At 37.8% G+C, this 144,179-nt stretch overlaps 1 protein-coding gene across 2 annotated transcripts; it reads right to left on the minus strand.

Moving 5' to 3' along the window:
* Positions 1–2,192: 2,192 nt before the first annotated feature.
* On the minus strand, positions 2,193–116,007 carry LOC134660799 (neuroligin-4, Y-linked-like). 2 transcript variants are annotated; one of them, XM_063516595.1, is made up of 14 exons: positions 115,451–116,007; positions 61,570–61,637; positions 60,886–61,093; positions 56,386–56,954; positions 50,128–50,283; positions 43,891–44,088; positions 29,133–29,249; positions 28,677–28,802; positions 27,128–27,272; positions 26,683–26,895; positions 26,370–26,508; positions 25,162–25,313; positions 3,907–4,065; positions 2,193–3,831 (listed from the first exon to the last, which is right to left on the minus strand). In XM_063516595.1, exons 4-14 carry the CDS (start codon positions 56,837–56,839, stop codon positions 2,976–2,978), a joined length of 2,715 nt encoding a protein of 904 aa, XP_063372665.1. In that variant the 5' UTR covers positions 56,840–56,954; positions 60,886–61,093; positions 61,570–61,637; positions 115,451–116,007; the 3' UTR covers positions 2,193–2,975. The 2 variants fall into 2 exon arrangements, with proteins under 2 accessions (XP_063372665.1, XP_063372666.1); XM_063516596.1 differs by lacking the exons at positions 60,886–61,093; positions 61,570–61,637; positions 115,451–116,007 and having other exon boundaries at positions 56,386–57,001.
* Between the last annotated feature and the right edge of the window lie 28,172 nt (positions 116,008–144,179).

The raw sequence follows: 144,179 nt of genomic DNA on the forward strand, positions 1-144,179 counted from the left end.
TGTTGAATGTATAAGATGTAAGTTTTCGAAAAAGTTAAAAATGCGGATATATAAGAAGATATTGGCACCAGTGCACTTGATGTTGATAACTACGACATCATTGATCAAGAAAGCTTGTAAATATGATTTTGTTGTTGAGATTAATTGTTGTTGTTGAGTTGAGTTGACTTAATTTTATGTTTTTCTAAAATATCGCAAGTGATGAGGCGCTATGATAGAGAAGTAAAATTACTTATGAAAGAATGAAGTGGTTTGCAATTATAGCCATAATTCTAAATTTCGTCATCTCCCGCACACCTCTCTCTCTATCTATTTCTCTTTGAAATTTCTTTTTTTTCCATAAAGTATTTTAGTAAGATTGCGATTTAACACGAACTGTGCCTTTATATTTACGCGTAATAGGTACCTCTGTAAAGACCCGGTAGATGGAAAATTAAGCGTCCTTTTTCCGTATAAATATGTTACTTAAATGAATTTAGCGTTATAACCGCATAAAAAGAATGATGAATTTGCGTGTTTAGAACAGACGCGTAAAAAAGTTACATTTCTTTGAACTCAGTTAGCAAGGCAGTAACGCAACAAGATACCGAACATAAATTTTCTGCTGTGTGAAAATGATTTACCTACTAAGGCCCACTTGCACCATTCCACTAACCCGAGGTTAAGCGGTTAAACTGTTAACTCAGTGTCAAATTGTACCGGTAACCATGGTAAGTCCAGGTTTAAACGGGTAACCCCGGGTTAGTAGAATGGTGCAAGTGGCGCTAAGAAAAATTATAATAAATAATAGTGCATTTATATTGAACTCTGTCTTTTATTTTTATTATTAAGTACTACGATGAGATACTTCAATTCAGTCACAATTTAAATACTTAAATGTAAAATAAAACGGGAACTTCTACTGCCTGATACAGGATTATCTTAAATTATTTACATATTTACAGCTATTGGTCCGTCTATCTCAGAAACAAAGAAAAATTGTTATTAACCGTAGAAACAAAATATGCATGTTTTTGTGAAAATACTCTTTTATGCGCCGAAGATACACTCCATGGACAGTTTAATGCGATATATTTGTTGACTGTACGTCATTAATTAATGATTGTACAAACTACAAAAGTACAAACCCTGATACTTAAAAAGGTATATAACTTGCAACCCAACAATTACATTAGTAAGTACCTAGTTAATAATCAGGAATTTACGCATATTTTTCGTAAATTACAAATAGTTACGTGCGTAGAGGTGAAAAAAAGTTAGAAATTTTTTTTAGGCATGAGAGGATAGAAAGTGACTCAACCTATCCGCCATTTTAATTTGGCAAACGATGTACCAACCAAACATCCTGTATATATACATTATACAACCCGCCGATAAAAAATACGCGTGTTATTTGTCTAGACCTTGCTTACCACATAGTGATCATTCGTGCCTTTTTTCTGACTCCCTAACCCCTACATTTTAGTATGACGTGATAAATGGACAATCCCCAACACAATGATATCACATTTATCAAAGTGGTGCAAGGTGGCGCTAAAATATCCGCGGGTACTATGTCCGTTGCGGGTAATTTCAACGTTAAACCAGATGGCAGGCCCTTGCAGTAAAGTATCCAATTGCGAGTCACAAGCTGTTGGGAGTATTAAACGGTAGCTACATAATTATGTATACACACATTCTCGCTTCAAACACCGCCGAGCCTCTCCGACTGCGCTCCGGAGATGTCCTGTTTGTGGGGCTTTCGTAGAGTATAATTTGACATACATATTATCATTACTACATTGCACAAATCGACATCAATTCTCTTAAAATAGATGCCCGGGTTACGACAGATTTATTGGACCACGTACATCAATTTATAGGCCACCCTAATGCCCATCATAATCTGTTATAGACACGTGTGCATTACTTTCGCATCAATATAAGAACTAATTAACGAGACACCCCGATATCACTAAAATATCAATAACGGGCCAGCTTCTACACTTCATTTGCATCATGCCTATTCACTTTTCTTTTAATTATTATAATAATAAGTAAACAAACCTTCAGGGGGTATATAAGCTACAAAACTATTAAGAAATATTAAAATATTAGGCAAAATGTATGCAATCAATTAATTCTTAAGTTGTTGTCATTACTATAAATCCGTCCAAATAAATTAACATGATGTAGATACGCCCGATAATTAAAAAAGTAATTATCTGGAAATTCTGTTTCTACGGTTAATATCTAATTCAGCTCATATAAATATGATAACGATTACACAACTATTACATTAACTTAGTAGTGACAAATCGATTACAGCTTCTACTAATTAGTTTATAGCAGCAATAAGTTGGTGTTCTGTAACATTTAAATATTTATGATCGACTCTATTAAAACTATGTTATTTTATTAAATTCACTTAGTCGTTATTTCAGTCTACTATTAAATGTTTGCCTTAATATGTAAAATTCGTTAATTAAAACGTAATTTAAGGAATTATTTTAATAAAAGACTGAAATTAACACTATTACACACGCCATAGAATCATTAGTACTAACTCACCCTATTATAATTAAAATAGTTGTTATAAGGATGGATATGCCACTGAACTGTCTACGACATATATATTTACACACCAATAGGGCTTAGTATTTACATATATTTACAAACATTAAAATATGAATTTTAACTTAACTACACCAGTGCCTTAGCACTATTATTTCACTGTAGTTTTACTACGTCTTATGTGTTTTTTTTTACAGTAATAAATATACTCCACGATGCATTGATTTACACTACGCTATGTCACCATCGTTTTACAGTCAGTCAAGTTAAATGATTCACCTTCAAAGTGGCACCGAGATAATCTCGTCAGACTATATGTAATCTGTAAGACCCTTGAGAAGGTCCGGCTCAAGTCACACGATCTCGTCGTGGTGAACCACATCGCTGCAACTCCCAGCCCGGTGCAGTCAGGCGCGCTGGCGTCACACACGCAGCTCCTCCATCGTCACGTTTGACTTGGAGTTCAACTGGGTGTTTTTTTTAGTCAAAGTACTGGTGTTAATCATTTGCATTTGATGTGCAGACAGCAAAGGCTGATTCTCAGGCAACTGGCCACTGGCTAATGTATTTATATTGCTTTTTCCCAATTTGGGTGGAGGTGGTGCGCGGGGCAATGTAGCCATACTTGTAACATTATTACTCGGCAAATCTGCAAATTCGGGCGGAGGCAATTGGTGATGAGAATGTGTATGGTGGTGACTTAGTATTGTTGCCGGGTCGTTTTTGAGGCTCGTTTGATAAGTAAGAGCTCCTTCAAGATCTCCGCAAATATTATTAGGCATTTGACCATTTTCAACCCGTTTCTTTAAATGTGAGCCATTCGTGTGAGCATCTTGACCATTCATTCTTGTTTTGTCCCTTTGGTAGTACACGCCCGCAAATATGAGAACATTAAGAATTAATAATGAGCACCCTATAGCTATAGTCACGCTTAATGCAGTTGAATATGCTGCAAATCCGTCTTCTGGCGGGGAGTTTGTAGGTGATTCTGATTTATGAACATCTGTACCTCCTACAGTACTTTGGGTTGGAGCATTTACTCCAATAATATTAAAATTTAATGGAGAAGTTATATTATTTAGGTTGAGGATAGGTAACTTAGTCGGAACTGCTGTATCTATTAGGACTAAATCAGTCGTTTTCTTAAGCGGCGGGCTATACGTTTTTATAGTGGGTTGTAGAGACGGATCGTCATTATCAAGCTGATGATGAGACGACGGAACATCTTCTCCCCCCGGCCGGTGAAGGTCTGGTACTAGATTCAACCAGAATGAAAGCCTGTGGACGAAAAGCAATGTTTTTATCTCCATTTGGAATCGTTTATTTTCTATTTAGTAAATAATAATAACAAACCTATGAGCTCGGTAGTGATTTTTCAATTTGGACTTAGTATCGATGCTAATATACTTCTTGTGTACAGCCTCATAAGCCGTCCATTCAATATTCTTCATCCTTGCCCGTTCCTGTCTTCCTGCGCGTATGGGATCACTTTCTTGAGCTTCATTAGGATTCCTGAATAAGACATTGTTTTTATAGTTATAAGAATACATTCACAGGTGGAAACTCTTTTAACAATTACAAAATATTCTTTGGGTAGTTCAGTCAGCAATACTATTAGCTTAGCACATACATATTTATGTATGCTGACTATACATAGATGTAGTGGAGAAGTATGTATTGGTAGTTCCACGAGAGCTGAGGTGAAAGGTTACACACACAGCTACATTAAGTACTGATTGCAAAAAAAGTGAATGAATGCTGCACTTTACATCCTTTATTTGAATTATCAATCTAAGCCTTTGGTGTTGAATGCGACCTATCAATGTAGGATTCATCGGTGTACACGATAGAGGCCGCGCCTGATTATTATATTCTTCTAATTTATTAAGATATTGCGTCCGTTTTAATCTAATGTCATTAGTTTCGATGAGACAACCTGTCTGTTTGATTGTGTTTTATTCCAGCGACAGCCTAACTTACGTACGATTGTCCATAATGAAGTTTTAAATAGAACCTGTAAAGTTTATTGTTACGTTTTAAAACTTCATCTATTCCTTTTAACGTCGGCAATTTTTTGTGTACCAAATGAAATTTATATATGCATCTTCTTATGACATCGTAATCGAATTTATCTAAATTGGTTTTTGGTGGTAATCTTGGTCGCTTCAGTCCCGGTGTCATGAACGTGGATAGTTTAGGTAATGACGAGGTGGATTGTTCAGTTGATGATGGACAGTTTTTAGTACCAGTTTCTTTTAGCACTCCAGTTACGATTCGTTGAATTGTTGATTTTGATACACCAGTTAGGTACTTCAGCCGTCACATCGTATATTTCCGTCATAGGTACTTAAATGTTGACCCAAAGAGAATTAAATCACTACTGTTGACCGTCATTTCGTAAGTTATATCGAATATGACAGAATACGTTCACAATATAATTTCCCGACTTTGTCTATTTAAAGTTTTTCCACGACCTATTGTTTCACTAGAAAAAGCCATGTTTCCGTAGTTATTCAAATAAGCATGTGTAGATTTAAATCTCTTGGAAAATGCAGTTGTCAATAGGTACTTCAGTCATCTTTGAAGAGGTTTGATTCTAACGAAATGACAAAGTAATGAAATTATAGGTACAGTCGACTCTTGTTAATTTAAACCTGCGATAATTCGAACCTCTCTATAATTCGAAGTTATCACGAGTTCCCTAGAACATCTCTTTATATTTCGAAATAAATCAATACATTTTTAAGCACTTGGTAATTCGAACAAAAATAATCATCGCTAAGTAGCAAAACGACGCGTTAATTCGAACTCATAGGCGTCAAACACTCTACAATTCAAAGTTATCAGATTGCAGACCTCACAGAGGTAATAATAGACCGCACATTTTGGGACAAGTACAAGTTCGTCGTTGGTTATTTGGTTGGTTGGGTATTTTTCGTTGGTTATGTGTACAGATTAAAAGTTAGTGTTAGTTACGACTCCTAAAAAGTATAAATGCTTGACTATTGCTGAAAAGAAGGAGTTAATCGAAGGTGATAGGTGAGAAGACAAGTGCATGATGTTGCAAAAGAATTTTCAGATCACTCTCAGCAATGTGCATTGAAGAAAACTCATGTTTCAGACTTCTTCCGAAACTAACCTTTTGATATTGTAAAAAAATTAGCAGTTAATCAATATTTGATTATTACCTACATAATAATAATAATCCAAATACACACAATCTGCAGTCAACAGCCAATGAAAAATTAACAAAATATAAGGATTTGGCAATAGAGCTCAGACGTCAATGGCATGCTAATACAGTTCATATAGTACCAATTATAATTTCCACAACTGGAGTAGTCCCCAAAACCATAAACAATAGCCTAAAAACCCTACAGATCCCCTCTTACTTCATATACACAATACAAAAAGCCACAATCTTAAATACATGCCGGTTAACTAGGAAGTTTTTAACCTCGTCGACCATAAATGATACCCTATAATTATTAATTTTATTATGCTTGGCCATGGCCCGCATAATAAACAAACAACCCTTGTAAAAGGAGATATATAAAATATCAACCATAAATAATAATAATATGATATATCGTTTCAGTGAACGGTCTAATAGCGAAGAGTCTCGACCAACATCTTGAGAGACTCTCGCTAGGTGGTTGGATCAAGGGTCAGATGCAGAAGGCGGTGATCTTGGACACGGCGCGGATAGTCCGCCGGTTCCTCTCTCTGCAGCCCTGACCACCGGCAGCTTGGGCCTTGCCCCGCTGCTGGCGGCACCCTAGGTTAGGTTTTTTATAATATGTTTATAAGTATTTTGTATTGTTTTTGTAAGTGTTTTTGTATTTTATTTTTATATCCATATTATAAAATAACCTAACTTAAGACCAAAAATAAATAAAGAGAATAATAATAAGGGTCAGATACAGAAGGCGGTGATCTTGGACACGTCGCGGATAGTCCGCCGGTTCCTCTCTCTGCAGCCCTGACCACCGGCAGCTTGGGCCTTGCCCCGCTGCTGGCGGCGCCCTAGGTTAGGTTTTTTATAATATGTTTATACGTATTTTGTATTGTCTTTGTAAGTGTTTTTGTATTTTATTTTTATATCCATATTATAAAATAACCTAGCCTAAGAGTTCAAATAAATAAAGAGAACAATAATAATAATAATAAATAATAGCTGGATGCCCTGGATCGGAGGGTCCGATCACTGCTCACCGCGCATCGCATGCTACACCCACGCTCGTCAGTTATGAGATTGTACATCCCACGGAAATGTGGTGGCCGAGGCTTCCTAAACGCCAAGGATCTCCACAACCGCGAGGTGTACAATCTCAGGAATTATTTCCTTAACAACCAGTGTGGGATGCATCGTGATGTGGTGGCAGTAGACAGGAACCTCACGCCGCTCTCCTTGGCAAACGAGAACTGGCGCAAACCTGTGGTACTAAGTACTGCGGATCGCAAGACGGCATGGGAGAGTAAGGTGCTACACGGGCGGTTCTACAAGGCCCTCACGGGACCCGATGTGGACCTGCTCGCGTCGGTGAACTGGTTACGATTCGGGGATCTCTTCGGAGAAACCGAGGGTTTTGCCTGTGCAATTGCGGACGAAGTTATGATGACGAACAACTATCGGAAATATATCCTGAAGGACGGTACGGTCGACATTTGTCGGGCATGCCGCCGTCCCGGAGAGTCACTCAGGCATATCATTTCCGGTTGCTCTCATCTTGCTAACGGCGAGTACTTGCACAGACATAATCTCGTAGCCAGGATTATTCACCAGCAGCTTGCTCTTCTATACGGCCTTGTGGACCGCGAAGTACCGTACTACAAGTATTCACCTGCGCAAGTTCTCGAGAATGGTCGTGCCACGCTCTATTGGGATCGATCTATCATCACTGACAGGACTATTGTAGCCAATAAGCCTGACATTGTGATAATAGATCGATCGCAGCGCCGGGCCGTGCTCGTTGACATCACCATCCCCCATGATGAGAATCTCGTGAAAGCCGAGAAGGACAAGTCTAGTAAGTACCTAGACTTGGCTCACGAGATAACCGCCATGTGGGATGTTGATTCGACGATCATTGTCCCGATAGTTGTTTCAGCGAACGGTCTAATAGCGAAGAGTCTCGACCAACATCTTGAGAGACTCTCGCTAGGTGGTTGGATCAAGGGTCAGATGCAGAAGGCGGTGATCTTGGACACGGCGCGGATAGTCCGCCGGTTCCTCTCTCTGCAGCCCTGACCACCGGCAGCTTGGGCCTTGCCCCGCTGCTGGCGGCACCCTAGGTTAGGTTTTTTATAATATGTTTATACGTATTTTGTATTGTTTTTGTAAGTGTTTTTGTATTTTATTTTTATATCCATATTATAAAATAACCTAGCCTAAGAGTTAAAATAAATAAAGAGAATAATAATAAAAAATGACGCTGTCAACGTCAGTCGTGTGTTTGTAAAATCTCTTAAGATATTTTCTAGATTTTGTATTTACATGTTGCTTTCTACATTAATTTTGCAAAAAATATAACCCCAGACTGCTACATACTATTATATATATATATATATACGGTTACGGGTTATAATCGACCATGGAAAATAATGTTCAACATGTACGACAAAACTCTCTAAGCGAACGAAAATGCAAACAAGAAGCAAAACACGAGCTCAACTAGCGTCCCCACGAAACGCACGCCCACCACCCCCGTCCGCATCATCATCCGTCTCCTCGCAATCGGGCGATGATTTCGCCACTGCGCCCGATACCAGCGAGTCGAGCGACGAGTGCGGGCCGCCGCTGCCGCCGCCACGACCACCTGCGCGACGAGGGCGGCCACCGCTGCCGGCACGCTTGGGGCCTGCGGGACATCCTGCCCCGCCCACGGCTCCCACTGCCGGTGGTATAATGCGACGCATGCGATGGACTCGGCAAATGAACGAGAATGTCATGCGCGCCTATTATGGGGCTACAGAGGGGGGAACACAACTATCCGCCTATCGTTCAAGAATACTGCCTCTGTTTCAGGCTCTTGAACCCACCATCACCGTGTCGGAGCAGCGATTATCGGATCAGGTGCGCGTCATTCAGCGGCTAAAGCGGCTGGATGACACGACACTTGATCGGCTTCGCCTGGAGGCTCTCTCTGCTTGCGCGGCCTCCACCTCGGCGCAAGACCCGCCCGCGACGTCGCCGAATCCGGTGCCCGCACCCGACCGGGCACCGAGGGTACCGCGGGTGGATCTCAACGCCGACGAGGAGGAGATCGCGCAGAGTGTGAGTAGTACAGCCAATGAGCAACTGAGGAGGACTCTGGATGAGGCGATTACGCAGTATCGCTCCACTCCCAACACTAGGCCACGATTACCACGTTTGCCTATGAATAGACGCAATCTAGCGCTAATGGGAGCCTTAAATGCTTTACTAGAGCCATATCTACGGACTAGTAAAGATTTAGATGATACGCACGCGATCATGTATTGCGGAGCCATCGCGGCGTGCCGTGTTGCACGAGTCAAGTTTCCGGACTCTGAACGTGCACCTAGGACCGCCGGAGGTGCCCCCGCATGGCAAATACGGATCGAGCGACGTATCAGCTCCTTTAGGACTCTTATCGCAAAGCTGATCTGCTTCAGGGGGGGCAACAATCGCCCCCGAGTAATGCGCTTTGTAAACCAGGCGTTCGCGGGGACGGATATCAGGCCCCGCGACTACATGGCCAACGTTATGGAGCGCATCGACTTTCTAAAGCAGAAAGTCTATGCATGGGCAAACCGTATTCGCCGCTACAGAGAGCGTGTGGATCGATTCCAGCAGAATCGTCTTTTCCAGAGTGACCAAAGGAAGGTGTACCGAAAGTGGGAGGAAACCAACCTTCGTGAGTCCGACACGCAGCCGCCGGATCCTACTGTCATGACTGACTTCTGGCGTAGCATCTGGTCAGTGCCTGTCGGACACACCGAGGGGGGTTGGATGAATGTTGTCGAGCGTGAATGCGAGTCCATCGAACCTATGGGGGTAGTCACTATCACCCGCGATGACGTAAGTTGTGCCATCCGCACGGCCCAGAACTGGAAAAGTCCTGGGCCCTCGGAATAATAAACCAACAGGAACCGCCATTAACAGGCGTTCCCCTCTGCCAAAAGTCGGCGGCCGCCGGTCAAGGAGGTTATATAAAACTAGTTGCCATACGTCATACGCCATTCAGTAAACGTCAGTCTAAGTGGAATGTTAGGAGCAGAAAATGCCGAATTGTAGCGTTTTCTCCTGTAAAAACCGATCGGAAACATCTAGCGTACTTAAAGAACACGTTTCTTTTCATATGTAAGTACAATATTATCAAATAGTGCACTAATTTAGCAAAAAACTAAAAAACATTGTCAATCTGAAAGTGATACCACTTCATGGTACTAGATCTAATTTAGGGTAATATTTAAAGAAGACTTTCTAAATATTCATTAGGTATACCTAACTTCTAATTTGCGTTGCTTATTATTATATAATTTATATAACACTTTATTTTTATATAACACCTTATTTTTATATCAACATAATCCAGTCAATGAAATAAATAGTATAAATCATAAATAACGTGATATTACCGATATAGGGCCATTGTGCTAGTGTCCGTCCATGCTCTAGTCTCTAGTTTTCGACCACATGACAGATTAGCAAACAACATATTTGATATTTAATTTGCTACTTGCCAAATACATTTTTTATGTAGATAGATATATTGTCTCGACATTAAGGATTGCATTAAGTCCAAATTTGTGCAGCAATGTAGATTTATATTCAATTTCGTCAAGTGGACGAAAACTAGAGCTGGACGAAAACTAACGCACCTACCCTATTGAAAATTCATTTTTCTCTTAGTTTCTATCGTATATCTATCTATCTAATCTAATCTAAAATCTAATCTAATCTATATTTTTTATTTGACATGTCCAATATTTGTATTGTATTTTATTTATTTTAAGGTATTTACTGCCGTCATTTTCCATAAATAGGCACTTTTAATTTATTACTCTGGTATCACTCTACCGTAGTTAGCGATGGGACACCATAAAAACCAATATCGATAAAATCTATATGAACATTATAAATATATTGTTATTTCGATTTACTTTTTTAGATTTCCAAAAGATGCAATAAATTTTAAACATAAGTAGTTTTCAGCTTATCAAGCCATCGAAAACCTAAAAATATTGCAATATCAGTCACGTTTTAAAAATCTAAGAACTGCATAAGTAAGATTGTAATTTCATATAAATATATGCTATTACAAAGTTACTGTTGCAGTTCCTACAAATAGTAGGTAAAGGTACACTACGATGTATGTACGATGTGAGTATGAATAAAGATGTGTTTAGTTATGATAATATGTGTATACATAGTATGGGTATGAGTACCCGAAAAGAAGGACTGTCTACAAAAAGAGTTGAGATCCCATCAAAAACATTACATGTAAAAAGGTGCAAGTCTCGCAACGCTTTTATTACAAAAAGTTCTGAGATGTAACGTGAAACCAAGTCGGTTATTTTAATCAGTGCCAGGGGGTGTTAAAACCGTATCAATAAGATATAATGACTTGACAATCGCACATAATGTATCGCACGTACGTACCGTACCGTACTCGTAAATATGTGTAATGCTCAAACTGCAATTAGCGCTAGCTGTGCTAGCGTTATGTTCAATTAGAACTATTTTTAGTAGGTGACGATGATCCTAGGTCATTATGCAGCCGTGCGATGGCCAAGTCATTATACTTATTACAAATTAAAGATATCTTATTGATACGGTTTTAACACCCCCTGGCACTGATTAAAATAACCGACTTGGTTTCACATTAGCATTAAATCTCAAAACTTTTTTGTAGTAGAAGCGTTGCGAGACTTGCACCTTTTTACATGTAATGTTTTTGATGGTTATAATTGACTAAAGCAGACAGTTAAAATTCAGTCAATAAAATATCGACAATATTATCGACAAGTCCCTCGCACTTCTACGTTTACTTAGAACTGACATCATCTCGTTCACGGACGGGGTTGTCTGTGTTTGTTCTTGTATTTGTGTGAATATAGTTTATGCTAGTGTTTGATAATTTTGTCGTGTGCGTGTGTAGCGACGCATGCGAAAAATGCATTAGTGTTTACATTATTTGTGTGCGTTCCTCGCTCCCCGCGCCGAAAACGGCAGAATTTTTCACATAGAAATTAGTGCGTGTCACCACTCCATATGATTATTCCTCCGAGCCTGGGCCGGATGGATTGCACAACTTTTGGCTAAAATGGTTCCGATGCTCGCACTCGTGCTTGGCAGCACAATTTCAACAAGCCGTCGAGCTTGGTTCTCTCCCACCTTCCTTAACAACTGGTGTCACTTTCCTGCTCTATAAGTCCGGTAGTACCACGGAAGCGAAGAATTACAGACCCATCACGTGCTTACCTACACTCTATAAGCTCCTTACATCCATTTTGAGAACAAAAATCAACGCGCACATTGTCGCTAACAATATTTTGGCCCCCGCTCAAAATGGATGTAGGGTTGGGTCCCGTGGTACTAAAGAGCTCCTCCTCATAGACATGACCATCTGCCAACAAATCCGGCGGAACAGAGGTGCCCTCTCAGCTGCTTGGATTGACTATAAGAAGGCCTATGATTCGGTGCCTCATTCATGGCTGGGGAGGGTCTTAGAGCTGTATAAAGTTGATGCAGCTTTGAGAGCCTTTCTAAGCGCGTGTATGAGGCAGTGGACCACAGTCCTTCGTCAACCAGGAGGCGGGGATGACCGGCCTGGCCCGCAGGATTTTATAAGGATTGAGCGAGGAATATTTCAGGGTGATAGTCTGAGTCCCCTATGGTTCTGCCTAGCTCTGAATCCCCTCAGCACCCTGCTGAAGGATTTGGGACTAGGTTGTCGGCTTCGGAGAGAGGGTGAAGTCATTTCTCACCTTCTGTACGAGGGCTGTTTGATAAGTACCCGTTTTCCAAATGTATTAATATCACGGGCCGAAAATATCTATACAACCGTTTTAAGCCATTTTTCAGAGGTGGGAGTTTTTTTAAAAAAACAGCATTCTTTTGTTTTTTTCTCATTTGACAGCGATTCAGTGAAAGCGTGAACTTAAAATTGTGAAAATGGAGAAAGAGCAGTATCGGTCTGTAATTAGATTCTTGTTTTTGGAAGGAAAAACATGTGATGAAATAAAAGTAAGAATGCAAGTTGTTTACCATGAATGTGCTCCTTCTATGACAACCGTCAGATACTGGTTTAACGAGTTAAAGCGGGGGAGAACAACCGTCTTTGATGAGGATCGCCCAGGCCGCCCAATTGAGGTGACTACAGACGATATGGTTAAGAAAATTGAAAATATCGTTTTAGCCGACCGCCGAATTAAACTTCGAGAAATCGTTGATGCTGTAAATGTTCCAATCGAGCGGGTACAAAACATATTAGAAGAAACATTGGGTATGAAGACAGTATCGGCGAGGTGGGTGCCGCGTTTACTCACGGAGGAGCAAAAACGGAACCGACTGACTACTTCGAAGCAGTGTTTGGCCGTGTTCAAACGTAACCCGAAAGAGTTTCTGCGTCGTTTCGTGACCGTAGACGAAACGTGAGTTCACCACTACACCCCGGAAATGAAAGGGGAGTCGAAGCAGTGGATTTTACCGGGTGAACCTGCTCGAAAGATAGCAAAAATCGTCCCAACGGCTGGAAAGGTCATGGCGACCGTTTTTTGGGATTCGCAGGGTATTATACATATTGAGTTCTTAGAAAAGGGGAAAACGATAACAGGGCAGTACTATGCCAATTTATTGGATGAATTTGACGCTGTGTTGAAGGACAAACGACCCCATTTAAAAAATAAAAAGTACTGTTTCATCACGACAACGCACCAGCTCATTCGTCTAGAGTTGTGATGGCTAAATTAACACAATTACGCTATGCCCTATTGCCTCACCCCCCGTATTCTCCAGATTTGACCCCATGCGATTTATTTTTGTTTCCCAACCTGAAAAAATGGCTCGGTGGTAAGTGATTTGGATCAAATGACGAAGTCATTGCCGTCACAGAGGCCTATTTTAATGACTTTCCGAAATCATACTTTTTGGATGGTTTATTGAAGCTTGAATATAGGTGGAACAAGTGTATAGAGCTAAAAGGAGACTATGAAGAAAAATAAATGCATATAAACCAAAACAACTGATAATTTTTTTCATAAACGGGTACTTATCAAACAGCCCTCGTACATGGATGACCTCAAATTATTTGCACCAAATAACCAAGACTTGAAGGAGCTACTGAAAACCACAGAAGTCTTCAGTAGTGCCATCAACATGGAGTTTGGTGTCGATAAATGTGCGGTTATGCATGTACAGCGGGGGAGGGTTGTAAATTCAACAAATTTACAACCTTCTGAGACAATGTCTTTCAGATCTATCTCTGAATCAGAAACCTATAAATACCTTGGTATGTCACAGTCGTTGGGTATTGAGGACGAGGGTATTAGACGGTCGGTGAAGGAGCGCTTTTTCAGTCGGCTCACAAAAGTCCTTAACAGTCTTTTGTCAGGAGGCAACAAAGTGCGCGCCTTCAACGCCTGGGTAATGCCCCTACTCACATACTCCTTTGGCATACTAAGGTGGACTCAGACCGAGCTGGACGCCCTGGATCGGAGGGTCCGATCACTGCTCACCGCACATCGCATGAAACACCCTCGCTCGTCAGTTATGAGATTGTACATCCCACGGAAATATGGAGGCCGAGGCTTCCTAAACGCCAAGGATCTCCACAACCGCGAGGTGTACAATCTCAGGAATTATTTCCTTAACAACGAGTGTGGGATGCATCGTGATGTGGTGGCAGTAGACAGGAACCTCACGCCGCTCTCCTTGGCAAACGAGAACTGGCGCAAACCTGTGGTACTAAGTACTGCGGATCGCAAGGCGGCATGGGAGAGTAAGGTGCTACACGGGCGGTTCTACAAGGCCCTCACGGGACCCGATGTGGACCTGCTCGCGTCGGTGAACTGGTTACGATTCGGGGACCTCTTCGGAGAAACCGAGGGTTTTGCCTGTGCAATTGCAGACGAAGTAATGATGACGAACAACTATCGGAAATATATCCTGAAGGACGGTACGGTCGACATTTGTCGGGCATGCCGCCGTCCCGGAGAGTCACTCAGGCATATCATTTCCGGTTGTTCTCATCTTGCTAACGGCGAGTACTTGCACAGACATAATCTCGTAGCCAGGATTATTCACCAGCAGCTTGCTCTTCTATACGGTCTTGTGGACCGCGAAGTACCGTACTACAAGTATTCACCTGTGCCAGTTCTCGAGAATGGTCGTGCCACGCTCTATTGGGATCGATCTATTATCACTGACAGGACTATTGTAGCCAATAAGCCTGACATTGTGATAATAGATCGAGCGCAACGCCGGGCCGTGCTCGTTGACATCACCATCCCCCATGATGAGAATCTCGTGAAAGCCGAGAAGGACAAGTCCAGTAAGTACCTAGACTTGGCTCACGAGATAACCGCCATGTGGGATGTTGATTCGACGATCATTGTCCCGATAGTTGTTTCAGCGAACGGTCTAATAGCGAAGAGTCTCGACCAACATCTTGAGAGACTCTCGCTAGGTGGTTGGATCAAGGGCCGAATGCAGAAGGCGGTGATCTTGGACACGGCGCGGATAGTCCGCCGGTTCCTATCTCTGCGGCCCTGACCACCGGTAGCTTGGGCCCTGCCCCGCTGCCGGCGGCATTCTAGGTTAGGTTTTTTATAATGTGTTTATATGTTTATTGTTTTGTAAGTGTTTTTATATTTTACTTTTATATTCATATTATAAAAACCCTAACTTAAGAGAAAAGATAAATAAAGGATAATATAATAATAATAATAAAAAAAAAAAATGACGCTGTCAACGTCAGTCGTGTTTTTATAAATTTTCTCAAATTATTTTCTAGATTTTGTTTTTTACATGTTGCTTTCTACATTATTTTTATGAAAAATATAACCCAAGACTACTACGTACTATTATATATATATATATATATACGGTTACGGGTTATAATCGACCATGGAAAATAATGTTCAACATGTACGACAAAACTCTCTAAGCGAACGAAAATGCAAACAAGAAGCAAAACACGAGCTCAACTAGCGTCCCCACGAAACGCACGCCCACCACCCCCGTCCGCATCATCATCCGTCTCCTCGCAATCGGAGACGGTGACTGCTTACCATCAGGCGGCCCGTATGCTTGTTTGCCACCTATGTGGTATAAAAAAAAGTAAATGTATGGAAAAAGTTTTCTTTAATTTGTGGCTTTTTAGTACATTACCGTAAGTTGACCCCTAGGAAACAATTGATACTGGATAGGAATGGAATCGATTGGCATACAAAAATAGCATGTGAAAAATAAAAGTTTTCATTTTCATACAAATTGTATGGGAAAAGTTTTCCTCGATTTGTGGCTTTTCTAGCCGGAAATTTTTTTTTGCTTCCATACAAGCTTTTGATCCTCAATAGGAATGGGATCGATTGGCATCAAAAAAAAAGTTTGTCAAAAATTGCCTTTTTCTCGCACCCTGTATCTTTTTTCCAAAATCTGTAAAAGCCAATCTTCATTAATTTGAAATCGAGGGAAGGTTTTCTAAGACCGTTTTCTCGTAGCAGCACGGGATCTGGTAGCTGCCCTCACTGACCCAAAAAGAAAATCCACCCTGTATAAGGGTTATAATTGCCCATAGAATATGATGTTCTAACATGTACGACAAAACTCTCAAACTGAAAGAAAATGCAAACGAGAAGCAAAACACGAGCTCAACTAGCGTCTCCACGAAACGCACATCCACCACCCTCGCCCGCCTCGTCAGTCTCCTCGCAACCGTCGTCGGGCGATGAATTCGCCACCGCGCCCGACACCAGCGAGTCGAGCGACGAGTGCGGGCCGCCGCCGCCGCCGCCATGACCACCTGCGCGACGAGGGCGGCCACCGCTGCCGGCACGCTTGGGGCCTGCGGGACATCCTGCCCCGCCCACGGCTCCCGCTGCCGGTGGTGTAGTGCGTCGCATGCGATGGTCTCAAACCAATAATGAGAACGTCATGCGCGCCTACTATGGGGCTACAGAGGGGGGAACCAACTTATGCGCGTATCGTGTCCGAATGCTTCCACTGTTTCAGGCACTTGAACCAACCATCGACGTGACTGCGCAACGGCTATCGGATCAAGTGCGAGTCATCCAGCGGCTAAAGCGGTTGGATGACTTGACACTTGATCGGCTTCGCCTGGAGGCTCTCACTGCTCGCGCGGCGTCTACCCCGGCGCGGGACCCGCCCGCGACGTTGCCGGATTCGGTGCCGGCACCCGACCAGGCACCGGAGGCACCGCGGGTGGATCTCAACGCCGACGAGGAGGAGATCGCGCAGGGCGTGAGTAGTACAGCCAATGAGCAACTGAGGAGGACTCTGGATGAGGTGATTACGCAGTATCGCTCCACACTCAACACTAGGCCGCGATTACCACGTTTGCCTATGAATAGACGCAATCTAGCGATAATGGGAGCCCTAAATGCTTTACTAGAGCCATACCTGCGGACTAGTAAAGATTTAGATGATACGCACGCGATCATGTATTGCGGAGCCATCGTGGCGTGCCGTGTTGCACGAGTCAAGTTTCCGGACTCTGAACGTGCACCTAGGACCGACGGAGGTGCCCCCGCATGGCAAATACGGATCGAGCGACGTATCGGCTCTTTTAGGACTCTTATTGCAAAGCTGATCTGCTTTAGGGGGGGCAACAACCGCCCCCGAGTAATGCGCTTTGTGAATCAGGCGTTCGTGGGGACGGGTATTGAGCCCCGCGACTATATTGCCAATATCACGGAGCGCATCGACTTTCTTAAGCAGAAAATCTATGCATGGGCAAACCGTATTCGCCGCTACAGAGAGCGTGTGGACCGATTCCAGCAGAATCGTCTTTTCCAGAGTGACCAAAGGAAGGTGTACCGAAAGTGGGAGGAAACTAACCTTCGTGAGTCCGACACGCAGCCGCCGGATCCTACTGTCATGACTGACTTTTGGCGTAGTATCTGGTCGGTGCCTGTCGGACACACCGAGGGGGGTTGGATGAATGTTGTCGAGCGTGAATGCGAGTCCATCGAACCTATGGGGGTAGTCACTATCACCCCCGATGACGTAAGTTGTGCCATTCGCACGGCCCAGAACTGGAAAAGTCCTGGGCCGGACGGATTGCACAACTTCTGGCTAAAATGGTTCCGATGCTCGCACTCGTGCTTGGCAGCACAATTTCAACAAGCCCTCGAGATTGGTTCTCTCCCACCTTCCTTAACAACTGGTGTCACCTTCCTGCTCTATAAGTCCGGTAGTACCACGGAAGCGAAGAATTACAGACCCATCACGTGCTTACCTACACTCTATAAGCTCCTTACATCCATTTTGAGGACAAAAATCAACGCGCACATTGTCGCTAGAGTAAGACCAAAGAAAGTCTGCAGCGCTAGATTAAAAGTAGTTTTTAAAAATCAGTATGCGACAACACCACAGAAAATGGATTAAATAGTCTTGATAATTGTGAAATTTCTACCATATTTACCGTCTATGAAAAAATTTAGCTGTATGCACAGCTTAATTTTTATGGTAAAATAAATTTCATTCCAACAATGTCACTATTCATATGTACCTAGACATATACTAATATTGATAAATAATATTGGGAGAATGTGACATTTGGCTTCATCAAAATTAATAAGCTTTTGTAATATCCGCGACGGCGGTAAATAGGTACAGAGGGCCTACCGCGAACACCGAAGTTCTCAATATGCGGGCATCTTTCTCTTTTACTCCCATTAAGGCGTAATTAGATTGACAGAGAAATTGCCCGCAATTTGCGAACTAAAGTTTTCGGAAAAACGAAATAAACCATTATAAAACAATAAACATATTATTAAAAATAAATTGTAGCTTTAATTAGTAGGTATCCATGCCGTGAGCAGAAGCATGGAGGTTGTGGGTTCGAGTTCAAAACCCGGCTAGTATTACCAATGAGTTTCACGAAATGTTAGAGGAAGTTCATAAGTATGCCTATACCTATTAGGTGTGTTCAATTTGCTGTGAAACCTTAGTCTAAACCAATATTATATTATCTAAGTAGGTACATATGGTGAAGTATTACGATGTTTCATTCCACTTACCCGTCATCAACTCAAAATTTTGTAAACATTGTCGTTTTTCAGCTTGAATCGCCTCGTGCTGACTTTTTACAAGTGTAAAATTATTCGTCATGTGGAAAAGTAACTCCCGCACGCCGGTTTTGTAAGGTTTCACCATGTTTATTCCGTTCATCACAAAACACAACGAATATTTAAACGATTTTGACAAACACATACCATAGTGCATGACGTTTACTGACTGCTAAAAAACATTGCCATATGTAGTTTTTTAATTCGCTGTCAAATTATTGCGCTGCAGACTTTTTTTGGTTTGACTCTAACAATATTTTGGCCCCCGCTCAAAATGGATGTAGGGTTGGGTCCCGTGGTACTAAAGAGCTCCTCCTCATAGACATGACCATTTGCCAACAAATCCGGCGGAACAAGGAGGCCCTCTCGGTCGCTTGGATTGACTATAAGAAGGCCTATGATTCGGTGCCTCATTCATGGCTGGGGAGGGTCTTAGTGCTGTATAAAGTTGATGCAGCTTTGAGAGCCTTTCTAAGCGCGTGTATGAGGCAGTGGACCACAGTCCTTCGTCAACCAGGAGGCGGGGATGACCGCCCTGGCCCGCAGGATTTCATAAGGATTGAGCGAGGAATATTTCAGGGTGATAGTCTGAGTCCCCTATGGTTCTGCCTAGCTCTGAATCCCCTCAGCACCCTGCTGAAGGATTTGGGACTAGGTTGCCGGCTTCGGAGAGAGGGTGAAGTCATTTCTCACCTTCTGTACATGGATGACCTCAAATTGTTTGCACCATATAACCAAGACTTGAAGGAGCTACTGAACACCACCGAAGTTTTCAGTAGTGCCATCAACATGGAGTTTGGTGTCGATAAATGTGCGGTTATGCATGTACAGCGGGGGAGGGTTGTAAATTCAACAAATTTACAACCTTCTGAGACAATGTCTTTCAGATCTATCTCTGAATCAGAAACCTACAAATACCTTGGTATGTCACAGTCGTCAGGTATTGAGGACGAGGGCATTAGACGGTCGGTGAAGGAGCGCTTTTTCAGTCGGCTCACAAAAGTCCTTAACAGTCTTTTGTCAGGAGGCAACAAAGTGCGCGCCTTCAACGCCTGGGTAATGCCCCTACTCACATACTCCTTTGGCATACTAAGGTGGACTCAGACCGAGCTGGACGCCCTGGATCGGAGGGTCCGATCCCTGCTCACCGCACATCGCATGCTACACCCACGCTCGTCAGTTATGAGATTGTACATCCCACGGAAATGTGGAGGCCGAGGCTTCCTAAACGCCAAGGATCTCCACAACCGCGAGGTGTACAATCACAGGAATTATTTCCTTAACAACGAGTGTGGGATGCATCGTGATGTGGTGGCAGTAGACAGGAACCTCACGCCGCTCTCCTTGGCAAACGAGAACTGGCGCAAACCTGTGGTACTAAGTACTGCGGATCGCAAGGCGGCATGGGAGAGTAAGGTGCTACACGGGCGGTTCTACAAGGCCCTCACGGGACCCGATGTGGACTTGCTCGCGTCGGTGAACTGGTTACGATTCGGGGACCTCTTTGGAGAAACCGAGGGTTTTGCCTGTGCAATTGCGGACGAAGTAATGATGACGAACAACTATCGGAAATATATCCTGAAGGACGGTACGGTCGACATTTGTCGGGCATGCCGCCGTCCCGGAGAGTCACTCAGGCATATCATTTCCGGTTGCTCTCATCTTGCTAACGGAGAGTACTTGCACAGACATAATCTCGTAGCCAGGATTATTCACCAGCAGCTTGCTCTTCTATACGGCCTTGTGGACCGCGAAGTACCGTACTACAAGTATTCACCTGCACCAGTTTTCGAGAATGGTCGTGCCACGCTCTATTGGGATCGATCTATCATCACTGACAGGACTATTGTAGCCAATAAGCCTGACATTGTGATAATAGATCGAGCGCAACGCCGGGCCGTGCTCGTTGACATCACCATCCCCCATGATGAGAATCTCGTGAAAGCCGAGAAGGACAAGTCCAGTAAGTACCTAGACTTGGCTCACGAGATAACCGCCATGTGGGATGTTGATTCGACGATCATTGTCCCGATAGTTGTTTCAGCGAACGGTCTAATAGCGAAGAGTCTCGACCAACATCTTGAGAGACTCTCGCTAGGTGGTTGGATCAAGGGCCGAATGCAGAAGGCGGTGATCTTGGACACGGCGCGGATAGTCCGCCGGTTCCTCTCTCTGCAGCCCTGACCACCGGCAGCTTGGGTCTTGCCCCGCTGCTGGCGGCACCCTAGGTTAGGTTTTTTATAATATGTTTATAAGTATTTTGTATTGTTTTTGTAAGTGTTTTTGTATTTTATTTTTATATCCATATTGTAAAAAACCAACCTAAGAAGAGAAATAAATAAAAGAATAATAATAATAAAATGCTTTATTGCACACTACAAATGAAATAGTACAAAAGTATGAACAGGTACAAAAATGTAGGTAACAACAGGCGGTCTTATCGCTAAATAGCGATCTCTTCCAGACAACCTTCAGATAGTGAGACGGCGAAACAGATTCAAGTTAACGGGTGGCGCGAAAATAAAACAAATAAAAAAAATAAAATAAAATACATACACTACAAATATGAGAAAATATACTACATTTATTACTATATAAACATTATATAAATAACAAATAAATATGTAAATGACAAAGGAGGCTAAAGGACAACGGCGAGGAGTTATAAGAAAACTTTTGAAAAAATTATGAAAGAGATAAATAATGATTTTTTAATAGGCTTTTAAAAATAGATAGTGATTTAGCACATTTGATATCAACAGGCAGAGCATTCCACAGCCGGACAGAGCGAAAACTGAAAGAGTTAATGTAAAATTTTGACGAAGAAGGAGGAGGAACAAGTAGCAGATTTTGAGAGCCTCTAATGGAGGAAAGATATTTAAACCGGGTTTTGAGATAACAGGGAGTATTGGGATGAAACAGTGTGGCATACAGGAGGGAGAGAATATGCATGTACATACCTACTCAATAATTCGTACTTTCATATTTTTTCTCTCAAAAAATTCGAACCATTTGATATTTCAAACTATCGATAATTCAAAATATTTTAAAAGTCCTTCGAGTTTAGAATTAACGAGAGTCGACTGTAAACACTTTTTTAACAACTACATTGATAAAAACAAGGCAATTTATTACTTATTCTCTTTGGTATTAATATTATATTCACATACTTGCGCATATCTGACCTTTATTTATTCATATAACCCATTATTTAAATAAAATCTGTCAAGATATTTTATTTCTGTTTCGTTTGAAGTCGATGAAGTGTTCTATATAAGATAAAAGATAAAAGATAAAAATATATTTTATTGCACGGAAAGGATACAACAGTGGTTACAACACGAGTTACTGGTAAGAGTTGTGCATAACTAAATTGACATGCCGAGATTCCAGGAGTCCCCGCACTAGGCTAGGCCTGTATCGCGGGAGACCAGATGTACATTGTATGTCATGCAAGTTAACTTAAGAGGAGAAAGATACCTAATTCTAATTTTAACAATTGTGTAAACTATGTAAGTCTATCTGTTATTACATTACTACTAATTTTTGTTTCTAGGTTCACCTTTAGTATCAGTTATAATATCTCAGTCTAATCAGTTATTTTTATATCTATTAAAGTTTTCAGTTAAAAAGTTTTTAGAGTTATACAATTTTAGTCTAGTTTAGTTAGTTTTACCTTTATTCGAGAATTGTGTTAAACAATTTTTAGAAGTAATGTCTCAGTCTCATTATAATCAAGTGATAATAACCAATTAAAAAGTAACCTTTTAGCTACATGCACAGTGCAATTAATTAATTCGCTCTGGAACTTTACGGCCGTATTGTAGATCAAAGAACTAAGGACGCCGCCAAATCGTCTCCCAAAAGCGGAATTTACCCTCGGGATAGGTAATTTAAATACGCGTTTAGAAAGTAATTCTGCATAATTTTCAGACTTAGCCGCGTTTTTATGTATCGAAAGACAGACTTTATGTATGTAGAGCTGGCGGACTGTGAGTACTTTAGCTTCTTGGTAGAGGCTGCTTGTCGGATATCGGAAGGGCTTTTTGAGCATTACCTTTAAGACCGAACGTTGAGCTCTTTCAGCCATTAATATTGACGTCTTGGCGGCACTGCCCCATACTGAGATAGCGTATGTGATTAGAGACTGACATAGGGAGATATATATATTTTTTAAGAGTCTCAAGTCTGCGGAATGTCTTAGTTTCTTAAATATGTACATCGTTTTCCTAATTCTGTTAGAGAGACATTTTATTTGGGCTTTGAAATTTAAGTTTTCGTCTATAAGTAAGCCGAGATATTTGATAGAGTCGGTACGACATATTACTTCACAAGAACACGATAATAAGCTATTGACATTATTGCAATTATGAATTTTGATTAATTGTTTAGATTTAGAGGGGCTGGAAGCGGCAGATTTATGAAAACACAGGAATTTAGTCTTTTTGCTATTTAGGGTTAGAAGGTTATCTCGTAGCCAGCAGGCGACGTTACTCATACCCTTTTCTGCTGCAGCAAAAACACCCTCCCAAGTATCACCTTTAAACAGGATCACTGTGTCATCAGCATAGCAGATTATTTCAGCTTGGGAAAGGGAAATGTTGTGAATGTCATTAATGTAGATTAAGAATAATGTAGGACCAAGCACGCTCCCCTGTGGGACCCCAAATTCCACTTTATCCAGCTCGCTCTTGTGGCAATCCACTTTAACCAGTTGCCTTCTGTCCAATAGATAGCTTTCGAACCAGGCCAGTGACACGCCCCGTATCCCCAATTTCTCAAGCTTTTTAAGGAGTATTGGTCTAGACACAGTGTCAAAGGCCTTGGCCAGGTCCAAGAAGACGCCGATACAGTTTATGTTATTGTCCAAGTTGGCAGAAATTAGATTGGCCAAGAGCGAGATGGCATCCTCAGTGGACCTATGTGCCCTAAAGCCGAATTGTCTCTCAGACAGTACTCCACTCCTTTCTAGGAACCTGATGAGTCTGTTATTGACCAGTTTTTCCAGAATCTTCGAGAGTACACTGAGTAGGGATATAGGTCTATAGTTACAAGGTTCATTCTTAGGGCCGTCCTTATATATGGGGGTGATAGATGCTATTTTCCACTGTTCTGGAAAGTGACCCGTACTTAAACTTAGGTTATAAATATGTACTAATGGTTGCAATAATAAGTGGCCAACAGATTTGATCAGATCGCCGCTGAGACCATCCAGGCCCGGCGCACTATTATTTTTAAGCTGCGAAATAATATTCCTGATTTCATTGACATTTGTAGGGTGCATGAAGAAGGATTCGGAGGGACTTTCTCTTATATTTACCTTGGCGGCTAAAGTCTTCTCACAATCCCCAGTTTGAGCCAAAAATGTATCTGCAAGCTTTTTACCCGCCGACGAAAAGAAGTTATTACACCTATTCAAAGACTGCTTGGGGTCACTAGGATCAATTAAGTCAGCGTGTTGAGTCGGTTTCTTTGGGATGTTGCATATGTTTCTTATCGTACTCCACAGCTTCTTGGGGTTTTTGTTATGGGTCAAGAGAAGGCTTTGTTCGTGTTCGTGCTTTAGTTTCCTTAGAAGGTTGTTAAAGAAATTTTTGTACCGGTTGTAAGTTACTTTTGCAATTTCGTCATTCGGATTTTGCCTTGCCTTTAGGTGTAATCTGTCTCGATGCCGAGCACATCGAAGCAGGCCTGGCGTCATCCATGGTTTTAATGTAAACTTCGTTCTACTTATAGTTACTTCCCGCGTGTTATTTGCAACTGCAGATCTGAAGGTTGACATAAATAAACCAAGAGCCAGATTCATGTCGTTTGCCTCCAAGACCGGGGCCCAGTTGACCAATGAAAGTTCAGCAGCGATGCCACCAAAGTCCATAAGTGATCGGAGCTTATTCTTGACTACTGGCCTGGGTCGGGTTAAGGTGATACCAACGGCAACCATCTTGTGATCTGTTATATCTGATTCGCAAACCATACCTACTACTATAAATTTCGATCGATCGATTCGATATAATACTTAACAAAATAGTTTAAAGAAATTTTTTGGTCTTTCTTATAACTCACTGTTGAACTTGCTATCGGTACAATATAAGAACAGTAATTTCAAAACCTCGCTGTCATTACATGACAGTGTTGTTGTGTGCGAGGCCTCAACTCTCGTGGAAATACCTATAGCAGCCATTCAATGTCACTACCAAGATGAAAATTAAAAAAAAATCTGAGTTTCCTGATGCAACTTATGTTGTTGTTGTACGATACAGACATCATCAAATATATCTAATGCAGTTATTTCGTACAGTTTAATAGCCTAAAAAGTTTTTTATTTCTTACCCAGTTTTGGCGAAGTTCCCCCAATATAGCATAACTGATTCGGATAATGCAACTTCAGCTTTAGTGTAATTCCGAGGGAAGTGAGCCAGCCCGCCCACAAGCGGAGCGCCGAAAATGTAGGGCAGCTCTTCACCGTGGATGCAGCCTTGCCGCTGTGCCGGAAAATCGTCACATTATGAATATCAAAAGGCATTTGTGTGACTTTATGAATGCCTAAAATTGGCTGTCTGACGAGATATAACAACATTATACCTATGTGATTTTATATTAGTAACGTTCACAAGATATAAATAACATTACCCTATAACAACGAAATAAGTATTTATTAGAAAACTATAAATTTGTAAAAAAATAAGTTAAATTTGTACGGTGGGTGAGTCCGATTCGCACTTGTTTTTATTTTAATTTCGGTTTAGTTTGTGTTTTTTTGTTTGTATGAGTTTATTGCAAATCACAAAATCATAGCGACCACTAAATGATTATCAAATGAGTTTAAGTTTGGCACATAAAATACTATTTCATAATGAAATAAAATTTATGCCACTTTTTTTCTCCATACAAAGTTGGACCACAATATTAATCACATAGGTACTGACACACGTTTATATTAATTTCAGGCGAGTAGAAAAAATGTCCGCCGGATATTTGCTTTAGGCGACATCATTATAAGTTCGGAAAGAATCATTATTTAATTACATGTTCATCCACGTTTACAAAGCACCTACCCCATATTGGTTACGAACTCGTTAACCTCGGCATCCTTGCAGACAAACGAGGCCACTTGAGAGTGAACATCGTATAATAAGATTTGCTAACTACATGCTAACCAATTAACGTAGAGCTCCGATTTCTGTCTGGCGTTAATACTAAACGGATATTAGTTACGTGGCGAATGAATAATTCGTTTCCTCGAAATTAAGTTAGCTGATCGTAATGGAAATTGCATTGTTACGAAAATTGCGTTAGTTAAAGGCAATATGTTTTTTTTCAGTTAGTTTAATAAATAATTTATTATTAAGTTTTCAAACATCCAAACCCTTTACCTACTATGGACGTATTCGCAAAAACGAACTCTGTGAACGCTAAACGTCTTACCGCGTAAAATAGGTACCATTGTATTAAAATAAAGTATCTGATTGATAAATGTTTACAAATTACCCATGGAACTATGGAAAAACTAAGAACTCACAAACCAAGTTACTACTCACCTGTGGGTAGTCTCCGTATTTCGTTTGATAGTCAAATACATACAAATATGAATTACGTCTCAATGCAGAATGTGTGTCCGCAGTCAAAACTATCGGAGCCACTACTTGGGCGTCACTCAGCGCCTCTAACGTTTCATCCCTGCAAACAAAATAATAATAGGTTTGAAACACTAATCTTATTTAAATTTTAACTATCCTGAGTTGTAATCATATCTAAAATTAAATTCTAGGCATATTTCACAAATTGATCTGTGTCACTGTGATCAATTTATATTCTAATTACTTAATTCGTTTTAATTAATATTGAATTTACCTTATATTGATAGGATGTTGCACTGGACGCTCCCAATCCGTGTATTCATTAATAATTGTAGCCAGAATTTCCGATAAGTGGTAGCTATATGTATTTCTAACAAAAGACCTCAATATTTTGGATCTCCTGTCAGCCTCTATACCGTATTGGACGTCGTCGCCGCTGAATGCGAAGTAGGCCTCGGCCTTTGTGACCCCCAGCATTAGGTCGTACCTATAGTTGGACGTCATTCAATTTCACTATTTTATTATATTACATATATTCAGGTACTAGGAATAAAAGAAAAAATATATAACTACAGGGATTGTTACTCATTGACATGTGTGTACCTAGATAAAATTAAGTAATTAAGCAATTGCGTTACAAACCATAGGCAGGGTAGGTAATATGTGTGTAATAATGTAACAATATTATCTATTAATATTTAATAAATTATAATATTTACTTGGTTAGTTGAGCAATGGCACTCTTGCGCATCAAGACAGCGTTGATGATGTTAATCGCGTTCTGCGTTTGCTTGCCTACTGGTTGTCTAAGTTGTCCTCCCCAATCATACCCATTTTCTGGGTTAATCAGAAGATCGCCAGTATCTGTATACAAAAAATGTCTTTACACCACACTAGTTCGTAATCTTTTATTTAGCGCTATTTTATCTACAAGAGTGGCAAAGTAATTTGATGCAAAGTTTGAGTTACCTCATGGTGATAAGTGGAATTTACTTTTGTGTGATGATTTTGAATGATAAGCATGACCCTTTACATTTTCGTCATAGTTGCGGAAAGTGCTTATTCCCGCAAAGTAGTACCACCAGTAGTAGTAGTAAGGGAAAGTAGTACCATATAAAAAAAGGTAATTCGCAACTCGTGTCGCGGTGTCGACTTAAAACACTTCCTTCTCTCGTGTTTAAGAGTAGAGTAAAGGGAAAAGTGCAGGTTTCCTAGTATCTTTAAGGAGTGTCACGATAAAAGTAATAATGCAAATACAGAGATGTTATTCATGCCACTCCGTGCGGCATAAAAAGTCGTTGATTTGATACCAACTTTAGTCAAGCTTTCTCCGAGACCACGGGCTTGAAAACACAAAGATAATTTTGTACCTATTTATATAAAATGTTATAGTATATAAAATAAACTTAATTAAAAATCAAACGAAAGGGCATAACTGCGGTTAATATACAACAAATTGCGTAAAAATATTTTCTTTAATTTTAATATCCCGAGAGCAAAATAGGGACTACGATATTATTGCAAAGCGATCACGTGATTCCGTTCCGTTTCATCTTACATCCATTAAAGCTTTAAAAATAGTCTTTACGTCTTATTGATAAACAATGTATCACAAAAGCTCGCATTATTTTTTCTGGAAATCCGAGAATGTTAGCTTTTGTAATAAAAGGGGCTGCGACGAGGAATCAAAAAAACCGTTGTTGAACAACAGCCCGACCTAACGGGAAGCGCACACGCTCCGCGAGAGGACGAGATGAGAAAACTTCTCGGGGACAATTTAATAACGCGCCTCGGACGCGCTCTGCTTGGCAACCGGAAGAATGGTGCCAAAGTGAAAACAACAACCGAGCTATCGGCACAAAATAACTCGGCAGCTATCCTCGGCCGAGCCGAGTTACAGCGTTACTTAGGGATGTCAACACACTTTTGACATGATTTGTTGTTAAACTTTGAATAATTTTCAATGTATTAAAGCCTCTGACTTTTATTTATATTAAATACGTACATCACGTATACTGACCGACTTTATAATCCTTAGCCCTTAACCATTGTTAGGGTTCCGTACCTCAAAAGGAAAAACGGAAACTTTAATTTAAAATATTTTGCCTTTTCCAGACAGTCAATTGGCTCCGAAACCATGGACGTACATAAGGGGGGAGGAGTTTAACGTCTACATGATTATTGTTTAGCTCTCCTGAATTACCTTAGTAAACAATAACGAATTAACGATAGGTTATACTATTATCTTAATTTAAAATGATGACTTACCAATAACGACCCCATCAACACTAGGTCCAAATGCATAAGAAAAGTCCGGTGCTTGCGCTGGTGCTGACATAAGTGACTCGAGCGGACGCTCCCGTAAACATCTTAGAAGTGCCGGAGGAGTGAGTTCTATACAGAAGAAAACAATTGAAATTATTTTCAGCCAGTGTTACTAAATAAACCGATTACCGTCAATTACTTATGAAACGAGCGAAAGCCCACTGTCGTATTTTATTTGCCTTTCATTATGTAGCACATAAACTACGAGTGGGTAGGTTAACGATTTTTTTGAAATTACACGTACGGATGATTAATCCGTAATTAATCGTAAAAAAAAATCTAGCCGGATATTCCATCTATCATACGAGTATAAGGTTCCATCTTACTAGTTAGCTTTGCTTAGATTAGCTTGCTTATAATATTACTTTGCATAGCAGTTTCAAGTTTAACATGGTTTACCTGGCGAGCAGTTTGCGTGTGTTGCTACTATGGCAGCGTATTTGTTCGGGTCAGCCACAAGCGACCATGGACTAAGGCCAGACCCTGACATAAGTACGGCTCGATGAAAAAGTAGACCTGAAACAATGGAAAGAATATGTTTGTTGGTTGTATTGGTTGTCGCAAAACAAGAGTAAATATCAGGTCGTTTTTAGGGTTCCGTACCAAAGAGGTCCGTATATGTCTTTCTTTGTGTAATAGTTAAGGTTTTAAGTAACAAAAAAAGGTCGAACCTTTTTTTGCTTGATTAAAGCATGAAACTTGGCACAGTTGTTCCTTATATCAAAATAAGCCGATTAAGATCGGTAGCCCGAGGGACCCCCCGCTTAAGCCCGAGAGGGGGGGGGATCAAGTAGCGCCCCGCCCGGCTTCATTCTAAAAATTCTAACAGGCCCCGTTTAGCTAATAGGTCATATTTGGTATCAATTTCGGATAAATAAATAACGTAGAATTCATTTCTGGTATAAAAAATTGCAATTTGTTGAAAAAAATTTTAAAAAAACACAAAAAATCTAATTTTTCAAGTGTCATTTTTGTTTTTTATTTATTGTCAAAATTAAACTGCTTGGTTTTTCTGCATACAAAAAATATGACAATAAAGCCTATTTAATGCAGATTTTAAAAACATAACTTTTACTAACCTTTATGAAAAAGAAATTGCATTAAAAAAACATATATCGTCCCGCGCCGGTGAATATCTTGTTACCGACATAGGCATCGATATAAACAACATCCGAAGTACACACTCTGGAGACCGACTAAATGTGTTGTTTATTATTGTAGATCATATATTAAAGATAGAAAGGCGTACATAATATTTGATTAGAAAAAAAATGTGTCGTTCAGTGAAAAAAGGGACCTTGGAAAAATTTATCATAGAGCCTCTCTTTTGTATAGAAGCATAGTTAATTCCGACTACTCCATGGACTCCATGGTCCCTGTTCTCAATGAATAAGAAGTAAACTGTAAGTATTATTTAATCTACTTACTTATTACATTATAGAATAATTTGCCAGTAACTGGCCGCTTTAATAACTAGCCGCTCTAAACTAAAAATGAATTCTATTCACCTATAAACAGAATTCATTTTAGTATAAGGTTCCAAAAACTGGCCAGCTTTCAATAACTGGCCACTGGCTAGCCTAAAATGAATTTTTGGTTTTGGGTGGCCAGTTACTAAAAGTGGCCAGTTACTGGCGAATTACCCTACCACACTTTAATTTTGCGTCTTGTGTCGTAATACAGTTCCTTCCCCAGACACATAAATGCGTACATTTCATCATTCATGTAGTTGCATCGCGTTTTTTATTCCGGTTTGCATTTACTTCTGGTCAGTTCCAACCATATTCTGACCAAAGCAGGTGTCAGACCAGTGTCGAACCCGTCGTCTGCTTCTTGCTTCCATTCTCAAGAAGTCTGACGGACTGAGCAAGTTTGACGACGAACTAACGTCTGAACTGAACCTAAACATCAACCCCTCGGTACACTGCGCGTAATAGGGCATTTATATGGCTCCCTTTTGTTAGAAGTAGGTATACATTATGGAATTTAATAATAAAATAACTTAGCAGTGACTTAATCTCATAGAACAGGTATAACATTATACAACTCTTCATTTCAATATCCCGGTGTAACTTGCCTTCTTCAATATTGCACTTATTACCGATCATATAATAACATTTTAGTATTTTAGGGGAATGCTTTTAGCCACTGCTATTGCTCCATCTTGTAAGGGCTTGAATCCTTGTAGTGGTTTGGTTGAACTCTGAACAGATTCCATGCTTCGAATTCACTTTTTCTCCCCTTTCCACTGAATGCTCGAAACAGGGCTAAGACTTCCGCTCTTTTAGGGTAAATAAAAGATAGTTTACTTAGCTTATAGAATAGATAATTTTATTAGCTTAAAATATAATTCCCTGACCTGGATGCAATGGTGTGTCATATGATATAATTGTGTTTTCCACTGTGTCAACGTGAGCCCACAATTCCTGTAGTTGGGGAAATATTCGTACGCATGAATCTAGTCTAGCTGCTATGACTACGTTCGTGTCTACTGTGCGTATGACTGTTTTACAGCATCTGCAACTAGGGCCATCATATTAAATGAATCGGACTTTTCATGGTTCTTGGACTATTCGGAATCTCACGAGGAACATTACTTGTGACATGTTTCTCTACACAATTTCGCGATGGCATAAATAAGGACTTTTAACTCTTCGAAGTTTTGTCAACACAGTGTCTCAAAATGATTTACCTAGTGGTAAAGAAATGAGTTTCACTAAAAGATCAGTGGTTATAAGTGAAGCTTACCGTCATGGTAAATTAAACTCTAATTTATTTCTATCGGGCCCTGAAAAACCAGGAGTCGTACTCGTATTCCAAGCATTCTCTCGATCGACCTTGTAATACTGTAAGCTCAATAAGACTTGTGATGTGGGTACTACGTGATATATATCATATATATTTGATACATACACTCAAAACATCCATAGGTAATTCAGGAACAAGTATTCACGATAAACAGACAAATAAATGCCTTCTAGAATTTGAACCCGGGTTCCCCATTTAATATAAGGTGTATAAAAGTGAGATCTAAGCATGGACCCTTTTTAGCCTGGCCGATACAAGGATTCAAGCTCCTACAGGATGGAGCAATAGCAGTAAATAAATAGCATTCGCCAAAACTTTATTATACCTTTATATGATGATATAGGTGAAATAACCTTGTAAAGCAAAGTAAAGTGATACTTACAGATAAAGCCGTTGCAAAATAATTAAAAAATGCCCGAAATAATTCTTTACATGAATCGACTACTGAAATAGAAGCAGCCTTATCAGGATAGGATTATATGTTTGGGGTCAGACTTTAGTTCCTCTTTAAACTTGCTCAGTCCGTCTTCTTGGGAATGAAAGCAAGGAGCAGACGACTGTTTCCAAACTGTTCTGACAACCCTGCTGTGGCCAGAATATGGTTGAAGTTGAAACTGACATATATACGTGAATGACGAAATTTACCCATTCATGTGTCGGGGGAAGGAACTGTATTAATACACAAGACGCAAAATTTAAGTGTGGTATAATGTAATAAGCAAGTATATTAAAGAATACTTACAGTTTACTTCTTATTAATTGAGAACAGGGACCATGGAGTCCATGGAGTGGTTAGCATTAACTAAATACGAGTATGCTTCTATACAAACACGAGGCTGGCTGTGATAATTTTTTTTTGGTCCCTTTTTCACTGAACGACACATTTAAAAAAATTGTACGTTTTCTATCTTTATAATAGAATCTACAACAATAAACAATACATTTAATCGGTCTCCAGAGTGTGCACTTCGGATGTTGTCTATATCAATGCCGATGTCGGTAAAAAGATATTCACCGGCGCGAGACGATATAAGTTTTTTTTATGCAATTTCCTTTTAATAAAGGTTAGTAAAAGTTATGTTTTTAAAATCTGCATTAAATAGGCTTTATTGTCATATTTTTTGTATGTAGAAAAACTAAGCAGTTTAATTTTGACAATAAATAAAAAACAAAAATTACACTTGAAAAATTAGATTTTTTGTGTTTTTTTTATTTTTTTTTTCAACAAATTGCAATTTTTTATACCAGAAATGAATTCTACGTTATTTATTTATCCGAAATTGATACCAAATATGACTTATTAGCTAAACGGGGCCTGTTAGAATTTTTAGAATGAAGCCGGGCGGGGCGCTACTTGATCCCCCCCCCTCTCGGGCTTAAGCGGGGGGTCCCTCGGGCTACCGATCTTAATCGGCTTATTTTGATATAAGGAACAACTGTGCCAAGTTTCATGCTTTAATCAAGCAAAAAAAGGTCATTTCACTTAACACCCTCACTATAATAATTGCTAAATATCTTGGGAACTACTACCTAACTTGAAATTTGGAATAGTATATAGGAGGCGAATGAAAATTATTTTATTAAAAAATAAATATATAAATAATATATTATAAAACTTTTATTATATCAGAAAAGTTTTATAATATAATACAAATATCATATACATCTATTTTTATTATATTATAAAAATTTTCTACAAAGTCAGTTTATGATTGATACGAGGGGCGTTCAAAATATTCTCGGTATTGATATCTTACAACCTCTTCTAAAATTTCTTTCGTTACTGGCCGCTAAGGTTTATTCATTGACATTAAAAAAAAGTATAATTCGAAGCGAGATGTTCTTTTGTTTTTCTGCAATTGCTGAACAAACATGAACATCATGTGGGAATTGACAATGTTAACTAAATTAGAACATCGATGCGTGATAAAATTCTTGACAAAACAGGGTAAAAATCAAAAAACCATAAAAGAGGAAATGGATTGTGTTTACCGTGAGTCTGCTCCTTCTTTATCTACCATTCAAAAGTGGTCAAGCGAGTTTAAACGTGGAAGGGAGAGTGTTGAAGACGACCCTAGACCTGGCCGGCCTGTAGTAGCTACTTCACAAGAAAATATTGATAAAGTGGAAAAACTTATATTGGAAGATGGTCGAGTGAAGGTAAAATCTATAGCACAAGTAACCAATCTCTCTATTGGTACCGTACACGATATTATCCATGACCATCTTAATATGTCAAAAGTAAGTGCAAGATGGGTTCCGCGAATGCTGACTCGGCTTCAAAAAGACATGCGTGTAGCTTGTTGTTCCGATTTTATTGACCTGTGCGGTGAAAATCCTGATGTGGTGCTGCAAAGAATAGTTACTGGAGATGAAACCTGGGTTCATCATTATGACCCAGAGAGTAAACAAGAGTCCATGCAGTGGCACATTAAGGGTTCAGCTCATCCCAAGAAGTTCAAGGTCATCCCTTCAGCTGGCAAGGTCATGGCCACGATATTTTGGGATTGTGAAGGAGTATTACTGATCGATTATAAAGAAAAAGGTGTAAATATCACAGGACAGTACTACGCTAACATTCTACGTCAATTAAAGGATGCAATCAAAGAAAAGAGGCGAGGAAAGTTAACCAAAGGTGTTATGCTTCTGCATGACAACGCCCCCGTCCATACTGCTCATATTGCCAAGGCAGCTATTGTTGAATGTGGGTTTGAAACTGTTACTCACCCACCGTATAGTCCGGACTTAGCCCCCAGCGACTTCTTTTTGTTCCCCAATCTTAAAAAGGATCTGCGTGGAAATAAATTTTCCGATGATGAAGCATTGAAGGCGGCAGTGGAGGAGCATTTTTACACCAAAGATAAAAAGTATTTTTATGCAGGATTAAAAAAAATAATTGATCGATCTTTTAAGTGTATGAACATAGGGGGGGAGTATATTGAAAAATAAAAATATCAAACTTTTCGTACTTGTTTGTTTTCATTCTCATACCGAGAATATTTTGAACACCCCTCGTATGATATGAAAAAAAAGCATGATGACATGATGTTCAACAAATAAGTCCAACAATTTCGCCTTAGCAAGTGATTAAAGAGGTTTAGGTTATTTTAAAATACGAAAAAAATGCTACACTCGTTTTCTGCTTGCCCAAAACCTGCAGTACACAACATTTTAGTCATAAATCATTTCATTAGGGCGAAGTTACCCATTGGATGTCCCAATTCCGCACACATAGTAATACTGTTTACCTGTCCAGTGCGTTTATTTTAACTCGATAATCGAAATTTAATCTCTATATCTGAAAAAATACACCGCATTGTTATATCACTAAGTAAAATGACCTAAATATGTAGGTATATTTGTCATCTGCATCATGTGTGACTGTTGAATTCAGCGGCACTTTCAATATTTTTTTCTTTCTTCACTGTAATCTCGTAAACCTATGCATTAGCGATGGGCGAGTCGAGTTATCTGATTCGAATAATTCGAATCAGCCTACAGATGAGTTAATTCGAATCAAGACTATGGGCAATTCGAATCAACTCGACCACTAGCTAACTCGGCGAACAACTCGCCGAGCCGAGTCAACGCTATCACACTGCTACTAAGGCCATTCAAAAATAAACCTTAATACTGTAGCCCGAAGGCTCTTTTTACAACAACTGCCGCTCGATTCGCCGTCTCAACTCGAGTTGGTACTATGACCATTCAAAAATAAACCTTAATTCCGTGACCCGAAGGTTCATTTTACAACAACTGCCGCTTGATTCGCCATTTCAAGTATCCCAACTCGAGTTCACTGCTAGTATGGCCATTCAAAAATAAACCTTAATTCCGTGCCCTGAAGGTTCTTTTTACAACAACTGCCGCGTAACTCGTCGTCTCAACTCGCTCCGCGCCTGTGCCTGTGACCTTTTCGCGAACCTAGAACCTAGCTACTGCCATTAGTTTGTTCTTAAACAAGTAACCTAATAGACAGAGGGCAATTTTATAAAATAAGTAATTAAGACGCCAACCAAAAAGAAAGTCTTTGAAATCTAGGATTTTTTTGGACCTTCCACATAATATAAGAAGTCTATACGCGGTTCACCCTACATCGTTAAGCAAATCTCCTCGCATTTATTTTGACGTGGCCAAACCAACTTTCCTAGCGTTTTTCGCATCTGCAACCGAGCAAAAACAAAAGTTTTTAGGTTAATGTTTCTACATCATTACAACTTTGTGTGTCAACGACGAGGATGTTTAAATATTGCAGACATAAAATATTGCTTTATATACTGCTTAATTAGTGTTATATTTTAGGATCATTTACTGCTCCTTTTAGTTAAGTAGCATCAATGTAATGTCCGCCACTACCACTTCAACTATCTGTTGTGTTTTCATACATATGTATAAATAAAGTTGTTAGGTAAGTTAAAAGACTGAATACTAACCTAAAAAACAATTGCTTGTTTTTACATTTAATTATACCTATATACAATGTTTGAGACAGCTATGTTGAAGCCGTAAAGAGGAAATACCAGCTGAGACCATTCTCAGATTTGAGAATTTTAGGTAAATATCTTCGTCGCGCTGAAGGGGCGGTTGTTAAAATTAGTGCGATAAGGACCACTTGGCGAAAAATCCTGCGTATAAATCTCTAAAATACGAGGGGTGTTCCAAATATTCTCGGTATGAGAATGAAAACAAACAAGTATGAAAAGTTTGATATTTTTATTTTTCAATATACTCCCCCCCTATGTTCATACACTTAAAAGATCGATCAATTATTTTTTTTAATCCCTCGTAAAAATATTTTTTATCTTTCGTGTAAAAATGCTCCTCCACTGCCGCCTTCAATGCTTCATCGTCAGAAAATTTATTTCCACGCAGATACTTTTTAAGATTGGGGAGCAAAAAGAAGTCGCTGGGGGCTAAGTCCGGACTATACGGTGGGTGAGTAACAGTTTTAAACCCACATTCAACAATAGCTGCCTTGGCAATATGAGCAGTATGGACGGGGGCGTTGTCATGCAGAAGCAGAATACCTTTGGTTAACTTTCCTCGCCTCTTTTCTTTAATTACATCCTTTAATTGACGTAGAATGTTAGCGTAGTACTGTCCTGTGATATTTACACCTTTTTCTTTATAATCGATTAGTAATACTCCTTCACAATCCCAAAATATCGTGGCCATGACCTTGCCAGCTGAAGGGATGACCTTGAACTTCTTGGGATGAGCTGAACCCTTAATGTGCCACTGCATGGACTCTTGTTTACTCTCTGGGTCATAATGATGAACCCAGGTTTCATCTCCAGTAACTATTCTTTGCAGCACCTCATCAGGATTTTCACCGCACAGGTCAATAAAATCGGAACAACAAGCTACACGCATGTCTTTTTGAAGCCGAGTCAGCATTCGCGGAACCCATCTTGCACTTACTTTTGACATATTAAGATGGTCATGTATAATATCATGTACGGTACCAATAGAGAGATTGGTTACTTGTGCTATAGATTTTACCTTCACTCGACCATCTTCCAATATAAGTTTTTCCACTTTATCAATATTTTCTTGTGAAGTAGCTACTACAGGCCGGCCAGGTCTAGGGTCATCTTCAATACTCTCCCTTCCGCGTTTAAACTCGCTTGACCACTTTTGAATGGTAGATAAAGAAGGAGCAGACTCACGGTAAACACAATCCATTTCCTCTTTTATGGTTTTTTGATTTTTACCCTGTTTTGTCAAGAATTTTATCACGCATCGATGTTCTAATTTAGTTAACATTGTCAATTCGCACATGATGTTCATGTTTGTTCAGCAATTGCAGAAAAACAAAAGACCATCTCGGTTCGAATTATACTTTTTTTTAATGTCAATGAATAAACCTTAGCGGCCAGTAACGAAAGAAATTTTAGAAGAGGTCGTAAGATATCAATACCGAAAATATTTTGAACGCCCCTCGTATGTAGTGGTGTTGTTCTCGACATTTTCCTCGTCCAAAACTTAACCAATAGTAGGTACCTAACGAAATTTTGGGTATGGAATGAGAAAGAAATTATCTGTGTCTGACAGTTTTGGTTTCGGCGTTTATTGTTGCCGATTTTGTATGCTAGGCGTCTGTTTACGGATCATTTATTTGGCCGTTAATAGCGCTTTTCAAGTAACCTTGTAGTAGTAGGCGTGGCAACATGTTTATAAATACGTACATAGGTACACTCTTTTATATAAGTAGTACAGAAGATAAATAACCGAATTGCAACACCAAGTGATCTCATAAGAGCTCCGCGAACAGTTTTGTGCGGAGCTCTACAAATAGGTAATCAAACAGCCAGCCTATTATGGATAGCTTTATCCATCTTTATCCACGTGATAAAATAACTGTCACTGTTTAACACCGTGGGAAAGAAAGTGACGGACACCGTTTTATCACGCTGTCACGTAGACAAGAACGACCATCATATCCGTACTGAACACAAATTAAATAAAATGTTGAAAATGTATACATTAAGATAACTATTGTTTTTTTTGTCATGTTTTTGATCAATAAAAATTACTATGTAGGTAGGTTAAAACCGTTTTTAAAAATAATATTAATTAAGGTGAATTTTATTAAGTATATTGTTTATTACAAGTGGTGTTAATATTTCATAAATGTGATAAGTAAATAAAGAATCGTCAAAATTTCCACGATTGGCAGAGAAAACGCGTAACTAACATACAAAAACATTGAATGGATTGCCGAATTGATAACCTCTCTTTCTTTGTTTTTTTTATTTAAGTCTAAAATTGGTTTTATTGACTCGCTATTATAGGGCCCATAATCGTGTAACATTGGTATACCTACTTAGATAGTTTCAGTGACAGATGATAGGCCTTTGCATGCAGAGCATATCTTCACGCTCCACTAAGCTTTGTTCCAAGCCCTTCATCAAGTATGCGGCTGGCTTCCACGTCATGCGTTTGGTACCCGAAATGACTTCGTCTACATCACGATAGGAGACGGCCGTAAACGAGTTTGCATATTCATACCAACGAGATTTCCAAACGTGATAAATTGGTTGGGAGGGTTAAGTAAGCATTGGACGTGATTTTTTTTGTACGAACAATATATAATCAAGTTCGGTATGTATAACTAAATTAAAGTTGCTCAATAGAGCAACAATGTTAATATTATTCGATTTTATTATACACACTAATTACGGTAGATATACTATGATGAAATGTTTTAACAGGTATTAGATAGTAAGTTAAATTTTGCTGTGTCCTAACGGGGTGTCATGAATTGACTAATTTAACTGTAACATCTTATTATGTAATAGGCTAGATGACAAATTTTCATTTACGAGTATGGTATCAATCAATCAGGTTTGTTTTTAGGAGCAAATGTCTCTATGGGACCCATTGCATTAAAGCAAAACAAAAGTCAGAAATGATAATCAAAGTCCGACAGTCGTACTTCACTCGCGAAACGCCCCTAACAAATCGCTATGTGAACGTGACGTGACACTGAGAGCGCATCTTGAAGTATGAACAAAACAAGATTTTTTTTGTCTGTGAAATATTACGTTTATGTATATAGTTGCCATACAATCTTTTTTTGGATAAAATGTGAGGAAACGAATGGTATCTTTTCTTATTTCATTTTTGAAAGTAAAAAAAAAAACTTTAATTTTGAAACATTCAGGTGCTGTATTTTTGTATTATTTCCATATATTATATTTTTTACGCTTTTCTGTTTGGCCCTATGGCCTATGGTTGACTGGTAGAGAATGCCTATAGCGGCATTAAGTCCGCCTGTAGTACTCTTTTTTATGTGCAAGAAAGTTTAAATAAATAAATAAAATACTAATATAGGTACCCAGCGTTCATTATTAAATATGATGGTATTTACTGTTTATTTTAATACTGTTATTTTAATTGTAGTTAGTTTTAGTTTAATATTCTTGTCTATGTCTTTTAGTAATTTATATTAATAAATAATATTATATTATTTAAACTGGCTGTTTTACATTACTTACATTACCATTCGCACTGGCAACCCCGGCCAGATAAAAGAGAAAGCTCGCTGAATTTTAATTATTAATAAGTGTTTAAACCTTACGAATATTGAGTTAACACAAGTGATGTGGGTCGCCCCGCGGCCGAAGACACATCGAATTGACTGCGCTGCACTACATTTCAACGTTTTACACCACGGTAAGGATCACAGAAAACCGTTTATTATTCAAAAACTCAATATTTCGCAAAAGATAACGGGATAACAGTGACGTGCACAGCTGATTGAGCAAACTGTCGTTGACACTTGACAGTGACACACGAATTCAATTGACATATGTCCACGCCTGCCAACATCATCCATCGCGGGCGGTCAACGGAAGGGTGCGTTCAGAAACCAAATAAATTTATCATAACAACCAACATACTATAGAGGGCAGCACAAGTGCACATTATTGTTCGACTCAATTTTAATTTTTAATATAATTTATTCAATTGGCATTTTATACAATCAATAGTTTTATAATTTTGACACAAATACATTCAAAATATGAATAAGAAAATGGAAAGCCTAAGAAGGACAGCCTTGAGGCAGCGAAAAATTGTAGATTCATCACAAACTCCTAATAGCGATGAAGAGAGTTCACATGATCACCGAGCATGCCTAAGAAAAATCACTGAAGGCGACAAGACTATTCAAAAATTGAAACAAGAACTAAAGCAGCTCTCGGACGTTGCTAATGAAAACAAGATATTAAAACAACTGCTAGCAGACAAAGAACGGCAGTATGACATGCTTGAAGATAGACTTATTACTAAGGATATACCTAATAGCACACCACCGGACGTAGGATCACTAAGCACAGATGACATAGAAATTTTAACCCCACTAAAATTCAAAATTGAAAAAAAAGAAAAAGAAAACCTCTCTTTGGCTATGAGAATCACTGAGTTAGAAAATGAGAACAGAACCTTATGCGATTTGATTAAAACAAATGACCCGCCTTCGTATACCGCTCAAGAACAAATGACTATCAACATAGATAAAATAAAAGACTTGGAACAAAAAACCTGCGGTTTTAGGCGAAAGATTAAATCCCTGTCCTCTAGATTACGCGCTCTTATAAAAAAGCACTCAATCCTCAAAAGAGAATATGAAGAACTAAAAACTAAAGAGATGTCTCTCACCACAATTCAGAAAACAATAAAATGTCTTTCGAAAAGCACGGATAAACTAAAACACACTATAGAACAGACCTCTCACACGAACACTAGTCCCGAAACTAATATGGTACGACAACACTCCTCTCCGACGACACAAAATAGTACTCAAAAACATACAGAGCCTAGGCGTAATAAACAACAAGAAACAAAACAAGAAAGAAACAAAAAGAAGAAGACTAACGATGACCATTTTGTCGAATATTTTAAACAGTATAAAAACACCCTTAAAACAGTCATAACCTACGCCAAAAAAATGCATTTGCATAGGACCATTTCTACTTCTAAAAACAAGGTCAAAACTATTTGGGAGTTAGTTAAAGAGAGTACGGGTAAGGGTACTAAAACCCTGCCTAAACTAGTGATACAACTTGAAAATGGCCAAACAAATGATGTAAACACCATTGCAAATGCCTTTAATCGACATTTCTTAAGCGTAGGGAAGGCATCCGATGACACTTTATGCAACAAACACATGAGAAATATGCATAACCTAAAGATTGAAAACTGTAACTCCATCTTCTTAAGTCCCGTAACTGAATTAGAAATAGTCAAAACAGCAAAGAACCTCAAAAACAGCAACTCAATTGGACCAGATAACCTCAATACAAAATTTGTAAAAAATAACATAAGCTTTTTATGTACACCGTTATGTATAATTTTTAATGAATGTTTAGAAAAGGGTATTTTCCCTAATATACTGAAAAAAGCCAAAGTCGTTACGATATTTAAAAAAGGAAGTCGTGCTGAACTGAACAATTACAGACCTATATCTCTTCTGTCAGTAGTCTCCAAAATATTTGAGAAATGCCTAGCTGTAAGATTGGAAAAGCATTTTGAGAAACATAACCTGTTCACTTCATGTCAGTACGGTTTCAGGAAAGGGAGGAATACTTCCCATGCTGTAATAGATCTAGTAACTGAGGTAATGTCCAACCTGAACAAAGGGAACCAATGTGGAGGAGTGTTCTGTGACTTGACTAAAGCTTTCGACTGTGTCAGTCACAAAATACTCCTTAACAAACTTGAGTACTACGGAGTTCGTGGTACAGCCCTTAGTCTTTTTGAATCTTATCTGACTGATCGTTCACAATACGTAGAGATTTCGTGTGGAGATAATGTTGATACATGTCGTTCTGATGAAGGTGTAATTAAATACGGGGTGCCACAGGGTTCAGTGCTTGGGCCCTTATTATTTCTTATATTTATTAACGATTTACCAGCAAATCTTACTCACGGCTCACCCTACTTGTACGCCGATGACACCAGCATAATAATAAAAGCGAATACCGCTCAAGAGTTCTGTTTACAAATCGAAACGTGCTGGAAGGAACTTGAAAGTTGGTTTACTTGCAATGGGTTGAAAATAAATTGTGGGAAAAGTTTTTACACCATCTTTCGCCGGAGCTCTAGAAGTAAAGATTTAAGCTGTAATTTGCCTATAGAAAAATCTGATTGTATTCGATTTTTGGGAGTAGATCTTGATCCATATCTGAGGTGGCATAATCAAATAGAAACGGTATGCAAAAGATTGGCTAGTGCGTGTTACTCATTGAAAAGCATTTCAAAAATTGCAGACACTAATATTTTAAAAACTGTTTACTTCTCATATTTTGAAAGTATAATTAGATATTGTGTGGAAGTTTGGGGTAATGGCTCAAATATTAATTCGGTGTTACTCCTGCAGAAAAAGGCTCTACGCCTCATTACTGGATCCAAACATATACCAATTACCCACAGAGATATGTTCAAAGACCAAAAAATCATGACAATCACCTCAATGTACCTCTATCGCATATGTGTTTATGTTTACATAAATAGGAATAAGTATCCCACATCTGGTGAAAGTCATAACTTCAATCTGAGGAACAATGACAGACTAGCATGTACAAAATCAAGTTTTGTCAATTTTAATAATAGTGTTAATAACATGGCAATCAAAATTTTTAACAAGTTAACTCAGGACATAAAAAATTGTAAAGATTTTAGAATATTTAACAAAAAAGCAAAAGACTACTTTACTAATAGACCGTACTACACAATTAATGAATTTTTCGCGAATGCACTAGATTAATTACTATTGAAATTAATGTAATGATTTTAATTTACTGTTACTGAATGACATATATGTACATAATAATTTTACGCATATCCTTACGCATATCCTAAGAATAAGCAATTTTAGCATGTAAATACCTTAGAGTATATTTTATAACTATATTTGCATGTATTTATATGTGAAAAGCAAATAAATGATCTGATTCTGATTCTGATTCTGATTCTGAACAATGTAAACTTGCAATTTGTGTACAAATAAAACTGCGGTGCATTGCATGGCCCCTCGGTAAGGTGCCCCTCACGCAGGCAGCATTCAAGCGCTTCCCTAGCTCCTTTGCCCCACGGCACGAATGTCTCGACGCCAAAAGCTTTTATCGGCAACGGTTTTATCTTAGCCTACCGCCATGAGATTGACACTAGACAATGTAGGGGACGTTTCCCCGTTAATATAGTGGTGTTTTTTTCGAAAGGCTGTAAAAACTTTACTATATCCTCGATCAAGAGTCATTCGTCTGTAAACAGATTAGGTTGACTTGCTTAATGCTTAAGTAGAGCTTGAGTTTATTATTTTTTCAGTTAAAGAGTACCTATTTAGAATGTTTTCATTTTTTGCTGTTTATTAACAGGGAATTGTTTAGTGTTTGTTATGCATCTATTATTTTTAGTTAAATCAGCAATACGAGAAATACTCATCCTCTGTCAGTTTAAATCCTTTACCTGTTACGGGTCTTGTATTGAGATAGGTAAAGCCAAGTGACACGGTCAGGTCTGATCGTAAAAACACCAATAAATTACGTTACTAAGAGGGGTTAGTTAATTTTTACCTTTGTTTTTATTATTCGTAGTTATAAATGCAAAAAAACCTATTTAATAAAAAACAGTTGTCTACCTCTTAAAATACCTATAATAGCCCGCTGACAGGCAGACGGAAGGACAACGGTGGCTTAGTAATAGGATTCCGTTTGTCACGATGCGGGTCCGGAATCCCAAACATGAATTAATTATGGTCGCCAATCAGTCTCGACGTCCGGACTGGTATTATTTTACGTTTAATGACATGATTGTGTAAGGGTTAAAGAGTATCGTTACTTACCTTCCGGAACAGCCAGTGATGTTAGTAGGAAATGCACGCAGGCTGCGCCCGTCCCATGCCCCATGAGCGTGACGTTAGTGGGATCACCGCCGAAAACAGCTACGTTCTCTTTGATCCAGTGCAAAGCTGCGATTTGGTCCATTAATCCGTAATTTGCTGGCGAGCGTGGGTACTCGTCTGAACGTGGGTTGAGGAATCCTGAAAATTAAGATAGACTTTAGCTTAAAGGTTTCCCAATTTACATTATTAAGTATTATCCTTTTCATAAATAGGATTAACTACTACCTACGCCTTTAATCGTTTAAATCGCAAAGTGAATATGCCTTTTGAATTTTATGTAATTTTTTTGTACCTCAATACGTGTGGGGCTATGTTTTAAAACGGGTTACGTGTGTATGAATGTGAGTCTTTGTAATATGGGCCTTGTTGCCTGAATTAAATTTCTAAATAAAAAATAAAATAAAAATAAATTAGCATGTTAATAAATTTAGTGTGTAATCGTATGTTTGTTTGTCTTATGTAGAGTCACGGACTTTAATTGTTGAGTCATTTAGGGTTCAAGCTAATTTGGTTGTCAATAGGGTTTGCACGACGGATCCGAAATGTATGGGAATATCCGCGGATCCGGATCCAGATCCGGATAATTTCATACATTTCGGATCCGGATTGCAAACCCTAGTTGTCAATAATAACGCTATGACATTTCCAATGTAAAATCTAAATTGCTCAACAATTACTGTCTGTGACCGTACATAATAATTTACGAATTTAAATTCATTAATTTCTCTTTTCAAAATAAGGCAAACCACTTCATTTTGTCATCTCATCTCGTACGTCAAATTCTATCTACCAGGACTGCGAAGTTATGTAAGCGTTTTGTAGAAATTTTACAACAATGTCCTGAAGTTGAGGCAAAACAATCTCTCGTGTACAAAAGGATTCTTGACGGAGTACGTCAACTTTGTTTTTATTACGTGTAATACAAGACTCAAGTAGACAATTTCTCCAGCATAACATGTTTGCTTAAGCTAAAATAAAGTACATTAGTCATACCTTTATAATATATATCTGTGTTGGTTAGACATGAATCACATTTCATCAAATACAATCGTAACCTAAGTTTAACAAAAAAGCTTTTTAGGGTTCCGTACTAAAAAGGTACTAAATGAACCCTTATGGTGTGACTCTGTCCGTCTAAATGGTCTGGAGAACTACTTAAGCTATCAATTTGAAATTTCGAATAATCATGAATAAGACTAACCAGACGTATTAAAAGTGTTTTTATTATTAACTATGAAAAATTCCCAATATGAAACGGGGGCAAAATTTCAAAATCTAGTTACTAGGTCAAGTGGGGTATCGTTAGAAAGATCTCAAAATGTACATTCTATAACAATTTTTTATAGTAGTAAAAAAACGAATTTTGAAGAAAAATTAAAAAAATCTGTACATTACTTTTATATTATCATAAACATTACAGGAAAAATATAATCTTATCTCTGCTTTCATAACTTGGTAGGTACATCTTTTAAATTTAACTATTTTTTTAAATTACTATGTGTTTAAATCAAAAAAATATATCAAGTTTATATTATAACTAGTGTCCGACCGAAACATGTTTTTTTGCCGAAACCGAAACTTTGCAGATTTATTAAAATCGTTGAATAAATTTCATTAAACCGCTTTTATATACATATTAAGACTGCGTCGACCGTCCAGTGGCGCCATTATTAGGGGAATTGTGTTTTCTATTAAACCAATTAATTTATCTACATATGTCGGCGGCAGATCGTAAACTCGGGCATATCGAGATATTCCTAGGCATATCATGAAACGCCGCCATTTCATGATCTGACTAGCGACTACCAGCCATATCGTTCAAACATCAACGTTTGACGATTTGCCTGGCGACGTTTAGGCATATCAAAAAAAGGAGGGTGTGATATTCCTAGGCACATCATGAAACGCCGGCATTTTATGATCTACCTAGCGCGACCACCAGCCATATCGTGTAAACCTCAAAGGGTGATATTCCTAGGCAGATCATGATACGCCGGCATTTCATGATCTGCCTAGCGCGACCACCAGCCAAATCGTGCAAACCTCAATGGGTGATATTCCTAGGCAGATCATGAAACGCCGGCATTTCATGATATTCCTAGGCAGATCGTGAAACGCCGGCATTTCATGATCTGACTAGCGACCACCAGCCATATCGTGCAAACCTCAATGAGTGATATTCCTAGGCAGATCATGAAACGCCGGCATTTCATGATCTGCCTAGCGACCACCAGCCATATCGTGCAAACCTCAATGGGTGATATTCCTAGGCAGATCATGAAACGCCGGCATTTCATGATATTCCTAGGCATATCGTGAAACGCCGGCATTTCATGATCTGACTAGCGACCATCAGCCATATCGTGCAAACCTCAATGGGTGATATTCCTAGGCAGATCATGAAACGCCGGCATTTCATGATCTGCCTAGCGCGACCATCAGCCATATCGTGCAAACCTCAATGGGTATTCCTAGGCAGATCATGAAACGCCGGCATTTCATGATCTGCCTAGCGACCACCAGCCAAATCGTGCAAAACTCAATGGGTGATATTCCTAGACAGTTCATGAAACGCCGGAATTTCATGATATTCCTAGGCAGATCGTGAAACGCCGGCATTTCACGATCTGCCTAGCGCGACCACCAGCCATATCGTGCAAACCTCAATGGGTGATATGATATTCCTAGGCAGATCATGAAACGCCGGAATTTCATGATCTGCCTAGCGACCACCAGCTATATCGTGCAAAACTCAAGGTGTAATTTTTGTAAATACGCATGCTGTTCAAAATGAACGTAAACTTGTATTAAAATGTACCTACGATCTGGCAACACTGGCGGACGCAGCGCCACATAGAATGCAGCGCCGCCAGTGACAAAAAATGCAATTATTTTACGATGCGATTGGTATATCTGCACCTGGAAACTAGGAATTTGACGAATACATTGCCCCTATCGATCTGCCGCCTCTTTTATCAGACAGATCGTGATATGCCTGGGTTAATCTTAGTCAGATCATGAAATGGCGGCGTTTCATGATATGCCTAGGAATATCTCGATATGCCCGATTTTACGATCTGCCGCCGACATATATATAAATGCAAGTGTCCTGACTGACTGACTGATTCATCAACGCACAGCCGAAACTACAAAAGCTAGAAAGTTGAAATTTGCACACCAGGTTGTATTTATAAAGTGTACAAGAGATAAGAAGCGATTTTGAAAAATTCAACCCCTAAGGGGGTTAAAAAGGGGATGAAAGGTTGTATGGGGTACAAGTTTTATTTTTAGCTAGGAATTTGAAAGTTCGTAAAAAGATATATTATTAAAATACAAGAATACTAATTTCAGCGTTTTGGAAAATTCATCCCCTAAGGTGGTGAAAAAGGGGTTGAAAGATTGTATGGAAATTAAAAAAAAATTCGAGCGCGGGACTTGAAACTTTGTATATGGGGATATTTTTATAAGACAGGAAAAGTAATTTCAGCGTTTTTGAGAATTCATCCCTTAACAGGGTTAAAAAGGGGTTGAAAGTTTGAATCCATTACAAATGCTTTGAAACTTCTTAGAAAGGCATAATAGCCGATTAGAAAAAAAAGTTATTGCAAGGTTTTCGGGAATTCAATCCCTAAGGGGGTTAAAAAGGGGATGAAAGTTCGTCTTGAGGTGCAAATTTTGTTTAAGCTAGGAGTTCGAAACTTTGCAAAAAGGTATTAAATTAAAATACAAGAAAACTAATTTCAGCGTTTTCGAAAATTCATCTCCTAAGGAGGTGAAAAAAGGGTTGAAAGTTTGTATGGATATCAAACATTTTTTCGAGCGCGGAACTTGAATCTTTGTATTTGGGGATATTATTAAAAGACAGGAAAAGTAATTTCAGCGTTTTTAAAAATTCATCCCTTAAAAGGGTTAAAAAGGGGTTGAAAGTTTGTATGGAGATTAAAAAAAATTTTTAATGCGGGACTTGAATCTTTGTATGAAGGCATATTATTAGAATACAAGAAAAGTAATTTCAGCGTTTTTGAAAATTCATCTCTCAAGGTGGTGAAAAAGAGGTTGAAATTTTGTATGGAAAACAAACATTTTTGTGAGTGCGGGGCTTGAATCTTTGTACAAAAGCATATTATTAGAATACAAGAAAAGTAATTTCAGCGTTTTATATAAATAATCCTATAAAAGGGTTAAAAAGGGGTTGAAAGTTTGTATGGGGTTCAAATTTTATTTTAAGCTAGGAACTTGAATCTTCGTATAAAGATATTTAATTAAAAGAGAAGAAAACTAATTTCAGCGTTTTTGAAAATTCATCTCTCAAGGTGGTGAAAAAGGGGTTGAAAGTTTGTATGGAGATCAAACATTTTTTGTGAGTGCGGTGCGGGTCATGAGTTAAAAGGGTTAAAAAGGGGTTGAAAGTTTGTATGGGGTTCAAGTTTAGCCAGGAACTTGAAACTTCGTAAAAATGTATTTTATTAAAAGAGAAGAAAACTCATTTCAGCGTTTTTGAAAATTCATTCCTCAAGGTGGTGAAAAAGGGTTGAAAGTATGCATCGGGCGCGATTTTTTTTTAAATAGTGGAGTTGAAAATCTTCTAAGGGCCACGCAAGAGGGATTCTATCGAGATTTTTTTTTTTTTCAGTTAGGGAGCTTGAAACTTCATGAGTAGTTTGTGACAGACAAATTTCATGCTTTGTATAATTATTAACAGTCCCTACTGCTATCTTCTTTAGGTGGTCGCCGATATTTTGCCGCATTAATGCTCTATGCTCATATAGAATATATTACCACCAACATACAAATCCACGCGGACGAAGTCGCTGGCAACAGCTAGTGTATACATAAATTATTGTTGTCCTACTTGCTCCCCAACTCTTGGTCTTTGTCACATAGTTTAGTTTCGTATGTTTCGGCCCGGCCGAAGGGTTCGGCCTTTTTTTGGCCGAAACCAAAACTACAGCCGAAACATGATTTTATGGCCGAAACTGGCCGAAACCGAAACCGAAACTGAATCTTCGGTCGGACACGAATTATAACATAACACCAACATCATACAATAAGATACAAATAAGGCTGTGCCTGAACTTAAGAGGGCACTGATGCAAACTTGTAAATTTTATACACGTTTTAACCACGGGCAAATGTGACTATAATTGCAAGGGCAGACTCCAAACAAAGAAGTTAGTTTGATACTTAGATATAAATATTTTTAATATCGAGATAAAAGGTAAAAACCCTCGCGATGACCATATCTTCTTTTGTTTTCTTCTAATTTCCTTGCTTTACGCCCTCTTAAATAAAGTTAAACCTATAAAAAGTTCAACCGTGAGTCGCTTGAACCTAAAATAAATACATACCTACTTACTTTGTAAAATAATGTGGATGTACGGAATCCGTAGGGCACGAGCTAGACTAATACTTGACCGGTTTTTTATAATATGCGTGGCTGGGTATTTACAATAATTATGCGTGTACGAAGCATCATGCAAAATCTCATACTATAAATGCCAAATTGTAATATTATAAAACCTTCATAAACCGCGCCTGTGTCGTAAACGCGTGGTCATTAACAAACATCGTTAACGTGTATCTAAACGCAAAAACACTACCTTAATAAAGCTGAATCATCTTGAAGGGATCGTAGAGCGTAGGTTACGGCGGTAAACATGCGAACCAGATATTACTGGTCACCTATAACCGGTGTCACATGCCAAAAATAGACATAGACATAATTTATTCGTAATTAGGTATTCCAAAAACCTAAATAAATTCTATTAAGTATAAATCATAAACATATACATTTATTGCAAAAACTTAAATATAAATACAAACTAAAAATATAAAAAATAACTACATACTTACTAAAACCTGTCCCGGGCTGTCCCTGACGCAAAGGTGCCCATCACGCTCGCTGCGTTGCCGCGTTTTATTGCGATGGACAGCCTTTGCATCAGGAAAAACCCGGAGCGGGGGTCAAGGCCCCTTTCACTCAGACGACGACCCAGCTCGCGAAGGAAGGTCTTACCCTCCGCGCACCAGCAACCTGAAGTCTCCACAGTCTCTAAATTAATTTATATGGTATTATAAATTCTATTTTTTCGTGACACCGGTTATAGGTGACCTGTAATCTCTGGTACATAGTGTCCATGCAAGACAGTGTGTATTGTTACTACAAATCATTGTTACCTAGAATTCCTAGGCGGTAGTTGATGGTGACAACGACGAGGCCGGCGTGCGACGCCAGCACAGAGCCATCGTAGGCGTTTCCCGAGCTCCATTCGTAGCTCTCACCATGCACGAACACCAGCACCGGGTATCTGGCTACAGCATCGCGTACGCCGGCTGAAATTTCATTCATGTTACAGTATATATACTTATAGGTATAACTTACAACTACTTGTACCTTATTACTACCCGTTCATGTTCATGGTTAGCAAAGCAACGGTAGCGATGCAACTTAGGCCTTATTCTATCTGACACGTATCTTATTAAGCATTCAAAGCGACGTGTTTCACACTCGTGATACACGGGACAAGTAACAGGAACTAAGTATTTCATATTGTCGTCTTGCGCTGTAACGTTTGTAATGTAAACGTTGTTCTGTTTTTTTTTTTAAATTAGAAATTCGGTAAATAAATTAATAGTGTAAATTAACCTTTTGTGCTCGGGATAAATATTAATATGTTTCTCATTTGTTGTTTAAGGACTCTGTTGCTTTTGTCTTTTCGTTTGTGCTGAAGGTAAAACATTGGGAGGAGAACGAGGCGACCTATTTTGCAAGCCACTTGGGCCTGTCTCTGGTTGAACCATCGATGTCCGCGCGCGCCACCAAACACACAGGGAAAACATTTAGTTTTAACAAGTACCTAACTAACAATATAAAATTGGAGATCAAAGCCCAAATAATAATGACATTGTCGTTACTTCATCGTTAAATTTTCTCAAGTCTGCGTGGAGCGTGTACAATTGATAAAACGGTATAGTATAGTAACCTTGAAAGTACCGTCTCCCAAATAACTCGTTGTCGTCTTAATAGTTTCTCTAGCTCGAGGTGTAGCAAACACAAGAATATTGTGTTCGCTACTAACCAAAAAACCTTCAGAAATGATCTCAGGCAGTGAAATATCTTTTTTTTTGTCAAATACACTCTTCTTAAGGACTGAACCTTTGCTGCTTTGTAACGTCCCCTATATATCGAGTCTCTGACCGTTACAAAATTTGGAATCAGTTTCGATTCACTCACGGATGCTTGTTCCCGCAACTTCTCAAACTGTTTTTCGAAAACTTTTTGTACCGGTTTCATTGTCTTAGTGCCTTTTGATCTGCAGTTATCTATACAAACATCAATTTTATTTTTTAACGCATTTGGGTTGCACGCATGAACGCTCTGCCTGAGCACCTTGTTAGTTGTATTGATAGTTATAGATGCACTGGTAGATTTCGCTATTTTTAGAGTTTGAAATTCGATTTATCCCAAAGAATACATACTTAAGGAATAATAGTATATTTTTTATTAGTTTATATTTTAGTTTTTACGGGGTTTTCAGAGAACCTTCTGTACGTAGTACTATTATTTATTATGTGACGCTAGGGAATTCCTCCGCTTTCCTCCACATGATAACGATCGTGGCAATTGAAAGTTCTAAACTTTGTGACCTTATATTAAACCAAAATATAATAATTTATAGTGTATAGTTTACACACTGTTATTAAGGCTAGGTCCTAGTAGGTACACGAATTGTAACTAAACCGATTATGGATAATTTTCGTATATTTCATTTTTTTTAAGAAACTGTACGTAATTCGAAATCTAGAATCCTGAAAGTGGTACCTTTTGCTAGACACTATCACAGATAAACGTTTTATCTGTCTATTCTCATTTGCCATATTATGTTTAAGTCAGTAACATGAAACAATCCTAGCCAGTGACGACAGGTCACACACTTATTAGGTAAACTGAGTTACGCTGAAATCAAACCAAAACCAACTGACGATCTGTGATACAATACAATACAATACTCTTTATTGCACCCCTCACTACAGAAAACAATACAAATAATACAGAAAAGAAGAGATTAAACAACAGGCGGTCTTATCGCTAAAAAGCGATCTCTTCCAGTCAACCTTTAGGTAGCGGAAATTTAGGTAGCGGAAATTAATAAATACATTGATACTTGTGTAATGTCACACCAATTTACGACATAATCACGTTTGTCTTAGATAAGGCTATCGATTATCTTAGATAAGGCCTTAACCGCGTCGTAAGTAGTTTTGCCCTACAGTAACTACGTATTAATACAGATCAATCTTGTTTCAGAAAGATACATTGAGCTTTGTTCATAACTATTCAAAATTTAATATCGTTTGCTTAAAAAGTAGTTCTCGAATTATTTAGAGACGTGGCCGACGGACGGACAGAGTCGCACCATAAGGGTGGGGCACGGAAGTCTAAAATGTTTCAAATTTTGCACTAGTTTCTTGAACAGTCGCCACCAGATATATCGAACCAATAGTTTCGGATTTCCACTTAAAATCGCACTTAAAAAACAACCTGTTTATTTCACATATGTACTACACCCTGCTTTTGTATGAAGAAAGAAAAATACTGTGATAATAATACAACATCAAAAACTATATAATAACTAAACTAGTTTTATTTCCCCCAAGTACTATTAAGGTGGCTATTAGAAAACTAATATGCTCCTTCTCAAGTACGTACTAACAGATGGACTATCGACTTCGCAAAGTAATATCGATATATTATTTTTATGTGAGCCAGGCAGCGAACTGGTAATAAAGGGGTACCACAAGCGGGGGTGGTTATAGTTATTTTAAGAAATGGTACCCATAACGAGGTTTATGAATCCTATGGTCCCTTTAATCGTCGTGGCACCAATAATGAAACGTAAAGTACAAAATCTTGTAAAGCCCAGTTTTTAAATACTGGTTACATTTTACCATAAAAAAGAGTCATAGAGCTGCTGAAGTTCGACGTTTACTTAATTTCGGTCTGTTCAATGTGTTCTGTTGAAAACATAAAAGATAAATGAACTCATACTGATTCCTTACGGCTTCTTTTTAGTACCTATTATTTAAATACCTACATTTGAAACAGAAATATTTTCCTTGGCTGGAATTATCATCTGTATGCATCATAAGTCTTTTCCAATTCAGAACAATAAGAAGAAAAGTATAGCACTCGTACGGATACAGCGTAAATTTCCAATTCTCGGGCGGGAGATATCCCTCGCCTTATCTGAAACATGATGGATCGGGAAGAAACGGATAAATCAAGTTTTTTGTTCCGACGCTTATGGCGCTAAGTGCGTTAAGTGAGAAGCTTGAGCGATTCTGGCTTTGATAATCCTTGTTTTAGTATTAATACATGAATCTTATACGTGTTATTTATATCATAATCAAGTTTGGTAGGTACTTGAGTAAAGATGGCCTGAATGTTAAGCTTGCCTACTTTCAAAATTTCATAATTTTGTAAGTGTGAATGTGTTCCAATTTTACGTCGATGTTCGTTAGTAGTTAAACCATAGACTTCCTGTAAGTTTATATTAAACGTAGAATAATATAACATAAAATAAAACGGTGGGCCTTCTTTGGCTCAGGTATCTTAATTTATAACCAGACACGCGTATGGGCCGGTTTAAAAATAATCGGCGGCGGCGGTTTCCAAAAAAATGGCGGCGGCGGCGTAAAATTTGCATGACGCTTTCGTATACATATAAAAATTCAAATTAATCCGTTTGTTTTGCTGAAAAATGTAGTGAGGGTCTACTTATGTATGTATTTATATACTTACCTACTTAAGCAAGCTGTGCGCTAGTAATTCGGTTTCCCTAGTAAAGTAGTACTGTAAGTTATCTATTTATAAGTTATCTTATAAGTGAAATTTCTGTAATTTCTTAGACAATAAAGTTTCTTTAAACCGAACCACTGTTTACTCTTGTCGATCCCAGCTGGGCGCTCAAAGTTTTCCTCAATTCCCATGAACTATCTTACTTATATAATATCCAGTCTAGCGACAAAATTAATCGTCCCCAGTTTTCATTATTGTATAATTGATTAAATTAAGTGGCGGGTGCCACCTACATTCGGTCCGACCCGACCTAAAGGATAGGTACTAGCGTGATTTTTTCGGAAGCTTCCACTCGCAATTTCATGATCGTCGCTCAGGAAGCCGGAATAAATGATATATTCTAGCTCCTGCTGGCTAGTTAGGCGAATAATGGACCTCCTATTTTTGAGCACCCATGCATCATCATCTACACCGGCGACTTCAATAGGCACCACACACAATGTCGTTACGCTGCAGACGACACCAATTCTGGTACAGTGGGCTGAAACGCACTATCTGTTTCTTGTGCCTGATGCTCTAAAGATAGAGGCACCTTCCGTTCGCTCGCTGGAGGATCTCACTTTTGTTAGCAAGGATGACAAAGACACGATCTCGTCGATCTCTACGTGAACCGAATAATTCTAAAATACTTCACTAATAGCCAACACATATCATCAGTAATCGTAGATCATCAGAACTCTATGCCCCTTCTCTGTTGGAATTTCTATTAGATTTCATGCGGAGTCGAATGATAAACGCAGTTGGAAATAAGTGTAATATTTAATATAGGTACCTACATGCCTACTTATATTATTATACATTTTTACATGACCTGTTTACAACGAAAGTTGTTGTCGGGTGACAGTCAAAACAAACAGAGCAAAAACAGGGCCTTAAACAAATGCTAACTACATTCTAAAGACCGGAGCCACAACTTTACCTAGTATATTTATGTATGCCTACATGATCTTGATATTATTTACCATTGCATAGCATTGCACAAAAAACTGCAAAGTTAAAAAGTATTCGTGCTCTTGCGCTTTTAACAAAGCTGAAACCAACAATACCAGGACGGCCATAGAAAAACGTGTTCGTAAGATTTTGCGACAGCAATATTCAAGAGAGAGTTGGTTTTCGGGAATTCCGGATTATGCCTCTACGTTTTATGGGTACAAAATACGTAGGCTTAGCATGCTCTAGTTCACTTCCTACCGAAGTGCATTGTCCACAGTCAGTTTATCTAGTACCTAAAAGAGAAAACACAGGTAGAACACAAGTATTTCGAGAGGCATGAGTAATAGTCCGTCTAAGCTAACTCTGCACTGATTTCGTTGTCATATTTTCATACAAATTTGACAGTAATGGCGACACTTTAACGCTGCTTAGTATGAGCAAATTTATGTGCTTTGTTTTTGTAAAATTTTAGCATATGATCTGGTATGGTATGGTGGTGTCTCGTACTGTCATAATTTTTAAGGCTAATGGGATTTACTTCTGAAGGAGGCAAATCAGAGCCTTTTTTTTCACCACACCAGCTGGTAAAGGCTCTATTGAATGTTCAAAAACTAATAAGAAAGTTGCATTTTATCCACAAATTAAAACTGACACAAAAATTTAAAGAAAGTCTAAACAGGTAGATATTTTTTGTTTTCTATAGTGCTATTTGATTTAAGTTTCTATTGGTTCGTACATAATACATATCTTATTAGATTAGTGTTTACATCTGTTTAATTTTTTGCCAATTGCGAGCTTTCTGTTCGAGAATAGCAAGTACGTAGCTCTTAGGATTTATGAGATACAATGGTAACGTGTGGGCTTCATATAATTATGACTGTTTTAGTACAAAATATTGTAATGCCTATTTTTGATTCCGTCCGCTGCGCATTCTCATTATTCCGGCCAACAGCGAAATGAAAGCGAGGTCCCTCGGCAAGAACATTACTCGTTTAGAAGTTACCTCAGCTGAGCATTTTGCCCTTTTAGCTGAAATTATAAATCAAGCTTTTTGTTAAATGTTTCAGTTTAAACGCCCGTGGAAGTTAAAAAGTTTTTTATATATTTCGTTTTATTGTCGCCGGGTTTAAGCGTACTTTTTCCGTTGAACACACTTTATTTTGCTATGTTTGCTTCTAGCTATGTATTCGATCTTTTTTAATTGATGAAAAAGTTTAGGATACTTTAATTTTTATTGGTGTTTATTTGGAACATGAACCATTTCAAAAATAAAATGGATTATAATCTGATGGAATGCTGTAGGTACCATATCGGGAACGTTTGAAAAATATTGCTCGACGTTACCTAACTGCAAAATTAAACTTACTCGTACCTTTCAATAATGCACAGTTTAACTGTTACCATATACATATTATATTTTTTTATCACACTTCGAAAGTTGTTAAAACAGACCGACTACCGAAATTTAATCGTTCGGTCGATACTCGATACCTTGGTCGTTTACTTACTGCTGCCTAGCGGCAACACGCCGAACTATTTTTTAGTAGGTACTTAGCCTTATATGTCAAGTACCCTGACATATACATATGATAAATATAAAGTATAATTATAATAATAAATGGACATTAAAGTAAGTAAATTACCTTGTGCTGGCGCGTAGATATTCAAGTATAAACAGTCCTCGGCCTGATTTGTTAAAAAGGGAAGTATCCGTTTCAAGTATTCCAACCTCCCCTTTGATATTCTCTTCAGTACCGCTGTCTCGTTTCTTATGTCAGGAAGAACTTGAGGGCAAACCGGGCTGAATTCTTCTGCAATTTTAACTCCCGACCATTGAGCTCCTGACACAGGTGGCATAAACCTTAAGGAGCCTACGGGCGGAGATGCGTATGGAATTCCCCTAAATACTTCTACTGGTTCTAAAAACCTGGACTCAGGTGTAACTATGAACCCCCTGATGTCACCATATTTGGTGCGTACAACTCTGGAGCTGATAATAGGTTGTGGTGACTTAGAATCCATGGTTGTTTCACCTTTGACTAATCTGGTAGTCAGCACGGGAAACGAAAAGAAATATAATATTATCAACATTAACATTTTTCTGCGCCTAAAGCCACCTTTTCGGATACTAGTATCACACGTGAAAAACCAATGCTATGAGTCGACCATTTTAGTTTCTCAGTCGAGGATGTTGGCACTAGAGCTGGTTTATCTGTAACAAAACAACAAAATATAATGTCACAACAAACATCTGAAAATATTTTAGGCAGATTTTAGGCAGCAGCAGTATATAACCACAAAAGATAACTCTAAAAATTTGCTTAGAAAATGTAGAGTTTTACAGCCGCTATTAATCATTTAAACTACACCCAGAAAACCATACGAGTTTGCGCAATCCCAGGTGTGCATAAACTTTCCTTATATATTTTTTAGTATTATATTGTATACCTATGTTACGGGTATTCGTGTTAGAAGGTTAATTAAACTCAAGTTTACCCTGGTATAACTAGTATTACCCGAGCCAACACTGGGAGGGTATTAATGTCAGAAGTGATGATGCAACACCTAACATTACCCAGCCAGTGTTGGGTAGACCTAGATGTGTAGGTACGAGTAAACACCGAGTACATTAAAGGATGACTCACGCTAGACCGGGCCGGAACTTCCGGCGCTTTTTTTTCTATGGAAAACACCACGTGAACACCGATCAGCCGTCATAATAGTTATACCAGGGTAAACTTGAGTTTAATCAACCTTCTAACATTACCCGCAACATATGTGTATGTACATAACAGTACAGTGATGCATCAGCGTAGACGTTTACTAAATACTTATTAGTTATTACACAAAATTAAATAATCGGGGAGACCAAAAATATACGAGTACATATTATTCAAAAAACGACATGAACGTAAAAAAAACAGGAAGCAATACCATTAAGTATTATTAATTTTCTCAAATCTTAACATCATTTAACAACGCTTTTTAAAAATTAGTAACTAAACAAACAATGTACGAGGGGTATTCAAAATATTCTCGGTATGAGAATGAAAACAAACAAGTACGAAAAGTTTGATATTTTTATTTTTCAATATACTCCCCCCCTATGTTCATACACTTAAAAGATCGATCAATTATTTTTTTTAATCCTGCATAAAAATATTTTTTATCTTTGGTGTAAAAATGCTCCTCCACTGCCGCCTTCAATGCTTTATCATCGGAAAATTTATTTCCACGCAGATCCTTTTTAAGATTGGGGAACAAAAAGAAGTCGCTGGGGGCTAAGTCCGGACTATACGGTGGGTGAGTAACAGTTTCAAACCCACATTCAACAATAGCTGCCTTGGCAATATGAGCAGTATGGACGGGGGCGTTGTCATGCAGAAGCATAACACCTTTGGTTAACTTTCCTCGCCTCTTTTCTTTGATTACATCCTTTAATTGACGTAGAATGTTAGCGTAGTACTGTCCTGTGATATTTACACCTTTTTCTTTATAATCGATCAGTAATACTCCTTCACAATCCCAAAATATCGTGGCCATGACCTTGCCAGCTGAAGGGATGACCTTGAACTTCTTGGGATGAGCTGAACCCTTAATGTGCCACTGCATGGACTCTTGTTTACTCTCTGGGTCATAATGATGAACCCAGGTTTCATCTCCAGTAACTATTCTTTGCAGCACCTCATCAGGATTTTACCGCACAGGTCAATAAAATCGGAACAACAAGCTACACGCATGTCTTTTTGAACCCGAGTCAGCATTCGCGGAACCCATCTTGCACTTACTTTTGACATATTAAGATGGTCATGGATAATATCATGTACGGTACCAATAGAGAGATTGGTTACTTGTGCTATAGATTTTACCTTCACTCGACCATCTTCCAATATAAGTTTTTCCACTTTATCAATATTTTCTTGTGAAGTAGCTACTACAGGCCGGCCAGGTCTAGGGTCGTCTTCAACACTCTCCCTTCCACGTTTAAACTCGCTTGACCACTTTTGAATGGTAGATAAAGAAGGAGCAGACTCACGGTAAACACAATCCATTTCCTCTTTTATGGTTTTTTGATTTTTACCCTGTTTTGTCAAGAATTTTATCACGCATCGATGTTCTAATTTAGTTAACATTGTCAATTCCCACATGATGTTCATGTTTGTTCAGCAATTGCAGAAAAACAAAAGAACATCTCGGTTCGAATTATACTTTTTTTTAATGTCAATGAATAAACCTTAGCGGCCAGTAACGAAAGAAATTTTAGAAGAGGTTGTAAGATATCAATACCGAGAATATTTTGAACGCCCCTCGTATATATATATATAACCCGTATTGCGTTGTTACATTTATTTATATAAAACAAAGACTTAAAAATTAGTGACGGCTTACATTACATGTAGGTACCAGAAGTAGGATTCCCTGTGTTTCAGGCGGGAAATACGGCAAACATGGTTGAGATTAATTTTCACTTAGGAATTAGGAATTAAGTGGGCACGTGGTTAATGAGGTTTTAAGTTCGGTAGAGCTGTCCCGTCGCTGAAGCTAAGGGAATATTTGGTTAACCTAAATCTGTGCCGTGTCCCATGGATACCCATATCTACTTGTATCTTGGGTTATAGAAATTGTAATTTTAGATCTAGCCATAAGTAAACTTACCAATAATAAATAAATCACGTCAAATGAAAAACGTGATGTAGGTACCCAGTTATTTTTTATTATATTGTATTTGAAGGAATTGTGCAACGTAAAATAACTAAAAACAAGTGCCGTGAAATAATTTTTTTGGAATATTAGCTTTTAAACCATATTAACAAATTTAATAAAATCGCTACCTATTCATATTTTATTAGTCTAAGACCTTGTGAAGAAACTTTTAACATACAACTTTAAACGCATTAAAAGTACTACTCCTAAATAAATATTTAATATATTTATTACACTTCAACGAAAAAATGGGTTACCGTCATTGTAGCCAACTTTGCCTCCAGGGGAAACTTTGCCCAAAACGACAATTTTAAACAAATTCGTTAATGTAGAAAAATTTAAAATAGTTCTGGCGACCCTGGTATTTTTAGTAGAAAATAGGTTATATTTGTGACAATACTATATACCGAAAATGTGCATAACTTGACTTGGGAATTTTCAGCGAGTTGTCAAATATAGGGTATATTACTGCGGGCCAAATTTTGTTGAAAAATAAATGCTCGTAGAAAAAAATTGAGAACCTTCTGACAAATATTTCCGGGTTTCAGTTATAAAACATGAAGCATAGATTATGTCTATTGAGGTTTAAACTAAAAAGACCTAAAGACACAAGAGTTTTGGCGGTGGGCAATGTAATCCAGTGATGTACAGACCTATGAATGCCAACATTGCCCACCAACAAAAACGGCTTAGGGTTGTCACTTTCGACTAACTTACCTAACTTCGCAAGTAAAAGAAGGTTATGTTTATACACTAAAGTAAGTTCATAAATACATACTGAATTTAATTTGTCTTATTATCCTTTATTTAGATGTTTTATCCCATTAACGCTGGTAAAATACAGCAAAAATCATATTTATGGCCATTAAACTATTGTAACAGATTTTCTCAAAAGTGACAACCCTAGCATTTGTAAAATGCTTAGGCGAGTCTTGTATGGAAAAGGGCAAAAACGGGTAGGTAACATTGCCCACCCAATTTATTCAAAAGTTTATATACTTATCGCTGAGTTATTAACAGGGAATGGTAGGATTGCCCAAAAACTTTTTGTGATCCTTGTACATCATCGTCATAAGAGCAATATTTGAGCACCAAATTGACGTGGGCAATGTTGGCGTTGGCCATAACCCCGGATATCTTTGCCCGCCCTCTAAAACGCCAAAAAAGTGGATAAAAGCAAGATTTAAAAAAAATTCTTGGAATAAACTGACGGGTTCGATCACAATGGACGTGCTGAGCAAAAAAAGTCATATGATGTCATATATTTTTTTGGAGAAATTCGTCTTTTTTCGAAAAAAGCGGGCAAAGTTGGCTACAATGACGTACCAATATTACGTCAGCTTTTAAACAGAAATCTGTGAATGTAATACCAATTCGCTATTCGCTCAGTTCATAATTAATGTTCATTTCGCAATGCAATCTTAAAGAACCAAACGTACCTTCATTTCTGGTGGCATATACCTTCATGTCAAAGTCACTTTAATTTTGTATCACATGTTTTGTAATTCAGTCTGGGCAAGATGTCCTTGCTTCTCATTAACAAGCTTGGATTTTAGTTTAGTCCATAGAGTAATTTTTCTTTTAATCAGCATACTCGAATCGAACGTTTTATAGAAATATTTCTAAAATACTTCATTATCTGATCACCTACAACATAATTTACATTTTACTTTGGAACCAATTGCAATTAGGTACCATACTTTTGGTATATATTTTTGGATGCAGGTTTCATCATCCTTAAGTCTATAGGTAGGGTCTGGTGGGGTAGATCAAAGACGTATTATATTCATTCCGATTCCACGTGAAAAGAAGTCTACACAGGTTTATTTTTATATGGAATAGGAATGAAGTAGAATAAGTTTTTGAGTGTTAAAAACTTATATTATTATTTACCCCACCTGACCCTACTTCGTATTTATAGGTAAGTTTCATATATATTTTAACCGTCGGAGTATTGAATTCACGTAGAATATTTTAATAGGTACAAAAATAAATGTGAATGTAGGTCCGCCAATTATTTTCCAAGGAAAACAATAAGTAATAACATTTTTTTTATTGAGTAACCTATACCTACTTTAGTATTTTATCGATAACTTTTAAAGATTAACGGCTGATGTAGGTACCATGCTTAGGTGCGTAGTATTGTTGTAAATGTCCAAAAGACACTGCCGGATGGAAAAGACATCGGAACCTGAAACAAAAAAATAATGTAAAGGAATATGTTGCTTCAAGCGCTGCTTCGTTTGTTACAAGAAACAGGTAAGGAAGGTATAGGATAGGAACTCATATATTACTATCCCAGGCTGTCATTACCTTCTTTACATATAGTAAAGCCGTTGCTTATAGGGCCATTCCACGAGAATGTCGCTTAACATTTGCTATCAGTTCTCAGTCCTGACCTGACGAAACCTACGTTGCGGATTTGAATATGTCAACCTTGTAAATTACTTAATCCTAATGCTATTTTGAAAACTGATTGTAAATAAATGTTTAGTTAGATTTGCTATACCTCTATCTAATTACTCCTGAAAATGCTTTCGTGTGGTAATATTTCATGAGTTTCATGACTTGGCTAACAAATTGACATTAGGTATTCTCGAGCTTTACCCACTTGATTGAGGTAGCTGCCATACCTACACAGCAAAAGTACATTCTCGTAGAACGTCTCATTAATAGTAGGTACATAGGGTATTGATGGCAGTGTGTGATGTTTGTTTTAAGTAAGTACCTACTTTTTAAAGGAATGGCCAGAGACTGCACAGGATCGGGAAGACTGGAAAAAGTGGGGGGAGGTCTTTGCCCAGCAGTGGGACATTATAGGCTCCTAATAATAATAAAAGTACCTACTTCTATGTGTGACATTTCATAAACACAAGGCCGGTAATACAACCTAAAAACCTATAGTTATAACCAAAAAGTTCGGCACGGTCCGTGGCGCACTGTTATATACACTCATAATTATTTTGCTTACCAGGTAAAACTAAAATGTAGGTGAAGCATTGACAGCAATATTACTGTATAAAAATTCGAATAATAGTAAAAACATCGTCATTCGTAATTTACTCTTTAACATAGATCTAATAACATTCTAATTCTAAATCTTTTAGTGTGTAAGTTTGTGCAGTGTATTTTGGTTGAATAAACTGTTTGGGTTGAATTCAAGAGTTTTCTTCAAAACTCCAACGGAGGCTGCCCTATAACAAATTGGTGGCAGCGGTGGGATGACATAAGAGACTGACAGAGGTCTCGTCATTCCGAACTCAAAGGACAGCTTCCAGATCAACGGTTAGTCTCAGCACTGTCGCTGAGCCCGCATCGCAACCCCGGATCGACGATCAGCCTCGGCAACCTAGCCGAGCCCGCATTCGGAACACAAACAACATATCAACCCCACTCGCACTGCTCCAGGTCGACGATCAGTCTAGTTGTCTCTGTTGGATTCACTAGCCCGCACTTATCCCATCTTGGACACCTGCACGTTTCGAGACAACGTGACACCTCTACTACCTACGTAGTTCGCCGTGTGCAACCTCAATACGACGCATCGTGTGGCCGGTCATCAACCCGTTCGTTGCCGAGTGTCTGCGCATCGTCAGCATTCTGTGAGTTTAATTCAATTATTCGTGAAAGTAACTACATAATTCCTTTAAATTCAAACTAAAAGTGCATTCAAGTGATTATTTCAACAATTTCTATGGACAATTAGTTACTATTTTTACTCTTAGTATGATAATTAATTCTATTTTTAACATTTACTGATGTTCTGAACGGCATAATTAATGAGTAATCTTAAAATAGAGGACATAACCGAGGAATCTGACGAATATCAATCGGGTGCTGAGCGTACCGATCCGAATTCTACCGCGCTTGAATTAAAAGTAAATCAAACTTCTCCGAAGCTCCAAAAACCCAAAATGAGTGACAAAATTACTCTATCCTTCTTAACTAAATTCATTAAACCCTACAACGGAGATCGCGAGTCCCTACCGGCATTCTTGACAAATTGCGAAAATGCTATAAGCTTAGCCAGTTCAGAACAGCAGAATGTTCTATGTAAATTTATTTTGTCACAACTCGAAGGTAAGGCCCAAATGGCCTGCTGCCTGAAGACCTTCAATACATGGGCTGAAATTAAACAATTTCTCAAAACAACATTCGGTGAAAAGAAACATTCTACACATCTTCTTCTAGAGCTTCAGAATTGTAAACAAAATATTTCGGAATCAGTAACGGAATATTCACTACGCATAGAATCGTGCTTGACTCGAATTCTCGCCCATATACAATACTCTTGCACGGTTGCCAAGGAACTTCCAGGACGCGTAGCTGCCATGGAAGATCTTGCGCTTAACACATTCCTGCTCGGATTAAATCCCAACTTTTCATCTATAGTTAGGTGTCACAACCCCTCAAATCTTAACGATGGAATTTCATTTGCAGTTGAGGAAGAAAAAATATTTAATCTCAAGCGAACTAATACTAAGGCGGTCAAAATATGTGATGTTTGCCACAAATCAGGGCACTCATCATCTGAATGTTTTCGCGCTAGAAAGGAGCGAAATTCTTTCCATGTCCGACCTCAACTCCCTCCAAATCCAACCGGTCAGCCCTCTACTAGTTCACAGACTCAATCTCATTTTCAATTTCCAAACGAACCAAAAATTTGCGCCTATTGCAAAAATATAGGTCATCACATTAGTGAATGTCGTAAAAGACAATACAATAATAACCTTCGCCTAAGCAACTCAGCTGATTCACCGCAAATAGCTGACTCACGGCCTCAGATTTCCAGTGTAAGTTCACGTAACACTCAAGTAAACACATATCCATGCGAAACATGTTATGATCATTTAAACTAAATACGATTCCGGTTTCGTGTCTACCGGAATCGCGTACTTCTCATGACACGTTCACTGTCTCCCACGCCGGTTCCCAGCATCAAAAACGTTTGCCACCCATTACCTATACATCGCCCAATCGAAGCCACACTGAATCTCATACTAAATCTCGCACTGTATTTTGTACCAAATCTCTCACTGAATCTTATACTAAATCTCCCACTGTATCTTGTACCAAATCTCTCACTGCATCTTATACTAATTCTCCCACTGTATCTTGTACCAAATCTCTCACTGAATCTTATACTAACTCTCCCACTGTATCTCGTACCAAATCTCTCACTGAATCTTATACCAACTCTCCCACTGTATCTTGTACCAAATCTCTCACTGAATCTTATACCAACTCTCCCACTGTATCTTGTACGAAACCTCTCACTGAATCTTTTACTAATTCTCCCACTATATCTTGTCCTAAATCCGTCACTGAATCTTATAATAACTTCCCCACTGCATCTTGTGCCAAATCTCCCGTTATTTCTCGAACTAATTCTTCCACTGAATCTAGCCATAAGGTGGTCAAAACGGACTGCTCTCATTCCTATCAAGAGTTGAATGCACCCCATGATCCAGTTAATCACGAACAACCTACCAATTCTTTCGCTGATCCTTGTGCAGAAACGATTACCAGGACATACTCTGATGTTGTCTCTAATTCCAAATCCTGTAAAAAAGAACTTACAGCGGAATCTTTTCCTCCTCAACCCTTGCCATTGTCTGAAAATAAATTGGAAGCCAATAGTATTAGCCGTCCTATACCCTGCTATGAAATTAAGTCATTAAAAGGAAAAATATCCTTACCACATACTTATTTAAATACTCCCTACTCCAATAAAACTCTCTGCTTTCTGTTGGACACAGGATCTAGTGTAAGTATTGTTAAATACTCCAGTTTAGAACAGAAACCCCCACTCTCGTCTGAAATTATTAAATTGAAAGGTATTAACGACTCTGACTCCTACTGTGAGACTCTAGGTTCCCTACAATTAGGACTCTGTCTTACAAATCAAACAATTCACTACGAATTTCACGCTATTAAAGACGAGATAAATCTCAAATACGACGGTATCATAGGTAACGATTTCTTTAAATTTTATGACGCAAATATAGATTACAAAACAGACTCTATTTCTTTAAATGGTCAGCAATTACAAATTTATTTCAGTCAGCCTTCTTACATAATTCCTGCTAGATCGGAAAGTGTAATTGAATGCGGTATTTCCAACTCTGTCTTAGAATTAAATGGAAAAAATGAAGGATTAGTATTAGACCATATGTTTTGTGAGGGTGTGTATTTAGCCAACTGCCTAGTCGCCATAAAACAGAATAAACGCGTTAATGTATCTATTTTAAATACCACTGATTCCCCGGTCGAGATAAAGGACCTCAAGGTAAAGATTACTCCAATCGACTACTCCGTCTTTATAGAAAACCCCGCTGAATCTGTCATGAACCTAAATCATGCACCGTCAACGCCAACTAACCGCGTCCAACGTGTATTAGATCTCATTCGTCACACTCATCTAAATTCAGAAGAAAAGAAATCTTTGCTTGATTGCTGCAGTAGATACGCTGATATTTTTTATCTCGAAGGAGACCCTTTGACTCATACTAACGCCCTACAGCATTCAATAAATACAGGCAACGCCCCGCCAATTAATGCTAAGTCTTACAGATTCCCCGAATGTCACCGTCAAGAAGTTGATAAACAAATCAAAAAAATGCTTGACCAAAATATAATTCAACCTTCCATATCCCCTTGGAGTGCACCAGTCTGGATTGTACCAAAAAAGGCTGATGCATCAGGCCAAAAAAAGTGGCGATTGGTTATCGATTACAGGCGCCTTAATGACGTCACTATAACTGAAATCTATCCAATACCCCTCATAACCGATATCTTGGATCAACTAGGCAACTCTAAATATTTCTCAACTTTGGACCTGGTGTCTGGATTTCATCAAATTAAGATGGACCCCTCTGACTCAGCTAAAACTGGTTTTACTGTTCTTAATCCTAATGGAATTTCAGGCCACTTCGAGTTTTTAAGAATGCCGTTCGGCCTGAAAAATGCACCTTCCACCTTCCAGCGTCTCATGAATCTAGCCCTTTCAGGTCTACAAGGCCTACATTGTTATATATACTTGGATGACTGCATAATATACTCCCATGATCTTGAAAGTCACGTCAAAAAATTGCAACTTGTATTTGATAGATTCCGTGAATTTAATTTAAAGCTCCAACCTGACAAATGTGAATTTCTACGTCGCGAAGTGACTTATTTAGGTCACGTAATCACTGACAAAGGCGTACATCCTAATCCCGACAAAGTAAAAGCCGTCACTGAGTTCCCAGTCCCTCGCAATTCTAAAGAGATCAAATCATTTCTCGGCCTAGCAGGTTACTACCGCAGATTCATAGATGGCTTTTCCAAAATAACAAAACCCCTCACCTCTCTCTTAAAAAAGGACGCCGTATTTAATTGGTCCTCTGAACAAGATTTAGCTTTCAACAACCTGAAAGAAAAACTTACCACGGCACCTCTACTTCAGTACCCCGATTTCTCCAAATCTTTCGTTGTGACTTCAGATGCTAGTAACAGTGCCCTTGGAGCTGTACTCTCGCAAGGTCCCATAGGACGAGATCTTCCAATCGCCTACGCGTCTCGTACTATGAACAAAGCCGAATGTAACTACTCCACCACAGAAAAAGAGCTTTTAGGCATTATCTTCGCTGTAAAATGTTTCCGTCCTTATTTGTATGGTAATAAATTTCAAATTGTCACCGACCATCGCCCACTAACTTGGCTTTTCAACGTAAAAGACCCTGGCAGTAGACTTATTCGATGGAGATTAAAATTGGAGGAATACGACTATGAAGTCGTTTATAAACCAGGGAAACTTAATTCTAATGCCGACGCTCTTTCCAGAATCCCAATTCATGCCTTAACTCGCAGTCAGAGCCGAAATCAAAGTCAAATTCCTAATACTACATTCCAATGTCCCTATGAACAGTTCATCAAAGCCCAGTCTAACAAATCCACGGAAAGGTATAATACAAACATAAAAGAATATTCCGAAACCTTAGTCAAAACTAAATTGAACTCAATCGCATGCCCTGCTTCTCTTGATTTTGACTCTTCTATGCCTTATATCGAAGAAATTTTATCTGAAATCCCGAATCAAGAAGACCTCCAAAATACTGAACGTCAACCTGACACCGTCCTACCATTTCCCAGTAGTAATAAGATGTATTACTTCCTATTGACTAAAGTCCATCACTATGATGAGACAAATTACAAAACTATTTTTAACTTACTACAATCGCTACGAGATATCATATTACAAAACAACCCGACACTCACAGACTTGGCGGTGTCGGACTTTACGGAGCCATTTACAAACATTTCTTATGCTAAAATCTATAATATGATTGCATATGTGTTTCACAATACTAACATAACTATACACATTTACAAAAACAAAATAATCTATCCTACACCTGCAGAAATTCCTCAAATCCTTAAAGAAAACCATAACTCCACAGTCGCTGGACACCCCGGAATCAATAGAATGTTTAATCGGATTAAGGCTTCTTACTATTGGAAAACAATGCGCAAAGATATCGAAGACTATGTTAAGTCATGCAAGCTATGCCAAATTAATAAACCCTTAAGAAAATGTAATGTAGCCCCAATGGTAATAACATCCTCGAGCACCAAACCATTTGAACGACTAGCTCTAGATATAGTTGGCACCCTTCCAGAAGCTGGTGTTGAAAAATTTAGGTATATCCTGACTCTCCAAGATGACCTTACCAAATTTTCATGCGCGTACCCACAGGTCACCGCCACGAGCGAGGAAGTTGCTCGTAATCTAGTTCATTTCATGGCTCTATTTGGAATCCCAAAAATGATCCTAACTGACCTTGGCACGTGTTTTACCTCAGAATTATTTAAACAAATAACCAATATTTTTAAAATAAAGCCCTTATTTTCCACCCCTTATCACCCAATGACAAATGGTGCCCTTGAACGCAGCCATTCGACCTTGAAGGAATATTTAAAATCATTTGTGAATGAAAACCATTCCGATTGGCACAGCTATCTATTTACGGCTATCCTCTGTTATAATACTACCCCACACAGTACCACTCAATACACTCCATATGAACTTCTGTATGGCCACAAACCTCATATTCCTAATTCCCTATACGATACCAGTGACAGTCTCACTTACGACGAATATGTCCGAGCGCTACAGTACCGTATGCGATGTAGTCGAGAAAAGGCCCTCGAATACATTCTTAAAAGCAAGGAAACCTCTAAGCGATACTACGACTCACCCTCTCGTGAAACTTCTTACAAAGTTGGCGACCTTGTTTATCTAAAACAACACCACAGGCTTCGAAAAGCCTTATCCCCTATTTGGAAAGGGCCGTACAAAATAGCTAAAGTTCATAATAAAAATAACGTCACTCTCTGTATTAACCGCCGCCATACTAAATATCACGTAAATGAGATAAAGCCTGCCCATACTTGAATACAACCTAATTCTCAACCTCTCCTGCATAGATCATTTCAACTCAACCATTTCCATATTAAATTCTAATAGAATAAAATAAACTCACATCTAGAACACATGACTCAGGCCCTATCTCAAGTTACAAAAGTAAATTAACAACTAACCTACATGTCGCGTGTCAACCACCTTGTAAATGTAATTGAGAGCTCATTACTCACGATCTCCAATTACTTAGATTCTATTTTAAATGCTATTTTATTTTCTAAATAAAACCATCCTTCACCGTTATACCTATCACGAACTAACTGCGTTATACCTACTTTATTAGATAACCTAAACATTTGCACCACAGTGAATAGTGAATATTCCATCTGTCCTCTTTTAACTACCTATTTATTTCAGCATCAGTAACCCATGTTGTAAAACTCTTCTTTTCACCGAAATTCTCAAATCTGTACCAAAAGTATGTAACAAATTGATTTCTTGTGATGTCGATATTTGGCATGTACTTACTGTTATTTAGTAAGTACTTTTGTTCAATAAATGTTTTTGTTCAATAAAAACCCTGTCACTTAGCTGTAAAATGTAATGACAACATCAAAGACTATTTTGTGTCGGTACAGGAATTCTCAATCTTACTTCATAGAATATAAAAATTACTAACACTAACTTCACTTGCTTTTATTATAATTTATTTAGTTGTCAAATGTACCAAGCGCTTCTGCTGAACATAACTAGCTTTAGTATATAATAGAATAAGATTAACTATGTATAAGTATAATAAGTCATTGTAATGTATATTCACTAACCATTTACTATTAAGCCCTTTTAATGTAATTTTCTCACTCAGCTTCATCTATTCAAGATAAAGCCTCGTCTTATCGGGGGGCCTGTTATATACACTCATAATTATTTTGCTTACCAGGTAAAACTAAAATGTAGGTGAAGCATTGACAGCAATATTACTGTATAAAAATTCGAATAATAGTAAAAACATCGTCATTCGTAATTTACTCTTTAACATAGATCTAATAACATTCTAATTCTAAATCTTTTAGTGTGGAAGTTTGTGCAGTGTATTTTGGTTGAATAAACTGTTTGGGTTGAATTCAAGAGTTTTCTTCAAAACTCCAACGGAGGCTGCCCTATAACAGCACGTTAATGGATGTTTTCTTTATACATACTTAAGTTGGTATTTTATTGAAACAGTTCTGAATAGTAGTATATACGGTGAAAGAAGGAACAGAAGTTAGTAATACCGAAAAAGCGACTTTTTGCGAAAATTATGGAAAAAAAAAATCTTAGTTTCGCAAGCTATTTGTCATTTGTCAACACCTTTCTTCACTGCGAAAACATTAAATGCACAGGTCTACGAGACATTTTAAGATTTATATTATACTTAGTTGCTTTATTATTAAATAAGAGAGAGCCGTTTGTCGTTTGAACATTTATTAGTGAAAAATAAAATAAAAATACTACCTAATATATACCACATAAGAATAATCGACACTATAAATGCCTATACCGCTTCGCTTTTACAGGCCTCTAACTAATAGATTCAGATATGCAAATTTAAGTTTGTTTTCTCCAATATGCTCGGAAATGTTCACCTTATTGTAGCAAAAATAGTACCGGAAGTACTTCTTTATTGTCAAACTCTAATTTAAAAAAATAAAACTATCGCAGTCCTGTTCTAGCAGACGGGAAGTAAAAAAACACTACAGTAATAACTTATTACTGTAGTGTTTTTTACTTTTTAAAAATAAAAAACGCAAACAGCCAATTATTATAGCCGCGGGCCACGTCTACACGACTCGATCAGCTATCATTTCTGTAAAATAGGGATTTAACTACTGAAATAAGCACGAATGCAAATAGCACATGTGAATATATTGACGACTACCGATTGACAGCCAGTTTATTTTTCTATTCCTAGACAGCCTACATTGCACTCCTCCACAATAAATTATTAAATACACATCAAACTAAAAGGACTCCCTTAAAGAGTACAACAACAAAACTATAGATCTAACCTAGTAATTCCCTTAAGGCGGCATTGCCTAAAAGGACGAGCCTGGGGCGGTGACGGTGTGTTCGGTAAAGAAACATTTGACGATGGAGGTGCGCTAGGTAAAGCATCTTGAAAAATAGGCGACCCAGGTGGTGATTTAGAGAGAGAAACGCTCGGTTGAGACGCATGCTCCGGAGACACCACCATGTCTGACGTCGATCCCGCTGACCGCCCGACTGAGTCCGTCCGGGTCTCCATTTCAAGTCCGTCAGGGTCATTTGTTACATTAAGTTTACGAACTCTGTCATTATCAGGATTTGTACGGATATCAGGTTCCAAAGTTTCTGGAACGGGATATACAAGAGACTGTCTACCCGATCGCCGCTTCAATTGATCGACATGTCTATGTACCACTGACCCATCAGCCCCCTTGACGCTGTAATCACCCGACCCGGTTCTATGCACTATTTGCCCTGGAGCCCATTTTTCCCCCTTAAGGTATTGCCTATACCAAACCTCTTCTTGTAACCCTAGTTCCCTATGTGCTCCTCCCGCAGCTAACTTCTGCCGTTGCTGCGCCTGACGCACCACGGCCCTAGTGTCGGGCTTCAAAGTTTCGAGCTTGGTACGAAGACTCCTACCCTGAAGTAATGTGGCTGGACTCTGGCCGGTAGTGGGGTGAACCGTATTTCTATAATATAACAAATAAGTCCATAGAGCCTTATTTACATCATTTTTTTCATAAATTGCTTTTTTGATTACTCTCTTTAGAGTTTTTACCGTAACTTCAGCCAAACCGTTTGAAGCTGGATGATAAGGTGCAGAAAAGATATGTTCGATACCGAGTCCCTGGCTGAAATTTCGCATTTCGGTACTAGAGAAAGGTGGCCCATTATCTGAAACTATTTGTTTGGGTAACCCCCACCTGCTAAATAATTCACACAAAATGGCAATTACAGCGGTAGCTGTGGTACTAATCATGTGGAATATTTCCACCCATTTGGACATCGCGTCAATTACTACAAGATAAGTCTTTCCGGCAATTGGACCCATAAAGTCGAGATGAATTCTAGACCATTGCCGATCCGGCCAAGGCCACATGCAAGGCGCTTGCTTTGGTGGAGCATCCGCTTGTACTGCACACGCGTCGCACTCGCGGCACATGCGTTCTACTGCCTCGTCGACCCCGGGCCACCAGACATAACTCCTAGCTAAAGCTTTAGACTTCACTATACCCATGTGAGGCTCGTGGAGCATCCGTAATACCCGCTCCCTGCATGACTCCGGAATCACTAACCTGTAACCCCACATAACGCAACCCAGCTCTTCGTATAATTCGGCCTTCCTATTAAAAAATGGTTGTAACCCAATTATGTCACAATCTGCGGGCCAACCCTCTCTAATGTACCTTAAAACCCGTGCCATTATGGGATCCCGAGCAGTCTGTGAACAAACCTCACCATAGTTGAGCAACAAAGCCTGCTGAATAAAATGCAAGTATGTCTGCTCGGGCGCTGTCGGGCTCGTTTCTCCGCACTGGACTATCGGTAACCGAGACAACCCGTCTGCTCCATTTTCGTTTGTACGAACATACTCGATAGTGTACGTATATGCTGATAAAATCAGAGCCCAGCGTTCCATGCGACTAGCGGCCATAGCTGGTATTCCTGTGTGCGGCCCGAAAATGGATACCAACGGTTTGTGATCAGTCCTAAGTGTGAAATGCCTACCATATAGGTACTGATGGAACTTATTGACGCAAAAAATTATTGCCAACGCTTCACGGTGTATTTGAGAGTAATTTTTCTCTGCGTCCGTTAGCGTCCTAGAAATGTAAGCGACTGGACGTTCACCCCCTCCACTCTGGTTTGGTTGCGACAAAACTCCACCAATTCCAGTCGGAACAGTCGACGGGCTCGATGATGCCGTCGCGTAGCATGGCGTCCAGCTCGGCGTCGACGCGTGCGCGTAGCGCGTACGGCAGCGGACGCGCACGGTGGAATACAGGCACCGCGCCGGGCCGCAACTGCAACGTCGCTTTACCGCCCGAGTACCGCCCCAAACCGCCTTGAAACAACTCCTTATACCTGTCACATAAAGTTTTAATATTAGCATTTACTTTAGGATTTTCATTATTTCCACCTACATGATGACAGCTATCAAACATCGGAATGCCTGTTTTTAATTCCACTAACCAATGTCGTCCTATTAATGGAGTTTTACCACCCTCAATCACAAACAACTCTAACTCTTTCTCTGTAGCACCATAACGAACCTTGGGCTTTATCATTCCGGAAGAAGTCAGTGGTGTTCCGTTGTAAAACGTAAAGGAAGCACCTGGTGGTTGTAAAGGAATATTCTTGAAATAGGTGTGGTATGTCTCACTACTTATGCAGGACGCAGCCGAACCCGTGTCGACTTCCATAGTGAGTGAATGATTGTTTACGAAAACAGGCAATCTCACCGGCGGGTAATCACTCAAGCATAAGTGATGAAAATCTTCCTCCTGCAGGGTCTCCAACGTGCGATGCTCTACTCCGTCATCTTCCGTTTTCCCGCCAAGTTGATGTAGATTAGTCCGTCTATCGCGCGACCCCTCCGCTGTCAGTTCTGGACAGACGCGACGCAAATGGCCAATGCGCCGGCACCGGCTGCACTCGTAACTCCGGAACCTGCAAGTCTGGTAAGTATGGCTGTTCGCACCGCACCCGCCGCAGTGGTGGGTGCCTCCGCCCGAACTCCGCCCTGGTGAACCACCATGTCCGCGCGATCCGCGCGTCCCGCCACGTCCTCCGTGGCCGCCAGCGTTGATACGCCGACCGTATGCCGCGGTTATAGCGTGTACTGGGTCCGCTCCCGCCGCAGCACCCTCGCCGTTAACCGCTCCCGCCGAACCGTCAACCGCAGCCGAATCTTTGATTGCGGCCTCTAAAGTCGTCGCTTTCTTAACCGCGTCCGAGAAGGTCAAACCTTCGTCTTCGGCAAACAAACGTTCTCTAATCTGATCGCTTCTGATACCACATACGAACTGGTCTCGCAGATCAGTGTTTAGATTAGTCGCAAAATTACAAAATCGGGCTGCCTTCTTCAACTCCGCCACATAATCGCTGATACATTCCGTGCCCTGTCTCTTTTGCCTAAATCTGTAACGTTCCGCTAAAACTGACGGAGTCGGTTGTAAATGATCTTTGACTAATTTGACAACTGCATCGTATGTCAGCTCCGATGGTTTCTTCGGGCTCGCGAGGTTCGTTATCAGCTCATACGCCTCGTCCCCGACTGTAGCTATCAATGTAGGCAGTTGATTCTCCGGTTTGATATCATTTACCTTAAAATACATTTCCATTCTTTCAATGTAAGCCGACCATGTTCCGTTTTTAACGTCAAACTCTTTTATTTTACCAATCGGCATTTTCTTGCCCTATTTTGTATAGGTATGGTGAGAATAAATTACCGCAGACACGCTTTTCCTTATTTCCTTTCGTCGCCAGTGTAAAATAGGGATTTAACTACTGAAATAAGCACGAATGCAAATAGCACATGTGAATATATTGACGACTACCGATTGACAGCCAGTTTATTTTTCTATTCCTAGACAGCCTACATTGCACTTTCAAGCTATAGGATAGAGTGAGATAGTAATATAAACGACCTTACATGTCTCGTTCTTACAAGACCGTTGTGCTCGTGTATGATCGTGCGAATACTGCTTAATAAAATCAAAGATTATTTTTATATTTTTTTAAGGATCTCATCCGTGTTCATAAAGCTTATATTGCACAATTTTATTATAGTTTGACATAGACAGAGAGAATCATACTATCTTTGTCTTACACCAGTACTAGAACCCAAAAGAAAAGGATGAGTATAGTTTTTTTTGTTCTTATTTACTGACAATTTGGTTTGACCAACTATATTTTCAATGAACGAATATTGTGAATGGTACTGAATGGCAGAATAAGTTTGTGCCTTTAACTTTTAATAATAAATTAAAGAGGGAAATTGTTTTTGACGTTTTTGATGTGAAGTTTCGATTTGAGTGATGCTCGATGCTTAAATAATTATTATTTTACTTTATTTCCTCGCATGTTTTGGAGAAAAGCACTATATATGCCTCGGCAGGAATAGCAATTCGTGGATTCGTCTTCTTTGTCGGACTCCGCTACGCGTCGTCCGACAAAATCGAAACTCATCCACGAATTGCCCTTTCCCGGCCTCTGCAATAATGTACTATTCATAGCCTGTTTAACTCGCGAATTTAATTTTCTTTCTGCGTCGTCGGTGAGCGGAGGTGGGGGGAGGAGTGTGCATTTACTTAAAGGTCAGAGATTAATTCCGATGAAAACTCGAAACACATAAAAAAAGTTATATCTATATAGATTAGTCTGTTCGGAAATAACTAGAAGAGTCGTGGAATGTATTGGACCCCATACATTGGTGGTGGCCGCCATTTGTACTTTATTTGTTAATATCTGGGAGACCAAGCTTTGCTCTGAAAACATATAAAAACTCAAAAATGCGCGTTTTCCCAGAGATAAAACCTAGCTAGATCGATTTTTCGCCTCCGAAAACCCCCATATAGTATATTTCATCGAAATCGTTACAGCCGTTTCAGAGATCCCCGAAATATATATAAATAAATAAACAATAATTGCTCGTTTAAAGGTATTAGATATTCTGAAATAAAGTTTAAAATAAATAAATTCCACGACGCTTCTCTTTTCGCACAGACTCTAGTAAATCAATTTAATAGTTATTTGTACAACAAGAGATCAATGTTTGATATTTCTTCGAGTGCTTATTTTGAGTCCCGTGCAAGCGAAAGATTCTATACTAGATTCACGAGCGTAGCGAGTGAATCTAATTTAGAATCTTGAGCGTAGTAAGGGACTCAAAAGCGCACGAGATGTAAATAACTTTGATCTCGTGTAGTTCACAAAACTTTTCACCTCAGCAGTGAGAACATATTAGAGAACCCGAAAAATGTATTCCTTCTATATCATATATCACTTACCTCTATTCACTCCTGCCAGCCTATTATGGATAGCTTTATCCATCTTTATCCACGTGATAAAATAACTGTCACTGTTTAACACCGTGGGAAAGAAAGTGACGGACACCGTTTTATCACGCTGTCACGTAGACAAGAACGACCATCATATCACTGAGTGAGCAAAATCGCAATTTGCTCATTTTGTCTCACTCAGTGAGCAAAATGCGATTTTGCTCACTGTTTTTAAGTAGCAAAGTACCCTTGTTCGAGCTGCTGAGGTGAAAACTTAATTGTTGGTATATCTTAAGAAAACAGTACGGATATGATGGTCGTTCTTGTCTACGTGACAGCGTGATAAAACGGTGTCCGTCACTTTCTTTCCCACGGTGTTAAACAGTGACAGTTATTTTATCACGTGGATAAAGATGGATAAAGCTATCCATAATAGGCTGGCAGGAGTGAATAGAGGTAAGTGATATATGATATAGAAGGAATACATTTTTCGGGTTCTCTAATATGTTCTCACTGCTGAGGTGAAAAGTTTTGTGAACTACACGAGATCAAAGTTATTTACATCTCGTGCGCTTTTGAGTCCCTTACTACGCTCAAGATTCTAAATTAGATTCACTCGCTACGCTCGTGAATCTAGTATAGAATCTTTCGCTTGCACGGGACTCAAAATAAGCACTCGAAGAAATATCAAACTTTGATCTCTTGTTGTACAAATAACTATTTCACCTCAGCAGCTCGAACAAGGGTACTTTGCTACTTAAAAACAGTGAGCAAAATCGCATTTTGCTCACTGAGTGAGACAAAATGAGCAAATTGCGATTTTGCTCACTGTTTTTAAGTAGCAAAGTACCCTTGTTCGAGCTGCTGAGGTGAAATAGTTATTTGTACAACAAGAGATCAAAGTTTGATATTTCTTCGAGTGCTTATTTTGAGTCCCGTGCAAGCGAAAGATTCTATACTAGATTCACGAGCGTAGCGAGTGAATCTAATTTAGAATCTTGAGCGTAGTAAGGGACTCAAAAGCGCACGAGATGTAAATAACTTTGATCTCGTGTAGTTCACAAAACTTTTCACCTCAGCAGTGAGAACATATTAGAGAACCCGAAAAATGTATTCCTTCTATATCATATATCACTTACCTCTATTCACTCCTGCCAGCCTATTATGGATAGCTTTATCCATCTTTATCCACGTGATAAAATAACTGTCACTGTTTAACACCGTGGGAAAGAAAGTGACGGACACCGTTTTATCACGCTGTCACGTAGACAAGAACGACCATCATATCCGTACTGTTTTCTTAAGATATACCAACAATTAAGTTTTCACCTCAGCAGCTCGAACAAGGGTACTTTGCTACTTAAAAACAGTGAGCAAAATCGCATTTTGCTCACTGAGTGAGCAAAATCGCAATTTGCTCATTTTGTCTCACTCAGTGAGCAAAATGCGATTTTGCTCAGCAGTAGCAAAGTACCCTTGTTCGAGCTGCTGAGGTGAAAATAATATTTTTGAACTGTCACCTATCGTAACAGCACAAAGAAGAGCGATCTGAAAGCCACGGTTAGCGTTCCGTAAATTGCTGGTTAAAATGTCAACCACCGACGTATTGTATAAAGTAACAGGATGCGGTCGCGTTCAACGGCTTCAGGGCCAGGAAATTGCTGCCTCTGCCGCGTATGATTTCGTAGCTCGACACGAAAGGCCTTTTGTCATCTTCCCCATACCCCCTACTCTATGCATGCTTGCTCTATGCAAGTACTTAATACATGTAATATTCCTACGAACGTAGGTATTAATTGTAAAATAAGAATGTACTAGTTATTACGTAAAACGATAATACCTTAATTATTAAATACCTTTACTTCATAAGCACGACCTGGTAACATACAGCGTGATTTTGGTATGCATGACCAAATTGAAACATTAGTGTAAGCTACTGGTTATTAATAGTCATATTTTGACTAAACGAAACTCGAGTGGAATCCCCTAGTGTGAAAATATGGAACCAAAATATTGTTCTATGTTTAAATATATTGTATAAACATATTAAATAACGAATCCAATTAATTAAAAATAATAGTCGTTCTAATTTAGAAATATTCAATGTATAAATACAATAGTTAATATTGCTAATGAAAATAAAGTAATGTCACTGACTTGGGATTGGTTACCAGTTCCGGTTCGCGCTCTTTTATTGAACAGAGTGGGAGGGTTGAGTTGTTAAAAACTGGTCACCGACACCAGGTCCGATTCATTCTGTGCTTGAATTTCAAGGTGTGAACAAGTGTTTCAAATATAGTTGCTAAAGTGAAAACTGTGGTTTGAATTAATTGATTGACCTATCTACTCCAGTCCAGTCTAGTGCAAGCGTGAAATTAGGTGTGTGTGGTAATGAGTTTACATATTTCAGAAGTCGGATAATTTAAAGGTACGTGTTACTTTCATTTCTTCATAATGCTTCCATTTTGTTTTGCGTTATAAATTTTGACCTATGGTGATTTAGTTAATAATGTCGTTTCGGTTACTAATTACCTACCGATTTATTTACTACCGCTTATCGGTGGTGGTAGTTACATTATTAGTTTGAATCTTTATTTTTGAATCTGAATGCAGTACCAAAAACGAATATCGTAGAAATTACAACCTTCAATTCCACGTGTGAGAAAAGGAAGAAAATTTCAAATCGTAACGGACAAGTGATGACTCAATGAGCGATTGTTTGAGAGACAGTTATAGACTTGTACCTTACTTTATTTGATATTATGTGTGTAGCAGGGACCGGAAAACCCCTTTTAAAGATTAATCGTATCGATAAAGTAACCCTATTAAATGCTTACCCAGAGGTCATGGTTACCCTATCGTTTGACTTACCCTATCGTTATGGAAACCATTTTGAATATGATTAATCATATTAGATGTGGTTACCAAATCAAATAGGGTGTAGATAAGGTAGTTAAGCCTATAATATTTACCGCTTACCCCTTCATAGGGTAACCCTTTTCCCGTCTCTTTTCTACGTAGGCGGCGATTCTACCTTTCTCATTGAACAGAACAGGATAGATAGAGATAGGTAGGCGAGGGCGGGGGGGGGGGGGGGGCGGCAGCCGCAAAAGCGAAACAAGTGGAGTGAATTGGAGCAGTCACATCACATTCTGGAGTCCTCTCTAATTACTCGTGTTACTCGCGTCCTGAGTTTGGTGACACGACGTCATGGAATATACAGGATGGATTTTCTTTTTGGGTCAGTGAGGGCAGCTACCAGATCCCGTGCTGCTACGAGAAAACGGTCTAAGAAGACCTTCCCTCGATTTCAAATTAATGAAGATTGGCTTTTACAGGTTTTGGAAAAAACATACAGGGTGAGAGGAAAAGGTCATTTTTGACAAACTTTTTTTTGATGCCAATCGATCCAATTCCCATTAACCTGTCGAATCCCACGATATGACGTCACCATAAGCGTTCTGGCTCATATATGAGCCGTGGGAGCTGACAGATTAAGGATCAAAAGCTTGTATGGAACCAAAAAAAATTTCCGGCTAGAAAAGCCACAAATTGGAGAAAACTTTTCCCATACAATTTGTATGAAAATGAAAACTTTTATTTTTCAGATGCTATTTTTGTATGCCAATCGATTCCATTCCTATCCAGTATCATTCGTTTCCTAGGGGTCAACTTACGGTAATGTACTAAAAAAGCCACAAATTAATAAATACTTTTTCCATACATTTACCAACCACTGTACTATACTTTTCTCAATAAATTATTTGTATTTGTATTTGTATTTGTATTTGTATTTACTATAGATATTTTTTTTGGTTCCATACAAGCTTTTGATCCTCAATAGGAATGGGATCGATTGGCATCAAAAAAAAAGTTTGTCAAAAATGATCTTTTTCTCACACCCTGTATGTTTTTTCCAAAATCTGTAAAAGCCAATCTTCATTAATTTGAAATCGAGGGAAGGTCTTCTTAGACCGTTTTCTCGTAGCAGGACGGGATCTGGTAGCTGCCCTCACTGACCCAAAAAGAAAATCCAACCTGTATAAATGCAAGTGTCCGGACGGACTGACTGATTCATCAACGAAGAGCCGAAACTACAAAAGATAGAAAGTTGAAATTTACACACCAGATTACATTTATAAAGTGTACAAGAGATAAGAAGCGATTTTGAGAAATTCAACCCCTAAGGGGGTTAAAAAGGGGAGGAATGTTTGTATGGGGTTCAAGTTTTATTTTAAGCTAAGAATTTGAAACTTCGTAAAAAGATATATTATTATAATACAAGAAAACTAATTTCAGCGGTTTTGAAAATTTATCCCCTAAGGTGGTGAAAAAGGGGTTGAGAGTTTGTATGGATATCAAACATTTTTTCGAACGCGGGACTTGAATCTTTGTATTTGGGGATATAATAAAAGACAGGAAAAGCAATTTCAGCGTTTTGTAAAATTCATGCCCTAACAGGGTTAAAAAGGGGTTGAAAGTTTGAATCCATTACAAATGCTTTGAAACTTCTTAGAAAGGCATAATTGCCCATTACAAAAAAAAAGTAATTGCAACGGTTTTGGAAATTCAACCCCTAAGGGGGTTAAAAAGGGGATGAAAATTCGTCTTGGGGTGCGAATTTTATTTTAAGCTAGGAACTTGAAACTTCGCAAAAAGGTATTAAATTAAAATACAAGAAAACTTGTTTCAGCGTTTTTGAAAATTCATCCCCTAAGGTGGTGAGGAAGGGGTTGAAAATTTGTATGGATATCAAACATTTGTTTGAGTGCGGGACTTGAACCTTTGTGTTTGAGCCAATGCTATACCCGCCATTAAGACTATGACAGCGCCACCTAGGGGCGACACGGGGTAAACGCCCGCGGCCATGATTAAAATCAGTTTTCGCTCGAAACTCCTACGTCCTGCAAGCAAATAATTGCATCGCCGTCGTAGCACCGCATTTACTAACTTTTTAGTGTTTTTTTGTGTTGTATTTCGCCCCGGGGTTGTTAACTTTGAAGACAACATCGGATTTTGTGATCAAGATCGAGAAGTGACAGTGTTTTCGCCATTCAGCGAGCCACGAGGTGCTCCCATCAGCAAAGGCCAGATTTTCTTCGGACTACGCCTGAGAGAAGAACAAGGACCCACCAAGTAAGCCCCTAGAATAAGGCAAAGTCATAAGTTTTTGATCGGCGAAATTATAGCAAACCCGCCCCGCCTTCATACTCCGCTTTTGTAGCTTTCTTTTTGAAAACTTACAAATACTTATTTTTTTCAAGTCAAATTTCGTGAGACCAAGAGTGGCAGTACTTTTACGAGCCCGTGGCTCATTCATTTATTGGTCCTTCGCCCTTGGATTATCAGTTCAGTGTTTTTAAATACACATAAGTAGGTATATTTCTTCCATACCAAACTAACCTATAAACTACATATCTATCGGACGTTCTGTACGTGCTTCCTAGACGGTCTTACCTATATAAAAGTAAAGTAAGCGCCTATTCACGATAAAACGTATGCATTTTAGTTCTAAGTACTTCCTCAGTTTACAGTTATTTACCTAGGTACGTCTGTATGGTCTGCGAATTTAGTGTTCCATCTTATCCGCCGTTCTTACGCGTAGGTAGTGGTAGGTACTTAATAGAAATATTTATAAATTATCCCACGTCTAAATAGGAGACGGTTAAATACTTTATAAAGAATAGGTACATTCGATTTCGATACGTTTAAGCGGTCGTCTAGTAAACATTCCGTTGTGAGTAGGTATAGATTTATAGGCGCTATAGGCAGTGAATACTCCGCTGGCCGGTACAATTGCGCGGTCAGCTGTTTCTTAGGTTATTATTGTCGACCGTAGGTACTTATTGATTTACGAGTCGCGTATATCCGTTGTCTGAAATCATTGCAGATCAAAATTGGGTATCATTTTACGTTATTATTGTATACGCAGTCTACTTATATACTACTTTTGCGTGCTGGTTAAAAATGTCGCTTACCGAAGAAAAAATAGGGCCTAATATTAAGTTATTAGAAGCTAAAATTCAGGCGTATTTCGGTAGATTACAAGGAGTCTATGACTTGTCGTCGCACGTCGGGACAGCCAAGACGCAAGAACGGTTTATGTCGCAATCGGCGAACGTAGATGTACTACGTTCGGAATTTAATAACCTGGTAGAACAGCTTAAGGCCGTGCATCGAAAAATAACAGGATCTTAGAAAGGTGGCAGTGGCTAGCCCCGGAAACAAACAGTAGTGATTTTCGGATATATGTTTCTTGACTATATGATAAGAGATTTCGTAGTAGTCGAAACACGAATGCTTAAAATTTTCTCGATAGAAAATAAATCCAAACTTACGTGTTCATTTTTCGGTTTTAGCTTCGTGCAACTAGAAAACACATCCATATCCAGCACAACCCACCTTACAGCAAAGGTTTTCATCTCGTCTTAACTTTCAAAGAACTAAATATTAACTTATTATCCTTTACCGATGGATTTATTATCGATTTTTGATTTTATGAATTCAACAGCAAACGCCCATTTTACGCAGTTCGGTTTCTCTTTCTGTCATGCGTCAAAGTCATAAATGCATCCTTTATGCCAGTAATGTTAGATGGCCGTCGTGCCTCAAAGAGGTAAGACCTATGTCACTTCGCGCAGCGCTCCGAATTACGTAAAATTTTAATATCCAATAAACGTTGAGTCGTAACTCCATTGAGTAGTAACGGAATCGGAGGTAAGCCTATGATGGTGCCTTCTTACAGGCCTATACGTTACGCATGTGTGCGTGTTTGCTAGGTTACGTCATGCTACGTCGAAATCTATACTCTTTGTCAGTTACAACGGGTTAGGAAATTTCGACAGATATTGAAATGTATCGGTAGCTGTTTGGTATTTAGCCATCAGAATCTAACCGTAACTTTTTGCTTTATTTTTATTTGAAAATAAAATATCTATAAGAATATATTTTTTGCTTTTTTTCTATTGTAATGATAAAAATAAATCTAGTATGTTTCATGCTCAAATAATTTAAAATAATTGAATAAATATTAAAAACTAATTGATATTATTCGTTTTAATTATTATATTATTAAGTTTGTTTGAATAAAATATTTTATTTCAATAATACGAAAAGTTATTATATTTAAGTACCACTAAAAAAAGGTCCCTACTTACAAAAACTCACTTGCACGGGCCGGGGTTCGAACCCGTGACCTCCGGTTTGAAAGTCGCACGCCACTACAATTTCACATAAGTAATTTACAATGACATGATACCGTGGAAAAAGTGAATATTACAATGTACTGTGTTACTATCATTTTATAGTTTATTTTGGCTTGACAAGGAGGAATGAGAAAAATGTGCAGAGCGAGAGGATTAAATCTCTCTGTCCCTTTCTTAAAGTAGCCAATCCTAATTATGACATCTGTTTTGATATTAATTTTTTGAACATAATTTGTCGATGTTCTTTTTTATATCATCGAGAAAGATTTTTATTAAAAAAATGTGTTGAATTTATATGTTTTATTTATGTTTTTTTTGGCATAAATTTCATTACTTTTGACAAATTTTGATTGTGATGACAAACGATTTGATGTGATGTGTGAAACGAACCATGTGATCAACGATTTATCTAATAAAACTTCATTTAGTCGAAAAAAATAGTTGTCTACTACCGGGTGGAAAAAAATTATGGGCCCTGGAGGGAAAGTGCCTTAAAACCTTAAGTTTGCTCATTTTACTTAAATGAAACATTATTGTTTTTTAAAGAAACAACTGCATTCAAAGATTTTTGAAGTGAAATCTTTTAGCGGCGCTAGGCACTTTTTGAGGTGGGGAAAAAATGATAAACTCGAGACAGCGTAAGGCGATCATGTGACCGTAAGGTTTAGATGGCCAATCATTTAGATGGCATTTAAATCAATAAAGAAAAACTCAATGACATTACATGAAAAAGGTTATAATCTTGTACGGGCTGAAATACGAGGATCTCACAGTATTATAACTTTATATCACTCAAATATAATTAAATAAAGCTACATCTTGATGAAATCGCTAATAAAAGTGAACTCTAGTACTGGTGAATAAAACTCAAAATATCATGACCAAATATATTTAGATGCGAGGTCTGCAAGGTAACTTTACAATTTCTATTCGAATTGTAACAATTAACGCTATAAATTTGAATTTCGAATTTTACACAAGCTCACTGACCAGCAATATCGGAACCAAAAGTTTTCAATAGAAAGGAGGATGGGTCAATTATACATAGTGCTGCAGACATTTTGGACTAGTCATTGAGTTTTCACTTCTGTCGGCACTCCCGGAATGCAACACGTTGTTTTTTCTAAATTCGCTTAGTCGCGCCCGGGAATCGAACCTACTTTTTCCACACTGTATAAAAGAACACAAATGATTTTCTTCTGTTAACTTAAATGTTCTATCTATCTTGGTGATATGTCAATGCAATCAAATAATCTGAAAAAATTATAATAACCCAATTTATGAATTCCGTTCCTTCAGAAAAATGCGAAATGTACGTACAATTTTTAGGGATATCGTACTTTTCCCAGAGACAAATTTAGTTGGCTAAGAGACATTTTTACTGATTTGGGGTCTGTACTAAAAATCTAACATAATATGATAAGGACTTAATCGTTTTAAGCTCAAGAGTGAGTTTTCCTAAAGCTTTTTCTAAAAAATATGTCTTTATTAACGTTAGGAGTGCACTGCAGCATGTCAAATGTATGCCAAAATGTCAAGGGAGAGAACAATAAATTAAGTTTCAATTCCACTTCCACTCATCAGCAAAGAGATATAAGTATATCAGCAGTTTAAAGTTATTTTAGATTACAAAATTAGCGCATCAAAAAAATCAAAGTGCATAGAAAAAAAGTCTCCTGAGTCGTAATAAAATTGATGTCTCTTGGGTCACCAGAAAAGTCACCAGGGAGAACGATGACCCAAATCACATTCAAAAGAAAATGTAAATTTTGTGTACTACCTACGAACATTTTTCAAAAAACTATGTTTTTATAACATATTAGACCCAGGATAGATCTAATACCTCTTTTCGTACCCCGGATAAAATGGTCGGCGACTAAAAAAGTAACTGAAACGTTACGTTATTAGTTGTACCCTTGCCTTCGTTGCGATATGTTTGGTAAGTCAGGAGACTTAAAAAATGAGCCATGATTTTGGGACATATTAACAAATATTTTTTTTAATAGGTATATATTAATTTTAGCGGACTTTAATAATTTACCAGTTAAATTAGATGTAAATACCTTTTTAGTTAATCGTTAATATGATATATTAGTAGCAGTAAAACACTTTATTGTACAAAAAGACACATAAAACATGAAAAAACACACATCCTTCGTATATGGTAGAATATATTTTTCACACTTATAAGTAAAAACCAAAACCGATACGCGATTGGGATACGCTCTTTTTGTATGGGATACAAAAAAAAATTCTCCTGGGTCACCAAGAAAAATCGACATATTAAAATAATTCAGTTCGTTTTTAAGTTCTAGTCAGATTGACTTTTTGGTTATTTGAGATAAATTACAATAACGCTTAGATTTGAAAAACATGATTTTCTATTTTGTTACGATCGACCCGGGTAATAAAAATACGGCGAATTTGAACTTTTGTTTGTTGTCGTTGTAAAATGTATTAAAAAATAATGTAGGCACCCCTGACAATTGAAATTCAAAATTATCCAGAAAAAGCGGCCAAGTGCGAGTCGGACTCGCCCATGAAGGGTTCCGTATTTAGGGGATTTATGACGTATTAAAAAAAACTACTTACTAGATCTTGTTCAAACCAATTTTCGGTGGAAGTTTGCATGGTAATGTACATCATATATTTTTTTTAGTTTTATCATTCTCTTATTTTAGAAGTTACAGGGGGGGGGGGGACACACACACACATTTTACCACTTTGGAAGTGTCTCTCGCGCAAACTATTCAGTTTAGAAAAAAATGATGTTAGAAACCTCAATACCATTTTTGAAGACCTATCCATAGATACCCCACACGTATGGGTTTGATGAAAAAAATGAGTTTCAGTTCTAAGTATGGGGAACCCCCAAAAAAAATTTTTTTTTTCTATTTTTGTGTGAAAATATAATGCGGTTCACAGAATACATCTACTTACCAAGTTTCAACAGTATAGTTCTTATAGTTTCGGAAAAAAGTGGCTGTGACATACGGACGGACAGACGGACAGACAGACAGACAGACATGACGAATCTATAAGGGTTCCGTTTTTTGCCATTTGGCTACGGAACCCTAAAAATGAGTGTTTCAAAAAGGCACCCTGTATTCATTACATACCTAAATAATCTCTTATTCAATAAAACATATAATTACTAAACACTGCTTTATTTCAAATAAATGCAAATCGATCGGATAAAAGATATTAATACCTACCTATACAACAATGAATACGAGTACAGTCAGCTGCAATAATATGTTACAAACCGAAGGCCGTTTTGCGGTAGATCATGTTACATCTTATTTGTAGAGCCATAAGAGCGTGTCACATATTTTTGCGGCCGTCGAAGAGTAACATATTATTGCAGATGACTGTACCTATGAAAAATTCGAGGGTTAAAAAGCATTTCAACCAAAGCATTTATAATAATAACGACTATGGACGCCTGCAACCCCAGGGGTATTGTAACCCCATAACAATAAGGTTGAAATTTGCATTTAGTGACCGCAAAGTCAGGTGAGCGTAATCAAGTAGGTAAATCTGTTTTCATCATATTTTATCAAAAATAATCTCTTTTCTGTTCTTGTGCTATTTTCTTATTATCAATACTCTTAACTTATATGCTATATACGCTGCTGCTTCTATGCTGTTAACATCTTCCAAAACAACAATAAATATTCAGGTTTATTAATTAATTATTTTATTGTTTGCTATTATGAACAAGTAACAACGCCATCTGTTTAAATTTTTTCCGAATTTAAGTTTCTGGCCGACCGCAGCGACCGCGTATAATGGTAGTTAACTTCTGTAACGTTAGATGGTGCTAAAAGGTCACACAAACTTCACGTGCGGCGCGAAGCGTTTCCATGTGTGCGTGTTAGCGGGGAGGGAAGAACTAGCGGGCGTGGTTTACGAAGCGCCAGACGCGGCTGCAGTAGGCCCTTAATGCTGCTCGTATGCAAGCTGATGAAGAGTACGTACCGTCGTTTCAAACATGGGAAGCTTTTGAGGAAATGTTTTCGCATATTCAACATGTCATAAAACAATTGACGCCCGGCAAGTCCGATGGGGCGCTGGCGCCAGTGGCCTCGCCGGCGCATTTTAAACCAAATTTAAAGCTCCCTCCCATTGTTCTTCAGACGTTTGATGGCGATCAAAAGAAATTCGCTTCATTTCTCGAGTGCTTCAATAGTACGGTGCATCGTAATGCGGCCCTTACGGATGCGGAAAGAGTATTTTACCTGTGTGGTCAACTCTCGGGTAAGGCATTAGCAACAATAGCCGGAATTGTTCCTTGTGGTGAAAACTATAAATTGATTTACGATACGCTGGTGGACAAATATGAAGATGTGAGGTTGTTAGGTACGTCGTATTTGGACGAATTGTTTAATTTTAAAGCGTTAGAATCGCCGTCCGCGAAAGGTTTAAACGACTTTGTAGATTGTTTCGTAACCTCTGCCGCGGCCTTCGATAAACTGGAAATATCGGATAAGAAAGAGTTCATTTTCTTATACCTAGCGTTAAAGAAAATCGATCCCGAAACCGGCCGTATGTTCGAAAATTCCGTGCGTTCAGAGAAGCTGCCTAAATACGCTAGCTTTCTTACGTTCATTAAGGAACAAGCCAAAATATTGGAACGTCGCGGAGACCCGGGTCCCGCCTCTAATGTAGCCGGTGCGAACACGACCCAGCGTGCGGGAAAGCCACAGGGTAAACAGCCGATCGCGAAGCGCACTCAGTCATTTGTAACAACCTTGGAAAACACGGCTACGTGCGAATTGTGCAACGAAAAACACGATCATTTTTATCAATGTAAAGAGTTTAAAAAGTTAAATCCGCGTGAACGGTTACAATACAATTAAGAAATATGGTGCGTGTGTAAGGTGCCTTAGCCACAGACATAAGAGTGGGAACTGTCGTTCAAATCAAGTATGCGATAGCTGTAACGCTAATACTCACCATTCGTTATTACATTTCGTGGAAAATATATCGACATCGCTAACCACAACTGAGGTAGCTGTCCCTCCGTTGGCTGTGACACCGAGTGACGCAGTGATAGGAGATCGTGCAGTTTGTCATTGCGGCGGGGCGCGCGCGCGCAACGCGCTCCCCATGCTCTCTCTGTCTCCCACACCAGCCGAGATACCCGTGCACGTGGATTCGTCCGCGATAATGGACTCGCCCGTTTCTGCGACCGCCTCGGCGGCGGATACTACAAATAACGTACATGTGTCGTATAATTATTTACAAGCAAACATCGCGCCCGAATTAACGACAGCAATGTTAGCTACCGCCCGGGTGACCGCAGTAGACAAATACGGGAAAACACATTCTCTGCGTTGTATGATTGACAACGGCTCCCAAGATCATTTCATAACTACCGCTGCCTTTAATAAGCTGTCATTAAGTTATTTAAATAAAGAATTGCCGACGACGGTCAGTGGATTTGGAGGGGCTTCTAATGCTACTAAGGGTAAAGCCCAACTTACGATCCGGTCTTGCTATAAAAAGGATGTAACTTACGACCTAACGGCGTTAGTAGCGGACCGCATAGCGCTCCCCGTACCTACCGCTCGAGTTGACCGTGCCGCGCTGACTTTCTTATCTGGAGTGCCGCTCGCTGATGGGGAGTTCCATGTTACCGGAGACATCGATCTACTTATTGGAGTCGAACTATTTGGGACCTTGCTCATGAGCGGCCGCGTTCACGGCCCACCCGGCTCACCTGACGTGTTGGAATCCACACTTGGGTTTTTAGTAATGGGGAAGACTCCCGTAGCACTACCACAGTCTAAGCCAAGATCCGTAGCATTATGTGCGTTCACGGAGGCACCGATAAATAAATTAGTAGAAAACTTTTTTGAGTTAGAAGAAGTACCTACCTGTACTTCCACCTTCATGAGTGCCGATGAACAAGCTTGTGAGGAAAATTATAAGAATACTACCACTCGGGATGATTTGGGGCGATATTCGGTAGCTTTACCCTTTAAGAGCAGTCCGGAGCAACTTGGAAATTCGCTGGTACATGCCGAGAAACGTTTTTTATCGCTGGAACGGAAGTTTAATTCTACGCCTGCCTTGCGAGCCGCTTACGACGGCATTGTACGCGAGTATTTGGAGAAGGGTTATTTGAACCCGGTGACAGGGGACAGCAGAGAGGAAGGTTATGTAATTGCCCACCATGGAGTGGTGCGAAACGACAAAGTTTCGACCAAACTTCGTCTGGTCCTGAACGCTAGCGCGCCGACCGACAAGAACGTGTCGCTGAATTCAATTTTAAATCCAGGCCCTAATTTACAGTCGGATTTATTTCTAGTACTCTTAAATTTCAGATTATTTCCCGTCGCCTTTTGTGCCGACGTTAGACAAATGTACCTGCAAATTCAGGTGCACCCCGAGTTTAGGAAATACCAACGAATCTTGTATAGATTCAACCCCGCCGACCCTTTGCAATTATTCGAGTTTGAGCGGGTTTGTTTCGGTTTATCTGTGAGTCCGTATCTGGCGTTACGAACCATTCAACAATTGGCGGTCGACGAGGGACCCCGGTATCCACGCGCGGCCGAACTTATCAAGCGAGGAGATTACTACATGGACGATGTTGCATCCAGTACACCGTCTGAAAAAATAGCCGCCGAAACGGCGGCCCAGCTTATAGATATGTTTAAGGCTGGTGGTTTTGACCTGATGAAATGGTCGAGTAATTCACCAGAACTCCTCAAGGCCATACCTAAAGAGTACCTACACCCGAGTTGGGTTGAGTTTGGTGACGGCTCGTATCAAAAGGTTTTAGGCATAAAGTGGGAGCCGCGATCCGATTTATTTTCATTTGAAGTAAACTCAAATACAGAACGATGCACCAAGCGCAACATATTATCGGTAGTGGCAAGACTGTGGGACATTTTAGGGTTTGCGGCTCCGGTAATCTTATATGCTAAGCTCATGATAAAACAGCTATGGTTAGAACACATCGAATGGGATCAAACCCCACCCACAGCTGTTATTGACGCGTGGACTAATTTCGGTAGAGATTTACCGCTGCTTAGCCAAATGACAATACCGCGTCACGTAGGTGTAACGTCTTCCTGCACGGTTACACTTTTAGCCTTCGCAGATGCGAGCGAGAAGGCCTATGGTGCGGTGCTGTACTTACATGTGGTTACTAACCGAAGCATATCAGTGCGATTTTTGTGCGCGAAGTCGAAGGTGGCCCCAATGAGGGTTGTGTCCTTGGCCCGTTTGGAATTATGTGCGGCATGGCTTATGTCAAAATTGGTTCGAGTTGTTATGGATCATTATAGCACGCGCGTCTCACTCTCTCAAATCTATGCGTTTTCGGATTCGACCGTGACCCTGCACTGGATTCATTCCAGCCCTCACCGATGGAAAATCTTTGTCGCGAATAGGGTGGCGAAGATCCAGAAGAATTTGCCATCGGATTGTTTCTTTCACGTGTCAGGGAAGGAGAATCCCAGTGATTGCCTGTCGCGTGGCCTTACAGCCTCCCAATTGTTGGAACATCCTCTGTGGTTGCAAGGTCCACCGTGGGCCCGACTGGAGCGCTCGAAGTGGCCTATAAAACCTTTCGCGGCGAGCTCTGAGAGTGAAATGCCGGAACAAAAGGTAATAGCCCTACCTACTGTGGTGACTGTAGCCCCCCCAGCAGAGGAACCTGTGTTGTACGTATTGTCCAAAAGGATCTCATCTTGGTTCAGATACCTGCGCGTTATAGTTTACGTGTTACGATTTGTGAAATTACTGTCATCTAAAGGCGCTGTTACGGTGGAAGACACGGAAGCGGCGGAGTTAGCCGCTATCAAGGCTCTTCAGACTGTGCACTTTCCGGAATATTTGGAGGCCAGTCAGGCTGGCAAAGCCCCAGCCTCGAAGGCTATTCGGAAGCTCAGGCCCATCCTAGTAGATGGAGTGCTACGAGTGGGAGGTAGATTGGACAACGCTAATCTCACCTTTGATCACAAACATCCGTTTCTGCTGCCACGGAAGGATCATATCGTTGATCTGATTATAGATTATACACACTGGAAAAATTGTCATGCAGGTGAAAAGCATTTGTTTTCATTGTTAAGGCTGCGGTATTGGATATTGTCTGCTAGGATGATCGTGCGCTCCAGAGTTGATAAATGTGTGCGGTGTTTCAAGACACGTCCAAGAGTAATAACACCACCTGCAATGGCAAATCTGCCAGAATGCAGACTACAAGTCTCCAAGGCTTTCGCTCATACTGGAGTGGATCTATGCGGACCGCTCAACGTTACGTTGGTGCGAAGACGGGGTGCTAAGAGTCAGAAAATGTACGTTTGTGTCTTCATTTGCCTGACCACGCGCGGCACTCATGTAGAGATATGCGCAGACTTAAGCTCAGAAACGTTTCTTAACGCGCTGAAACGGTTTATATCCCGTCGAGGTCCGGTAGACACTATGTATTCGGATAATGCAACGAATTTTGTGGGCGCTGATTCTCATCTGAAAAATCTCATTAACCAGGGCTTTTCGGACATCTTTCGAAGGGAGCTTCTAGAAAATCGAGTAAAGTGGAGTTTTATCCCGCCAAACGCCCCACACTGGGGAGGCAGCTGGGAAGCAGCTGTAAAATCATTTAAGACTCACCTGTTTCGGGTGATTGGCGCTCAAATATTGTCATACGACGAATTGTTCACACTTTTGTGCCAGATAGAAGCTGTCTTAAACAGTAGGCCTTTGGGCCTCTTAAGCGCCGATCCCGCAGAGCCTACGCCGCTCACGCCGGCCCATTTTTTGAATACCGTACCTTTAAGGTCCTTACCCGCCGCGGAAATAACTGAAGAACGTATTAATCGATTATCTCGTTATAGCTTACTCGAGAACTTGGTACAATCGTATTGGCGCCGTTGGTCATTAGAGTTCTTGCATACATTACAAGCACGGGAAAAATGGAACACCGATTCGCGACCCATCACTGTTGGAACTGTAGTTCTTATTATCACTGACAACGCCCCGCCGTTACACTGGCCAATGGGCATAGTTACTGAGACGTATCCAGGAAAAGACGGCGCGATAAGAGTAGTCTTAGTAAAAACAAAGAACGGCACGTACAGGCGTCCGGTAGTGCGCTTGTGTCCACTTCCTTCTAATATCCCTTAGGCTGTTATTATTAAAAAAATATCTATATCTATATATATATATATATTTGTAAGTAAAATAGGTTAATATAGAGAACTAATAGTTTGCTTAATTTCTTCGGCTGTTTAAGCGGCCTTTCTTTCTAGCTTTAACTGTAACTGTATGTGTACCTATACTTGATTAGTAAGAATCATTTCCTAGTTTTGAAAAGGGAACCTTTCAAGGCTGGGGCTATGTTTGAGCCAATGCTATACCCGCCATTAAGACTATGACAGCGCCACCTAGGGGCGACACGGGGTAAACGCCCGCGGCCATGATTAAAATCAGTTTTCGCTCGAAACTCCTACGTCCTGCAAGCAAATAATTGCATCGCCGTCGTAGCACCGCATTTACTAACTTTTTAGTGTTTTTTTGTGTTGTATTTCGCCCCGGGGTTGTTAACTTTGAAGACAACATCGGATTTTGTGATCAAGATCGAGAAGTGACAGTGTTTTCGCCATTCAGCGAGCCACGAGGTGCTCCCATCAGCAAAGGCCAGATTTTCTTCGGACTACGCCTGAGAGAAGAACAAGGACCCACCAAGTAAGCCCCTAGAATAAGGCAAAGTCATAAGTTTTTGATCGGCGAAATTATAGCAAACCCGCCCCGCCTTCATACTCCGCTTTTGTAGCTTTCTTTTTGAAAACTTACAAATACTTATTTTTTTCAAGTCAAATTTCGTGAGACCAAGAGTGGCAGTACTTTTACGAGCCCGTGGCTCATTCACTTTGTATTGGGGATATTATTAGAAGACAGGAAAAGTAATTTCAACGTTTTGTAAAATTCATCCCCTAACAGGGTTAAAAAGGTTTTGAAAGTTTGTATGGGGTTTAAATTTTATTTTAAGCGAGGAACTTGAAACTTCCTAAAAGGGTATTATTTCAAAACGGCAAAAAACGAATTTCAGCGTTTTTGAAAATTCATCCCCTAAGGTGGTGAAAAAGGGGTTGAAAGTTTGTATGAAGACCAAACATTTTTGTGAGAGCGGGGCTTGAATCTTTGTACAGAGGCATATTATTAGAGTACAAGAAAAGTAATTTCAGCGTTTTTAAAAAATTCTTCCTTTATAAGGGTTAAAAAGGGGTTGAAAGTTTGTATGGAGATCAAACATTTTTGTGACTGCGGGGCTTGAATCCTTGTATAAAGGCATATTATTAGATAACAAGAAAAGCAATTTCAGCGTTTTTAAAAATTCATCCTTTAAAAACTTTTTACAAAAAAAATAAAACCGACTTCAAAAAGGATGAAATAAAATATTATCCTTTTTGAAGTCTATGCGTTACCAACTGATATGTTTGAAGTCGGTGCCAAGCCAAGTAGTAACAATACCAGTCAAAAATGGGATTTATAGCCGTAAAGCTGATTATTTTTGACTGGTATGGTATTGTTACTACTTGGCTTGGCACCGACTTCAAACATATCAGTTGGTAACGCATATACATACTTCAAAAAGGATAATATTTTATTTCAACCTTTTTGAAGTCGGTTTTATTTTTTTTGTAAAAAGTTTTTATTTTTCCATTTTTAGTTTTAACGCATTGTTAATAGCGCGACACGTGAATGAAAAAAATCGGACTACTCTGTAAAAAGTTATGCGTGGTCATACGTTACAATCGGTGAGTGAAAAATCAATCACCCCTATTTTCCTACCCTTAAGGTTGGATTTTTTTTCCAAATTTATATGGGACCAACTTCGGGGTATACCAAATCCAATAAAAACTACTCTGTAAAAAAAAATATGTGATCATACATAAAAAAATACGCGTCGACTTGAGAACCTCCTCCGTTTTTTCGTCGGTTAAAAAGGGTTAAAAAGGCCGGGGTTGAAAGTTTGTTTGGGGTTCAAATTTTATTTTAAGCTATGAATTTGTAACTTCGTAAAAAGTTATTTCATTAAAAAAGAAGAAAACCTATCTCAGCGTTTTTCTAAAATTCATCCTTTAAGTTAAGGTGATGAAAAAGGGGTTGAAGATTTGTATGGAAGTCAGACATTTTTTTAAGTGCGCGACTTGAATCTTTGTAAAATGGCATATTATTAAAATACGAGAAAAGTCATGTCAGCGTTTTTAAAAATTCGTCTCTTAAAGGGTCGAAGGGGGGTTGAAAATTTTATAGGGTTCAAATTTTATTTAAAGCTACAAAGTTGAAATTTCGTAAAAAGGTATTTTATCAAAATAAAACTAATTTCAGAGTTTTTGATAATTCATCCCCCGAGGTGGTGAAAACGGGGTTGAATTTTTTTTTTTGTTTTTCGTGTTTTTTAAATATTACTTACAGGTTTCTAAGCGGAACGAAAATTTGATTATTTTTGCGCTACGACGCACGGTTTAGGAGATACAGCATTATAAAGTTTTTTTTTGTTTTTTTTTTTTTATTTCTCTTTTGTGTTTTTTTTTATATTAATTAGGGGCTTCTTACAGAGGAATGAACATTTTAATATTTTTGCGCTACGACGCACGGTTTAGGAGATACAACCCATAAACATTTTTCTTTCTTTTTTTAATTTTTTTTTTGTTTTTCGTGTTTTTTAAATATTACTTACGGGATCCAAAGGGGAACGAAAATTTGATTATTTTTGCGCTACGACGCACGGTTTAGGAGATACAGCATTATAAAGTTTTTTTTTGTTTTTTATAATTTTTTTTTTGTTTTTTTTTTATATTAATTAGGGGTTTCTTACAGAGGAATGAACATTTTATTATTTTTGCGCTACGACGCACGGTTTAGGAGATACAGCCCTATAAAGATGAAAACTGATGATGATGATGATGCTTAACCAAAACATGTCTATGGTTCACTCATCTGTCAGAAATGACAATTAAAATTAGGTTGGCAACAATGTATTCCATACAATATTTTTTAAGTGGTGATTACACGAAGCAGGGATGTTACGGAGCTCCGTTTCCGTTTCCGTTAAGTCGGAACTTCCGTTTGGTATTACACATCCGTTTCTGTTCCGGTTCCGTTACTTTTGAAACGGAAGTTATATCGGATGTCAATGCTTAGCGCGGCAGCGGGACATGAGCGGTGTACATCAAAAACAAACAGGTTTATACCAGTCATTCGCTCATAGCCCCGCTTGCCACGTGCTGCAGTAATTAGATGTTCTGGTTTATCCGTGTTTTTGAATTTAAAGTACGTATTCGTATGTGTTGTGTTGTGTAATGTATACCTACTGATAGTACTGACTCAGGCTCCGGTTCTGGTTCCGGTTCCGTTTTCGGTTCCGATTCCGTTTCTGGTTCCGATAAACTAAATTTAAAACATCTGGTTCCGCTTTCGGTTCCGATAAAACCACATCCGTTACATCCCTGACACGAAGTATCGTAAAAGTGCCAAAAAGATACTGCGTGTATGCACAAATACTTTTTTGGGGAATAGACTAAAGACTTGTCTTGACAACTATAAGAGAGGGGTTTAAAGGTAAGGCACGACCCTTTAAATGACAAATAAAAGTACGGGAGTAGAAAAAACATTTTTTTTTAATTTTGGCCATATGAAACGTAGAAATGTAGGTATATTATTATTTACCAAGTCCAGCCCCCTACTAAATAACTATGATTTTTAAACCGGGAAAATTTCCTTATCGGCCGGGACGCCGGGACACCGTGCTTCAAACCGGGACATGTCCCGGCGAACCGGGACGTATGGCAACCCTACCTTAGGGGCTTGAAACTTCGTAGGTTGTGAATACTTGTGAAAGACAAGTCTCATGCGTTGTATAATATTAATAATTAACAACTGATTAACCGTCCTACTGCAATCTTTTGCTGCATAATGTTCTAAGCTAACGTAGAATATAATATATATAACCACCAAGTGAAGTAAGTATTCACAATATTTTGCAATTTAAAATTCCGCCGACCGCAACGCACTATTACGAGCTCCGTCCGAACAATTCTATAAACACAAACAGCGAGCTCGGACTTGTTCGCCGCCGCCGCCCGGCAAATCACAACGATATTTTCGCGCACGGACAAGCAATAATAGCATCTTGATCAAAAGCGTAAGCGCTACGGCTAATGCATAAAGTCTGTTTATTTGTGTGTGTAGTAGATATGAGCGCCGATAGGCAGTTAGCCGGCGGCGGCGCGCCGGTCAAAATTGGTCGGCGGCGGCGGCGAATCGGCGGCGTGGCCTTGAAATACCTTCGATGAATGAAAAAAGAATTCAAACCAAAATTTTACCGAAAAAACATGTTTTTGCTGTAGGAAAGTTATGAAATAAATGCATTTTTTATTTTCAATGATAATTTATTGAATAATGGTACGAAAAAAAATGATATCGTATAAACTGTGGATAAGCGGTATCGCGCGGCATCAGAGGCGGTCTTAATCTTGGTGAGGCTCTGGCCGTAAGATCTTAGCGAGGCCCTTATCTTTTGAGCTAAGTTAAAAATTGTGAAATGACTGTATCAGGGAAACGTCTTGTCGACAGTCCAAAGAAAATCGAGCTCCGTCATTAACCAATATCGATTCAACAAAACCGATTTATGTCAAAAAGTGAGGCCCAACGCCGAGCTCCATGTAACACCGAAGACTTGATTTCGACGCCTCCCAATGCGAGGCCAGAGGATGAGCTGCAGGTAAGCATACAGCTAAGAATCGAACGCCAAGTGTAAGCTTGGCTGACGGCCGAACGCCTGGAGCGCCGATTGCGGCGCGCTTCTGTGCAAGGCCGAGCTGTAAGAGAGCAGAGCGAGGGCGCAGGCCGATAAAGACTGAAGCCATAGTGTTAAAGATCTGGAGCTTTCCTGCGGGCGCATTCGTGCGACGCCAAAGGCCGAGCTGCAATGGAGCTAAGATCGGATAAGGACCAATGCTCAAGCGTTTTAAAACAGGCCGAAAGTTGAGCTCCAAACAGGGCCAAAAACTTGCAGGTTCAGATAGCGGCTTAATTCCATGCGAGCGATGCAAGGCCAAAGATTGAGCTGCGAGAGAGCAAAGCTTGAAATTTAAACAGTGGCCAAGTTTAATTGAGACCGGATTCCGACGCCCTTCCGTGCGAAGCCAACGGCTGGACATTTGGACGTGGAAACGCTTAATATCTCAAAATTAAGCCCCTTTTATGCCTTTTAAAGACTTTTAACCATGCTTGCAATGGTTAAATTCGCGGTAAATGACGGATGGTTAGCTGGCAAAATTAGTTAAGCATTGGATCGGTTAATCGGTAATCCAAAGATGTGGGTTCGAGTCTCACGTTAGCCAGAGTTGATCACAGTTAATTTTTTAATTGTGATTGACATATGTGTAGTGTATATTATATACAATCTATAAATTGTAATGTGGAACGTTCCACAATAAAATGGAAGGAAATCAGTATGTTTATTACAAGCATATTGATGTTAAAATTGATATTAAATCATTTCGTTTCCCCAAGACTAGTAGCGCGGTTACTAGACAGATAAGTTTGCATTTGCCTTCGATATTTTTGAATTATATGGGCCTAAAATACCTTGTGAATGCCTATAAACTGTTTGAAGTGGCGCCGTTAATGATCTCAACTCGATTAAAAATATATTAACTGATTCCGAAAGTAGTAGTAACTACCAAGGTCACGCCGATGCCACGCCGATAGCGCAGCGTCGGCGGCGGCGGCGCGAAAATTTTGTCGGCGGCGGCGGCGCGCCGGCGCGGCGCTCATATCTAGTGTGTAGGCTCGCTCGTGCCGCCATACTTGTACCTATTGTCAACCATGCGCTTGTATGTTGCTGCAATAATCAGCCGAAAGCCTTGGTCACAGAGATTAAAATAGCTTGATCGCATTTGAAACCCACTTCATAGGGAAACTTTAATAAAGGGTTTTTGGTTTTGGTAAGCGCTTACCCGAGTTAACTGTATTCAATTTGGTAATTTTTTCGTTTGGGTAAGTCAATGATGTGCTTTCCGAATTGATAGGGTTTTTAAAAACCACTCTATCATTAACCCGGGGTAAAACCCTCTTCAGGGTAAGCGGTTCCGGTCCCTGGTGTGTAGTCGGTTAGAGCTTCATTTTATTTTCTCTAAATAATGACGTAAGTTTTTTTTTCCTTTTCTATATACTAAATTATAGTAAAGTAAATAGTAGTGAAATGTAAACAGTAGTGAAATGTTTACAGTAGTGAAATGTTTACATTAGTGACATGTTTACCGTAGTGAAATGTTTACCGTAGTGAAATGATTACCATAGTAGAATGTTTACAATAGTGAAATGTTTACAATGGTGAAATGTTTACAATGGTGAAATGTTTACAGTAGAGAAATGTTTACAGTAGTGAAATGTTTACAGTAGTGACATGTTTACAGTAGTGAATTTAAACAGTAGTGAAATGTAAACAGTAGTGAAATGTAAACAGTAGTAAAATGTAAACAAAATCTAAAATAAAGTATGAGCACATTATGTCCTTGAGTATTTTGTTTACAGCTACAAATGAGTGACCGAGATCAAGCACCACTGCCGGCGGAGGCCCAAGTCGATGCAGTCAATGACAACCCGAGGCTCGACGATGCTCGCGGACGTAGCATAAGACGAACCCCACGAAGACGAGTGCTGCGGAGCCCTTCACTACGGAGGGTACGGCGTCAACGCTCACCATCAGCGAGGTCACGCTCCCATTTACGCCGAAACCGTACTCGAAGCCGGAGCCGTTCCTTTGTTGATGAACGAGGAAGCGAAGACCACGCCGATCAACGGGAACCACGGCATCTCAGTAGATCCAGGGAGTCTCCTTCCTTTGTTAATGAACGAGGAAGCGGGGACCACGCCGATCGACGGGAACCTCGGCGTCGCAGTAGATCCAGGGAACCACTACGACGCTATGACCGATCCAGAGAACCATCGCGACTACGAGGCAGATCCAGGGAGTCCCCTCGGCATCAGCGGTCTTCAGCCACAGAGGACACCTCACGTGATTTTTTGTCTCACTTTACAAAGCTGTTAGACAACCTTGGATCCTCTCGTAAAAGCAATAAGGAAACTTTTTCAAATATTAATGTAGTGCCAGAATTTGATCTTTCATTGAAGAACCAAACAATTAAGAACTGGTTAACAAAGGTTAATGAATGCGCCGAGTTATACGAATGGTCAGAACGTCAAACGATACATTATGCATTACCAAAGTTGGTAGGCGTTGCAAAAAAGTGGTACGAAGGTCTACCAACTTTGTTATATTCATGGTCCGAGTGGCAAGCCAAACTTAAATCTGCTTTCCCTTCGGAAGAAAATTATGGTCAAATGTTGACGGACATGTTGGCCAAGCGGGCTAGGTTTGGAGAGTCACTCGAAGAATATTATTATGAAAAAGTTGCCTTATTAAATCGTTGCGGCATAGTAGGGAAAAGAGCGGTTGAATGCATCCTATTTGGTATAGACGACAGGTCGGTGCGCCTTGGTGCGGAGGCAGCACAATTCACAGATACAGACAAGCTTTTGGCGTATTTACGAAATGTTAAAACAGGGCCTGTTAGAAACTTTAATAATTCAAATAAAAAGACTCGAGAGCTAAAGTCTAATACTACTGTAGGTTCTACAAACAAGGTTAATACTAATATCCGTTGTTATAATTGCAAAGAAGATGGGCACCCCTTGTCAAGGTGTCCTAAACCTATAAAAAAATGCAGTAAATGCTCTTTAGTTGGTCATACCGACTCTGAATGTTTTCGCCCCGGGCCAAATGATAAAAAAGATAAATCGGTGATGATGATTGGACAATCGCAGATTAATAAAAGGTCAAATAAATGTGTACAACAAATTCTCGTAAATGGACAAGATACAACATGCTTTATAGATCTTGGGAGTGAATTAACCCTAGTTCGAAATAGTGATGCTAAACGGTTATTTGGCAAGTTGGACGATGAAGTTAGTAGAATGGTAGGATTTGGAGGTGCGGTTGTTGAATCTTTAGGTTCATGTATGGCTAACGTACAGATCCAGAATGTAAGCGCTTATGTAGAATGTATGATTGTAACAGATCATCTTATTAAGTACCCTTTGTTAATCGGTCAGACCTTCACCGAACAACCTCACATTCAAATAGTAAAAACTAATAAAGAGTTGATTTTTACAAGCTATTATGAAGCTGATGAGTTAGTTCAAAAGTTAGTGAAATCTAGCGATGTCACTATCAAAGGGGTAGATTTGTTAGAGGTAAAAGGTGATTCGGAATTGACAGGAAGCGTATATGCCCGTAACAATTACCGAGGGCAACCTGGTAGGGAATACCAGATTGAAGAAGGTATATACGCTATTAAGAATGGGGTAGGTCATGTATTTGTGACTCCGTTAAGCAAAAATCCCATTACATTTAAGAAAAACGAACTGATCGCAAGAGTAGAAATAGTCATAGATTCCCCTAATCTTAGCGAAATTAATAGAATCGAAATTAAGGAATCACTCGAACCCTTCACGTTGGAACAATTAAATGTCGGCAACATTCCCGAGTCACAAAAAGTACGTTTATTGGATTTGGTTAATTCTTACAGAGATTGTTTCGCAACATCGTTGAATGAATTAGGCTGTACAGAAGTAGAGAAGATTTACATTGATTTGAGCGATGATCAACCGGTAGTATATAGACCGTATAGGCTCTCGCAGAAAGAAAGAGAAGAGGTACAATGTATGGTAGACGAATTGAGTGCCAATGGAATAGTTAGGGAATCCAGTTCACAGTATGCTAGCCCGATCATATTAGTTCGAAAGAAAACGGGTGATAAACGCCTTTGCGTGGATTATTGGGCATTAAATAGAAAAACCATTAAACAGCATTACCCTCTTCCATGTATGGAGGACCAAATGAATAGACTGTCGGGTCATTCTTTTTACACCACGTTGGACCTAGCTAGCGGCTACTATCAAATTGAGCTAGCGGAAGAAGCGAAACCAAAGACTGCGTTCATAACACCAGATGGCCAATGGGAATTCAATAGAATGCCCTGTGGCCTAGCCAACGCGCCTGCAGTGTTTCAAAGAACTGTGAACAAGGCTTTGGGTTCGCTTCGTTTTAATACGGCTGTAGCCTACATGGACGACGTTTTAGTACCTTCGGCTACGGTTGAGGAGGGTTTAACAAAGCTAGAGTTGATTTTCAAGAGATTAAGGGAGTTCAATTTAACTTTAAAACCAAGTAAATGCTTTTTCTTTCAAACATCTGTTGATTTCCTCGGATTTCAAGTGACGGCTGAAGGTATCAAACCGGGCAACAAAAAGATACAGGCAGTACAATCTTTTCCGTTACCTAAGAATGTACATAACGTGCGCCAATTCATTGGTTTGGCAAGTTTTTTTAGGAAGTTTATTAAAAACTTCGCAATTATAGCAAAACCACTAACGAGCTTGTTAAAGAATAATGCACCCTGGGTTTGGAGTCGTGAACAGGACGAGGCGTTTAATGAATTAAAAGAAAGACTGGTTTCTCGGCCTATTTTAGCACTGTACAATCCGTTGCTAAAGACTGAGCTGCATACCGATGCAAGTAAGTGGGGTGTTGGGGGCATATTACTTCAGAAGCAATATAACGGAGATTTAAAGCCTGTGGCATACTTCAGCCGCCAAACGTCATCTGTTGAACAGCATTTTTCGTCATACGAATTGGAAACCTTGGCGGTTGTATCGTCTTTAGTAAAGTTCAGACTTTATCTCATTGGTATGCCGTTCACTATAGTAACGGATTGTAATTCACTCAGGGCTACTTTCATGAAGAGGGACATGATTCCTAGGGTTGCTCGTTGGTGGAGTTTGATACAGGAGTTTGATTGCGAAGTAAAATACAAATCCGGTCAGAAGATGTGTCACGTAGACGCATTGAGCCGAAACCCGATTGCTAGTTCATCTGATGACACCCCGTTAACGGATCCAGAGTAGATATGAGCGCCGCGCCGGCGCGCCGCCGCCGCCGACAAAATTTTCGCGCCGCCGCCGCCGACGCTGCGCTATCGGCGTGGCATCGGCGTGACCTTGGTAGTTACTACTACTTTCGGAATCAGTTAATATATTTTTAATCGAGTTGAGATCATTAACGGCGCCACTTCAAACAGTTTATAGGCATTCACAAGGTATTTTAGGCCCATATAATTCAAAAATATCGAAGGCAAATGCAAACTTATCTGTCTAGTAACCGCGCTACTAGTCTTGGGGAAACGAAATGATTTAATATCAATTTTAACATCAATATGCTTGTAATAAACATACTGATTTCCTTCCATTTTATTGTGGAACGTTCCACATTACAATTTATAGATTGTATATAATATACACTACACATATGTCAATCACAATTAAAAAATTAACTGTGATCAACTCTGGCTAACGTGAGACTCGAACCCACATCTTTGGATTACCGATTAACCGATCCAATGCTTAACTAATTTTGCCAGCTAACCATCCGTCATTTACCGCGAATTTAACCATTGCAAGCATGGTTAAAAGTCTTTAAAAGGCATAAAAGGGGCTTAATTTTGAGATATTAAGCGTTTCCACGTCCAAATGTCCAGCCGTTGGCTTCGCACGGAAGGGCGTCGGAATCCGGTCTCAATTAAACTTGGCCACTGTTTAAATTTCAAGCTTTGCTCTCTCGCAGCTCAATCTTTGGCCTTGCATCGCTCGCATGGAATTAAGCCGCTATCTGAACCTGCAAGTTTTTGGCCCTGTTTGGAGCTCAACTTTCGGCCTGTTTTAAAACGCTTGAGCATTGGTCCTTATCCGATCTTAGCTCCATTGCAGCTCGGCCTTTGGCGTCGCACGAATGCGCCCGCAGGAAAGCTCCAGATCTTTAACACTATGGCTTCAGTCTTTATCGGCCTGCGCCCTCGCTCTGCTCTCTTACAGCTCGGCCTTGCACAGAAGCGCGCCGCAATCGGCGCTCCAGGCGTTCGGCCGTCAGCCAAGCTTACACTTGGCGTTCGATTCTTAGCTGTATGCTTACCTGCAGCTCATCCTCTGGCCTCGCATTGGGAGGCGTCGAAATCAAGTCTTCGGTGTTACATGGAGCTCGGCGTTGGGCCTCACTTTTTGACATAAATCGGTTTTGTTGAATCGATATTGGTTAATGACGGAGCTCGATTTTCTTTGGACTGTCGACAAGACGTTTCCCTGATACAGTCATTTCACAATTTTTAACTTAGCTCAAAAGATAAGGGCCTCGCTAAGATCTTACGGCCAGAGCCTCACCAAGATTAAGACCGCCTCTGATGCCGCGCGATACCGCTTATCCACAGTTTATACGATATCATTTTTTTTCGTACCATTATTCAATAAATTATCATTGAAAATAAAAAATGCATTTATTTCATAACTTTCCTACAGCAAAAACATGTTTTTTCGGTAAAATTTTGGTTTGAATTCTTTTTTCATTCATCGAAGGTATTTCAAGGCCACGCCGCCGATTCGCCGCCGCCGCCGACCAATTTTGACCGGCGCGCCGCCGCCGGCTAACTGCCTATCGGCGCTCATATCTAATCCAGAGTTACCAACTGTTTTTGCAATTTCTGACGATTGGTTAAAAACGGTACAATCTGGTGATAGTGAAATTGAAAGAATAAAAAATATATTACAAGACCCCAAAATTAATGATGTAGTAGACATAAAGAATAACTTTTGCATAAAAAACAATTGTGTGTATAGGATGACTGAGGATGGTAACAAATGGTTGGTACCTAAAGGAGTACGATGGCATGTGTTGAAAGCGTGCCATCATGAGATTGGACATTTTTCCGTATAGAAGACGTTAGAAAAAATTAAAGAAACTTATTGGTTTCCTGGCATGAATAAGTTCACAAGGAAATATGTCCAATCTTGTTTGGAGTGCGCTCATAGCAAAACGCCATCGGGAAAGAAGTCGGGCTATTTACACCCGATACCTAAGGTTGCTCAACCTTTTCATACTTTACACGCCGTCCATTTGGGGCCATTTAATGCGAGTAAACGTAAAAATAAATATCTGCTGGTGATTATAGACTCTTACAGCAAGTTTATAATTTTAAAAGCTGTAAAGAGTACGAAGTCGTTTACAACTATAAAAGCGTTTAAAGAATACTTTGCTATGTTTGGCTGCCCCACAAGATTAATTACCGACAGGTATTCTTCCTTCACGGGTAAGAAATTAGCCAATTTCTTAAAAAGTGTAGGGGTGAAACATATAATGAACGCGGTTGCCACGGGCCAACGGCCAAGTGGAGAGGTACAATCGCACGATTTTAGATTCTTTGACCGCAATGAACCATGGACGGGATGAGGACGATTGGGGTAGTAAAGTTTTGGATGTCCAATGGGGATTAAACAATACAAAAAATAAAGGTATAGGTCGTACACCGGCGGAAGTATTATTCGGGTTCAATCTGACAAGCATGGCAGAGGGCAAATTGCGGTCAACGATAAATAATGATCAAGAGCAAAATGTTGCTACAAATAAACTTACAGAAATTAGGGCTGACGTTGATAGACACAGAGTTAGCACAACAAAAACAGAAAACCCGATTTGATAAAACTAGATGCGAACCACGAAAATTTAAAATAGGAGATTTGGTTAGAGTAGAGAGGTCCGTTTTATGTCCGGGAAAGAGTAAGAAGCTAATGCCAAAATGTTTGGGTCCGTACAAAATCGTTGGGGTGATGAGTAATGACAGATATTCGGTAGAAGATACTCAGATTACTAGGCGTAAAGGAAAGGCTATCTATAGGGGTGTATATCCTGTAGAAAAGATACACCCATGGTTACATTTCAAAAGGTCAGAAGACGATACGAGCGCTGAAGAGATGGAAGAGGATGATGTTAATAATAGCAACACAACAATAAATATAGCGAATGATGGATTAGAGGTAGATGACATTCAGGAATCAGGATCCAAGGGAACATAGTGTAAAAAGAAATATTAATATATATACATGTAAGCAGCTGTAAAATGAGATAAAAATCACGTAAATAGTATAATGGATGGAAGGATAATTGGATATAAATTAAAATGTTTATTGGAAGGATGTTAATCTTTTTTTTTGTCAGAGAGATACTGGAAGGATGTTAACCTTTTTATTTCAGAGGGATGACGAAAGGAAGGATGTTAATTATTTTCAGAGGGATGATAGAAGGATGTTAATCTTTTGTTTTCTTAGAAAGGATGATTAAATATTATGTGATGAGATATCGATGTAATTGATGGTATTTGCTAATAACGTCATTTACTAATAAAGTATGGAAGGATATTGGCTAGTAATATAACAAAAATTGGGTATTTTGAATGAATAGAAAAATAAAGAAGATTTTTGTATATAGTAGTAAAGGAACTGGAAGATAAATTAATACCTGAGGTTATTAAATCAATTAATGTAAATAAAAAAAGAGGATTCGCTGTTGAAACTTAGTAAGAGTTGAAAAGATATTGTATAATTAGTCAAATAAATTATATAATAGGTTAAACAATTAATGATTAAATATGAGATGCTAATGTTTCCCGAATCAAGAATCAATCATTATTGATTGGTACATTTTGTCACACGTGGGGGGGCTTACACGAGGTCGTGACATGATTTGTCAGGATGGACGAATCTGTAAGCTACTGGTTATTAATAGTCATATTTTGACTAAACGAAACTCGAGTGGAATCCCCTAGTGTGAAAATATGGAACCAAAATATTGTTCTATGTTTAAATATATTGTATAAACATATTAAATAACGAATCCAATTAATTAAAAATAATAGTCGTTCTAATTTAGAAATATTCAATGTATAAATACAATAGTTAATATTGCTAATGAAAATAAAGTAATGTCACTGACTTGGGATTGGTTACCAGTTCCGGTTCGCGCTCTTTTATTGAACAGAGTGGGAGGGTTGAGTTGTTAAAAACTGGTCACCGATACCAGGTCCGATTCATTCTGTGCTTGAATTTCAAGGTGTGAACAAGTGTTTCAAATATAGTTGCTAAAGTGAAAACTGTGGTTTGAATTAATTGATTGACCTATCTACTCCAGTCCAGTCTAGTGCAAGCGTGAAATTAGGTGTGTGTGGTAATGAGTTTACATTAGAAAGTAGGGTACGCCGAGTCGAATCAGATCCGTTAGTATCTGAAATATTGCGTTGATCTCAGCACTAATATTTCACCGTACGTCTGTTTTCTTAGCCTGCGACGTCAGGCGTAAGAAATAATATAAAATTATTATTTTAAACATCAACAGATTTTTAGTCTGAACCGATTCGCCTCGATCTACCCTAGGTACTTGACAAATTAAATACGATGGTAACGGAACAACATCTCTGAATTGTTACTTTGTCTTATATATATTTTTTAATAATCTAATACCTTTAAACGAGCAATTCTTGTTTATTTATTTATTTATATATTTCGGGGATCTCGAAAACGGCTCTAACGATTTCGATGAAATTTGCTATACGGGAGTTTTTGGGGGCGAAAAATCGATCTAGCTAGGTCTTATCTCTGGGAAAACGCGCATTTTCGAGTTTTTATATGTTTTCCGAGCGAAGCTCGGTCACCCAGATATTAATATATTATTGCAGAGACTGGGAAGTAGCAATTCGTGAATGAGATTCGATTATCGACAAAGAAGACGTATCCATAAATTGCTATTCCTACAAGAGTGCACTATTTCGTTTAAAAATAAAAACACGTATTTTTTGAGTAAGTTGTGATATTTATTAGGTATGTTGAATTATAAAAAAATACATGTTCCGATTATAAATATGGAATAAAATATCCGGCAAACGGCCCCCACATTGAGACAACCGTTAGGTAGTGCTCTTCTCCAAAGTTTACTACCGCTCCGCTCGGCCTCATTCTAAAAATTCTAACAGTCCCCGTTCGGTTTGGTATCAATTTCGGATAAATCAATAACGTAGAATTCATTTTTGGTATAAAATTGGGACCCCGTAATATCCGGTGTAGCTTTTCCGGCATACCAATTTTCCATCCACAGTAGGTCTAATCTCGCAGGTATTAAGATCCTTAAAAAAGCCTCTAATGCGACAAGCTGCGAGATCGCGTGTGGGGCTAGGAATTCTTGGCTAGCTTGACCGACTCCAAATTTGCCACCCAGACTCAAACGACAAAGAGCTTGCGATACAATAGTCTCGATTGCCACCCGGTATTCCGGTAGACCGACTTGGTCACCACGGCCTTTCCTGCTCTTCAGGCGTCAGCTTCCCGTCTCGCTACGCCGCCCTCGACGATATCCTCAGAAGGGCTCTCGACAGCGTTAACATCCTCGCAGCTCTGGAGCCTCATATTGTGCGGAACGACAGCAAGCGCTCAGACGGGACGCCCTTAGAGGATGGGCCGTGCGCTGGTGCGGGGCGGCTGACAACCGAGAGCGCCTTAAAGCCAATAAACATAGCTGAATCGACGCCAACACGGATTTCCATTTTCGAATTTAAACTGTTGTGAGACATACTTACAGACAATATTGAATAAATTTATGGTTTAGACTCACTTGTTTTAAGTCACTCGCGACATGTTTCGGAGAGCCTAGGTCTCCTTTTAGCACTAACAGTGCGTAACAGTGAACGCCACTATCCTATTTACATCAGTTACGTTTTATTTTATTATGGATTATTAAACACTCGTTTACTCTTTTTAGATAGGTACTTAGTCCGGTAATATTTTTAGATTGTTTACCTGTTCCTTCATTGATCAAAATTATTTACTCTAAAAAATAAAGGAACATAATATTTTAGAAAGTGCAATTGAAATTTTGAAGAGTCGCAGTGCATAAATACCGTACCAAAAAGCTTGAAAAAATAACTCTCCCTTTGTAGGTACCTCGTTAACCACATGTTTGGAAGGTACCTACGGAAAAGATTCTATTGAAGCAACCTCAAAAGTAATTAATGTGAAGACTGGTAACTCAAAGCACACAATGAATTAGTAGGTCCAACGCCAAAGACGGATCTGTCACAGACCACAAAGCAACACAGACCTACGTGCATATACATAAAGTTCAATTTCGGTGACGTGGCGTCCGAGTCCCAGCTTTTGTGTTTGACACGAAAAGGTTAGGTTAGGTTAACTTTAGACCGTTATAATACGAGGGTCATGCCAAAAAAAAATAGATTTAATACTCTATGCTCATTTGTTTGATACTGGCATGTTATAAGTACACCATCGGAAAGGCTGGTTATAAACAATGATCGGAATAGGTAGTGCCATTTGGGGTGAATGACCTCAAACATTGTACTTAACATGGATAAGGCTCGGGATTCCAAGACTCTTATTTTTTCACGAATATATTTCTTGGCATGTCTTTAATTGAACTACAGTAGAATCCGTTTTTAATGACATCGAAGGGGAGTTTCAAACACGTCATACTAAGCGGATGTCATAATATAAAACATAGTTGTACAACTTCTTATTTTTGTTAAGTTTTCCAAATTAATCCTAAATTCCTTTATGAGAGATGAGTTTTATTAAACTTGTAACAAATATCAACTTGTGACTGAAACTCAAAACTAATATACCTACCTACCTTACACGCCACAAACGCACCCAACGTCTTCGCAGGGAAAGATGTGGGGACGGCCACGAAAACCAGCGAAGTGTCAGTATAAGGGCCATGTTATTTAAAGTTGTCCCCTACACTTTTTTTAAATTTGTTAATTTCTATGTTATTTCTACTCAGAATTACGAGCTCTTTCTATCTTATTAGTGTCCCAAGGTTTTTTCCCACTTTGTATATAGGTATTTGTATAGGTCACGGAATGCAAAGATCGAAAAATGTATGGAAATTATGGGACACTTTTTTTCTCCTATTAGGATCAAAAGAGCTCATGATACAGAAATCCAAATTGAAAAAAAAGTGTTGAGACAACTTTCAATAAAATCGCCCATAACCGGCCATAATTTCATGGAAATAGGATTTTTAGGTAGCGATTTGTCACTATAAGCGAAGTCATCTTATCCGAATTTGTCACAAAGAATTGTATATGAAAACCAAACTTCGCACAGTAATTACGTCATAGTAAGCGGTTGGTTAGGTATATCCATACTAAGCTTACGCACCGAAGCTGGGACCAGCGACAGTAGTATGCATGCAGTTTGTGACGTTTGTTTGTGAACCACGTGTCGCGCGACAAAATATGGTGAGTGTTGTTTATTTATTAAATTATTATTTACTTTTTTAGAATCTGTTACTGCATTTTATGCTGTGATTAATGAACAATACGTTTGATATTAAGATTGTGAATTTAGTTTAGACGTGATAAGAATAGGTTGTTTGTTTTGAATAATATAATACCTATGCCACGAATTAGTGAAGTCTTGATAACTGCAGTAAAAGAATACCTTATTAACCCTATTACTATCCCTTACATATGTAGGTAGGTATGTAAAAGTTGATTAGTGTTTAAGTAGCATGACTACTGTATCGATCTTGGTAAATTTTTTTCAAGATCGCTGGTTGAAGTGATAATTTCATAATTATGTAGAGAAAGAGAGTTGATTAAAATTTAATTATTTCATATTTTTTGACAAAGTTGATTTATGTTAAAGTAGCATGAATGCTGTGATTTCTCTTGCAATGTTTGACTTTGTCACACGAGCTATTATTCTAAAGCTTTGTTTAAAGATCTCTGATTACAGTGATAATACTATAATTTATGTAAAAGTTGACTTATGTTTAAGCTGTGATTTATCTTGCAATTGACTTTGTCCAGGTATTATATTAATTAGGTAACTTTGTTTAAAAGTTTAAAGACTTGATTTTATTTGGTTTAAAATTTCATAATTTACCTCTAATTATATCTATTTTCATTAAAAATAAACGTTTTTTATTTTGTTTAACAAAAAAAGTAACTGTTCTCATAAGAAATCCTTGCAATAACCTTTTCACCTCAGCAGCTCGAACAAGGGTACTTTGATTCTTAAAAACAGTGAGCAAAATACGATTTTGCTCACTGAGTGAGACAAAATGACATTCAAGTGACCTTTATAGTCAAATGTCATTTAACATGCGGGGTCTAATAAAAGTTCGAAATACTTGGGTTCTATTATCTCTGTCCCTTTCACACTGTTAGCAAAAAGAAACAGACAAAAAAAAAGTTAAAACGACATTCAACAGTATATTCACAGTTTATAATAGACCCCCGAAAAACTTCAGACCGCATCGTTCCAAACCAAGTACGAGTATGAATTCTTATTAATTAATTAATAAAAATAAAGTTTAAGATTTGATAAAAACTGATAAAATACTATATTTTAGGTATTTTATTGTACAATTTAAATAACGAATTCAAAAAATAGATCATCATGCAAAATTAATTATTTTACTTTTAAGAATTTCTACCATAGTTGACAAATAGTACGTATCCGCAATTCGGACCGTATCTTACAAAGATTTTTTTTACAAAAAAAAGTTGTCGATTGAAGTTTCAGTTAATGTTTGTTATTTCTATATTATTTTACTGGAATTTATTATTACGTTTTGTTTTTGTGTTCCATTGTGGTAATTAAACTTAATTGTTTGTATATCTTAAAAAACATGAGTGCAGGTATTAAGTGATGAAGAAGGATTACTTTTTTCAAGTTGTCTAATAGGTATGTTCTCACTGCGCTGAGGTGAAAAATGTTGTGTACTACACGAGATCAAAGTTATTTACATCTCGTGCGCTTTTGAGTCCCTTACTACGCTCAAGATTCTAAATTAGATTCACTCGCTACGCTCGTGAATCTATTATAGTATCTTTCGCTTGCACGGGACTCAAAATAAGCACTCGAAGAAATATCAAACTTTGATCACTTGTTGTACAAATAACTATTTCCTTACGATTTGTACAGTAATTTTGAATATTTTGATACGTCTTCAAAAATTTCGGTTTCGGTTTCGGCCGAAATCAGAAAAAAACCGAATATCGTTTTCCCATCTGCGGTAAGGTCTGCCTCTTTTCTTTTTCCCGTCTTTGGGGTACCAGGTTGTAACAATTTTTGACCATTTTTGTCCTGGCTCTCTGAGCATGTGTCCAGTCCATTTCCATTTAAGGCTATCTGTTACATAGGATACATCCATTAATTTTGTGTTTTTTCTTATGGTGCTTAGTATTATTTTGTCTTTCTTTTTGATGTTGAGAATACTTCAACGGAAAGGCTGGTTATTCAGGTATAAATAAAAAAATAGAACACTCGGTTAACTTGAGTCATATTTTTTTAAATATTTTTATTTCTACATGAATCTGGCGGGAATCCGCCGCGACGATGGAGCTCACTCGACGTGTGTCGAATTGAATTGGTCTGCTCGCTCCCACTGACACGACTGTACCGTTTTTTCAAGACAGTGTTCTTCAATTACATACTCTATGACCCTGTTTTTGCATGAGTTTAGACATCACATCACAGAGAGATTTTATATATATTTGGGAGAACTCCATTTTTCACCAATGCTGTAAATAGCATTTTCATTTTGCTGTGCTTGATACACAAACATGTGTCGCGATTTATAACATTTGGCGATAGCCAAAATGTTATCAGCCAAAATTTCAATAAACACCATCGTCACCTACTACTATGAATAAAATTATTAAAGCTCTCGCGATGAAAAGTTTGTTTATGTTTTATCTTATCTCTTTATTTACTCTTTTTTTCTGTTATTTGTTTTTTTTTTAGTTGTTTCTAACATTGTAATTATTTTTACAGAAGGAGTGTGTGGTAAAAGAACTTACAAACTTGGAACTTCCGAAAGAAGTCATTCAAGACCTATGTATGTGCAAGATATGTATATGCAAGTGCTTTGTAAGGCATAGTTATGCCGATAACGAAATCCCATCAAAAATATTACATGTAAAAAGATGTAAGTCTCGTAACGCAATTTTTCTACTACAAAAAAGTTTTGAGATGTTATGTGAAACCAAGTCGGTTATTTTAGTCAGTGCCAGGAGGTGTTAAACCGTATCCATAAGATATCTTTAATTTTTAATACGTATATGACTTGGCCATTAGTGCCAGTCAGGTGGAACGATAAAATGTTACCACTGACATGCACTTTCGTGTTTGTCGGGCAAGTATTGAATGAAAAATTGCGGATATATAAAATTTTTGATTACTTTTGCCAGGCAGAGTAAAATGATACCAAATAGTACCAATAATATTTTAAATTACACAATCAAATAGCGGTTTCGGAACGGAAAATAACGCAATGTTCAGATTCCGTCTCAACAAATTTTAATAATTTTAAAAGGGTGCGTTAGTTTTTAAAATAATATGTTTTAATAACATAATAGCACATATATCAGTCTATATATATTTTGACGTCGTAAAGTTTTTATACGAATAGTTTTTGAAAAATAAAATACTTTAGAAGTTCAGCATTCGAGTTGGGACAGCAAAAAACATGACGTTTTTTTACCACAAAATATTTATTATTTAATGTATTATTATACAACATGACTAAATGAGTACACTAAATAACTAAAAACTAAATGTGGATTTGATTTAAAAAAATCTTGATTAAATTGAGCCCTATAAATATGCAAAACATTATATCAAAAGTATGGGACAACCCGAAAACACTGTGTACAACTTTGAATAAAATCAGATCCGTAAAGGGGGTTAATGTTTAAAGATCCTATTTTGAATTTCGTATTAATAGATTTGATATTTCTATAACAATTACATAAGTATATTTAAAAAAATGGTGCCAAACGAAAAGGAGACTTAAGTCTGAAATTTTGTTATATGAACTTATTTTTGGCATCATATTTGGCTCGTTTTACGGCTGAAAATTTCATATACATACATTATTTAAGGCACCTAGAGAGAGTACATTATACTGGTAGCTGTCATATGTTTATGTATTTGTTACAGTATATGAAAAATTCATTTTCTTCGATACATGTTTTTGTAACTTTAAATTGTATCTTTATTTTTGGTATCGACTCTACCAAAACATTTTAAATTTGACAATTGTTTACTTAGTACCTAACTGACAAGCATACATAGTAAAATCTATGCACGAAGGAAACCGCTATGTTCCTGTAGCGCAACTAAAGGAAACTGGTTGAGATCGTAAATATCGATTGGCAGGAAATGTGCGAGTAACGACCCATAGCGGACCATGATTTATGAGATATTTATATGGTTCGTCACATCAATTACCGTAACATGTTGGGAAATTAGTGATTCTTCAGGTGGACATATAAGAGGCAAAGTAAGTACATTGAAATTATACCTACAAAGTACAACATTAAGACGAAAGTGGAGGACCCGCGCGAAATCGCCTTTTCATACAAACGTAGTCCTCATTTTTCTTTCTGGATTTTAACATTATTGAAAATATTTTGACACAATATGTTGTATATCAAAATGTAGGGGCATAACTATGGTTAATATCATCAAATTATGTTTAAATATTTTCCATAATGTCAATATCCAGAGAGGAAAATTGGGACTACGTCTGTATGGAGAAGCGACCGTCCCCTTTCCTCTTAATTGATGTTGTTCAATAAACCAATACATATTTCTCATCTTCATTTTAAAGAGGAAAATATAAAGCTGTATAAACATTTTATATTCATTCCTAGATTCCTACAATACGAAACAAGCTTAAAGAAGAAGCTTTGCCCACGATTGACCATCAGGGAAAAATGATTGGACACTTAATAACCACTCACTCACTCACGATAGGACGCAAGCGGGGTAGAGGAAAATCCAGACGCAGCTTTTTAGAGCAAGTGAATGAAAAAAGTAGGGGTCGTGTCGTATCAAAAAGTCAAAGAGCTGGCGCAAGATAGGGAAAGGTGGAAAATACTCCACCGACAAGAGTAAATAACTCTTAAGTTAATGATGATTAATACTACATACTTAAATAATAAAGATTAAAAAAAAATATATAGTAGTTAAGGTTTCTAAAACAATGGAAAAAGAAAAAAAAGTCATCGATGTATCGCGTCACTTATTTGCGTTAACAGTTATGCACCCGCAACGCACGGCGACACTCCATTAGCAAAGCTATGTCACGATAAGTGTCCCTTCTCGGTAAAATCACAGAAATGGTTAGGCGGCCGATTCGAAACTTAAATTCCATTGTTATTTTTAATGCACGACCTTGATACGACTCCCTGTACATTTCCTGCGTACAAATAAGCGCGAGCGATCATATCATACCCATATCAAAACCGCAACAGATTTAATAAAAACTGCATATCGCTCTTGGTATTTGTCTTCAGAGAACAAGCAACATAATACGTATAGGTACCTACATTATTGTTTATTAATTTACTAAGACGAACGTGGTGGACGTGCGCGCAAAATCGTGTTGTGACACTACAGTGGACATAATGAGTTCGTGTTGTTCATCGCTACAAGTGTTGGGTAACCCAATCCAAGCTGTAGAAAAGCTGTTCTCTTAGCAGAGAAGTATACACACATAATCGTTTTTTTTACAGTCAGCATCAAAATTTAAAGTAGCCGAGCGGTTAAGACTATGCGTCAAAATTATATACCATTCTATAACACCTTAACAAAAAGAGATATGTAGAACAATTAGACTGTAACAAATGCTTTTGAACGCGAACTGTAAAGATTGATCTGTATTTAAAAATTACTTTCAGGGTGGCTGATACTATTGTCGCGTTGTTTCATCAGTTACTTTTGATGCTGACTGTACGCTAGCGGTACAAAAAGGTAACAGGCAAAAAGAGTTACTCTTGCATTAATTATGTTAGTATGGATTAATTGGTACTGACACTACAATTATGAAAGTTTGCTTGAGCCTTAAAATTGATTTAAACATATACTTGAAGGTGATGTATGTAAAATATAAAAACCGAAGTGTGAAACCATTTTCAATCAATAACAATTGAAAAGCAATATTGTATTCATTAAAAATAAATAATGAGTTTTGATATTTGATCGTATAAAATTGGTTGTCGTTCAAGAAAAAAAAACTAGGTAGGTACTTAAACGAAAGGAATGAATGAATAAAATCGGGATTAAATGCGAACTAATCAGTCAATCAGGTAATCCATCAATTCGCTGCAACTATTGGTTATCATAAAGGTCCTGTTTGCAGTTGACATACACTTATTCATAAAGATTTGATTGAATACAGTCAGCAGCAATAGTTGCTAAGCGGGCGAGGTGTTTAAAATGATCTTGACGCGACTTTATTGTTAAGAGAATAAGAGCGCATCAAGGTAATTTTGGATACCTCGCCCGCTTAGCAACTTCTGCTGCTGACTGTACCACCAAAACTCAAAATAGGAATCTAAAGTAAGAGTCAGCGATTCAAACGATTTCTTACCAATATTTTCACTGAACGAGCGATGTGGCAATCTCAGTCTTAAATACACACAAGCACACTTAATTTACTAAAAGTATATAGATACACAGTAACTCACACTCAGCACGAAATTCGGTTATATCGTATACGTCGGCAAGGTAAAAATGGCAAAAAATTGAAAATAAATACTTTAAAAACAACAGTGTCCATTTTGGCTTGCAGAATATCAACTGATTATTGAGTTTCACAGGAGCTTCTGATTATGAAAATGGTTTTTCAGCTCGAGTAGAAAGGGCGCGGTTACGCGGTGCGGCAGGGCGCGCCGCTTCACTGGCGGCGTTTGACGGGGTGTTGTTTCTGCGCATGCCTGCTCGCGCAACCCCGTCTGAAAAGAGATGAAAATGGCGCGTTCCGATTGTTTCCACGATCCACGGTGGATGCCGAAGAGTGACGAATATTCTCAGCTGTGACGCAGGCCTCGTTAACGGTTTCTCGGGAATGTCGTGCAGAACGATAAATTGTATCTAAGAAATGCTGTTATTGTTTCATTGCTTGATACAGGAATATTAATAATGCTTACACAAAGTAGGTACGCATAGTACCTACCTATTTCGGTAATCAAATTGGTACTGTTCAACTTCTTCGACTTCAACATTTATTCAGCAAATAGGCCACAAGGGCACTTTTACACGTCAACATTGAATTTACATAAAAGCAAAATAATAATAATTATACATCAACAATTATTAAATACAACTACAACTACCAAATCAAACTAACGTAATACAATTACATAGAGATGTATAAGGTCTCTTAATGTCGAATTACATAAAAAAACTATAATAATAATATTAAAATAAAAACAAAACAGATACATGGAAAAAAAAATCTAAACTTATTTAGAGGTGTAAATGTCTCTAAGTGTCAGAACTAAAAAATAACATAGTTTATCAAATTATCCTTAGAGATGTATAGGGTCTCCAAGAGTCACAATCCTGTATGATTAACACATTACGAGAAAAAAAAAACATACGAGAACCGAATGAGGCGTCTCACTGCAATTAAATTAAAAAATAAAGTTACTAAATATATTCGTGTTAGCTTAAACAGACCCGTCTCCACAAACAGCACCCGTTCACGAGTACGACGCGTATCTCAGCCATCGCCTCCCTCAACCTTCATTCGGGAAAGTGGCGACCCGATCAACGACGCCACCGTAAGCAAAGACTTTTAAGCGAGCATGACATGTTCAAGCTACCGGCCTATATTAATATTAAAATAGTGATGACACTTAGCTGTGAGACACAGCATTTTGTGCTCGTATGTTACATAAAAGACGGTATAGCTTCACATAATTACTAGCCTAAATTGACTTAGAGATGTAAAGGTCTCTAAGTGTCCGAATCATTAAAAATATAAGTATGTACAATAAAATAAAAATAATAAAATGAATAAATACTTAGGGATGTAAAGGTCTCCAAGTGTCAGAATCATTAAAAATAAAATAAATAATTACTTAGAGATGTATATGGTCTCCAAGTGTATCTTAAGGTGACGGTAGCGGTGGGTAAATTTTCAGATTCTGTCAATTTACCCCATTTCACACACAAGCGCACTTCACGCACACTACCTCACTTTACTGGGATAGGTCATTGACCCATCAAGTTTTTTTAAGATAGCGTTTTGAGTTTAGTGTTAACCACTGACCTCCTTTTAGGAACAGAAACTGTAAAAGCGTTCCATTGAAAGAAGAAAGAGAAACAATACATTTAATCTTGTTTTCCTTGTCTGTTCATGTCACACGTGACGTACCTATTTAAATTCGAATCATTCATTTGATTGTTGACAATTTTCTACATTATGACTTTGTCGAGATACGCGTTTTGTAAAGTTAAACTGAATAAAACCAGATCCAGATGTCATTAAGTTATATGTAAAATTTTATTTACTACTCTATACGACTTTTCATAAGGCGCAAAATCAATTCAATGTGAATTTAAATAAATAAAGTTCCGGCAGGGTACAAAATTTCATTAAGGCGGACAAAATAAAATTTGAAAATATATGGTAACACTTTACCGATTTACTTTTATGTGGTATATTCGCCTTTTGTTTCGCTATTAAATTAATAAAATGAAAATAAAAAATATTATACCGGTATTCCACCGGTAAGATTTCAGTGCTGAACCGATTATCTTCGATCGTTGCCTTGATAATGTAGGTGTTGATAGTTAGGTACTTACGGCGGTAGGAGCGGCAATGAACCCCGTGCAGAGTAGAACGTGAGGTGCGTTGGGATAAGTGCATATATCTACTTATAATTCTTTGGCTGGTTGGTAACCCTATATATTTTATTTTTTGTTTTACTGTTATTAGGTTAAAGGACTTTTAGGGAGTGAAAAAAAAAAATGATTTTTCGTTTTATGCGCTCGCGTGATTGCCGATCGATTATAATTAGACAAAAGAACATGTTTTTCACGCATCGAATGTAGATCCCTATGACACTTCCTCCAAGTCTTCTTCAATAATGTTTATACCTTTTTTTAATTACCTACCTTAAATGTTACATTTCTAAATATTTTTTTGTGCTATACATACTTCAAAAAAATCGCTGGAGGCCTAGGAACCGCTGGTAGTCTAGCGGTAAGAGCGTGCGAATTGCAATTCGGAGATCGCGGGTTCAAACTCCGACTCGTACCAATGAGTTTTTCGGAACTTATGTACGAAATATCATTTGATATTTACCAGTCGCTTTTCGGTGAAGGAAAACATCGTGAAAAAACCGGACTAATCCCAATAAGAGCCTAGTTTACCCTTTGTGGGTTGGAAGGTCATATGGCAGTCGCTTTCATAAAAACTAGTGCCCACGCCAATTTCCGGGATTAATTGCCAAGCGGACCCCAGGCTCCCATGAGCCGTGTCAAAATGCCGGGACAACGCGAGGAAGATGATGATGATGTGACACATACTTCCAAAAAAATCTACAAATATTTTACGTGACAACTGCTTATAAGTAAATATTATGTAGGTACACTTATAAAGTATAAAGTAGCAAATACCTTATAGGTACATAATATAAAAAAACCGATCATGTACCTACAAGTAGTATTCACTATGGGTTCCACAGTTACACATTTTTATTGCATATTTTTTGTTTAAGACCAACTCACCAAGGACATGGGTCTTCCATTAATCTTTTGGCGTTGAACTATTTTTTGTATATGTAATACAGTTCTGAGATACGTTATGGTACACTTTTGCTTACCTACTTATAATTATGTATTATATCCGATATGTTACATGATTCCAAAATCGCCGCAAAGTTAAAAGTTCATTTATTTACGTTACTAGCCCATCTTTGGATCACCGACTTACTACTTCCTTACTTGACATATGTGTACCAAATTTCAATTGAACTAGTAAGTAGTTACGGTGAAAATTGGCTTTAACAAAATGGCAGACACATGAGTGATCTTATAAGGGATAATTTTTTCCTTGAGTGAACGGTATGCACTTACCCCTATGCACTTCACATTCCACGCGGCGCGGCGTAATCTGGCCCCTATTTCACCACGGTGACAGGTACGACAATTATAAAACATCACTGTTATTGACGCCACAGGCATCCATGGACTATAGTTACCGCTTACCATCGGGCGGGCCGTATTCGTGTTTGCCACCGTCAGTGTATTATTAAAAAAAACTTTATTATATCGGATAAAACAGACATTTCTCTTGGGAAAAAATCTTGTGACAATTGTCACAAGATTTTTCAAAGAATTTTCAGTAAGCTTGACAGGAAATGAGTTCTGTGTCGAAATTTCGTGACAATTGTCGTGTTTCTTGTGACAATTGTCATTAGCTTCGCAAAATAAGATTTTTTTAGTGGCAATATAATGGAGTTTATTTATTTATTAAAATGTTGGTGGCAAACAAGCACATCGCCCGTCCGATGGTAAGCGGTTACCGTAGCCTATGGAGGCCTGTGACATCAGCAACAGTGATGTCGACAATTGTCGCACCTGTCACCGTGGTCGTGGTGAAATAGGGGCCAGTAAGTACCTAATAATAACAGTGGTCTTAACCTGTCAGTTCCCAGTGGCTCCAATATGAGTCGGAATTGTATGGATTTGAGAGGTCCTGGGAAACGAGGGGTTGTGACAGACCCTACTGGCGCTTAAGTCCTTTATGACAATTTCTGCCTATTTTAAATTATTCAAAAAAAAGAAACCGAATAATTATATCGCACTACCGAGTACCGAACCTCCTTACAAATTTTCACCAGAATCAGTTGAGAAATGTGATATGCAAAGGAGAAGAATTCGGACATACGAAAGCATTTTTGCCCAAGTTGAAACGGAGACCTTCGCTAACGCTCGGTCAATGATGGTTTAGGTACAGCCAGCTGCAGAGAAAAGGTACCACCCCTACATACAATCATCTATGCAAGGGTGGTACCTTTTCTCTGCAGCTGACTATAAAAATAGTTGTCCCTGCTGTAATTTTATACCGGTACCGTACTTTATATTTCAACCGGTATAGTTTTCAATTTAACCGGTATAACCTTCAAAACGAACCGGTATTGATAAATAATAACGGTACCATACCGCATATACCGTAAAGAAAGCATGCAGTCTCTGCTTTGCACAATTATTGTGTGGACAAAATTCTTATAATCACCGAAACATACATAAGTACCTACGCACATAATGTCATTGAAATAAAACATTGTTTTTTTATAGTAAATATATATAATACTCGATATACACATAACAATAACCAGGCCGCAGCGGTATTGGCCGAAGCTTAATCTCTGTCTCCAAATCCGCAAAAACTAGTTAGTACTAAATGCTGGTCTTGTCGTTATTTCTTGAAGATTATCAGAACAGCACGTAATCGCATACATATAGACGGAACAAACGGCCACAAAGTAAGTAGGTGTAGACACTGTAAGACTTTCAGGCTCGGAATAATAAACCAACAGGAACCGCCATTAACAGGCGTTCCCCTCTGCCAAAAGTCGGCGGCCGCCGGTCAAGGAGGTTATATAAAACTAGTTGCCATACGTCATACGCCATTCAGCAAACGTCAGTCTAAGCGGAATGTTAGGAGCAGAAAATGCCGAATTGTAGCGTTTTCTCCTGTAAAAACCGATCGGAAACATCTAGCGTACTTAAAGAACACGTTTCTTTTCATATGTAAGTACTATACATGTAAATATGATCAAATAGTGCACTAATTTAGCAAAAAAAAATAAAAAACATTGTCAATCTGAAAGTGATACCACTTCATGGTACTAGATCTAATTTAGGGTAATATTTAAAGAAGACTTTCTAAATATTCATTAGGTATACCTAACTTCTAATTTGCGTTGCTTATTATTATATAATTTATATAACACATTATTTTTATATAACACCTTATTTTTATATCAACATAATCCAGTCAATGAAATAAATAGTATAAATCATAAATAACGTGATATTACCGATATAGGGCCATTGTGCTAGTTTCCGTCCATGCTCTAGTCTCTAGTTTTCGACCACATGACAGATTAGCAAATAACATATTTGATATTTAATTTGCTACTTGCCAAATACATTTTTTATGTAGATAGATATATTGTCTCGACATTAAGGATTGCATTAAGTCCAAATTTGTGTAGCAATGTAGATTTATATTCAATTTCGTCAAGTGGACGAGAATTAGAGCTGGACGAAAACTAACGCACCTACCCTACTACTGTTTGAAAATTCATTTTTCTCTTAGTTTCTATCGTATATTATTTATTTGACATGTCCAATATTTGTATTGTATTTTATTTATTTAAAGGTATTTACTGCCGTCATTTTCCATAAATAGGCACTTTTAATTTATTACTCTGGTATCACTCTACCATAGTTAGTGATGGGACACCATAAAAACCAATATCGATAAAATCTATATGAACATTTGAAATATGTATATGATTTATTTTTTAGATTTCCAAAAGATGCTATAAATTTTAAACATAAGTAGTTTTCAGCTTATCAAGCCATCGAAAACCTAAAAATATTGCAATATCAGTCAAGTTTTAAAGATCTAAGAACTGCATAAGTAAGTTTGTAATTCCATATAAATATATGCTATTACAAAATTACTGTTGCAGTTCCTACAAATAGTAGGTAAAGGTACACTACGATGTATGTAGATGTGAGTATGAATAAAGATGTGTTTAGTTATGATATGTATATACATAGTATGGGTATGAGTACCCGAAAAGAAGGACTGCCTACAAAAAGAGACGAGATCCCATCAAAAACATTACATGTAAAAAGGTTCAAGTCTCGCAACGCTTCTACTACAAAAAAGTTTTGACATGTAATGCTAATGTGAAACCAAGTCGTTTATTTTAATCAGTGCCAGGGGGTGTTAAAACCGTATCAATAAGATATCTTTAATTTGTAATACATATAATGACTTGGCAATCGCACATAATGCTTTACTCGTACCGTACTCGTAAATATGTGTAATGCCTATGGTAATGCTCAAAGTGCGATTAGCGCTAGCGTTATGTCCAATTAGAATTATTTTTCAATAGGTGACGATGATCCTTATGTCAGCCGTGCGATGGCCAAGTCATTATACGTATTACAAATTAAAGATATCTTATTGATACGGTTTTAATACCCCCTGGCACTGATTAAAATAACCGACTTGGTTTCACATTAGAATTACATCTCAAAACTTTTTTGTAGTAGAAGCGTTGCGAGACTTGCACCTTTTTACATGTAATGTTTTTGATGGTTATAATTGACTAAAGCAGACAGTTAAAATTCAGTCAATAAAATATCGACAATATTATCGACAAGTCCCTCGCACTTCTACGTTTACTTAGAACTGACATCATCTCGTTCACGGACAGGGTTATCTGTGTTTGTTCTTGTATTTGTGTGAATATAGTTTATGCTAGTGTTTGATAATTTTGTCGTGTGCGTGTGTAGCGACGCATGCAAAAATGCATTAGTGTTTACATTATTTGTGTGCGTTCTTCGCTCCCCGCGCCGAAAACTGCAGAATTTTTCACATAGAAATTAGTGCGTGTCACCACTCCATATTGGATTATTACTCCGAGCTTTCAGGTATTAAACGTATTACGCTTCGTATTAATAGGTAAGTAATATTTAAATGAATATATAATATTCTCTAACGTAAATACAAGATTACAATTGACATCAAAAGTCATTGACGTACAGAAGTTATATTTTTTTTAATGACGCAAAATTGATACCAGCATAATGAAAATCAATCCCAATCAGTAAAACGAGTCTTTAAACTTTTTTTATTTTAAGCGGGTTTTGAAGGAACAAGTTACTTAAATTCGATTGTAATCGTATTGTTTTAGGATAGTTTACTGCTGTTTTCGATCGTTACGACCTGTAAATAACAACAAATCAAATTTTAATTATTTTTATTTACCCTATTTTTTGAAATACAGTTTATCTACTGGTATACATTTTCGTATGCGTATATGACTAAATGTCTAAAATAATATTAATAATGTCAAAAAACGAGCTACGACGACGTACACGTCTGCTTCGATCCAAGGCCAGCGGCCATCTGACTCTAAGAAGAATTTTGAGTGATGTCGTCAATGTATGGAAATTGTACGAAAGTTTACATTTGGGATTGAATTTCTGTGTTGTATTTGTGAGTAAAAATATAAGTAGATAATAATTTGCTAGTTTAGTTATCTAGCTTTCAAAATCACACAACAACTCAATTACTGTCAAAGACAAAACTGTAATGCGTGTTGCTCAAACGGAACTCCATATTTTGATTTTTGGATACTTTTAGTGTCGATTTGTAGAGAATTACAGCAAATAAAAAATATTATGGCGTGAAGAGCCGGTACACGGCTTCTTCGTGATCAAATTTACATATAATTTAATGCAGTTATTAAACATTTCTTGAACAAATTGATTGCACAAAGTGAGCTCTAAATCGAAAACGTCATATACCGTCCCCTTAAATCGTTTTCCGAGTCGTAACTACTTTTTTCTACTCCCGTACTTTTATTTGTCATTTAAAGGGTCGTGCACACATCTTTAAAACCCTATCTTAAAGTTGTCAAGACAAGTCTTTAGTCTATTCCCTAAAAAAGCATTTGTGCATACACGCAGTATCTTTTTGGCTCTTTTACAATACTTCGTCTAATGGCCACTTAAAAAATACATTGTTGCCAACCTTATAGACGTAACACACTGTCGCACCGCAACGCGACCGTGGTTCGTCGCTCCCATAAGTAAGAGCGAGAAAGAAATATATCTTTCTCGCTCTCGCTTATGGGTGTGAATGTCAAATCTGACAAATAAGTGAACCATAGACATGTTTTTTTTTAATTTCATTCATTCTTTTCCCGCTCGTACCCTCCATTATTTGCTACTTCTTGAATATTGTGAATCTTGAATATGAATACTATTGTGCCTGTCGAATGAAAACTTAACTTTTGTGTTAAAAAACAGTGTGTCTTTCAAGTTAAAATGGATGAAGACATAAAACTTAGTGTCTATGCCTGAAGAAATATCAGTAATAGCACAAGAATCACTAAAAACAGGTAGATACCGTAGGTAGAAGTCCACTAGATGACATGAAAAATATTTGTTAAATTTACAATTTTATTTCAAAGTAAGTGTTTGGTCATAGAAAAAGTATTGTATGCAACGTTGTTTAACTGAGTCAAAAAATACTCGTGGCGTCTTTAATGTCTTTATTAACATTTTCGGCTTCGCCTCCAATTGTTACTCACGCCACTCGCCTTTTTTGACCCCTCTTAAACAACGGTTGCATAAAATACTATTTAGGTTTCTAATGTTTTAGTAAAAAAATAATAATAATGGATGTGACCCTTAATAACCGGCCAAGAGTACGTCAGACCATGCTCAGTGTAGGGTTCCGTAGTTACCCGTCCTCCGTCACCATGGGCTGCCTTAAAATTTCATCTCCAAATTACGTGTATTAGGGACGAAAAATATCTTATTTACAGTTTTTATTTTACTACTTTATCGGCACTTTATGCCAAATTGTAGCTTTTTAGCACAAACGATCATGAAGCTTTTGACAGACTGGGATATGTAGGATATGGCGAAAATATAAGAGTTCCTAGTTGACTACGGAACCCTAAAAAATCTTGCATATTTTATCACCATTTAAATGAAAAGCTGACTCATGCCACTTTGATTATAATATGTTTTAGCATTGATATATAAGTATAAAGAACTGGATACCCAATCAGCCGCCAAAAATGGCCCCACAAAAGTGATGTCAAAACAGATCATGCATTACTTTTTCGTTTAGTCTTGTTTGAAACGCTCAAATGTGAAGTTGTAAACAATTACGAAATGTGCCGTTAAAATATGTAAAAATAACAATGATAAAACAAGGAAAAAGGATGGAATGTATTTCTTTCGGTTAGTTCTTTGGATAGCATTACATAATTTATGTAATCTGGTGGTAATTTTATGGTTTTGAATAAATTAATTTGTTAGTACCAAAGAAGGGATGTTAAGGAACAAAAATCTAATGAGTCGATGTGAGGTCAATATTTTTTTATATTTTTATATGGAATTCATAAGAAATAATATTATGTTTAAATTCAAGATTTCCAAGAAAACCTATGCGACGTGCAAAGTGGACTGCTATTTAATTATAGCAAGAGATAGGTGTGATGCAGTTTTAAACAAGGCAAAACGGCACTTGTGTGTTCGGCCCATTTCCCTGTTTCCGACATATACACCACCAATAAGGGCTTATATCGACTAACTGTAAATGCTAAACCTGTCGGAACACAGTGACAACCACAGGATTTTTTTTATAAAGTATAGGTAGACTTTATAAAAAAAATCCAATCAGTATCTAAATGTCCCCGTGCACCCGCGCTATGAGTAAATGTAGATCTTAAATACACAGTTATTTAATAAGTAGAATTTATTTCAAGGAAATTAGTATTTAAAGACGTATACTTACGAATTAAAAATTTAATTTGTTTGAATTTGAACCAGGAATTAATATTATTTGAGCTCCCGATTAAATTAAATTTGTTTTATTTATTACTTCAATTGGTTTTCCTGTACAGTAATACATATTAAAGTGTACCAAAGTGACTCCATTCGTTCATTATTCTCGTTTGACGTTGTTTGACGTAAATACGTTACGTTTAGTGCCATCGGACTACATTTTTTAACAGTGTTGGTACTTATGTTTGCAAATTTGACACTTAATGCTTACGACATTAAGCTCTTTTCTGTACGAAACATTTATCTTGACTCAAAATTTACGTAAGCGTTTTTATCATCAATGCAAATGGTGCGAAACGTCATTGGGATCCACATTTCTTGACGTTTTTGTTCTGCTTTGTGTGTCTATTTCTTTTATATTAAGTCAGTGTTGTCACAAATCATGACAAGCATTCAAAGACGTAGAGTTATATAGGATTCGTTCGAATTCGGCAATCTTCGTCTATCATCGGCTAGCTGTAAACGGGACGCTATTTACGACTGTACGTAACATACGCCAACCAAAGTAAGCTTGCGAACGTGTTTTGCTATATGTCGTGGCATTAAGGTCTACTTTGCTTTCTCTTTACCTCTGCTTAGCTTGTGAGTTTGGAGAGAATCGGACCGTGATGGTCTTATCGGTATTTTTTCCGGTTATCTTTCGTTGGGTAAAGGGGATAAATATGTGCGTAGAGTTTGGTTGCGGACAGGCATTGGCTTGGTAGCATTGTCTATTACCTCTATTTTAATTTGCATATGCAATATCGTTAAAATTGCATTTTCCAATAATAAAAAAAAGTCAAACAAACATCACGTGGGGCTGGGGTACATACCTATGAGATTAAAGAAAGTTTTTCCCCTATGTACCTACTCGGAAAGGAAACGTTCAACTTAATGTAGCCAGAGTAGGCCCTAATTTCAAAAATTGCAAGAACCGAAAAAATCTATTAAGTCGCGCACCGACAACTTTCAATTACCTACCTATCTCATGTACGTATAAACACAAAATACTTTTGACCAGAAGTAAATCAAGTATAATTGTATACAGCGTCATCCATTGGCAAATCGGCTAAGCTGCATGGACTATTTGTTATACCCCATATGAATGTTGGTTTTTTGGGTATTTTTTTTTATTAAATAAAGTGATTTAAAAAAAAATCTTTTATTAAAATTTGATTTTTCTTTTAGTATAATCTCATAGAAATCACAAGTATAATATAATAAATACCTACACGCAAAGGTAGTTTTAGAATGTACCTACAATTTACGCTCTTTCCAATGGTACCTCAATTGACCTAGTAACTAAATATACTAAAATTTTGCCTTCCCCTCATATTGGGCATAACTGTATAGGTAAGTAACGTTAAGTTCCTCATAGTTAACTAACGTGACCCAAATTCAGGTGTGCTTCGACCGAGTTCCTTAGCTTTCACGCACTAGTTACGATATCGTGGTTTGCCAAACACTGCCTAGTTAAAAAGTAAAAACTATTCTCTTCGTCCTAATAGTATAACTTTACAGTAAAATCCTAAATTATACTAGGAGCCTCAGACCTCTAAATACAAGACAAGAGCGAGAAGCTTTGAATCCGGTCTCAAATAAAACAACTTTTTTGTACCTATTGAAATACCTAGCCCAAGTGCATTTTGTTCTCACATGGAAGTGTTATATTCTAAATAGGGAATGCAAATCAGTTATTTTTTGTATGGAAATAACCGCGGTTTCGGTTAATAACCGATTATTTCCATACAAAAAATAACCGAAAATAACCGATTTGCATTCCCTAATTCTAAACAAGGCAAGGCTGACCGGTGGGCACAAGTCGTATTTGACCAGTCCTGCACTAAAATTACAAAATGATCATAACCTGTTTATTGATTTATACTAGGTATGTATATTTCAGCACACATGCTCGTGACGTGGTAGTTATTGAACCGCTTTTAGGTCCATAATCCTAGATATTAAACACGCGTGCTTTTTTATTATATTGAGTATGTTATATATGAGTTTACAACGAGATAGGTCTATTAAATTACCAAAACCAACTCGTACATCAACACAAAGTGCGCAGACAAGTAGACGTGAAATGTATTGCTCAGACCTTTCTCCGCTTAAACCGCTATCATTTTAAATGTCCTCACATTAAGAGAGAACACTAAATAATTCCATAAACGACTAGCATATCCTCTTGCAACCATCTTGAGGGGCTTTGAGTTGTGCCGTAAGTTATGAGATTAATTTTCACTGAGATAAAAAAAAAAAAAACAATTTAATTATATATAGTGTCCGACCGAAACACGATTTTTAGCCGAAACCGAAACCGAATATTCGGTTTTTTTCTGATTTCGGCCGAAACCGAAACCGAAATTTTTGAAGACGTATCAAAATATTCAAAAATACTGTACAAATCGTAAGGAAAAGGTTATTGCAAGAATTTCTTATATGAGAACAGTTACTTTTTTTGTTAAACAAAATAAAAAACGTTTATTTTTAATGAAAATAGATATAATTAGAGGTAAATTATGAAATTTTAAACCAAATAAAATCAAGTCTTTAAACTTTTAAACAAAGTTACCTAATTAATATAATACCTGGACAAAGTCAATCGCAAGATAAATTACAGCTTAAACATAAGGCAACTTTTACATAAATTATAGTATTATCACTGTAATCAGAGATCTTTAAACAAAGCTTTAGAATAATACCTCGTGTGACAAAGTCAAACATTGCAAGAGAAATCACAGCATTCATGCTACTTTAACATAAATCAACTTTGTCAAAAAATATGAAATAATTAAATTTTAATCAACTCTCTTTCTCTACATAATTATGAAATTATCACTTCAACCAGCGATCTTGAAAAAATTTTACCAAGATCGATACAGTAGTCATGCTACTTAAACACTAATCAACTTTTACATACCTACCTACATATGTAAGGGATAGTAATAGGGTTAATAAGGTATTCTTTTACTGCAGTTATCAAGACTTCACTAATTCGTGGCATAGGTATTATATTATTCAAAAAAAACAACCTATTCTTATCACGTCTAAACTAAATTCACAATCCTAATATCAAACGTATTGTTCATTATCACAGCATAAAATGCAGTAACAGATTCTAAAAAAGTAAATAATAATTTAATAAATAAACAACACTCACCATATTTTGTCGCGCGCCACGTGGTTCACAAACAAACGTCACAAACTGCATGCATACTACTGTCGCTGGTCCCAGCTGGGCCGGCCGCCGATGCATTACCTTACCTATACCTACCCGGCCGAGCGCGCTCGAATTAAGCCGAGCGCTCCCGATGCGAGAGCCGCGAGAGGCCGCGAAGTAATTTCGGCCCGGCTGAAGGTTTCGGCCGGATTCTGGCCGAAACCGAAACTTCGGCCGAAATCACTTTTTTGGCCGAAATTGGCCGAAACCGAAACCGAAACCGAAACTTCGGTCGGACACTAATTATATAGTTATTGCCTCGAATACCATGACGTATAGGTATGACGATCCGATCAAAATTTAATTTTAACGTAACTGTAATTAAATAATAGCGCATTGTTTTTATCATTAGGTGACTGTGGTATCTGGGGACGAGCCAAGCGAAGTGCAAGGGCACCAATACCTACCTACCTTTTCTCGAAGCCCTTCGTCGTTTTTTTTAACCCATCTTGGGTTTGAATTACCTATACCAGACAAACAAAATTCTCGGGATATGATGTCAATAGTAGACTTATTAAACATAAAACGTTTCAATGGCATAGCTTTTATACTTAAGCTTTTATTAATAGGTATCTAAGTCTGATAACTTTTTGACAGCGCGAGCCTTATGGTTTCGTCTTGGCATCATTTTTCAAAACGATTAAACAAAAAAAACATGTTTTCTTATTAAAACGACGAAGATACAATCTTCTGCTTGTATAGCTTTTTGTATAGTAGGAAGGTTCATAGGTATACGTAACCATCGATTATGCATGGCCCGACACGCAATTGGCCTGTTTTTTAAAGACCTATCCAACGATAACCCTACATAAAGCTTGAAGACGCCAAAACGTGGGCATATAAAGTAGTAACAAATAAAAAGTGCTATGAAACGTATTTTAATTAAAATTTTATTGCATTTATTTACAAGGCCATTAAACATTTTTATAAATATATACAATTATTCAATTTGCTTTGAATATGCCATAGAGCGTGCTTTGCATCGAATCCGGCTCAGTAAGTCCTACACAGCACTATGGATATTTTTTGCAAGCCCAAGTCCATTTCTTATGCAATTCAGCTGCCGATTTAACTTGTCCATCTTTCTTTTTAGGGTTTCGTACCCAAAGGGTAAAAACAGGACCCTATTACTAAGACTCCGCTGTCCGTCCGTCCGTCCGTCCGTCCGTCTGTCACCAGGCTGTATCTCACGAACCGTGATAGCTAGACAGTTGAAATTTTTACAGATGATGTATTTCTGTTGCCGCTATAACAACAAATACTAAAAACAGAATAAAATAAAGATTGAAGTGGGCCCCCATACAACAAATGTGATTTTTGACCGAAGTTAAGCAACGTCGGGCGGGGTCAGTACTTGGATGGGTGACCGTTTTTTTGCTTGTTTTGCTCTATTTTTTGTTGATGGTGCGGAACCCTCCGTGCGCGAGTCCGACTCGCACTTGGCCGGTTTTTTAGAACCCCTTTCATTATTGACCAATATTCTTCGATCGGCCTCAGTTCAGGACCATTCGGAGGATTGCACTGTTTAGGTACCACAACGACACCATTATGTTTATACTATTCAGCTACTGCTTTAGAGTAGTGACAAGTCGCAAGATCTGGCCAAAATAATGACTGTGAGCTATGACTGCGTAAAAAGGGCAATAGACGCTTTTGCAAACATTCTTTTTTGTAGATTTCTCCTTTTACTGTGCCTGTAGTGATGAATGAACGACTTCTTTTACCACAACTACAAATAGCTTGCCATAATAGGAACTTTTTTGGAAACTTTGATATTTTTTTATCTTGCAATCTTCCGGGGTATCCTTACGATTCATAAAAGTCTAAAATTCTTGCCCCGGTATCTGCTTGAAGTCTGCTTTTATGTACTTTCATCATCCAATACAATGCATCAAAATTTTGTCAAGTAATCATCGTACAACTTTCGTGATCTTCGTTTTGCGGACAAATTCTGCTTAGCACAGGGACCGGAACCGGTTACCTTAACCGGGGTTTTTCATAGGGTTATTTTAGAAGTGGTTATAAAAACCCCTACCATAACGGTAACCGTCTGATAAGGTAACACTTTGATTCGGTAACCGTATCAGATCGAGTTAACCCCTGTTACCGGTAACCGAAATAAAAACCCAGTCGATTCTGTTACCTCATAATAAGGTTTTGAACCAGTTCAAACGATTGTAATCTTTACGCAGACTTAAATTCAACTTATTATTGAATAACCGTGGTTGGCATGGGCGGTCTATGAAGCCTCCAGCACAAACAAGTTTTTTTGCCGGTAACTTCGCTTATTGTCAATTCAAACAATATTGCACTTTGAGTCCTTAAGCTAAAGTTGAAAACATAAGTGAGCGATTACAGTATTATTTTGGAGCGACAGCCGCAGCGTGGTTATTCCTTTGTTTATCTTTATACCTGTGTGTTCCTATTGTTGTGTTTCGGAGCAATTCTAGTTTAGAAATGTTTAGAAAAGGGGTTGCAAGTAAACAACATCCTATCCTAGTAATATCTGCTATTATTGACATAGTTATATTTTATGCTACTTAGATTATTATTTTTATTTTCGGGTTCACACTTGGTATGTACCTACAGATTAAAACTGATTTAAAGAAAAATTTTTACCCAACTAGTAATTTTACTGGTACATAGTTAGGTATAATTTATCTTTAGATTCCAGAGAATAGAGATAGAGTGATTAAAAAAAATCACTTTGTGATAAAGATACATGCGCTAGTGGATTGTGGTAGATATTTTACCATTGTTAACAAATGACATATGTACTAGTTATTACGAGCTTATTTTATTTTATAATAAGCAATTAAAGTCTATTCTTTATCCGGTAGACTAAAATGACATTTCACAGTATGAAATGAAATGACACATGATGTTCATTCATACTATGAAATGTCATTTTAGTCTACCGAATAAAAAATAGACTTTAGTTTAAAATGTTTTCATATGCGGTGAGTTTGTATGAGCTAAAAGCCGTAATTTACCTTGTACCGCTTAATGCAGCGATCAGAAAATATATATCTATAGCAGTGATAAATAAACTTATTTTAATACTTCAAATCGTTCATTAATACCAGAATTCATTATATTTATTGGGTATCTATAACATTGGTAGGTGAAATAGTTTTGATTAAATTAAATAGATACATACATACTTAGTAAGCAGTGTTGGTCATTCAAGAATAAAATCATTATTTAAATAAGAATTCCTATGAATAAAATCATGTTGACTTTATTCCCGTCAAAATTATTTAAATAAATTTGATCGGAAATAATTAGTATGTGAAAAAATTGAATAAGAATAATTCTTAATCAAATAAATGTAATCCCATCAAAAACATTACATGTAAAAAGGTGCAAGTCTCGCAACGCTTTTACTACAAAAAAGTTTTGAGATGTAATGTGAAACGTGTGAAACCAAGTCGGTTATTTTAATCAGTGCCAGGGGGTGTTAAAACCGTATCAATAAGATATCTTTAATTTGTAATACGTATAATGACTTGGCTATCGCACGGCTGCATAAAGGCAAAAGGATCATCGTCACCTATTAAAAATCATTCTAATTGAACATAACGCTAGCGCTAATTGCAGTTTGAGCATTACACATATTTACGAGTACGGTACGAGTAAAGCATTATGTGCGATTGCCATTATGCAGCCGTGCGATGGCCAAGTCATTATATGTATTACAAATTAAAGATATCTTATTGATACGGTTTTAATACCCCCTGGCACTGATTGAAATAACCGACTTGGTTTCACATTACATCTCAAAACTTTTTTGTAGTAAAAGCGTTGCGAGACTTGCACCTTTTTACATGTAATGTTTTTTTAAGGGATCTCATCTCTTTTTGTAGGCAGTCCTTCTTTTCGGGTACTCATACCCATACTATGTATACACATATCATAACTAAATACAGTGTGTAAGTCAAATACGGGCAATAAATTAAACCAGATATAGAATTTACCCGTCTTATCATTAATTAAGATGTTTTTTTAAGTTACACTTAATTATGACCCCGTGATTAATTTTTTCCACATTACCGAGCAGCAATGTACTGTAAACATTAAGAAACAGAAGATGATAATGACATTACGAGATACGAGCTTTTCATAGTAACTGCCAACAAGCGTTGACAGTTACTTTAAAAAGCTCGTATCCCGTAACGTGTGTGGTGTATTACATTGCGGGCCGAATCTTTTGTATGGTTAAAATTTTCAATGCATTTCTAAGTAAAATCTATCTCAATATACTTTTTAGGTCCTATGCTAACCACCGTTTAAATATTCGCCCGTATTGGATTTACACACTGTATATCTTCATTTATGAACTGCAACAGTAAATTTGTAATATCATATATTTATATGGGATTACAAACTTACTTATGCAGTTCTTAGATCTTTAAAACGTGAGTGATATTGCAATATTTTTAGGTGTACCCTTTATGTGGCCATTAAACCCTAACTCTGTACCAAATTTCAGCTCTCTGAGTTTATGGGAAGTACTAGTTCTATTCTGATGATCATGAGTGAATGAGTGTCATAAATGCGAAACTTTGCTTTCGCTTAACTTCGGAACTAAATGACCTACAGACTTGAAATTGGATTTTAAGTATGTGATTATAGCTTACTGGATGACGAAAATTTCTGCGTTCTGGTCTTATTCAGAGGTTCTCAAATAGGGGCCTGAAAATGCGGCGAAATGGTTCCAGTAAAGGATGGTACGGCAGTGTTTGCTTCGCGCTCGACTTGGCGGGGGCACTGCCGTGCCCCAAGATCATGATTTTATATTCTAAATAATATTCCTGGATTAAACATGCAGTCTGGGTGCCGTATAGGCGTTACGTATAGATAGAAGTAAATTAGACAAGAAACTACTATGTTTCTTGTCTAATTTATACCTGATTTTATGCAATAAAATCTTACAAATTTAATTTACTGCCGCATAGTCTTGGTATTGGACGATACCCGTATTTCTTTTAATGTGATCCATATCATCAGGTACAATTCAGCTGCTATGAATAAAAAAACCGGCCATGTGCGAGTCTGACTAGCGCAGGAAGGGTTCCGCACCATTACGCAAAAAACCAGCAAAAAAATAACGTTTGTTGTATGGGAGCCCCACTTAGATATTTATTATATGCTGTTTTTAGTATTTGTTGTAATAGCAACAATAGAAATTCATTATTTGTGAAAATTTCAACTGCCTAGCTATCATGGTTCATGAGATACAGCCTGGTGACAGACAGATGGACAGCGGAGTCTTAGTAATAGGGTCCCGTTTATACCCTTTGGGTACGGAACCCTAAGAAAGATGTTTTTAAAGGTAGGATAAGGAATGGCTCGATATGGTGTATTCCTATTTCTCCCCGCCGGGCACAGATGGGAATAGGCGCTTCATTTAAATCATTCCCATATGTCCCCGCCTCATGTATCGCGTCGGTCACGTTGGGCAGGAACAAATGGGGAAAATACTCATGTTTATTTTCTGTTTTCGAATTATGTTTAGTATGTGGTTTCAGTGTCCGAGTTACTACCAAGACTTATGGTGTTTTTAAAAGTTCTTCTGATATTTAAAATTTGCATTTATTATTTAGACGGAAATTAACAGATATTAATATCGTTTGACACAACGCTTGCCGCATGTGTTTAGTAAATGTTGACAAAGAATTCACCACGCCACGACTTAATCTTATTGTTATTGCCAATGAGTAATAAATGACGGTCTCAAGTGGAAACACGCCTGCAACTTTCTGCAAATCTAGTGATAAGCGTAGGACTCTTTTCTTACCTGCAGTAATTTACTATCTCATTCACTTTCCGTAGGTGTGAAAGAGATAGCATACGTATGACCTCAAGGCTGATAGGAATAATAAACAAAATACATACTTAATACGCAAAGAAATATACATTGAACCATCATAATTATAATTTCGCAGTTTACTTTATATGTAGCTTCATTATAAAATTATCATCACCGTTTCGAAGACTTCAAAAAATGTATCTATCTATCACAATAAAATCTTTTACGCTAAAAAAAATTCAAATCAATCCGACCATTGAAAAGAGGGGTGAAATTCATTGAAGTGGATTATGTATTATGTAATTATGTATTGTATATTTAAACACGTATCATCGTTATTTCTTATTTATTAATAAAGAATACATGTTTTTGGTGCAAATCTAAATAGAAAACTCACACTCTTTTAATATGTCAATGTTTTAAATGTATAAAATCAATATAACTAAACGGAGAAGGTTTTAATACCGAACATTCATTTTACTATCTATATACATTGTACTACAAAAATTAACATTCTAATTGAATAAAACGTTATTTAGAATAATCCTACACCTGGAATAAATATTCCGTTTTTTATTTTTCATTTAATAAAATAAAAGTGACATGATTTATTCGCTTTTATTTTATTCTAAAATAACGAGTGTAAGAATTATTCTTATTCAAATCGATTGGAATAAGAATAAAATGTATGTTCTTCTTATTCAAGTTATTTTTAGTCCAACTCTGAGACTTGAGACTTAGTATGCTTTTTACATTCCAACAAAACTTTCTTCTCCAATTCACGGGATTTTTTTAAACCCGAAAGAGTAAAAGGAATTAAGTAGTAATGTATGTAGTATAAAAGTGCAAGCTATATAAATATAAGCCAGAAACCCAGAACGCTTGAATTAAAACTTGGGAACATTTAACTATAAATAAAATAAATAAAATAAATAAAATAAAGTAAATAAAGTAAATAACGTAAATAAAGTAAATAAAGTAAATAAAGTAAATAAAGTAAATAAAGTAAATAAAGTAAATAAAGTAAATAAAGTAAATAAAGTAAATAAAGTAAATAAAGTAAATAAAGTAAATAAAGTAAATAAAGTAAATAAAGTAAATAAAGTAAATAAAGTAAATAAAGTAAATAAAGTAAATAAAGTAAATAAAGTAAATAAAGTAAATAAAGTAAATAAAGTAAATAAAGTAAATAAAGTAAATAAAGTAAATAAAGTAAATAAAGTAAAATAAATAAAATAAATAAAATAAATAAAATAAATAAAATAAATAAAATAAATAAAATAAATAAAATAAATAAAATAAATAAAATAAATAAAATAAATAAAATAAATAAAATAAATAAAATAAATAAAATAAATAAAATAAATAAAATAAATAAAATAAATAAAATAAATAAAATAAATAAAATAAATAAAATAAATAAAATAAATAAAATAAATAAAATAAATAAAATAAATAAAATAAATAAAATAAATAAAATAAATAAAATAAATAAAATAAATAAAATAAATAAAATAAATAAAATAAATAAAATAAATAAAATAAATAAAATAAATAAAATAAATAAAATAAATAAAATAAATAAAATAAATAAAATAAATAAAATAAATAAAATAAATAAAATAAATAAAATAAATAAAATAAATAAAATAAATAAAATAAATAAAATAAATAAAATAAATAAAATAAATAAAATAAATAAAATAAATAAAATAAATAAAATAAATAAAATAAATAAAATAAATAAAATAAATAAAATAAATAAAATAAATAAAATAAATAAAATAAATAAAATAAATAAAATAAATAAAATAAATAAAATAAATAAAATAAATAAAATAAATAAAATAAATAAAATAAATAAAATAAATAAAATAAATAAAATAAATAAAATAAATAAAATAAATAAAATAAATAAAATAAATAAAATAAATAAAATAAATAAAATAAATAAAATAAATAAAATAAATAAAATAAATAAAGTAAATAAAGTAAATAAAGTAAATAGAATTAATACAATAAATAAAATTAATACAATAAATACAATAAATAAAATTAATAAAATTAACAAAATTAATAACAAATAAAATAATTGTTCCGATAGTTGTTTCAGCGAACGGTCTAATAGCGAAGAGTCTCGACCAACATCTTGAGAGACTCTCGCTAGGTGGTTGGATCAAGGGCCAGATGCAGAAGGCGGTGATCTTGGACACGGCGCGGATAGTCCGCCGGTTCCTGTCTCTGCAGCCCTGACCACCGGTAGCTTGGGCCTTGCCCCGCTGCTGGCGGCACCCTAGGTTAGGTTTTTTATAATGTGTTTATATGTATTTTGTATTGTTTTTGTAAGTGTTTTTGTATTTTATTTTTATATCCATATTATAAAATAACCTAACCTAAGATCAGAAATAAATAAAATAAATGAAATAAGTAAAATAAACAAAATAAAAAAATAAACAAAATAAGTAAAATAAACAAAAACATTAAAATAAGCAAAATTAAGAAAATTGACAAAAATAACAAAATAAACTATTATAAAATAGTTAATTTATTATTACAAATTTTTCTTAGTATTTGACTGACGGCACATCACTAAATACGAATGTAGCAAACCAATAAGCAACCGATAATAAAGGTTACCATAACTGAATAAAAACCGGTTAAAAACCCCTAACAAAAACCCTAACGCGATGGGGTTTTGAGATTAACTCGGTTAACGGTTAAGGTTACCGTTTCAATAAGCTTACCGTTACAATCAGGTAACAGTATGATAGGGTTACCGAATGATAAGGTAACCGAATTGATTGGGTTACCGAATGGATAGGATTAAGCGTAAAGAGGGGTTTTCCGGTCCCTGGCTTAGCATCGCTATTGGGTGCAGCTTGAGCTTTGTACGATTTTAATCCAGCTCTAGACTTGACTTTCTGTACATAAGACTGCGACATTTGTACCTTTTTAGTAACATCACGTGACGATAACTTCGGATTCGCTGTAAAAAGCTGCAAGACACGGGCTTCTTTTTTTATCCTTTACGCCTTGCTTTCCTCCACTGCCCGGCTTTCGATCTAATGTCAAACTTTCTCTGAACCTTTTTAAAACCGAACACACGGTAGATTGCGGCAATTTTAAAAGTTTTGCTAGTGCTCTATAACTTAATTGGCAGTTTTTCAGTATGTTTGAGCAAAATAAATTCACGATGTATTGTATTCAGAGCTCGCCATCGTGAAAACAAATGAATGAAGTTGTAAGCTGTCATAATATTTTTTATTTGTCATACCAAATAGTTTATATTTATAACACTAAGACGTTTCCATAGTGTCTGAATAAAAATAAAGAAGTAGTTACTTGTGCCCACAATTTGGCGTGTTCAAGTTTTAGGATTAAAAGAAAAAAAAAACACTGCGTGTACGGAAGGTAAACAGCGTAGTGGCACCAGTGACCGACAGGAATCTATACCTAAAACTTTGAAGAAATCGGCTTCCCACCCTTATTTTAAAATTAATAGTATCGGTTATAGGTTCCTGGCGGTCACTGGTGCCACTATGTTACTACTAGCACATACGAGGGTGGTCCCAGAAGTGACCGACCTGACACACTTAAAGAGGTTTTTATTTTGAGTAAATACTTTTTTAAAACAGAATACCTCTTTATAAAGTTTAAATTTGAAATTCGAACACATAGCGTCGTTTGTCTTTTGTTTAGTAGCCATCAATAGTGAACGCTGTGAACAAATTTTCCGACATGGAGAAAATTGGCCATCGTTATGTGATACAATACTTTCATTTGAAAGGTTTTAGTCCAACTAGTATTAAAACGGAGCTAGATTCTACTTTGGGGGAGTCTGCTCCATCGTTTACAACAGTAAAATATTGGGTGGCAGAGTTTAAACGAGGTCGCTCTAGTTGTGAAGATGAACATCGATGTGGTCGACCAAATGAAGTGACTACGCCAGAAACTGTAAAAAAAATCCAGAAAATGGTATTAGATGACCGTCGATTGAAAGTACGCGAGCTAGCAGACATGGCAGGTATTTCAAAAAGTGCTGTACATCGCATATTAACTGAAAATTTGGATATGAAAAAGATGTGCGCAAGGTGGGTGCCGCGATTGCTCACAGACGAACAAAAAATACATCGCGAAGATATTTCGACCGAGTGTTTGGCAAAATTTCACAACAATAAAGCGGAGTTTTTGCGGCGTTATATTACTATGGATGAAACGTGGGTGCATTATTTCACACCAGAGACGAAAGAACAGTCGAAGCAATGGACTCGAAGAGGAGAACCGGCCCCAAAGAAGGCTAAAACAGTTCCATCAGCAGGAAAGGTCATGGCCTCCGTTTTTTGGGATTGCCGTGGGATAATCTTCATAGATTATCTTCAGAAAGGAAAGACTATCAATGGCGAGTATTATGCCAACCTTTTGCATCAATTGAGTGAAAAAATCTGTCAAAATCGACCACATCTGGCGAAAAAAAAAATTTTGTTTCACCAAGACAATGCACCAGTACACACGTGTGCCAAGGCCATGACCAAAATCCGCGAGTTAAAGTTCGAATTACTTCCTCATGCACCCTATTCGCCTGATTTGGCCCCTTCCGATTATTTTTTGTTCCCTAATTTAAAAAAATGGCTTGGTGGTAAAAGATTTGCCAGCAATGATGAAGTGGAGGCTGCGGTTGATGGGTATTTTGAAGACCTCGACAAATCTCACTACAAACAAGGTGTTGAAGCTCTCGAACATCGCTGGGCTAAGTGCATGGAACTAAAAGGAGATTATGTAGAAAAATAATAAAAAAAAGTTTAGATTTTCTTTTGTTTTCTTTGTCAGGTCGGTCACTTCTGGGACTACCCTCGTACGCAAAAAAAATGTCTACTTTTTTTACCACTTTGTCGGAGTGATCGATATACCATGCCAAATTTAAGCTTTCTAGTACTAACGATCACTGAGTTGAGCCAGTGAGACTGAGCGGGCAGGCGGATAGACAGTATGATAGACGGACACATCGGACATGGCTAAATATAAATAGCGGATCAACCAATCAATCGTAAACCAAAATATATCTTATACGAGTACTCACTGTTTTAGTATATAGTTCCTTCGTAATAATTAAGTTAATAACAAACGTTATTCAAGTTATATCTAATAAAGGTTTAATACATGTGTGATAGGAATAATATCTAAAATGAAGTACAAATACGCTTATTCCTAGTAACTTAAGCCATGAGTAATTGTGTATCCCGGCACTGCTCTCAATAGCAGGTAATAAGGTTTCAACTCGGGTTGTAACATTAAGGCGCAATACTTGTAATCCCGTACGGGGTCCGGCAAGTAACCTTCGTAGATCATAATCCGAAATTTTTCTAAATTTCTATCTAGAAAACCAGATAATGCTATATTGCTTTTCGTATTCGACTCCGACTTCGTATTCAACGAGCACAAGGGCAATGAAAAAAAAACAAGAGAATGAAATAAATAAAATGCAAGGGAATAAAAAACATGGCAAAGGAATACGAAAATGGAGGCGAAATGACAACACAAAAAAGTATTTGAAATCGATCGAACAGAGAACCAACAGTCTTCTTGACATTAATTAGTATGTTTCACTGGTATTATTTCTTAATCATCGTTACTCATCTGATAATTTCTAAACTTTTTTGCATGCCTCAAGAAAGGGTCTCCCTCGCAATCCCTTATTAACGTTTGTCTTATAATCACTTGCCCTTATCGGTAAAAGCCCTAAAGCACAGTAGTCATAACACTTATTTGCATAAATGTAATGATAGTCCGAAAACGATGTACCTATTCTTAAACGTTTCTACCATAATTAATAAATAATCCTAATTTAATTAGCAGCAATATCATCACTAAAAAATTTTGACTTAAAATCACATTTGACGAACATGAACTGTTTCCAAAAGACCAACAAAACTTTTCAGTTGAAAAATATGTACTGCCAAAGTACGGGAAGATTCCCGAAGCTGTCTCATTGATAGAGGGCTAGATAATGGTATGAGTATGACAGTTACCTTGCTATACTAACATCATTAATAGATCTAGCCTAGATTTCCGTCGATAAACAACTGCCAGACGCCAAGATATATTAATTAATGATCATAGTAGGCAAAGCAAGGTAACTGTCATACCATTTTTAGAGGTTATCAAGAACGGGATCGACGACACTAGGGTTTGCTCCCGGCAAATACCGGTACCGAAAGTACCGGGAATTCCGGGGATTTAGAGCCAAGCAAAGAACCGGGATTTCAAATTTAAAATCCCGGTACTCCCGGGATTTTCGGGACTAAAATTTCCGGTACAATATTTGGCTGCTTTCTGTTACTTAGCATGAAATGTCATGTTTTATAAGGAAAATAAATATATTTTATCAATCTATGGCTGATGGTAATACTTTTACGGCTGACCACTACATTAAAATAAATAAAAAAAAAGTCAATGGGTTTGACAAAGCCGACAATATAAAATTGCGTAATTTCATACCTTAAGGGCATAAATGTTTGTACGATAAATAATTTTATACGAACAATTAGTTATTTCATATTTGTATACTAACTAGAAGCAAAAATAGAGACAATTTTGTAACTAATAAAATACTACTTTTATTTGAAATTCAAACACGGTATAAGAAACTCACATATGATAATGATATTGTAAATGAATTAATAATTCTGGCTAAATAACTTCTTGATTTGTCGTATTGATAGTTCTGTTATTATATGTTCGAAGGTCTACAGTAGGGCTTCCAAATACCGGACTTCTCACACTACCGGTATTAATACCGAAACTGTCTTCATCAATACCGGGATCCCGGTATTGGATATGAATCGCTTAAAAATATATAGTTTTATTAAAAAGGGGAATTGGAAAGGCTCACTGGAATACCAGATATGTTCTAAAAGCTATTACAACAATAAACAATCAATGCCGCCATCTGCAATAATTTTATTTCACACTCCAGGTTGGCAATAATTTTATCCACTTTGTTGACTTCACCTCACCAGTCACATTTGTAGTCCAACTTAACCAACCAGACAACATTTTTTCAAATTTCCGTCAAAATTGCTTTGCCATTATTACAGTTATACTTGCTCTTTCGTTTTATTTTTTGATAAAGTTATAAGAACTAATTATGTTAATGTTAATGTCACTATCATCATATTCATCATTCACATAACTTCAGGATTCATCCACCACCCACCACCAAATATTTATCTGACGCATTAGGCAACGATCTTGTTTCAATAATAAAATGCGGGCTAGAGACCAGTTAGAGTTAGACCAAGTAAAGTCTGCAACGATTTTGATAGCATACGCAGTACGTCATACTTTACAGTCATAATTTCATAGAAGTTTGACGTTTAATATAACACTTGCACTGCGCGTACTATCAAAATCGTTGCAGACTTTTCTTGGTCTAACTCTAGATGCGTCTGACCTTTAGTAAGCTTTTTGATACAGCCGAATATAATGGATTTAAAGGGTTTATACTGCGCATTTCCCTAATTTTTTTGAATACCGGGATCCCGGTATTGCCTTTAAAAATACCGGTATTGAAAAATGCGTTTAAAAAGACGGGATCCCGGGATCCCGAAATACCGGGATCCTGGTATTGGACGCCCTAGTCCACAGCCCATTTTGAACGCTTGCGAAAATTATCAATTTTTTTATCCTTTTTCACAAAACGTCTTACATATTCATATTTTCTATGGGACGATATCTATTCGCTCCTACATTTTTCAAATTTGTCGCCTTTTTCAGTAGAAAACAGTACAGACAGTAGTCAATATCTGGTTGACCAAGTATATTTAAAAATATCATGTAGTTTAGGAAAAAAAAAACAAATTATATTAATGATTGTGTGACTTAAAGACACATATTATGGTACAAAAGAAGTGTGTACTTTCACTGTGCTACTTTTTTATTGTTTTAAGAAATATTCGTGGTAGTTTTACGCTTTTTTTACTGAAAATTGATCTGAAAACTGATTTTTGAAGGCAGTCCCGAAAGTACCGAAAATACCGGGAAATCCCGGTTCCATTTTTGCCCGGTACCGAAAATCCCGGTTCTTTTAAACAGTACCGGTTCTGCAATCCCTAGACGACACCCATGAGAATCGAGATTGATCATCGGTACAAGAAAGCTACACCGCGACTCAAGGAGTATATAATCCGCAATTATCTAATTCTAATCAACAATAAAAGTTAATGTCAACTATCGTTACTCGTAGTTATTATAGTATGCGTATATTCTCATTAGTTTACCACCATAATTTAAAGGATTATGCGATCGACAACACAAACGCAATTCTTCCTATTCGCGATTCCCATACAATAGGATTCCACACAACTGCAGTTTACTACATTCGTGATTCCACACAGTTGTTTTATTTACGCAATCGAGATTCTTGCTATTCGCGATTCTACACAATATTTTTTCGACGCAACCGCAGTTTACTACATTCGTAATTGCACTCGGTTGTTATTTTTACACAATAATATAGTGTTTCATCTTAATAAATAAATTCATATTTTTAACTCGGCCGCAATCAAGAGGCGCTGGTAGACTTTCAACCCGGAGTCGCGGGTTCAAACCCCGGCTCGGACCAATGAGTTTTGCGGATTTTGGGTTCTTCTTTTTATTTAATTTTTTTATAAACAGAAAATCCATTTATTGCCAACGAATTAAGTCCCTATTCTCATGTCACTCGAGATCAAAGGTCGTGCGGTTTATATTAAAGAAATATACTGAATAGTGTGTATTACTGCAATGTTTTGCCGCCAGCGTGCAGCACTAGCGATGTAAGTATACCATAGAGTAATACATACTATACCTTAAACTGTTTTTTGAGAAGCTTGATATAATCCAAAATTATGAAAACGGAGGTGTAACTATAGAAGAAGTTTTGAAAACTGAGTGAGAACGATAATTTCAGCTTTGTAGATTATGATAGTTCTGAACCAGAAACAGAAAATATTGATCCGGACACAAATCTCAGGTCAGACCAACACGTTGGTGATCGTTTAGACAATAGCGATTCTTTACTTCAAAGCGTTGCTGGTCTTGTGGACAAAAGTGATTCTTTACTTCAAGACGTTGCTGGTCGTTTGGACAAAAGTAATTCTTCAGACCAAGACGTTGGTGAATGTTTGGACAAAAGTGATTCTTCACTTCCAGGCGTTGGTGATAGTTTAGACGAAAGTAAATAGGTTAATAGTCGTTATTTATTGGTTATTAAGTTTCCAAAGTAAGCCACAAGATGGCACACCCTCAAACGTGCAAGAAGCGTGCGCTATAGGAGGCCCCACCTTACTGACATGAAGTGTCAATGTCAAATAAGCTTCCTTGCTTATTCCTTCTATATAAATAACAATGAAATTTGTTTCTTAGTCGCGCATAAACTCGAGAACCGCTGGACCGATTTAACCAATCTCGCAAAATTGTATTGAAATGACAGATCCTACCCATCGACTTGGAAAAATACTATAGTCGCCTGTGTTCAAGCCATAAAAAGGTCAAAACGCCGTATTCTTTGAATAAAAGATTTCCTTTGGCAGAATTAATCCTAAGGCCCAATCCTACCAAAGGAAATCTTTTACTCATGCAATGCCGTATTTGAGGACCTGCACCCTCGACTATTCCTACTGCTATCTTTTGCTGCATAATGTT

This window comes from Cydia amplana, chromosome Z, assembly GCF_948474715.1.
Source record: "Cydia amplana chromosome Z, ilCydAmpl1.1, whole genome shotgun sequence".
Taxonomy (NCBI): Eukaryota; Metazoa; Arthropoda; class Insecta; order Lepidoptera; family Tortricidae; genus Cydia; species Cydia amplana.

Bases quoted from the DNA above. Each gene is read 5' to 3' on its own strand.
- LOC134660799 (XM_063516595.1), bottom strand. From the start codon at position 56,839: ATGTTAATGTTGATAATATTATATTTCTTTTCGTTTCCCGTGCTGACT. The intron at 29,250-43,890 runs GTAAGTAACGAT...CCATTGTTTCAG, and splicing joins ATCACTGGCTGTTCCGGAAG to GTCTACTTTTTCATCGAGCC. The intron at 27,273-28,676 runs GTAAGTCATCAT...TTTTGTATACAG, and splicing joins TGTTGATGGGGTCGTTATTG to ATACTGGCGATCTTCTGATT.